The sequence below is a fragment of the Schistocerca americana genome, chromosome 5 (genome assembly GCF_021461395.2).
Source record: "Schistocerca americana isolate TAMUIC-IGC-003095 chromosome 5, iqSchAmer2.1, whole genome shotgun sequence".
NCBI classification, from domain to species: Eukaryota; Metazoa; Arthropoda; class Insecta; order Orthoptera; family Acrididae; genus Schistocerca; species Schistocerca americana.
Window position 1 is genome coordinate 23366099 of NC_060123.1, and position 144179 is coordinate 23510277.

Sequence of the window (144179 nt, forward strand, 5' to 3'; positions counted from 1 at the left end):
AGATCTGAGGGATGAAGTAGTGAAGGCAGCAGACGATCAAGTAGGTAAAAAGGCGAGGGCTAGTAGAAATCCTTGGATAACAGAAGAAATATTGAATTTAATTGATAAAAGCAGAAAATATAAAAATGCAATAAATGAAGCAGGCAAAAAGGAATACAAACGTCTCAAAAATGACATCGACAGGAAGTGCAAAATGGCTAAGCAGGGATGGCTAGAGAACAAATGTAAGGATGTAGAGGCTTATCTCACTAGGGGTAAGATAGATACTGCCTACAGGAAAATTAAAGAGACGTTTGGAGAAAATAGAACCACTTGTATGAATATCAGGAGCTCAGATGGAAACCCAGTTCTAAGCAAAGAAGGGAAATCAGATAGGCGGAAGTAGTATATAGAGGGTCTATACAAGGGCGATGTACTTGAGGACAATGTTATGGAAATGGAAGAGGATGTAGATGAAGATGAAACGGGAGATACGATACTGCGTGAAGAGTTTGACAGTGCACTGAAAGACCTGAGCCGAAACAAGGCCCCGGGAGTAGACAACATTCCATTAGAACTACTGACGGCGTTGGGAGAGCCAGTCATGACAAAACTCTACCATCTGGTGAGCAAGATGTATGAGACGGGCGAAATACGCTCAGACTTCAAGAAAAATATAATAATTCCAATCCCAAAGAAAGCAGGTGGTGACAGGTGTGAAAATTACCGAACTATCAGTTTAATAAGTCACAGCTGCATAATACTAATGCAAATTTTCTACAGACGAATGTAAAAACTGGTAGAAGCCGACCTCGGGGAACATCAGTTTATATTCCGTAGAAATGTTGGAACACGTGAGGCAATACTGACCTTACGCCTTATCTTAGAAGAAAAGATTAAGGAAAGGCAAACCTACGTTTCTAGCATTTGTAGACTTAGAGAAAGCTTTTGACGATGTTGACTGGAATACTCTCTTTCAAATTCGAAAGGTGGCAGGGGTAAAATACAGGGAGGGAAGGCTATTTACAATTTGTACAGAAACCAGATGGCAGTTATAAGAGTCGACGGGCATGAAAGGGAAGCAGTGGTTGGGAAGAGAGTGAGACAGGGTTGTAGCCTCTCCCCGATGTTATTCAATCTGTATATTGAGCAAGCAGTAAAGGAAACAAAAGAAAAATTCGGAGTAGGTATTAAAATCCATGGAGAAGAAATAAAAACTTTGATGTTCGCTGATGACATTGTAATTCTGTCAGAGACAGCAAAGGACTTGGAAGAGTAGTTGAACGGAATGGACAGTGTCTTGAAAGGAGGATATAAGATGAACATCAACAAAAGCAAAACGAGGATCATGAAATGTAGTCGCATTAAGTCGGGTGATGCTGAGGGAATTAGATTAGGAAATGAAACACTTAAAGTAGTAAAGGAGTTTTGCTATTTGGGGAGCAAAATAACTGTTGATGGTCGAAGTATAGAGGATATAAAATGTAGACTGGCAATAGCAAGGAAAGCGTTTCTGATGAAGAGGAATTTGTTAACATCGAGTATAGATTTAAGTGTCAGGAAGTCGTTTCTGAAAGTATTTTTATGGAGTGTAGCCATGTATGAAAGTGAAACGTGGACGATAAATAGTTTAGACAAGAAGAGAATAGAAGCTTTCGAAATGTGGTGCTACAGAAGAATGCTGAAGATTAGATGGGTAGATTACGTAACTAATGAGGAGGTATTGAATAGAATAGGGGAGAAGAGGAGTTTGTGGCACAACTTAACAAGAAGAAGGGATCGGTTTTTACGGCATGTTATGAGGCATCAAGGGATCACAAAATTAGCATTGGAGGGCAGCGTGGAGGGTAAAAATCGTAGAGTGAGACCAAGAGATGAATACACTAAGCAGATTCAGAAGGAGATGAAGAAGCTTGCACAGGATAGAGTAGCATGGAGAGCTGCATCAAACCAGTCTCAGGACTGAAGACCACTACTACTACTACTATTCTGAATGTTTTCTATGTCTTTTTTCCTGTTTGAAATTAGTGTCTCTGATCCATATAGGCATTCTGGTTTTATGACGGTACTGTAATGTCGTAGTTTTGCGTGCTTGGAGACACATTTTTTATTGTAGATATTTTGAGTGAGTCGATAAGCAACGTCCGTCTTTCGGCATCTGACTTCTTTGGCTTTCGTTTCCATTCCATTTTGCTGAATCGTTTCACCGAGATATTTAAATTTGGGGACTCGTTTAATTTTGCCGTACTTTGTCTCCATGAATTTTGTTGCTTGTTTGTTGCAAGTCAAATGTTCTGTCTTTTCAAAAGATAGTTGCAGGCTGACTTTTCCCGCAGTTTCTTTCAGGAGTTCAATCTGTTTTTTGGCTGTTGAAACATCGCGAGTTAATTTGGCTAGATCGTCTGCAAATGCTAAGCAATCTACTGTTAATTTTCCTCTGCCGAGATTAATCGATTGGTCAACCTTGAGGACCGATTTCAGTTTGCGCCATTCTTGTATCACCTTTTCAAGGACGCAGTTGCACAGTAATGGAGAGAGTCCATCTCCTTGTCTTACTCCTGTTTTGATCGGAAAAGGTTCAGAGATTTCCCCCATAAATTTGACTTTATTATTATTATTATTATTATTATTATTACATAAAATTAATAATAATACTAATGGTAAGGGCCAGACACATAGCATTGGCAGCCTGAAGTTTTCCAATTTCTATCAGTTTAGAAGTAAGGGAGTCCAACAAATAAGTGATTTACGAGCAGTGTGTATAGTGCACGCATTTTAATTGTGGGTGTAAGGTGTGGGTGAAGCAGTGCCACCAGAGAGAGGCGTGGAGCAGAGGAAGCACATTTTGTAACAAGTGTCTACCATCAATATGGATAGTTAGTTCCCTTTTCTGAGAGTGTCTCAAAGGAAAGTTTATATTTGATGTGTCAAAATAAAATAGAGATTGAAGCCTTTTGACAAAATCTTTATTGTTGCAATACACAGTTAAGGAATTTACTTCTTAAAAATGTCATATAAATGCAATCCTGCACGCCTGTGGCACCCATTTAAACGACGAACAAACGTTTGCACGGTGGGTAGCCATGTAGACACTGGGATGGCTATCACTTCGCTGTGGATATTTTCTTTCACTTGCTCCAAAGAAGTCAGATTATTGCCATACACTTTATATTTGACATATCCCCATAAGAAAAAATCCATGGGGCTCAAATCTGGACTGCTTGGGGGCAAATTTATGTCGCCCTTCCTGGAGATCAGTTTGTCAGGGAAAATTTCACGAACTCATAGAACATATGCTTTGGATGAGTGTGCTGTGATTGTCTTGCTGAAACCATGTTCTTTGACTATAACCAGGAAAGCTTTGCAATTCAGGCATCAAAAAGTCATTTAACATTGTCACATAACGTTCCAAAGTGACTGTAACTGGATTTTGTAAGGATGTAGTTTAAGGTTTTTTTTTTTTGCAGAATTTGGTGCAATGATTCCAGGATGAGATTTTCACTCTGCAGCGGAGTGTGCGCTGATATGAAACTTCCTGGCATACTAAAACTGTGTGCCGGACCGAGACTCGAACTCGGGACCTTTGCCTTTCGCGGGCAAGTGCTCTACGAACTGAGCTACCCAATGGTGCAATGGTGATCTACGCACATTTAAGGAATTTGCACTTTTACGGCTGGAGAGGTTAGGATCGTCACGAGCAGACCGATTTACTCTCTCCACGGATTCGCCCGTTTTTGATGATATCGGTCGCCCAGACTTCGGTTTCGCCAACGTTGAATCATTCTGCTCAAACGTTTTAATTCATTTCCAGATAAGGTGAACACTTGAAGCGTCTTTCACATATGCAGTCCACGATAACTGCAAAATTTCCCATGTGCTATAGTTGCCGAATCACCGTTTTGTAAAATTCTCGCACACATAACGTGCGGTCCGCTCCCAAGAAGCGCTCCATGTCGACGGTATTCCTAGAGGCCATGCAATCGATGAACTTACACCCACTCTTCTCCGAGTTGTTATGTATGCGCAGAGAGGTCTTCAAATATAAACTTTCTTTAGAGATTTCCTGTACGTACCATTCGCAATGCACCGACACTTGCTTCTTAATTCATACAATAGGTTGTTAGAAACGAGCAGTACCAATTGTCTCAATGACTCACTTAGCTGCTAATTCTGGTGATGGTGTGGGTAGTGGGTGGAGAGGGAACCACTGCCTTAAGGAGAGCTATGAGCATTTCATCATTTTCGATATTCTGAAACCAATCTCTTCTACTGCAAGCTCTTTGCTTCCCATAATTTCACATGCGATAGTATGGACAAAAAAAAAAAAAAAAATAGAGTAAGTATGGGAGCTTCGCCTTTCGCGGGCAAGTCCCTCAGTGCTACGGCATCACCAGAAGACCATCCACACCTGCCACCGCCAGCACCGAGTTCGCCGCGGGAATTACTGCCTCAGCGCCAGCCGCCATCCAACTCCTGCCACCTGGCAGCGGGTCGAATCCCGGGCACAGAAGTGTCCACGCGGCGATGTGGTGACGCGTGCGAGGCCGAGGGGCCGCCCCATCGTCGACGGAGAAGTATCGCACTGCCGACATCACGGCCGTGGCTGTTGTCGGCAACGTAGGGTGCCCACGCAGCATCGCGTCACCGGCGCGGGAGCCGCCGCCCATACGCCAGTGCTGGCCAGAGTCAACAGAGTGAGTCGACTTCCGCCTTGCTGAGCCGCGACAAAGCTTGCACCGAAGTCGAATAAAGCATTCTTTACTGTCAGCAGTGTTCTCGCTCGGCGCTCCAGCGTGTTTACCCTCACCACCGCCACTCACCTCCCCAAGTGCAACTGCACTCCTCAGAAGGAACCATCACATAGGCTCAGTCGTGGGCAAAGCAGGCAGCAGACTTGGGTTTATTGAAGAGTACTGGGGAAACGCAATCACTCTACAAAAGAGATTGCTTACAAGTAACTTGTGCTAACTGTCCAAGGGTATTGCGTAAGTCAGCGACGTAGGGTGCCAAAGACGACTAACATGGGATGTTGAACGCATACAGAGAAGGGCTGCGTGAATGGTCACAGGTGAGTTTGCTCTGTGGGAGAGTGTCACAGGGGTGCTGAGTACACAGACTGTCGAAGACAAAAGTAAACAATTCCGTGAAAGCCTACTTAGAAATTCTAAGGCACCTGCTTTCAAGTGATGAATCCAGGAATACACTACAGCCCCCAAAGGGGTCGTGAGGACCAGATTGGAGTAATTACAGCATGCACAGAGGCATTTAAGCAATCCTTCTTCCCACATTCCGTATGTGAATGGAATAGGAAGAAGCCCTAATAACTGTTACAATGGGACGTTCTCTCTGCCAAGTACACTACTGGCCATTAAAATTGCTACACCACGAAGATGACGTGCTACAGACGCGAAATTTAACCGACCGGAAGAAGATGCTGTGATATGCAAATGATTAGCTTTTCATAGCATTCACACAAGGTTGGCGCCGATAGCGACACCTACAACGTGCTGACATGAGGAAAGTTTCCAACCGATTTCTCATACACAAACAGCAGTTGACCGGCGTTGCCTGGTGAAACGTTGTTGTGATGCCTCGTGTAAGGAGGAGAAATGCGTACCATCACGTTTCTGACTTTGAGAAAGGTCGGATTGTAGCCTATCGCGATTGCGGTTTGTCCTATCGCGACATTGCTGCTCGCGTTGGCCGAGATCCAATGAGTGTTAGAAGAATATGGAATCGATGGGTTCAGGAGGGTAATACAGAACGCCGTGCTGGATCCCAGCGGCCTCGTATCACTAGCAGTACAGATGACAGGCATCTTATCCGCATGGCTTTAACGGATCGTGCAGCCACGTCTCGATCCCTGAGTCAACAGATGGGGACGTTTGCAAGACAACAACCATCTGCACGGACAGTTCGACGACGTTTGCAGCAGCATGAACTATCAGCTAGGAGACCATGACTGCGGTTACCCTTGACGCTGCATCACAGACAGAAGCACCTGCGATTGCATACTCAACGACGAACCTGGGTGCACGAATGGCAAAACGTCATTGTTTCGGATGAATCCCGGTTCTGTTTACAGCATCATGATGGTCGCATCCGTCTTTGGCGACATCGCGGTGAACGCGCATTGGAAGCGTGTATTCGTCATCTCCATACTGGCATATCACTCGGCGTGATGGTATGGGGTGCCATTGGTTACACGTTCCGGCACCTCTTGTTCTCATTGATGGCACTTTGAACATTGGACGTTACATTTCAGATGTGTTACGATCCATGTCTCTACCCTTCATTCGATCCCTGCGAAACCCTATATTTCAGCAGGATAATGCACGACCGCATGTTGCAGGTCCTATACGGGCCTTTCTGGATACAGAAAACGTTCAACTGCTACCCTGGCCAGCACATTCTCCATATCTCTCACCAATTGAAAACGTCTGGTCAATGGTGGCCGAGCAACTGGCTCGTCAGAATAGTGTGGTATTGTGTTGAAGCTGCATGGGCAGCAGCACCTGTACACGCCATCCAAGCTCTGTTTGACTCAATGCCCAGGCGTATCAAGGCCGTTATTACGGCCAGAGGTGGTTGTTCTGGGTACTGATTTTTCAGGATCTATGCACCCAAATTGCGTGAAAATGTAATCACATGTCAGTTCTAGTATAATATATTTGTCCAACGAATACCAGTTTATCATCTGCATTTCTTCTTGGTGTAGCAATTTTAACGGCCAGTAGTGTATTTCACAATGACTTTATGAATGTAGATTTACGAACTCTGTGAAAGACACTGTTTTTTATTTAACAACTATGCGTACTGGTGATCCGCCATTGACAGCACTGCATCCGTAACAATCTCCCAACTAATCATACTGTTTGACATTGTTGATATCTCGATTGGTTTCTGAACTACTTTTGTTGCGGGATACATGAGACAGATACTCATGTATACTCCTTGAAAGAGTATGGGGCAATTATTTCTCGAGCCGACATTGCAGCAAATACAGCAACTTTTGGTGAATGTAGGGGTTTCTCATGCTTCTCTTTAGGATTCGTTGCACTCCGGTAGCGGCAGTTTTCCTTATTAACGTGTCTGTGCAATATTCTGCAATTTGTGATTTTCCCGAACAAGGTGAAAATGGAAATAAGTCTGAAAAACGTCTGAAAATGAATAACAAACCTATGGATTTGTTGATCTAGCTTGAAGGCAGTGTTATGAATGGTCTCTCACTTCAAAAGTGTTCATCAATCAGCTGAAGATACCCCTTTGCGAGGACGACTTTAGAAGTCGTCTGGTGGCCTTCGCATTCAGAGAACGATCGCATCATTCACAGACAAGTTGATAAGGAACTACAGAACAGGTTGTAATCTCAACTGATTTATTTCTTGTGATTTTAATCGAGAAAGTGAACATACATTGACTTACAGTAAAGTTTGATCCGCAGTTGATCGTAGAGTGGAACGAACATCGAGTGAATATTTACCAGGAACTCTTGGAGTAAGTTGAGGACGATGAAACATTAATTCAAAGAATTATCACAGGAAACGAGTGTTCGGTTTATGGCTATGAGATTGATATAAAAATCCACCCAGCACAATGAGTTGCCAAATGATCGGCTCGCCCGAGAAAAACTTAAGTCTTTATCCAATGTCAAAGTGATATCCGAATTTATTTTCGGTCTGAATAGACCTATGATCTGAAAATTTTATATCAAGGTCAGAGTGTCAGTTGTTGTCGTTACAAAAGGTTGTTTGACAAAAACAAACAAAAAGGAAACGGCAGCTGTGTGGCAAGAGAATTTGCTGTTCGGCCACCAAGAAAAAGACATCTGCCCGCCCAGTTTTCTCAGTTCGCGAGTGTCGTGGCAAAATTCAGAGGACCGTCGTCTCTCAACCAACCTATTCCCCAGTCTTATTTCTAAAATTGAAATCGATGCTGAAAGGATGGCATTTCTACATCAATGACGACGTAAAATATAATTCTTCAGTCATCAAAGAAAACTTGGTAAAGTGAAGAGACCGCTTGAATAAGCTTGTGATTAGTGGAGAGGATCCTTGCACGATACAAAGACTAAAGATTTGCGTGTTGGGCAGAAGTAATGTCAAAAAGCTTGGTCGTTTCTTCAGCAGTTATGTTAGGAAATAAACACATTTCTTCCATAGTATACCACATTTTTATTCATTGGGTGTTCTGTGTTAATTAAACTTGTTCCGACATGGTCGAACACTATTTCAGTATATATCATACAACCAGTTACAAACCGTCAAATATTTGAGCTTGCCCTGTGCTTTATGTGAGATGAAGGATCTGTCTGCAAAAGATTAACTCATTCAATCGCTACAATTAATGTAAAACGCATTCCACTTCAAAAATAACAACGCAATGGTGTTCCTTTTGCAATGCCACAATGAGCTCGAAATCACATGACTATCTCTACTGATAGCATTAAAACGATTTTGTAACTAACAATACTACTTTTTTTTATTTCCATACGCTGACTATCAACTAGGTTACATTTATTTCCTTGGTGTCTTCTCAAGTAAGTGTGTTGATACTCAATTCAGTTATGTAGTTCAAGAGACCCTGTCTCATTTAAGTGCAGTGCCAAGTTGTGTGGAATGTGTAAATGCAGAGTTTTGTTATTAGATTAACAAAGGTAAACATGATGGCCAAGGGACACTGTACATGTGAGAAACAGCAGAGATAAAGATCACTGCCTACTACTACTAGACCTAACATCTGTTATTAAGTAACAAAACAAAATTCACTCACAGAAGATGGCAACAGTTGTTCTTGTCCACCAAATCAACAATATTGCCATGTGTGGACATTGAAGCGTCCACATTTCACTACCTACAGTGAAAAACAGACAATCTTAAGCTTAAAATCTGTCGTCCATCTACGTAGACGTTCTGAAAATGACTTATCAGTACTTTTAACACTTGATAAAAAGAAAAATAAGAAACAAAAGTGTGACTATACAGTCTTAAACTGCATACATTTTACCACAGGGTTCAATTCCTCATATAGGTATCTGTAGATAAGGGAATATTCCCTACATTCTTGATGGTAAGTAGCCTGAATTTGGAAATCAATATGTAGAGGCTACATTCCTATTCCAACGAAACTACACAACATTTTTAATATATATTACTAGCTCAAAATTATTGTCCTATTGTCGCTGTAAGATGCAGTGGAATTATATATACGGTGGAGTAGGTAGTCTTTTGTTTATCGAATACAGGCATTGCTTTCAGGGAGAATAGCGACTGTAAGAAATGAAACTGTGTAGCAGCGACAAGTCACACATAATTTTCTTTTTCTTTCTCAGAAATTCAGCAGCCAGCGGCCGCATGTTAACCGTCACTGGTTGTGTAAAGGCCAACATCTGACGATATGCTTTAACGTCTGACCGTCGACTACTGAATTTCGGAAGAAGATCGCGTCCAACGAGCGAAAACGCGAAAACGGTTGTATGAGATTTGTGGCTGCTCCACAATTTTGTTTTGTTTATTTGTTTACCGTATCCGCTGCAACATCATTGTCAATCACTGCAGTTCCGTGTTATGTCGTTCTGTGTGCTAAATAAATCGTTATTTTTGAAATGAGCGACTTCATGGCAAACCCACCCTCAAACGACGCCGGCATGGAAACGTCGCGTATTCTAAAATTCTAAATAAATTATAGCAAAGCACTGCATTTTAAAGTATTGATATTTCTCTCCCTTTCCAGCCTCCTTAGTACGATCTTCCCTTCTCCTTCAACGTGAAAACGGCGATATTGCAGGCACATAAATGCGTAATTCATCTTCACCATTAATTCAGTTTCTAATTTAGCTATTGACAAAAGGTTTCTTTCGGATCCTAGTGTTTTCACGTGGCTGAGATTTTTTCTGGAGCAGCACTGGAATGAAATATAAAAAATACGAAACTGACAACTTTGAACAGGTTTCCGTAGTTCTCATTCAGACGAAAAAATTTCGTCCGCTTAGCAGACGTTAGCTTAAAGAAGTTCTCGCCCTCCTTGAGAAAAATGTTTAATTGCACACATTATTCAAAATAAAATCCTCGCCTATACGAAGCTAATTAATATTGAGAAGTGACTTTTGTGAATTCTGAATCTAAGGGCCATTTTCCTGTTAATCAAACTGGTTTGAAAACTTCGTACATACTCTCTTCAATGTTAAATCGTTCGTCATGATAGTTTTTACCACGGTGCAAGTAACTGGCCGTTTCTCTTTAGGATGTTCTGACGCCATCACCATTTACTGACTTGTAGACGACCGAGGATGGCACAGAACCATGAAACAGATCCTGCAGTCTTTGTTTCAGAGATGTTCCAAAGTGGTTCGTAGGGTCAAATATGTTGGTTATAAGCGCATAACCAGATTGAAATCTTCCATTTAGTGATGCAAAATAACCATCAATGTTCACTGTAAAGCCTAGATATGCAAAAGATAAATAACCTAGGAAAAATTGTCTGAGTAACTTCGGTGTGTGTACTGAGAGAGGAAGCACGGTTTGATTGGTTCGAAGTTCAACGCTATTCCCTCTATGGCCGGAATGAAAAACAGCCAGTATGCTGATACGTGTTTCAAAATCTCCTGCTATTCGGTATCCATCCAAGCACAAAATTCCTTTAGTTCACCGAATCTTTTAGTAGGCCGACGCAAAACAAGACGTATTTCTCAATAACATTGGCTTCTGAACCAATTCAAAGAGCATTTGCTGCTTGCTTTGTGGAGTTATTAAAAATATTATTGTTACAGGGTGACAGTTATTGAACTATACGAAAAAAAAGTTAGTTAGCTACAATTTACAGCGTGCACACACTTTATTCAGCATGTGACCGTCACTACAGATATTCGGTTTTGGGTTATGACATGTTTGTTATGCCTGCCGTAATTGGCGATGATGTGGCGCTGACGATTAGCGAAATTCTGCCTGACCCGTTGAACTGTCGGAACATCGATGCTGTCAATAACCTCCTGAATGGCTGTTTTCAGCTCAGCAATGGTTTTGCGGTTATCGCTGTACACCTTGTCTTTAATATAGTCCCACAAGAAAGAGTCGCATACGTTCAGATCCGGAGAATATGGCGGCCAATTGGGGCCCATGCCAGCGGCCTCTGGACACCCCAGGATGCGGTGCCCAAAGTGCTCCTACAGAACATCCCACACTCTCCTGCTTCTATGGGGTTGAGCTCCGGCTTGCATGAACCACATCTTTTCGAAATCAGCGTCACTTTGGATAATAGGATGAAACCATCTTCCAAAAACTTCACGTACCGTCACCGTAGTCACCGTGCCATCAAGGAATATCGCACCGATTATTCCGTGACTGGACATTGAGGGTGAAGAGACTTCTCGATCGCTAAATGCGGATTCCCGGTCTCCCAAATGTGCCAGTTTTGCTTATTGGTGAACCCATCCAAATGAAAGTGGGCTTCGTCGCTAAACCAAACCAACATGCGCATACTAATTCCCATCACGCTCCACGGCCAAGCGTGCAATTTGAACGTCGTAACCAAAACCGTTCAGAAGTCATGACGATTTTATTTCATATAGTTCAATAATTGTCTCCCTGTACATGCCTCAGCATTCAAGTTTGGATTTTCTTTGCGTACCTCGACGTATGCACTTTGTTCTTCCCAAAATTAACAGAGGCGTTGTCAGCAGAGAAATTGCTGATACTCTTCACCATAAAGATGCTTTGGTAAGCTGACTTCTACTTACTGCCGCAACTGAGTCAGTCATTTCACTACTACTGCTATAAAATGAGAAGTTTTGTGCAGACACCTTCTTCACAAAAAAAAACTTCCTTCTGAGGAAAGATTTAATGTGTCCTTTTTTGGATGTATCCGAAGAAACAGAATAATAAAACGAGATGTCCAACCGCTTAAGTGTTCGTTTTGTTGAATATAGATCCATTAGTGACGAAATCATTTTCGTTGCCTTGGTGGCTCCATACAAATATTATTCAGATATTTCTGAATCTGGCAACAACCGTGAGAACAAAATTGCTACAGCAATCTCCAGAAACATACCTATGGCTATGTTTAGCTGAGGGAAACACAAAGGATGTTTCCGCAGCTATTATGTGCTCTTTCTTGGACTACACTCTTATGAGAGGTAAAAAAAGAATTTTCTTTTCATCTGCTTTTTCGAAAAGAACTTTTGTGTGTTGCAGTATGTGCGTGTTTTTTTTAACTCATTTTCGCCTCCATGAGGAACACTGAAATATGAGGGCCACATAGTACAGTGAGCATCATGATCATCTTTACATTTTCAAAGCCACGAGTAAGCTTCGCACCAATCACTATGGAACTAGTGACGAAACGATGCTGCTTAAAACGAGAAAACCATTTTCTTGTCGCGCTCCGACCAGTGACACTATCCCCGTACAAGGCGCAAATATTTCTGGCTGCCTCCGCTGCTGTCTCCCCTCTACTGAAGTCAAACAGAAGAATATTTCGGAACTGTTCCAATTCCTTCACCTGGCCCTCCTCTTTCTAGCGTCCACAGCTCCACTCACTATCTGCAAATGACAACATGTAAACTCAAATAGCAACAGCGAACTACAAATTAGAAACGGCAATCGATAACTAAACCCCTAGCAACCGGAATACTAATAGAAGACACCATTGTGGAAGTTCTAGAATCATTCTCACGTTTTCTTATGTGAGGAAAGACAGCTGAGGGTATATCAAAACATTTTCAACAGCAGCTGGAAAAAGGTGGGCTGAATATGGTGTTGTGCAAAGCTCAAAGTAGGGCAATGATGCGACAATTACAAAGAAAAATACGAGAATCAATACAGAAACTCTGTTCAAGCCCTGTGTTAATAATTTCTTAAATTTTTGCGCAGTGCATGCATTCTCATGTGGTCCCTCTAGCTTCACCTGCGTCGGAACTGTAGAGAAGTAATATCGTTCTTCTCGTCTACTACAAGGTGATCCAAAAGTGCGCTGGCATTAGAAAGTTCAGTACTTCACGGAATAGTGTATGTAGCGAGATAAAATTTGACAAACATGCTTGATATGACGTGGGGTGTCAATGAAACCGAAACAAGTGCCCAAAATGCCTAGCAGATGGCGCTTCATACGAAAGAAAGGCAATAATTAGCATAAGAAATGATGTTTAGCAAACACTGTATTCTTTATAACAAATGCTCAACATGTCGGCCATCAAAAATACCTGTAGTCGGAGGAAAATGTTGGTGAACAGCGCCGTACAGCATACCAGTTGGTGCTTACTCAATCATGACTGACACACATCAAAAAGTTTTGCATCACCTCGTTTCCGCGAGTTGCGGAACTTGTACCGAAAACTGGAACAGAGATCAACATAAACATCATTTCCGCCCTTTTTATTGCTCATGAAAACCACACATGGCATGTTGTACCACCATACAGCGAGACCTTTAGAGGTGGTGGTCCAGACTGTTGTACACAACGGTACTTCTAATACCCAGTAGCATGTCCTCTTGCATTGATGCATGCCTGTATTCGTCGTGGCATACTATCCACAAGTTCATCAAGGCTCTGTTGGTCCAGATTGTCCCACTCATCAACGGCGAATCGATTTAGATCCCTCAGAGTGGTTGGTGGGTCGCGTCGTCCATAAACAGACCTTTTCAATCTATCCCAGGCTAGTTCGATAGGGTTCATGTCTGGAGATCATGCTGGCCACTCTAGTCGAGCTATGTTGTTATACTGAAGGAAATCATTAACAAGATGTCCATGATGGGGGCGCGAATTGTTGTCCATGAAGACGAATGCCTCGCCAGTATGCTGACGATTTGGTTGCGCTATCGGTCGGAAGATGGCATTCACATATCGTACAGCCGTTACGGCGCATTCCATGACCACCAGCGGTGTACATCGGCCCCACATAATGCCACCCCAAAACAGCAGGGAATCCCCACCTTGCTGCACTCGCTGGACAGTGTGTCTAAGGAGCTCAGCCTGACCGGGTTGCCTCCAAGCACGTTTCCGACGATTGTCTGGTTGAAGGCATATGCGACACTCATCGGTGAAGAGAACATGATGCCAATCCTGAGCGGTCCGTTCAGCATGTTGCTGGGCCCGTCTGTACCGCGCTGCATACTGTCTTGGTTGCAAAGGCGGACCTCGCCATGGACGTCGGGAGTGAAGTTGCACATCGTGCAGGCTATTGCGCACAGTTTGAGTCGTAACAAGCATTATTCAATATGATGGCGTTGCTGTCTGGGTTCATCCGAGCCATAATCCGTAGGTAGCCGTCATCCACTGCAGTAGTAGCCCTTGGGCGGCCTGAGCGAGGCATGTCATAGACAGTTCCTGTCTCTCTGTATCTTCTCCATGTCAGCACAACATCGCTTGGGTTCACTCCGAGATGCCTGGACACTTCCCTTGTTGAGAGTCCGTCCTGGCACAAAGTAACAATGCGGACGCGATCGAACCGCGGTATTGAGCGTCTAGGCATGGTTGAACCGCAGACAACACGAGCCGAGTACCTCCTTCCTGGTGGAATGACTGACACTGACCGGCTGTCGGACCCCCTCCGTCTAATAGGTGCTTCTCATGCATGGTTGTTTAAATCTTTGGGCGGGTTTAGTGACATCTCTGATCAGTTAAAGGGACTGTGTCTGTGAAACAATATCCACAGTCAACGTCTATCTTCAGAAGTTCTGGGAACCGGGGTGACGCAAAACTGTTTGTGATGTGTGTATTACACATCAGTTATCGGGAACACGGTGACGTTACTGTAAACAAATACAGTAGTGACTAACAAGTGAGTATGAGGTCTCATAAGGCCAATGATGTTTACGGCATTCGGCGCCACACATACCGCCTGCCATGTAATCACAACATTGGCTGCTAGTGGCAACAGGGACGGGACTGGACGTATCCAGTGGTGAGAATAGCATGAGGCTACGAAGCGTAGTTGAACTGCTTAGTCGACGAGTAACTCACAACAGTGCTACTGGTGCTGATACAAAGCAGAGCAATGGCAACGATAAACAAAGAAAACTTCAGCTGCTGAAGTTGACAATTAGTCATGGAGGAACTCAAGGAATTTTGCAGAGTGAGAAAAAAGTGGCAGATAAAATATCAGTATTTCTCCAAGATGTCTGTGCAGTGTATGGTGGCGTATATGCTCGGCTGTGCGGACAACGTATGAGAGGAGTACAACGATGACGATACGTGCTTAACAAGTGAAAGCGATATTGAAACATGTGTCGAACCACGTAGATCATCACCCTTGTCGCACGGGGAGCCACAAATCCCGTCTCCAGTGAAATGTAGTAAAGGAGAACCGTTGTCCTAAGAGCAGGTACAAAGCATAATTACGTAGATGGAAGATCATCGGCAGCATTGCAAAAAAAAAAAACAATTATGAACAAATTTCGAATGAGTCGCGACAATATCACTGTGTAGTGGGTAAGAAAAACTGTGAATGTTCAAGGGCGGACAAGAATCCCTTGTTACAAAAAGTGGTGTTTGCGCGTTTCAAGGATACTCTATACAATTTACAGGATGCGAATGATTCTGACTTACTACAATATACAGTGAGTTAATAAGGAGCAGATGCTGCAGGAAATAAAAAGGTGTTGTGAGCATCTGCATGCAGTCGATATGAGGATGGACGTTGCTGCCAGATGAACAAACCAAAAAATCCTTTAGTTTGTAAGTAAACAGGACTTACGTGAATAATTACCCTGTACATCACTTATAATACAATACTACTTGACCATTTGTGTGTCATGCCAGAGAAGCTTTTCTATAAAACCAATAAAAATTTTGTTTTCCGTGTGATGAATCAAGAACGACTTGTCAATTTGTCCATTTTATCAAGTGAAATAAAAGTTTCCAATGAAATAGATTTCCAACAGGTTATTGAGAAGTTCAGTAAAACAAAGGCATCGAAACATACACACACACATCAAAAAAAGTTTTGCGTGTCTGGAGATCATGCTGGCCACTCTAGTCGAGCTATGTTGTTATACTGAAGGAAATCATTAACACAATGTGCACGGTGGGACCGCGAATTGTCGCCCATGAAGACGAATGCCTCGCCACTATGCTGCCGATATGGTTGCACTATCGGTCGGAGGATGGCATTCACGTGTCGTACAGCTGTTACGGTGCATTCCAAGACCACCAGCGGCGTACGTCGGCCCCACATAATGCCACCCCAAAACAGCAGGGAACCTCCACCTCGCTGCACTCGCTGGACAGTGTGTCTAAGGCATTCAGCCTGACCGGGTTGCCTCCAAGCACGCGTCCGACGAGTGTCTGGTTGAAGGCATATGCGACACTCATTGGTGAAGAGAACGTGGTGATAATCCTGAGCGGTCCGTTCGGCATGTTGTTGGGCCTATTCTGTATCGCGCTGCATGGTGTCGTGGTTGCAAAAGCGGACCTCGCCATGGACGTCGGGAGTGAAGCTGCGCATCATGCAGCCCTATTGCACACAGTTTGAGTCGTGACACGACGTCCTGTGCCTACACGAAAAGCATTATTCAACATGATGGCGTTGCTGTCTGGGTTCATCCGAGCCATAATCCGTAGGTAGCGGTCATCCGCTGGAGTAGTAACCCTTGGGCGGCATGAGCGAGGCATGGAATCGGCAGTTCCCGTCTCTCTGTATTTCCTGCATATCCGAACTACATCGCTTCGGTTCACTCCGAGATGCCTGGACACTTCCCTTGTTGAGAGCCCTTCCTCGCACAAAGTAACAATGCGGACGGAGAGAGAGAGACAGATGATAAATCATTCAAGGAGCAAAAAGGAGAACAAATTGATGCAACTCAGCTCGCACATTCCTCAAGAGATCTTCCCTTATTTTGATAGTTGATACTTTGGACTGGTCTATAGGTGCTTCTTTACACCATTTGCGAGAAGGAACACCTTAACTGCTTGTATGTTTCTCCAACGCTTTCAGCGACACACACCATAGCTATGGTGCCTGCATTAGTGAATTGTGGGCAGCATATTTGACCATTAGACACTTTCATTTTCTACCAGAAGACAGAGAACTCAAAATATGTACGGACCACAAGACATTATCATTTGCCTTAAAATAGCGCCCAAGAAACGAAACACCCAGGCAACTTTGCCACCTGAAATTTTCCTGTCAGTTCACCACAGATACTCGATACCTTCCTGGAAGAGAAAGCAATAGTGAAGAATTCGGACTCTTGTTCTTTAACATTTGCAACAACATTGTTACCTGATGGATCACAGCAACTTTGACAATTCTACAAGGAAACTCGCGCCTTATGTTGCTTCATCCTACGTACAAAGGGTCTTCCATGTATTTTGTGACTTGGCTCATCCTGGCATCAAAGGTGCAATGGACATGACTCAATAGTGTTTCATTTGGCCTTCACTGAAACGAGATATAAAACTGTCTGCAGAACTTGTATTCACTGTCGCTAAGCAAAAAATTCAGATCATACAACCACTGCTTGTGGAACTTTCAGTTTAGTTGACAGTTGCTTCTTGCACACAGGTATCCATTGTTGGTTTAGTGGGGACACTACCTTGCTCTCAAGGCCCCTCCAGTCTCTTAACGATTATCGATAGGTCCACACATTGGCCAGAGGCAGTTACACTGAAGGACATCTCTGCAGAAAATGTTGCCTGCACACTCATATCATCAGGGATTGCTCGTTTTGGAGTCCTAAAAATCGTCACAACAGTCAGAGGACGGGAATCTGACTGTCAATTGTTCACTCATATCACAAACACCCTAGTATATACACATCAAACCATTGTTTAACATCTGGCATCGAATGGCAAAAGTTGAAAGGTGACATCACAACATCAAGGCGGTATTAAGAGCCCAACTTTCAGATTACTGGGTCAAGAACGTACCAATAATTTTAGTGGATCTTCCTGCTTTTACGATCCTGGAATAGCACACTACTGACGCAGAAACAGCTTACAGCGCAATAACTAGAGTTCCAGCTAATTTGTTTAATACCACACACGTCGAGTATGGCATTCCAACTTTCATTTTCAACTTTGAAGCGGTACATTGTTTCACTACAACTAATCAACTAATAAATGTTTGACATTATGTTACAACTCCTGTCCGCCTGCCTTGGACCACCCTGAACTTATGATGTCTTCAGATGTTTTCGTAAGGCAGGATGCACAGAAAACCCTTTTCAACCTGTCTATGACAGGCGGTATCTGATACACCCACACTACAAAAAGCACTTTGTTGTAGAAACACCTCTTGATCAGAAGACAGTCTTAACAGACATGCCCAAGCCAGTCTTCCTGCTGAAGAATGTGATTCCTGGATTACCTAAGTCAAATTCAAGTAGACAAATAGCTCCAGGTATCAAACCTTCGGAGCATCATCAGCCAATCCAACAAATTACATAATCTAGTCGTACAGTGCACTTCTCAAAAAAATAACTCAGCATTTCAATGAGAAGGGAATAGCTTGTGGCTGTAACTGATGTAGTGATATGTAATCTATGTTAAAAATATTGATGCACATTGGAGTAATTAGTCTTTTGTTTATTTGTTTATCGTATCCACCGCAACACGTTTGTCGGTCAGTGTCTGTAGTTTTGGGTTGTTATGTAGTTCTAGGTGCTCAATAAAGAGTTATCTTATCCAGAACCACATTATATATGAAATTACTCATTTGTTACTAAACTTAAAAATTGAAAAAATGTTGAATTCCAAGGCTACGTGGTATTCCGTTTTCAGAAGATTAAATTAAATCCTTATTTAAACCATGTTGCAATACAATTATTATTCCATTTCTCTGTATAAACCACCATAATACTCCACAATATATTTATATATCAATATAACATTTATTATAAAAGACTTCACTTGGAATATTACCAAGCTCTTCCACTTATGAAAGCTCGTGCAGAGTTGCATTATACAGATGTAAATTTTCAGTAAGAGTACTTTTCCTCATTCTGGGAAATTCTGTTAACTGTCAGAAGTTGTATAGAGAATTGACAAAAGAATTAAAATACTGCATAATGTACAGTATGTGTAGTGTGACTTGCATTTTAAAAGTTAGTGATCTGTTGGAAACTGTAAGTATAATTTCTGAATACCAATCTATCATTTGTTTTTTTGTTTTACTGGTGTGATATCTCAAATTCATTACTTTTTTATCAGGAACTATGCGCCCAGTATCTTTCTAACATCGAGCACCAAGAAATACCAAGTTTTGTGTATTTCTCCATTAATGTATAGTTTCAACCCTTTACATGTGGCAAGGAAGTCGTGTCTGGTTTTCCATGTTCAACATACTAACATGAGAGCATTTATTTCCGACTGCTGGTAGCTGTGTGGTCAGTTTTTTATGGCTTGTAGCTCAATGCAGTGGCGATTTTGAGAGGTGTGGTCAAAACTAAAACTAGTCCTTTACGGCTGATCATGTATTTCAAAATTACAACCAATATCATGATTTTTAAATCACTCAATCGAAGTAGAAGTGTCAATACATTGTTGAGAAAAATATAATTTCTGGAAGATAGTGGGTGTACATCAAAACATTTAAGAGCTCAACCGCCATGCACATTGGTCAGAGAAGTGTGGATTTATTGGTAATGGTAGAGTAACTTAAGAGAATCTGGAGAGCTCAGCGATCAGTGTCGCCAATTCAGTATTTGTCGAACAAATATCTTTTATGGAGATCATCAGATTAGAAGAGTGTTAAGTACGCCGTATGGCTGAAATAGGAATAGCTGAACGTTTCTTGAGGTCACGAAGGCAATAAATTGTTATTCCGCCGGGTAACTCTATTTTTCGATTGCAGTCTCAAGTTGATTATCTTCCTGATATCACATCATCGCATTTTGGTAGTTTACAATTTAGGTCTATGACGCATTTGACGTTATTTACTTGTATCTGCATTTATTCTCAGTCATTAAAATATTTATTTCTGAAAACGACCATACATTTACAATTTACACATAATACGTAACGGTAATGATTAATATCCCGTTTTAGTTGTTATAGTGCCAGTGTTATTTCTTAACTTACAACGTAGAATACAACATATAATTGAGAATATGTTTTGGAATGTTGATAGAAAGAAAGGAAGGTTGCGTGCACGGTAAGTTCTACAAAAAGTGCTAGCAGTGCCTTTCAAACAAATATTGTTCCTGAGATTTCCAGACTTAAAAATTTTTGATTTCCAAAACTTATGTTTCTATTAGGAAGGAAATTTTGAATGTGAAAAGATGTGTTTAGATAAAATGTATAGTGTCCTTTGAGCAACAGGTGGTAGGCGAGGGAGAGGGGGGGGGGGGGGCGAGAGAGAGAGAGAGAGAGAGAGAGAGAGAGAGATAGAGATAGAGAAATATTATTTATTTAATAGAATAACAAATTAAACTGTAAACTATATTATTTTCCATAAATAAAAAGAAATTCGAATGATATACGGTACAACAATGACACCAACAATGATTGAAAGTACCGGTACTTGCTTTTCAGCCCGAGATTGAAAAGATGTTAAACTGATCAATTACTCGTGAATGAAAACAGGCACTACACTGATGTAATATTCTAAAATATTTATTGCTTTTCTTTCACAGGGTGGCTTTCTGGTGTTACGCGTCATCAGGCACAAAGGTTTCACCAGTGTCGTCTGTGTTTTCATTTATCATGTACAAAATATTCTACAAAGAACTGACGTAGTCAATCAATGTCATTAGTTACTTCTTGCTGATATATATTCGACCCAAGGAAGTAAAAGAATAATTGCGTCCAATTAAGCGACGAGGAGAGCTCAAAAGACAATATACCGCATATATAATTTCATTAATTACTAGGGATATGTTATCTGTTCTTAATGTCAATATGGGTCTTCTTATGAAGGTGTGCCGTATCGAATTTTTGAGATACTGAATTGCTGCTTCAAAACTACATGTCTGCAATAGTAAGTATGATTTCGCAACAATTGGACTATTTTAATACTATAACTTCTGTTTTTGTTTCCGTTGAAACTTCAACTGATAATTTAACGTGTGTTTTAATAGGTATATTTTTTGTTTGGTCAAGTTACCGTGATTAACTTTTTAGTATAACAATTTTTAGCAAATCAGAGAACACTTGGAAACGTATTCGCATAAAATTAGGCTTAGCGGTATTTAAATTAAGTGAAGATGTTTGAAAGCGGTATAGAAATAAAAAATAAATAAATAATTTTATGAAGTTAATTGTGCATGACAACTCATTTACTTCTATAAAATAACTATCTGTAGCTTCGCTGCACATTTAGCCAACGTCTGAACGTGTGAGCTAGTTTTCTGGACGCCGAAATTTCGTGACACATTTCACTACGCGCAAAAACTGTAGTCATATGTTGCTCGGAGTCTGATTTTAATTCGCTATATTTCGCGTTCGGCTCTGACCGCCGCGGGGGTTAAGCGTATTGGGCATCAATCGGCTTGGCAGGAGGAGCAGTCGTGCGCAAAAGCGCGGAGACACTACGGGTTCCTGCCAGTGTTGTATTCGCCTCGGATCAGGTGGGAATAACGTGTTTTAGGATGCGCTCGTGTTGTTTTTGTAGTGTGTGGTGGCCTCAGATCTCAGTGTGTTTTATTTTTAGAGCGGGGAGGCGCAATTCATGTTCGTGAACATGGCCGCTTTTTTTGTGCGCTTTGAAGTTTTCTTTGCAGCCATGATGGCTAAGTGAACCTACCGGGTCATAAGCTAGTAGGCGTCGTACTTGGAAGGTCGTGTCTGGGGAGAAGGTCTGTGTGCTCCGATTTTTGTGCGGAAAAAAGCTGAAATATGCTACAAATGTGATAGTTTCTCATTATATTAGTTGTTTCACACATCTTACAGTGATATTTCGTAGTTATTTTCGTATATTTTAAAAATAACAGCTGCAGTAAGTGTGAGCAGCGATGCATCGCAGACGGAGAGCAGACAGCAGCAGAAGATGTTAGATATTTTGTGAAACGAAAGTGAAAATTGTGTTAGTAATCTCACAGTTTACTTGTTTTATAGTGCAGGAAGTGTTCTGTGCAGAGTATTTTTATTGACATTACAAGAAATCGGCTGTTTACAACAGTGTTATGTATGTGTGTTCAGAGGTTGACAGCTGTCTGCTGGAAGTGTATTTTTGAATTTTACGCAAATTTCAGTGCTTTTGCTATCAAATTTTGTGGTTTCCTCTTCCAGTTTATCGAAATATTGTCGATTATTTCGAAACATCGAATGTCATCTACGGATTGGGGTACAGTGATAAAAATTTTGGAGGTTAGAAGTATTAATCGACTATGATTATGATAGCAACATTAACACCGATGAATAATATTGTTCAAACAGCAGTACTTTAGTTGATTTTACGTCAAAATTTGTGCTGTCAATGATGTCCTGTTTGTTATTGTTACGCAAAATGTTGCGTTGTTTGAGTATTTACGTCATATATTTGTTACGTTTTGAAGAAAAATGGCAGTGATACAATTTGTTTTCCTCTTATTTTGTGTAACGAAAGTGATTTCGGAGTATCCAAGTGACCAATACCAGAATTTTCTTGCCAACCAGTATGTGTGTCCGAAGTATTTCTCGGCTCTCATTTAAAGTTCTTAAATGCCATCATATTAAATAATGATGAAAGGCTTAAATAGTAATTATTCGCGGTTTCTCGCTCTTGCTTATTGAAGTTTCTAACTTAATGGAACTGAAAGCTAAGTTCATGTCAGTCATTATATTCATGGAATCCTGTGTCCTTTTCATATATCAGTGCTTGATTTTCACACAGAAGGCACTGTAAACTAGTATTTACCTACCTACAGACAGACTGTATTTATAACCCGTATATTTGCATGCTTGTTGCAGTAAAACTGTAGACATTGCACTTGATATAGATATCTCTTAATGATTTCAGGGGTCTACTTCTGCCAAATGGGAGTGAGTGTGTAGGAATATTCAATGACTTGAACCTAGCGTATAGAAAAATAAAGCAGCTGCTAGCTGGTCAACAGTAGCAGCACAGAATACAGACTCCCAAGGACTCCAGACCTGATGCTGTAGTAGGACATTGGACATCAGACAAATGGGTGAAGTACAAGATCCTGAACAGCAGTATAGTCTGCGTTGGAATGACTTTCATGCCAGCATTATTTCATCGTTCAGACATCTTAGAGATGAAGAGGATTTTGTGGATGTTACTCTGGCATGTGATGGATGTTCCTTCACAGCACACAAAGTGGTTCTATCTGCTTGTAGTCCGTATTTTAGAAGACTGTTAAAGGTGAGTTTCTGTTAGCACATGACATGCTCATTTTATGTAATTACATGTAAAATACGAATGTTTGTGTATGTGTCCAGAACCACCAAATCCTTGAGGCTCTTTTTTTTTCACAGAACATGTGGTATGGCATATATATGTCGCATTAAATTGCAGAAGTGTTTGCATTGTGTGACTGTCTTTAATTTATCATCTTTAGATGTTGCCATCTGTATAGATATTCCAAATTTGTTCAGGTGGGAAAACTGTAATTGTTACTGTTAACACACAAAACAAGACATTCCGAGGCAGCTTACCCCAATTAAGCCATGCATGATGATGTGTACCAGTCCTGTGCTTATGCTTGTCTTGCACAATGCATCAGAGAATTAATTCTGTACAAGATGTTCCTCATACACTTTCTGTTAGTTATTCATACATATAATAAACCTATGTACTGTGTTTTTGATATCAGCCAATCTTTTATACCTGACTCTTTCTGTTACAAAAATCTCTCTCTCACTGTAGAATGTATTCAAGAACCGTGCCGGTAAATGTTTGTTCTTTCGTACCGAATTTGGCAGTCGGGTAATAAAGTGGAAGCTTGTATTGCATGCTTTGCAGTCAGACAGAGATGTTGTCTTGAGCAGAACTATGAATTCTGTAACATAACTGAATAATGTTGCATGTGAATCTTTGTGAACGCAGAACTCAAGTGTGGATAATTATATTTTGCCTATGTAATTTAAGAATTATTTCCAGTCATTCCTTACTTTGGCATCTAAGGGAGCTACACGATCTTAAGCGTAATGCTCTGCCAGTTTTGTTAATTGCGTACATTATTCTGGGCTAGAATGTGGTATTGGAACCCCTGAAATCTTTGTTATAGTGTCTGACTCACCTGTAGTGTAGCTCGAGGTTTTGGTTACATTGGAAAGTGATAATCAGATTGCGGATAGGTGAAGCCAACAAACGTGAATGCCAAATACAGATTGTGGTAACAATTGAATGTAGCATGGCCTAATGTTTATGTTTGCACAATATTTAATGTGTCTTGAATATTTCTCAGGTGTTCAAGATTGTGGCATCGTCCAAAAGGTGCTTTTTAGATGATGCCACCCAGGTGAGTACCTGAGAAATAGTAAAGATTTTTCTGCACCAGGAAAGCCTAAAATAGTACATATTTAATGCACTTTCCATCATAAAAACTAAAACTACAGAGTGAATTCAGAATATGTGTCTTACGTAATGGAAAGGTCTCCGAATATTTAGACACATTGTATGTACATATATGATGCACAGTTTATGAAAAATGCAGTGAGAGGTCCACTACATAGGTTTTTTCACTTTTCCGTGTATTTCAAACAGTTCAGATCTGTCTTCATTTTCATATTGCCTTTCACTGTCTAGAAGTTTTTGCTACCATATTTTGGCCTCCAGTATGTTCCCTGTTAAAACTCTTGCTAAGTTGTCCATATTTCAGGCACATTTTCATTCTTCCCCCTGTTTACAGTATTCCTCATTCTACATTTCTGCCATTGTAAATAGAGATTTTATTATTATTATTATTATTTCCTAGTTACTGAAAATGGAGAGAGTTGGTGTTGTAGTTTATGCAGATTAACACAATTAAATGACAAGTAACAACTATTTAAGGGACAAAATAAACTTTTGCTTTATTCACACAACACACATTAATACATTTGGCTACACAAATATATTACATTGGCCATCAACAAACACGGAACATGCATATTCCACAGAGTCTAATGCACTCTGCACATCATATCTTGTGTGCCACGATGCATGCTGGAAAATGTTTGTTCACATATCCCCAACACTCCCCCTTGAACAAATATTTTTCAGATACTCAACACTATGCATCCCAGGTTAAACCATAATGTTTCACCAAGTTTAATAGCTCCCATATTATCACAAAATACCACAGTTGGCTTTAATGTTAGAGGAGATTCTATTTCACTCGTCAGTGTACGGATCCAAAGAGCTTCTTGGATAGTGGAGGACAAGGCCATATATTCAGCTTCTACAGTACTCAAAGCAACAGATCTTTGTCTCTTACGTGACCATGATATCAGTCCTCCCATTAGTCTAAAACAACTTCCAGTGATGGAGTGTCTGCTTTCCAGCTCATTGCCCCAGTCTCCATCACTGTATCCTTCCAAATTTACATCTCCAGTTTTAGAGTATTTTAACCTGCAATCAGCAGTTCCATTTAATATCTGAATATTCTCTTGACTGCCATCCAGTGCTTTTCTCTCGGATCACTACAAAACTTGCTTACTGCATTTGTGGCAAATGCAGTGTCTGGTCGGGAAGTCGGTGCTAAGTACAGTAGACTTCCTACAGCTTCCAAATAGGGTAATTTCCTCACATTTCTTTTCATCATCAGTTATTAGCAGCTTTGCATTACTTTCTATAGGAGTAGAAATAGGTTTACAGTTTTCCATATTGCACTTTTCTAAGATTTTGCTAGTGTACAGAGATTGATCATTCATAATTCTTCTCTGTTGGCACTTCTTAGAATCTCCATGCCTAAGTATTGATTAATTCCCCCTAAATCAAGCATATTAAATTCTGACCATAACTTTTTTTTTATATAAAAAAAAGCCATTTGACTTTCACCGTTTGCTAAAATAAAAAAATCATCTACCCATACGGCCATGATTGCAATTTCTTCATTGCTCCTTTTATGACACATACTTGGATCTGCCTTTGACTGTAACATGCCTAGTTTTATGCAAACATTTATTCCAGCAATGGCCACTTTGCTTTAATCCATGTATGCCTTTCTTCAAACGCCAAATTCTCCTTTTCCCTTGGTAAGGTTGCTTAACTTCATCAAGTGGAATCATATATATTTCCTCTTCCAGCCTTCCATTCAGGTATGCTGTTTTCACATCCATTTGATGAATTCATTAGTCTTCCCTCACTGGTAGAGCTGAAAGGTGAGTGATGAATACTTCACCACTGGGGAGGAAGTTTCTTTGTAATCTATTCCTTCTTTCTGGGAATATCATTTAACTACCAGTCTGGCTTTGGATTTTGGTATTGCACTTCCAGGATTTTTAATTTTAAACATCCATCATGCTCTTAGTGGCTTTTTATTTTCAGGCATGTCAACCCATTCATATGTATCATTATCCACAAAAGATTGCAGCTCCTTTTCAATAACCTTTTTCAATCTCGAGCACTTGAACTTGCTAAAGCTTCATTAACTGTGATTGGTTCATTGTTGATTGTTAGGGCAGCATACATTTCATACTCGGGATATTCTTTTGATTTTGCTATACGTGAAGACCGCCTTAAACTGACTTCCTCTATTGAATCTTCTTCCTCAATTTGATTCTTGGGTAGCACATCAGCTTCCTCTTTATTCTCGTCTTCCTCTGTTTAAGTTTCCATCTCTGTTTCAGCCCTATCACACATTATGCTTGGTTGCATTACTCTATCATTTTGACTACTTTTCTTTATTTTAGGTCTATAATCCTCCAAAAATACTACATCTTTACTACTTATTATCTTCTTATTATTAGGATTATAAAATCTGTAGGCTTTTGAATCCTCATAGTAGCCAACAAAAATATATTTTTGAGATTTCGCATCCCATTTTCCTCTTAATGGTTTTGGAATCTGAACCATGGCTGCACATCCAAAGACTTTTAAGTTCTTTAGATCTGGTTTCTTCCCCGTCCATACTTCATAAGGTGTCTTGTGTCTCACAGCTTTGGTAGGTGATTAATTAAATACACTGCTGTTGACACAGCCTCTGCTCAAAAAACACTTAGGTAGCTCAGCATTGCCTTTTCTACGATCATTCTGTTGGCTCTTTCTGCAACTCCATTCTGAGAAGGACTGTAGTGAATGGTAGTCTGATGCCTAATGCCCATTCCACTCAACTGTTCCTTAAACAGTCTGTTTACATATTCTAATCCATTGTCTAATCCAATAATTTTAATTTTCTTCCCAGTCTGTCTTTTGACCGTTATGCAATGAACAACAAATACATCGTTCACTTGATCCTTGCTACTTATAAAATAAACATACATGTATCTAGAAAAATCATCTATGAATGTTAGGAAATAAAGCTACCTCTCCATAGGTCCACAGATATCTTGAGTGTATGAGTTGCAAGACTTCGATAGATCTGCTCTGACTCAATTTAAATGGCAATCTAGCCTGCTTCCCTTGCAAACACACCTCGCATTGGACATTATTCATTCCATAATTTTCCATCGCAGTTGCCATATTCTTCAGTAAAGTCATACTTTTCTTATTCAAATGTCCAATGCCACAAGAAACCTTTTGCAGCATAAACAGAGTGGTTTCTTGTTTCAGCAGTATTTTGAACTGTATTCACTTTGTAAATACCTCTTACATTACTTGCAGTATCTGCAATATTACCAGAAGAGTCTGTCACTTTGGCTCCTTCTGTATCAAAGATAACTTTATTACCATTCTTTACTATTTTGCTTACTGACCACAAATGAGTTGCAATACTCTTTACATAATGTACATCATGAGCAGTGACAATTTCCTTTTCTCCATTCGCAAGCAAATTAAGATCCACTTTTCCTGCGAGTTCACACCTTAACTTAAATCCGTCAGTTGTGGAAATTCCAATGTCAGCCCTGGACTGAACATCACCCAAACCTGACGGAGCTTTGGTAATGTGCACACATGCTGCTGAATCTAGGAACCATTCTGCATGATCATCACTCGCTTCATTAAGAGAATAAAAAACAGAAAATGCCTTACCTTTAAGGGTAGTCTTTCTCTCAGGACTACTAGAATTAACATGCTTCTTTTCTTTTATACTTAACTTTTGCTACACTGTGAAGCAATATGTCCAATTTTCTGGCATCTGAAACGTCTTATTGGCTTTTTCTTCCTGTACTTAGAGTATAAAGCAGACACTGTTTCTTTTTATGAAGCATTAGATTCTGTTTCATTCTTCACATTCTGTAGAATCTTTACTTTAATACTATCCACTGTATGGGTATTCCCAAACTTTTCAAACCCATTGGCAAATATTTCTCTGGTAGTCCAACTAACAACAAATTTCCAATCCATTCAGCTGCAATTTCAAAATGGATATTCCTCAGACAGTTGTAGATTGAAATTATTTTATTCACATATTCATCCACGCTTTTACACTTATTCTATCTTGTGGTTATCAGCTCACGAAGTAATGCTACTTTTCTGTTTAAACCACCATCTTCAAATGTGTTTTTCAGTTTGTCCCATACCTCCTTTGCTGATATAGCCTTTTCTATGTGAACGTAATTCACTGGATCAATCAAAAGGATTAGTTTTAATTTCACCTTCCGATCCTTAGCAGCAAAACTGGATTCCGTAGGTTCCAGTTTACCGTTTAAGACGTCCCATAAGTCATCCAAGTGCAAAAACGCCTCAACGGGAAATTTCCAGGTAGAGTAATTTTCAGGCCCTACAAGCTGCTCTATTTGCAGTATCTGTGTTGTACTCATTTTACAGTTATTTTTCTTCTTCATGTAGCATACACAATCTAACTTCACACAAACTTCGTCGCACCTTTTGCACAAATACACATCACCTTAAAGCTTATTATTTCGCTTTAATCCAGTAGCTGGGCCCATAACGTGATGTAGTTTATGCAGATTAATGCAGCTAAATGACAAGTAACAACTATGTAAGAGACAAAATAAAATTTTGCGCTATTCACACAACACATATTAATGCATTTGGGTATGCAAACATATTACATTTCCCACCAACAAACATGGAACATGTATATTCCACAGAGTCCAATGCACTCTGCACACCATGTTTTGTGCGTCACTATGCATGCTGGAAAATGTTTGTTCACATATCCCCAACACTTGGATATTTCTTTTAACTGCAGAAACGACAGTCAAATTGTTGATTTGGTGGCACACTACAGTAATTTACAGTCATTGTTCTGTGTGTTCTTGATCCCCTGTGGTCTCGGGAATCATTTTCACAATTTGTTTGGAACAAAGAAATGGTTACTATTCAACATGAAGGCTTTATCAGTAAGAACTATAACTTGAATAATTTAACTTTATCACTGAAGGCTTGCATTAGTGGGGAAAAAATTTGCTGTCATGCAGCCAGTCACACTTGACTTCATTATGAATGTAGCAGCAAAACGGGCAACACAGGGAGCATGTTGCACCCTAGGAAGATCTAAGATCTGCTGGGCCGTACGGCCCACCTTTCTGAAATGTCAGTCATAAAGTAAGCCAATATTCATTCACCACTCTTATTTCTAATATTGCCTCAACTAAGTTTGTTTTTTGATAGGTTCTGTCTTGAGAAAATAGAATTTTGTCTTCTTTTTAGCCAGACATGTTTCTTTGAAGGTAGAGCATAACTGCTGGTAATTCATCAGTGTTTATTTTATTTTCCCTCAATTACATAACAAAAAAGATGCTCCTTACTATGTGTACATATAGAAATTTTAGTTTTTAACAAAACATATTTACAAATTTGATAAGACAAGAAAAGAGTGAGCGTAAACCTCAAGATGAATATTGCATCATCTATGGAAAAACAGCTAAACTGTTTCATGAACAAAACAAATGCCCCACTTTCTTTTAGTTCCTATGAAAGTATGCAAAGTCTTTCCATGACCTGTACTTCTGCATATTTGTTTCATCTTTGTTGATATTAAAAAGAAGTATACGTGGGATTGACATTAATATGGAAAGACCTTTAATGGCATTGTCATGAGCAGATGACTTGTTCTTACCTTTTTCCTTCATTATATAAAGAAATAAAATAGTGAACACCAGCTGCATACATGATGTTTGATCATCTGTTACTAAGTCAGTGTGTATTAAATTTTGGAAATTTGTGCTTTTACAGTTAAAAATGAGCTGGGAACTGAAAACTGAAAAACTTTGGTCACGTGAAATAAAAAGTCAAGAAAGTGTAATTACAATTGTAAAATTTATTGCCTTTACAGAATTTGTTCATCCAAACTATGATCTTAACCTCTTACCTTTGCTTATTAAAACTTACTGGAACAAATTCTGAGCTCTAATGTAATGAGATACCTTGAATGGAATGACACCCTCAGCTTTGGATTCCTGCTAAAAAATTAAAAGGTTGTTTACCTCAGCCATGGGCCTTGTATGCAAAGTAAATTACAGCAGTCCCTCTGTGAAATTCTCTCTCATGCTTAAACTGTTATTCTCCAGTCTTATATTTATTTTCGAAAATGCTGCTTGCATATCTTCTTCATTGGATCCTTCTCCAAACAGTTTTTTTATTTCATTATTATTCACATCATTTGCTTGTAAGTTGCCTTTTCAATTCATATTTTGCATTCTTATTTTTTCTCTTTGATGTAGATTCAAATGTTTGTAGGTGTAAAGTTTTTATTTTAATTACTCGGAAGACAGTCAGTATTTATCTTTAAGGACTGGTTCTTATGTTGGAAGAAGGAAAAAAGTACAAAAATACTAATGCACCTGTTGTTGTTGTTGTTGTTGTTGTTGTGGTCTTCAGTCCTGAGACTGGTTTCATGCTACTCTATCCTGTGCAAGCTTCTTCATCTCCCAGTATCTACTGCAACCTACATCCTTCTGAATCTGTTTAGTGTATTCATCTCTTGGTCTCCCTCTACGATTTTTACCCTCCACGCTGCCCTCCAATACTAAATTGGTGATCCCTTGATGCCTCAGGTCATGTCCTACCAACCGATCCCTTCTTCTAGTCAAGTTGTGGCACAAATTTCTCTTCTCCTCAATTCTATTCAATACCTCCTCATTAGTTATGTGATCTACCCATCTAATCTTCAGCATTCTTCCTTAGCACCACATTTCTAAAGCTTCTATTCTCTTCTTGTCCAAACTATTTATCGTCCATGTTTCACTTCCATACATGGCTACACTCCATACAAATACTTTCAGAAACGACTTCCTGACACTTAAATCTATACTCGATGTTAACAAATTTCTCTTCTTCAGAAACGCTTTCCTTGCCATTGTCAGTCTACATTTTATATCGTCTCTACTTCGACCATCATCATTTATTTTGCTCCCCAAATAGCAAAGCTCCTTTACTACCTTAAGTGTCAAATTTCCTAATCTAATTCCCTCAGCATCACCCGACTGAATTCGACTACATTCCATTATCCTCGTTTTGCTTTTGTTGATGTTCATCTTGTATCCTCCTTTCAAGACACTGTCCATTCCGTTCAACTGTTCTTCCAAGTCATTTGCTGTCTCTGACAGAATTACAATGTCATCGGCAAACCTCAAAGTTTTTATTTCTTCTCCATGGGCTTTAATACCTACACCAAATTTTTCTTTTGTTTCCTTCACTGCTTGCTCAATATACAGATTGAATAACATTGGGGAGAGGCTACAACCCTGTATAACTCCCTTCCCAACCGCTGCTTCCCTTTCATGTCCCTCGACTCTTATAACTGCCACCTGGTTTCTGTACAAACTGTAAATAGCCTTTCGCTCCCTGTATTTTACCCCTGCCACCTTCAGAATTTGAAAGAGAGTATTCCAGTCAACATTGTCAAAAGCTTTCTCTAAGTGTACGAATGCTAGAAACGTAGGTTTGCCTTTCCTTAATCTTTCTTCTAAGATAAGTCGTAAGGTCAGCATTGCCTCACGTGTTCCAACATTTCTACGGAATACAAACTGATCTGAGGTCGGCTTCTACCAGTGTTTCCATTCGTCTGTAAAGAATTCGTGTTAGTATTTTGCATCTGTGACTTATTAAACTGATAGTTCTGTAATTTTCACATCTGTCAGCACCTGCTTTCTTTGGGATTGGAATTATTATATTCTTCTTGAAGTCTGAGGGTATTTCACCTGTCTCATACATCATGCTGACCAGATGGTAGAGTTTAGTCAGGACTGGCTCTCCCAAGGCCGTCAGTAGTTCTAATGGAATGTTGTATACTCCTGGGGCCTTGTTTCGACTCAGGTCTTTCAGTGCTCTGTCATATTCTTCACACATTATAGTAAAATTTGATCTGTTTAATTGCTGACATTAATATTGGTTTACTTTATTTCTTGTTTATCACTTTGTGTGTTGCAAGTGAACAAAACAGTGGTGGGTCATAACATACCAGGTGAATTCCCTCATATTTGGTGGACTCTAAAATATTTTTCAAAAAGTTTTATTGGTTATCGTTTAGAAACAGCAGCCATTTTTGTTTCAAGTCACGAGCATTCTTTTGCATTTACAAGCATCTGCAGTTTTTTAAATTGTTAAGTAATGGGTTGCCTCACTCCTTTCAAATATGAAACATTTAGTTCAGCACACACTGGGCTATAAATTAAAACCATGAGCACCTAGCTGGATGTGTTCCCTGATGGCTCAAAGTTACTCGCCGCAAATTAAAATAAAAAAAAGTCAATTTTTGAATAGTATCTTTCTAAAGGAATAATTTTGCAGCTTAATGTTTTTCGAGCTGTTGCACTACACAGTGTAGTTCCTTTTTGTAGAGTATCAGTGGTGAGAAGCTTACACTTAAAAAAATATACACAATTTTTAAAAAACGGATTTCTTGAATTTTTTCTTTATTTGGCCTGCAATATTTTTAAGGGACCAGATAAAAATATATAAATAACACACGTAATAGACCTTTATGATATCATACTTCATTATAAATTTAAACTTTGAGACTCAATGGGAAGTTGCGAAAAAAATTACCAGTACGGTATCTGCAATATCTGGACTTACGGATAAATTGTGTCAGTTACAGAATTTAAATATATTTATGATTTTTAATGAGCCAAATAATGACATTGTCATGTTCCCATGTTTTTACTATGTTGTTCACTGAATAACAATGAAATTTCTTCACTCCATTTGGGGGTTAGGTTAAAAGTTTGCCCAGTCGCTGTTGTAAGTTGCAGAGGAGACAGCTTCTTCAGTAAATTTGTAATGGGCACCCAGACTCGCTACTTTTCAACTTTTTAAAGTGAAGTTCTTGGTCATGGTGGGTGGTAAAATGTAACATTGCACATCTTGGTTTCGACAGTCAGTGTTATCAGCTTCAGCAGTCCACCACTGTTCGCTCTAAACACAAGCCAGTATGTCCTTATTTTGAAGTGTTGGTACAAGTTTTCCGCATTGATGAAGGCAACTGTTACGGGATGTTGATGTGAACTTACACCTAAACAGGTTGTGTGTCTAACATACAAACAATGAAAAGAATGGGTGCCTTTAACCTTCTGACAGGTGTTGAAACTTTCTCATAGACACTGGCATAGAGTTCTTGTATTTCCTCACATTTTACAAAAACATAGGTAATCCCACTTACCTGTTATTTCCAGAATTTAAACTTACCTTGAGATGTCAAGATCTGGTTCTCAGAGGTCCACTGCAGATTAGCTTTTGTGACAGCTTGCTTTGTTGTATCTCTCGATGCCATCACACACATTCTTCTCATGGCAGGGTGCAAAAAAGTGCTGTCCTGCATCAAGTCCAAAGTCTTTTTTGCAAAATGAGATCTGCTCATGACGATGCCATTAAAGGTCCTTCCATACTAATGTCAATCCCACGTATACTTTTTTTTAATATCAACAAAAATGAAACAAATATGCAGAAGTGCAAGTCGTGGAAAGACTTTGCATACTTTCATAGGAACTAAAAGAAAGTGGGGCATTTGTTTCGTTCATGAAACAGTTTAGCTGTTTTTCCATAGATGATGCAATATTCATCTTGAGGTTTACGCTCACTCTTTTCTTGTCTTATCAAATTTGTAAATATGTTTTGTTAAAAACTAAAATTTCTATATGTACACATAGTAAGGAGCAACTTTTTTGTTATGTAATTGAGGGAAAATAAAATAAACACTGATGAATTATCAGCAGTTGTGCTCTACCTTCAAAGAAACATGTCTGGCTAAAAAGAAGACAAAATTCTATTTTCTCAAGACAGAACCTATCCAAAAACTTAGTTGAGGCAATATTAGAAATAAGAGTGGTGAATGAATATTGGCTTACTTTATGACTGACATTTCAGAAAGAAGGGCCGTACGGCCCACCAGATCTTAGATCTTCCTTGGGTGCAACATGCTCCCTGTGTTGCTCATTTTGCTGCTACATTCATAATGAAGTCAAGTGTGACTGTCTGCATATATTGGCTTGCAGCACCATCAGAGAATTTCATTAATGTCTTTATTGAAGGGTGAGACTGTTTTATGTATTTTGGTAATTGCAATTGAAAAGTGTGCACTGCTGTAGTGTTGCATTAAAGACACAAAAACTGTGACACTGTAGTTTACCTTGATTATTATAACAGAACAGAAATGGATGAACTGTGGCCTGTTTGTTTATCCAGTGGTGCCCTTGTTCAGTATCTTGAACTACAAAGGAATCGTTTTCAGAAAGGTCAGCATGAACTGAGCATTCATCAGCTGCCAAGATTTGTTTTTTTTTGTCTTTCAGAAGTTTACTCTGAGCTTTGGCAATAAAATGATGTGTTCTCAGGTTTTCAAGGGTAGCTACTAACACTTCAAAAAACTCTTTCCGTGGTTTGTAATAGTCACCATTTCCATTCTGTTGTGTCTCACACATTGTTTGTACCTAATATTGTCAGGCATCAAATTGTCATCTTTAGATTCTCCAAACATGTCGAGTAAAGCTAATTTACCTGGACAGTCCCAACATTTTCCGAGATCATACAATTGTAACCGCCAGTATTGCAAACCGAAACTTCCAAAGGGTTGTTACAGTAAACTCTTAAGATTGACCCCTCTATTATCAACTTTAGAGTGTGGTGATACAAACATCAACATTATGGGTGCCAGATGTCCCTGCAGATATACACCATTTTTGTCTTAACTCGCAAAATTTCGACTTTCCAAATTTAATATCAGGATTTGCTTTTTTTGAATTCAGTGAATAGTTAATTTAAAATACACAATATTAACCTTTTTTGTCTCTGAACCTTAGTATCATTTTCTTTCACAGAAACACAATATTTTTTGACAAGCATCGAACAGCTGTTATTGTCATCTTCGTAAAACTTATTAACCTTTCCGGTCCTGTTTCCATCTATGAAATTAGATGCATTTTTCTTTTGTAATGCATGTTAAATTCCCTGCTCAACTACTAACTGCCTTGTTAATTTAACCAAACATTCTGACACATCAAATTCCTCACTAACTTTTGCTTGATTCCAAGAATTTGGTAGTAAACTGATAATTATTATTACTTTTTTTTTTAATACGACATTTAGTTTTTAGCTTTTTTTTTTTTTATCAAATCATCATATTTGGTTGGAGAATTTTTAGAACTTAACATCTGGTTTAATGCAACTTCTCTTTCAAAATGGAAGTTCCAAATTCATTTTGACAGTAGTTGCCACTTCCGCAATTTTTTGCATTCAATGTGAAAGGGCTTCCTTATTCACTAAGTTTTCTAATTTATTAGCTGGTGATACACCTAGGATTTCACAAGCTAAATCTACTTTTTTATAGTTTCTGATGAGTCAGAAAATTCTTTATCTGAACTATCACTATCCCTTTCTTTGTTAATGACAAATATCTTAGAATAACTTGTTGGACACAGTGTACTTTCTGAAATTATATTGATAAAAGGGCTTTTATTTCTAGAATAATGATCAAATGTTATTTCTCTGACCTTCTTATATTTATTAAAAGGGTCCAAGCAAGACTGTCCGGAAAGGTGATGAACTTTAAGTATTTAACTTCTTGGTAATTGCAAGTTGAGTTAAACTATGAGCCAACTCATAAGTTAAACAACGCTTTTTCATCTTTTTGTTCACTGTAATCTTCAGTTAAAGTAATGTCTTTAGGAAACATTCCATAGACACATTTATGGCAAGCTTAATTAACAAGAACATCAATAGAACGTGGAAACCTCATCATTGAAATGCAACTTCAAGAGATCATTGTTAACTAAGTATGAGTGAACATACATTGGTGGAAGGTTGAAGACAACACAGAGACTTTGTGAGCCTGTACAGACTTGCAGATGCTGTATAGCCTGCTGAAACTTCTGCAGATGATTTTTTTCAATAAATAATCATTTGTTACTTTAATTTCATTTAAATTACGTAATTTATCTTTATTCCATTAATATAGATATTGCAGGTATTATGAAACATATTTTTGACTGATATTGGCAATTTTTTTCATAACTTGTCATTGAATCTTAAAGCTGAAATTTATACTGTAGTTTAATAAAGGTTTATTAAGTGTGTAACTTTCAGGTTTTTATCTGGTCCCCTAATGAAGATATTTTTGGCCTGAGAATGAAAAAAAAATCAAAACATACTTTTTTTAGAATAGCATATGTTTTTTTTTAAGTGTAAGCTTCTCACCATTGATTTTCTATAGGAAGTAATTATACGGTGTAGCGTAATATCACAAAAACATTAAGGCTGAGAAATTACTCCTTTTTTGGAAAAATACTGTTAAAAATTGAGTTTCAGTTTGCGGCTAAGAACTTGGAGCCTTTAAAAATGTATTAAGGAATACATTCTGTAAGGTGGTCATGGTTTTAATTTATGTCCAGGGTTTGCTAAACTAAATACTTTTTATTTGAAAGGTGTGAGGCAACCCATTAGCGAATAACTTAAAAAATCGCAGATGCTTGTAAGTATAAAAAAACTGCTTGGGACCTGAAACAAAAATGGCTGCTATTTCCAAGTGATAAACAATAATTTTTCTTTAAAAAATATTTTTGAGCCCACTAAATATTAGAAAATCACCCAGCAAATATCAATTTTTTATGAGGCAGTCAAATAATCACTCTTTTTTTCCTGGGTCACTTGACATGGAATGACCCTGGTGCTAGAAGAATTGTTGAAATGGTACGTAACTTGTAGCCCAGTGAAATGTCAAAATGTTGGCATTCTTAGACGATCTAACCTGTTGACAAGGAAACTGAAAACTTCTTACTGAACTGTAATGCTAGAAGAGAGCATCTATACATTTCACTACACTTCTTTTGTCATTTTATATAGTGTGAATGAAGAAATAATGTAATTTGCAATGTAATTCATTATAATTTTTTTTTTTTTTTACAGGCTAACCCTTGTCAGCATCCTATTGTTATATTAAGAGATGTAAAGGAGAAGGACATGGAATCGCTTTTGCGTTTTATGTACAATGGCGAAGTGCACATAGGTCAGGAACAGTTATCGGACTTTCTGAAGACGGCTCAGATGCTGCAGGTCCGAGGACTTGCTGATGTCCCCACAAAAGAAAACCAAAAACCACCTGTAAGTTGAAATAGAATCCAATCCGTTGGCACATATAGTAGAACTAAATGCTACTTTAGATTTGTAATTTAGCATGATTGCTTGCAGCCTGTGGTGTACACCACCACTTGTGGTACTATCCCCTCCCTCTTACATGACGAATGGAAAGCTAGTCCTGTAAAATTTTCTCCAGTGTTCAGGACTTGTCAATTTTAATGTTGGTGACAGTCTGCAGTTAAATTCTGAGAATTTATCAGGCTTGTTACAGTCTTTTGTTTGAAGCTTTTGAAATGGTGTGTGAAAAAAGTGATGGGGTTAGGTGAGTAGATCAGACATATAATTAAGTATCTAATCAAATCGGGGAGAAAAGTGATATGTGGCATAACTTAGCTAAATCAGCGGATGGTTTGCTACAGCACATAGTGAGGCACCAAGGGATAGTTAACTTGTTAGTGGAGGAGGGTAAGTAAAGTTTGTTAAGACATAGATGCAGTAAGCAAGTTGAAATGGATTTAGATTGCAGTAATAGGCAGGTGAGAGACATGCAAGGGATAGAATAGTGTGGAGAGTTTCATCAAACTAGTCTCCTGGCTGATGAATATGAAAGTGCCGGAATTGTGAAATAAGTCTCACAAGGAAGGGCAAGGCCCTGCAACCTACAAATTTTGATGAGCTTTGGCACTCGTTGGAGACGGTTTAATAACAATTCGTGAAGGTGTTTGCGTCATCCCAGAATCAATTTCTTACCAAGAGGAATGGTTAACTGTCGCACCACCAGTTTTGTTTTGCATCGATAGACATTCATGTATGGTTACTTTGATTGCATTCATAAGTGTCCCTCTGGGATTTTGACATAGCACCTGTATGTTCCGGTAGTGATGAAATAAATGTTCGTCTGGAAATTTTTGTTTGTGATACATATTTTTATGAAGGCAATAGGATCACAAGAACTCTTGTCCTTTCATATATATGCAACAGACTGAAACAGCCACTTCTTCGATTGATTTGAAATTATTAGTTCACAAGTGTGAAGGGTGGTCCCTCCTGTGAATTGGTCTGAAATTGATCCCTCCCTCTTTTAATATTAAAACAGTGAACAAGACTTAACAGAAGTTTCCTTAGAGAGACCCCCCAACGAATAGCCAAAGCTCATCAAAAACACGTTATCTGGCCTCCCCTTGTTAGTTCATTTCTTAAAAGATGCATGGACATCCAAATTCCAGTGATAGTTCTGTCAGTGACACAATTGTTTCTGAGGATCCTGTAAGTTTATTGAAGTAACAAGTGTGTGGTATTAATGCTTCCATCTACAGCCTATTGTAATATCTGTGATTGATATTAGTGAATATAAGCTGCAAGAAAAAATAAAATTATCCATAAATGAACAAAAAAATAGGTCCCCAATCTGAATTGTAACATGTGCTTGACATTCACCTTGTAAGCGATGCGTGAATTGTGCTTTTGAAACTGTGTGTTCTCAGTAATGGAATAGTACCTTGTAATTCTGGAAGTGAGAATTTGTTTTCTAGCACTTAATTTTCTGTATGTTTCACTTCTGATTATTTTACTGCGTGTTTCACTTCTGGTTTCTGCTTTGCACATTTTGCTTTTCTCCATTGCTGTGATTCACCATTGTTTACTATATACACCACTTCTTGTTTCCACAACCACTCTTCTTGTTTTAAGTATAACAGCTACTCTGTTCTACAAAAATTCATGTTTTATCATTAAAATTCACACTTCTGTGGATAGAGCAAAATATGTTTATCACTGGCTGATTCAACATCAACTATACAGTCCAAATGGGCAGAGAAGTGATTTTTTAGAAAAAGCAGTACAGATGTCAGCAGAAAGACTCACAGATAGGAAAAAAAGACACCAAAATGTCTTTATGCGTAGAGAAAAAAATTAATCCAGAAACCTGGATCAAAAGAGATGAGTAGTGTGCAGATAAAGCAGTCAAAGAAAATATTATTGTATGTGTAACATGGGTAGGGTTTTGTACTTGGAGCAGCAATGATATGACTGGAGCAGTAAGTACAGAAGACATCACCTTCATATTTTCTGTATGCTTCATCTGGTTTTTTTTCTTGACATGCACCTTAGTTGGCAAAATTGAGAAGCTTTCAGGGAAGTATATATTGCTTTCAGCAAGTGTCTGCCAAACTTTGTGGGCCAACTATACTGTTGTGAAATAGCAGTCGCAGATCCTTCATTGAATTTGAGGGACCAGTGCTGGTCACTGCTGTTAAGTGAATTAGAGCCACATAAACCACCACAGTGATAGGCAACTGTTCGGTAGTTGTTGTTTTGCGATGCCATTTCAGCAGCGACTACATTAGAAATCACTCTGTGACAACTGCATGTGTTTACAGTCACCGGTTGAGGGGATGACTTGTTTTGGGCAGTTACAGAAGAAGGAAACGAGGGGTGGGTGAACGGTCTCCTTTCCTGCTGCCACTTCAGCTGCTCCACAGTAGAACGGTGATTGTCATTCGTAGTAAATATTTATTTGCAACGAACTTCATGATCATCTTGTTGTGGTGATGGGAGAAAGATTATACTGAAACTCAAGAAGTATTGTGCAGATTGATAAGTTTATTACTGCGATTTTTGCAGTTGTTACTTCCAGTTGCCCATGTGCAACCAATCTGTGTGTCTAAATTACACATTTTCCATGCTTCTCTTTGAGTACACTCCTCACACACACACACCTCACATTTGCATATTCTTATTTTCTGTGTCGTCATTAACCCTCCCCTCCCCTGCCCCTCCAACGAGGCTTGCCACTCTTTGGGGCGGTTTCGTGCTTGGCTACCACGGGGCCCCAGCCTTTGCAGCATTTTTTCCCTTCTGTGCTGCATGTCTATCCTCTTGCTGACCGAGCGAGGTGGCGCAGTGGTTAGCACACTGGACTCGCATTCGGGAGGACGACGGTTCAATCCCGTCTCCAGCCATCCTGCTTTAGGTTTTCCGTGATTTCCCTAAATCGTTTCAGGCAAATGCCGGGATGGTTCCTTTGAAAGGGCACGGCCGATTTCCTTCCCAATCCTTCTACCAACCACCACCACCTCTTGCTGTTCTTTTTCCCGTCCCTTTGGGAAACATGTCTGGGGCATTATTGGGAATGTTCTGCATTCTGTCGCTGATGTGCAAACAGTCTGACCTTTGTTTTTCGCTTCCTTTTACTTTCTTTGTTTCCCTTCTCCTATCGTTCTTCCGCTTCGGTGTTATAGATTCCTCTTTTTTTTCCCCTTCATCCTCCCTGTGCACTCCTGAAGGCTGGCCCACATGTCTGACCCAACAGGTAATGCGTAATTTGCAGCCACAGGTCGACAGGTAGGGTTCGCATGTACCCCCTGGTACAGGCCAGGCCCAGGGAGGGGTGATTGCCTGAGCTGTAACCTTCACAAATTGCCGATTGGTCCCTCTGTCAGGTGTTCGGGAGGTGTGACCTGCGGTGTGAACAATCACCGAAAACGGGTGCACCCCCATGTGAAGGGGCCCCCCAGTTGGAAGGAGCACACTATCAGAAGACACTGGCAATCATGGGGTTTTCCTCACTTTGGGTCAATCATATTCCCACTCAACTTCTTCAAAACGTAAATGCAATGAGGCTAATGATTCAAAGACCCTTCCCACTGCACCACAGTTCCTCATGGTCTCACGTACTGAAGATGGTCAGTCCTTCGCCACAGAAGGTGTAGATGCAATTGCTGGCCCTGTGGCATCCTGCTCTCTTTTACGGAATGGCACTTTGCTTTTGGAGACCACTTCTGATTCTCAAGCACAACAACTGCTTGCTGCCTCGCTTCTCCACAGGTATCCTGTTCAAGTCAAGGCCCATAGAACTTTGAATTCTTCCCGTGGTGTAATTTACACCAGGCTGTTCAATGGTCTAACCGAGGCCAAAATACGATCTTACCTCTCTGATCAGGGTGTCTTTGCTGTCCATTGTGTAATGAAAAATGTAGATTCCTCCTTAGTGCCTACCTGCACTCTCTTTCTCGCCTGTGGTAGAGTGGTGCTTCTGTCCAACCTCAAAGCAGGCTATGAAATTATCACCATCGAGCCATACATTCCGAAACCAATGTGCTGCTACCAGTGTCTTCGTTTTAACCATACTAGAATGTCTTGTCGACACTCGGGCAAATGTATCACTTGTGGTAGGGATGCGCACAAGGGCGATTGTCCACCTCCTCCTCCTCCTCCCTGCTGTATCAACTGCAATGGTGGCCATGCCGCCTCCTCTTGGGAGTGTCCAGTGTATCTTGATGAGTGGGCTGTTCAAGAGATCCAGGTAAAAGAAAAGGTGCCTTATCCAGTTGCTCGCAAGTTACTGGCTAGTCGCAAATCCCGTGTTCTCCCAACTGGTATCTATAGTTCTGTTGTCAGCCCTTGCCATGTGAAGGACATGGCCACGCAGACATACAACCACCAATTCAGCCCTGAGGTCATGAAATTGCCCAGTCCAACTGTCCATCAAGCCATAAAACTCTCGCCTCAAGGGGTGAAACCTCTGGCTACAGAACTGGTAGGCCGGAGAGGACAGAAGGAGTACTCCCGTGAAGACTTCCTCCATCCCTCCAGTCAATCAACACGAGTCTCCATCTACCTGGAAAGGCTCAAAGAAGTCCTCCAAAGGCAAACGGTCTTCCCCTTCGCCACCTTGAAGATCCTCTTCGATGGTGTCAGCATGTGATACCTTTGCTCGGCCAGCCTCTGTGTCGCCATTGTGCACCAACAACTGTTTTTCGGCTCTGGACTCCACAGACCGACAGCAAAAGCAAGCTGATGCTTCTGTGGACCCCATGGAGCAGGATCCTCCTGCTTCTGTGCCCTGTAGTAGCACCTCTTCCCCAGCTGTCACTCGGCAGCCACCGAGATGACACCCCCACATCTCTTCATCATGACTCTCCTCCAATGGAACGTTCGCAGCCTTCGGTCCCACAAAGAGTATTTACAGCTGCTTCTGGCGCCACAGCATCCCCTTGTACTCTGCCTTCAGGAAACAAAATTGCACCCTCACGACCGCTTTGACTTAAGATTCGTTTTGACCTTCCCCCTCATGGGGGCGTCACAATGCCCATAAGGGATGACATTCATAGTCAACCAATCTTGCTGACTACCAGTTGTCAAACTGTGGCAGTTGCCTTTTCCTTCCCCTCCTGACTTTTTCCCCTCTGTACTATGTATGTCCCTCCGCCATTTTCTGTCACCGGGGCAGACTTCCTTCAACTTATTGGGCAGCTGCCTCCCCCATTTTCGCTACTCTGTGACTTCAATGCACATCATCCCCTTTGGGGACCTGTCAGAGAGGTGCCCTCTTGGCCGACCTTCTTAGCCAACTTACCCTCTTCTGCCTTAACACTGGAGCACCCACTTTCCTTTCCGACTCCTCGCACACCTATGCCATTTGGACCTATCCCTCTGCACTGCCAAACTTGCCCATCATCTTGAGTGGTCCGTTCTTTCTGACACCTGTTTGAACGACCATTTCCCGTGTGCTATCCATTTGCTGATCCATACCCCATCTGCATGCACGCCTAAATGGCAGCTTCCTAGGGCTGACTGGCAGCTTTACTCTTCCATTGTGATCTTCAAAGAACAAGATTTTTCCAGTTGTGATGCTCTGGTCAAAAATCTCAAATATGTTAGCCTTACTGCTACAGAATGTTCCATCCCCCGCACTTCCTCTGTACCACGTCGTGTCCCAGTCCCTTGGTGGACCAAAACATGCCGCGACACAATTCGCGCACATAGTCGTGCTCTCTGTGTTTTTAACTGCCACCCTATGCTGACAAACTGCATTCTTTATAAACATCTGCATGCAAAGTGTCGTCGTGTTCTTTGGGATAGCAAAAGAGCTAGCTGGATTTCATTCACTAGTTCTTTCAACAGTTCCACACCTTCCTCTGTCATGTGGGCCAACCACCGACGACTCTTCGGAACCAAAATCCATTCCCCAATTTCCAGCCTGATAGTCGCTGATGATGTCATCGTGGACCCTATTGCCATCTCCAACGCCTTGGGCAGCCATTTTGCGGAAGTTTCAAGCTCTTCCCACTATCACCCTGCCTTCCTCGATCGGAAATGAGTAGAGGCGGCTCTGGCAATGCCCTTCTCTTCTCCGAATCGTGAGTGCTACAATGCCGTCTTTACTGTGAGGGAGGTCGATTGTGCTCTCGGTTCATTCCGATCCTCCGCCCCAGGGCCAGACGCCATCCACATTCAGATGTTGCAGCACTTTTCTCTTGCGGGCAAGCACTTTCTGCTTAACGTGTACAACCGCGTCTGGGCAGAGGGCACATTTCCTGGATGCTGGCATGAAGCCACCGTCATAGTCATACCTAAGCCCGGTAAAGACAAAAACCTTCATTCTAGCTACCACCCCATCTCTCTTACCAGCTATGTTTGCAAGGTGATGGAATGTATGATTCATGCCGGGCTGGTATGGTGGCTCGAGTCTTGACATTTACTAACGAATGCACAGCGTGGATTTTGAGCGCCGTATTCTGCAGTTAACCATCTCGTTACTTTGTCCACCCATGTCATGAATCTCGTTACTTTGTCCACCCATGTCATGAATGGTTTTCTGCGGAAATCCGAGACAAATCCAAGACTGTGACTGTGTTTTTTGATTTGGAGTAGGCCTACGACACCTACTGGAGAACTGGTATCCTCCGTACTCTTTACACGTGGGGCTTCTGTAGGCGTCTGCCCTCTTTTCTTCGGGCATTTTTACAAGACCGGGTTTTCAAGGTGCATGTGGGTTCTGCATTGTCGGACACGTTTATCCAAGAAAATGGTGTGCCTCAGGGTTCTGTCCAGAGCGTCATACTCTTTGCTATTGCCATTAACCCTATGACCTATTAACCTGTCTCCCGTTGGGCATCTCTGACTGTCTTTTTGTAGATGATTTTGCAATCTCTTGCAGTTCTCCATGGACCTGTCTCACCAAGCAGCGACTTCAGTGCTGTCTTGATCGTCTTAACTCCTGGAGCATTGACAATGGCTTTCACTTTTCTCCTGACAAAACCGTGTGTATGAATTCCTGGCGGCGCAAATGGTTACTCCCACCATCTCTACCGTCTTGGGTCTGTTGCTCTTCCATTTGTTGAAACTACGAAATTTCTTGGGCTCATACTCCATAGGAAACTCTCTGGGTCCTCCCATGTGTCTTACCTGGCAGCCCACTGTACATGGTCCCTCAATCTCCTACGTGTCCTCAATGGTACTTCCTGGGGTGCCGATCGAACCACACCCCTTTGTTTGTACTGGTCCCTTGTCAGTTCGAAACTCGACTGTGGGTGCTTCGTTTATGCGTCTGCATGCCCATCTCTCTTATGCCGTCTCAACACTAACCACCATCATGGCATGTATTCGGCCACGGGTGTCTTTTGCACCAGCCTGGTTTGAGAGTGTGTATGCTGAAGCTGCTGAACTACCACTGTTCTACCACCGTGACTTTCTCCTCAGAAGGTATGCATGCCGTTTGTCTGCCATGTGTGGCTACCCCTTCTATGCCTTCTTCTTTGATGATTCCTTTGATTGTCATTATGGGGCTCGTCCCTCTTCTCTGTTACCTCCTAGAGCCCACTTTTGCCACTTGATACGGCGGCTTAACTTCACACTACCTGCAACTTTCTCGGTGGGTGTGAACCCTTCATCACCTTGGCTTTGTGAAGCGGCCCATATTAACATTGGCCTTCATTTCCTTCCTAAGGACACTACTCCAACCTTCGTCTATTGCCTCCAGTTTCACGACCTTCCAATGGAACTTTGCGATAGTGCCTTTGTCTATACTGATTGCTCTGACTGACCATGAGGTCGAGTGTGCCTTCGTCATTAGCACCCGTGTTTGTTGATATCGGCTTCTGGCCCACTCCTCAGTATTTACAGCCGACCTCTTCGCCTTGTATCAGGCCACGGAGTACATCCGGCGACACGGCCTTTTCAATTGTGTCCTCTGCTCAGACTCACTCAGCGCCCTCCAAAATGTGTGTGCGCTGTACATTGCACATCCGTTAGTGCAGCGGGTGCAGAAAACTGTCAATTGCTCACTCTTCATAGAGCCAGCGTCACGTTTCTGTGGGTCCCTGGTCATGTCAGTCTGCCAGGAAACGTGGCTGCTGACGCAGCTGCCAAGGCTGCAGCTGTCGTACCTCAGCCCGCGAGTACCTATATTCCCTCCGATGATCTCTGCATTGCCGTCTGTCGCAAGGTGGTGTCCTTTTGGCATCGCCAATGGACCTCACTTCGTGGGAATAAGCTTCAGCTCATTAAGCCTCTCCCAGTCCCTTGAAAGACCTCCTTTCAGCCCTCCTGCTGGGAGGAAATTATTTTAACTCAGCTGCATATTAGTCACTGCCTTTTTAGCCATCGTCATTTGCCAAGTGGCGCTACCACACCAATTTGTACACATTGTTCCCAAATTTTAACTATCCACCACTTTCTGATTGATTGCCCCCCTTCTTTTTTTACCAATTTATGTTCCAGCTTGGGTTTGCCATCTGATTTATCAGCCGTTTTAGCAAATGACCTGTGGGCTGTCGTCTGCGTTTTACTTTTTATCCGCCAAATCAATATGGTGAAGGCCATTTAATTTTTAGTTTTGGACCTCCATTTCTGCATGATGTTTTTTTAGCCCATTTTCCACGTGCCTGTTTTTAGCTGTCTCCTATTCTGTCAATTGGGACTGACATATAGTTGTTTAATTCCTCTTTGTGTTAGTGTTCTATAGTTTCGACTTGGGTTCATATGACCCTAGTCGTTTTTTGCGCCATAGAGCAAAACAAAACATGCCATTTATCCCAGTGTATTACATGCTAAAGTAGCTGAAAACAGTATTTAATATTTTTTTGTCTTGGCAGTGCACCAATTTTTATTCTGCTTCACATAATCAAGCTGATTGTTAGTAAACATACATAAAAGTATTGACAGCACAGGAAGTACTGTTGCATTTGTGAGTGAATGGTGAGTTTTAATTTCTGAAGACACTGTTGTTGTTGTTGTGGTCTTCAGTCCTGAGACTGGTTTGATGCAGCTCTCCATGCTACTCTATCCTGTGCAAGCTTCTTCATCTCCCAGTACTTACTGCAACCTACATCCTTCTGAATCCGCTTAGTGTATTCATCTCTTGGTCTCCCTCTACGATTTTTAGCCTCCACACTGCCCTCCAATGCTAAATTTGTGATCCCCTGATGCCTCAGAGCATGTACTACCAACCGATCCCTTCTTCTAGTCAAGTTGTGCCACAAACTCCTCTTCTCCCCAATTCTATTCAATACCTCCTCATTAGTTATGTGAGCTACCCATCTAATCTTCAGCATTCTTCTGTAGCACCACATTTCGAAAGCTTCTATTCTCTTCTTGTCCAAACTATTTATCGTCCATGTTTCACTTCCATACATGGCTACACTCCAAACAAATACTTTCAGAAACGACTTCCTGACACTTAAATCTATACTCGATGTTAACTAATTTCTCTTGTTCAGAAACGCTTTCCTTGCCATTGCTAGTCTACATTTTATATCCTCTCTACTTCGACCGTCATCAGTTATTTTGCTCCCCAAATAGCAAAGCTCCTTTACTACCTTAAGTGTCAAATTTCCTAATCTAATTCCCTCAGCATCACCCGACTTAATTCGACTACATTCCATTATCCTCGTTTTGCTTTTGTTGATGTTCATCTTGTATCCTCCTTTCAAGACACTGTCCATTCCGTTCAACTGTTCTTCCAAGTCATTTGCTGTCTCTGACAGAATTACAATGTCATCGGCAAACCTCAAAATTTTTATTTCTTCTCCATGGGCTTTAATACCTACACCAAATTTTTCTTTTGTTTCCTTCACTGCTTGCTCAATATACAGATTGAATAACATTGGGGAGAGGCTACAACCCTGTATAACTCCCTTCCCAACCACTGCTTCCCTTTCATGCCCCTCGACTCTTATAACTGCCACCTGGTTTCTGTACAAATTGTAAATAGCCTTTCGCTCCCCGTATTTTACCCCTGCCACCCTTAGAATGTGAAAGAGAGTATTCCAGTCAACATTGTCAAAAGCTTTCTCTAAGTCTACAAATGCTAGAAACGTAGGTTTGCCTTTCCTTAATCTTTCTTCTAAGATAAGTCGTAAGGTCAGTATTGCCTCACGTGTTCCAACATTTCTACGGAATACAAACTGATCTGAGGTCGGCTTCTACCAGTGTTTCCATTCGTCTGTGAAGAATTCGTGTTAGTATTTTGCAGCTGTGACTTATTAAACTGATAGTTCGGTAATTTTCACATCTGTCAACACCTGCTTTCTTTGGGATTGGAATTATTATATTCTTCTTGGAGTCTGAGGGTATTTCACCTGTCTCATACATCTTGCACACCAGATGGTAGAGTTTTGTCAGGACTGGCTCTCCCAAGGCCGTCAGTAGTTCCAATGGAATGTTGTCTACTCCCGGGGCCTTGTTTCGACTCAAGTCTTTCAGTTCTCTGTCAAACTCTTCACGCAGTATCATATCTCCCATTTCATCTTCATCTACATCCTCTTCCATTTCCATAATATTGTCCTCAAGTACATCACCCTTATGTAGACCCCCTATATACTCCTTCCACCTTTCTGCTTTCCCTTCTTTGCTTAGAACTGGGTCTCCATCTGAGCTCTTGATATTCATACAAGTGGCTCTCTTTTCTCCAAAGGTCTCTTTAATTTTCCTGTAGGCAGTATCTATTTTGCCCCTAGTGAGATAAGCCTCTACATCCTTACATTTGTCCTCTAGCCATCCCTGCTTAGCCATTTTGCACTTCCTGTCGATCTCATTTTTGGGACGTTTGTATTCCTTTTTGCCTGCTTCATTTACTGCATTTTTATATTTTCTCCTTTCATCAATTAAATTCAATATTTCTTCTGTCACCCAAGGATTTCTACTAGCCCTCATCTTTTTACCTACTTGATCCTCTGTTGCCTTCTCCACTTCATCCCTCAGAGCTACCCATTCTTCTTGTACTGTATTTCTTTCCCCCACTCCTGTCAGTTTCTCCCTTATGCTGTTTTTTTTTAAATTGTCTCAATAAAGGGACTGAGCTCAAAGTAATGTTGGTTAGAGGAGGTACTTAATCTTCAGAATTAATTATTCAGTATCATCAGTTATCTTCAAAGCCCTCTGCTTGAGGCTGTTCTTCAGAGTAACCCTCTCTGTCAAAAATGTCATACGGAGGCAGATTAGGTCAGTTGTCGTGCTTGTTGGCCCCCTCCCCAACCCCCTGCCAAATTTTCAATTTCCCCTTTTCCTCAATTTTTACACAGACACTAATTTACAGACACAGAATGCATTGTTTCACATGTTATGTTGTGGGATGCAAGTATGGTGTGACGACATGCAGTTTTTCAGCTGCTGTTGGAAGCTGGTAAATACAAGGTAATACAGTTTCTCAGTGCTTATAGTTACCTCATAACACCGCTAATGCACACGATAACTCACATCCGTTTTAATCTATATTTAAACTAGATTTCTTCGAAGACTTTCTGAAAGCTTACAATTTTGTGCTGATCGAGAATTCAAACCTGGACCCTTGCTCTTCATAGGCTGATCTCTTAGCAGTTGGCATAACCAAGTATCTTCTTTCTCTTTTCTGGCACTATAGCCCACAAAGGGTCCAGACCTTGTTTGTTGACCACCTGTCTTCTCCAGTTCTCTCTTGAATTTGGTAGCATTCTTTAGTTCCATTCTCCTAACTTTCTCATCTCCATCTCTATATCATCCAGCCATCATGTGCCTGTACATAAGCAGGGATCGGTGGATTTGTATAGAGTTCATACAGTTCTGCATTGCTCCTAATTATCCAAGTGCTATTTTCATACACTGCCCCCTAAATCTTAAGCAATACTTTGTGTTCCCATGCATCCATGGTGTTTTTGATCTGTTGTGTTTCTGACCGTGTTTTGCACCCATACAGACTAATTGTTGTAACAGTCATTTTGTGAACTGTTGTCCTCAGCTACCTTGAAATATTGGATCATAACATGTTAAGGAAGCTGTAATAGCTTGCCTCTTCACCTTGTTTTGTTTATGCTGTTGATCATATGTTTTATAATGAAATAATAAGCAACTAGAAATTTAATTTCATGACTGGTTTAAATTTCTTTCGTGCAACTGGTTGCTTATTATTTCATTATATACGACTACATTTCCTGAAAATGGATAAAATACTAATCACATATTTTTCTTTTTTCTTACTTATGACCATACCAAGTGCAACCACCTCACAGTGCAAAACTACGTAGTTTTCCAACAGATATTCTCTACTTCTCCCAAGTATGGCTATATCATCTGCAAATTCCATATTCTCAGTCATTCTATTCAAAACAGTACCATCTGTTTGTGTGGCAGTTTTCACATGACAGCCTCCAGAGCCAGGTTGAATGATGTCAGTGATGCAGAATCTCCTTGCTTAAGTCTTAGAAAGCTTGGGAAATTATTGGAATATTTGTCGTTGGCTTTTATTTTTGCAGTTGGTGTTGTGTAGTCTTTCTCACGAGTGTTGTTAGCTTTGGTGGTATCCCCAGCTCCATATTGAAAAGACCATTTTTGTTGACACTGTCATAACCTGCTTTAAAATCCACATGCAGCTGATGCACCATTATATTATACTCAAAACACTTTCCCATTATTAATGGAAGGGTGAACATCCAATCTGTTGTTGCTCTTTTCTTCCTGGTATTCCCCAATTGTGGCTTCGGCATATGGTCGTAGTTTCTTGTTCAGTATCCTAGCTAGTATGTGGTAGGCAGCATTCACCACTGCTATTCCTCTGTGGTTTTTGCAGTTTGTTCAATCGCTCTTCTTATGTCTTGATGTAATGATGGATGCTTGCTGGCTTGTTTGTGTTTTTTCATCAAAGTATGCCTTTCTCGAATCTTCGACTTCTGAATTAGTCATTGTCTTAGTGGTAAGCATTTGGGTTCACCTGGTAATGTCTCTTAACATATCAGGAGTGTGCGTGTAATCTGCTGCAGAACAAAAGTTTTATTCTAGTGTCCTGTTTATAGAGTATTTCTATAGACATGAGCTAACATTATTGTACACTACTTTGCTGTGCAAAGTTTAGCAGTCAGTCTATTCCTATGGTGTTATATTAGGTGTTAATGTGTTATTTGTACTAAAACATGGAGTGGAAGGTTTAAAATACTCAGAAATATTCAATTTGCAAAAGTGAAGACAGGCTAGTTGTAAAATTGATGTTGAGAAGAGAGGGGGAGGGAACATCTAATCATCATCATCATCATTTAAGAATGATAATGCCTTGCAGCGTTCAGTCTGGAGCATGTCCCCCTTATAAAATCCCTCCATGATCCCCTACATTGGTGCCTCTTCTGATGTTAAGCCTATTACTTCAAGATCATTCTTAACTGATTCCAGGTACCTTCTCCTTGGTGTGCCCCGACTCCTCCTACCCTCTACTGCTGAACCCATGAGTCTCTTGGGTAACCTTGCTTCTCCCATGCGTGTAACATGACCCCAGCATCTAAGCCTGTTCGCCCTGACTGCTACATCTACAGAGTTCATTCCCAGTTTTTCTTTGATTTTCCCATTGTGGACACCCTGCTGCCATTGTTCCCATCTACTAGTACCTGCAATCATCCTAGCTACTTTCATATCTGTAACCTCAACCTTATTGATAAGGTAACCTGAATCCACCTAGCTTTCACTCCCATACAACAAAGTTGTAGATAGTAGCTCAGCACTCACAGCTTTGCTACACTTTGCTTCCAGTTCTTTCACTATGTTGCCATCCTGTGAGAATATGCATGCTAAGTACTTGAAACCGTCCACCTGTTCTAACTTTGTTCCTCCTATTTGGCACTCAATCCATTTATATCTCTTTACCACTGACATTACTTTCGTTTTGGAGATGCTAATCTTCATACCATAGTTCTTACATTTCTGATCTAGCTCCGAAATATTACTTTGCAAACTTTCAATCAAATCTGCCACCACAACTAAGTCATCCGCATATGCAAGACTGCTTATTTTGTGTTCACCCATCTTAATCTCACCCAGCCAGTCTATTGTTTTCAACATATGTTCCATAAATAATATGAACAACGGTGGAGACAGGTTGCAGCTTTGTCTTACCCCTGAAACTACTCTGAACCATGAACTCAATTTACTGTCAACTCTAAATGCTGCCTGACTATCTATGTAAAGACCTTTAATTGCTTGCAAAAGTTTGCCTCCTATTCCATAATCTCGTAGAACAGACAATAACTTCCTCCTAGGAACCTGGTCATATGCCTTTTCTAGATCTATAAAGCATAGTACAATTCCCTGTTCCACTCGTAACACTGCTCCATTATTCGTCGTAAGCTAAAGATCTGGCCCTGACAACCTCTAAGAGGCCTAAACCCACACTGATTTTCATCCAATTTGTCCTCAACTAATACTCGCACTTTCATTTCAACAATACCTCAGAAGATTTTACCCACATCGCTAATTAAAGAGATACCTCTGTAGTTCCAATCTTTTCTGCTTCCACGTTTAAAGATTGGTGTGATTACTGCTTTCGTCCAGTCTGATGGAACCTGTCCCGACTACCACGCCATTTCAATTATCCTATGTAGCCATTTAAGACCTGACATTCCACTGTATTTGATGAGTTCCGATTTAATTTCATCCACCCCAGCCGCTTTATTGCACTGCAATCTATTGACCATTTTCTCCACTTCCTCAAATGTGATCCTATTTCCATCATCATTCCTATCCCATTGTACATCGAAATCTGAAACATTACTGATCATATTTTCACCTTCATTGAGCAACTCTTCAAAATATTCCCTCAATCTGCCCAAGGCATCAACAGGATTCACCAGCAGTTTTCCTGACCTGTCCAAAATACTTGTCATTTCCTTCTTACCCCCCCTTTTGAAGACTGCTAATTACACTCCAGAATGGTTTTCCAGCAGCTTGACCCGAAGTCTCCAACCTGTTTCCAAAGTCTTCCCAAGATTTCTTCTTGGTTGCTGCAATTATCTGTCTACCTGAGTTCTAGTATGTAGCCATTTTTGATATGCCTTCTTTTTCTTTTACAGGCTGCCTTGACTGTGTCATTCCACCAAGCTGTTTGCTTCATCCTACCTTTTCACACTACTGTTCTAAGATGTTCTTTAGCCACTTCTAGTACTGTGTCCCTGTACCTTGTCCATTCCTTTTCCAATGACTGTAATTGACTACATTCAACTAACTGGTACCTTTCTGAGATCACTGTTATGTACTTGTGCCTGATTTCCTTATCCTGAAGTTTCTCCACTCTTATCCTCCTACATATGGACCTGACCTCCTGCACTTTCGGCCTCACAATCCCAATTTCGCTGCAGATTAAGTAGTGATCGGTGTCATCAAAGAATCCCCTGAATACACGTGTGTCCCTCACAGTCTTCCTGATCTGTTATTATATAGTCAATGACAGATCTGGTTCCCCTGCCTTCCCAAGTATACTGGTGAATGTTCTTATGTTTAAAAAAGGAGTTTGTGATTACTAAGCCCATACTGGCACAGAAATCCAAGAGTTGTTTCCCATTCCTGTTGGCCTCCATATCCTCTCCAAATTTACCCATAACCTTTTCATACCCTTCTGTTCGATTTCCAATCCTGGCATTAAAATCACCCATGAGCAGAACACTGTCCTTGTCCTTTACTCTAACAACTACATCACTGAGTGCGTCATAAAACCTATCCATCTTATCTTGTTCTGTCCCATCACAATGCGAATATACTGACACAATCCTAATTTTCTTGCTAGACACTGTCAAATCTATCCACATCAGTCATTCGTTTACATACCGTATTGCAACTACGCTGGGTTCCATTTCTTTCCTGATATAAAGCCCTACACCCCATTGTGCTATTCCTGCTTTGGCTCCTGACAGGTAGACCTCGTATTCTCCCACTTCCTCTTCTTTCTCACCCCTTACCCGAATGTCACTAACAGCTAAAACGTCCAACGCCCTCTTACTTGCAGCCTCTGCCAGCTCTACCTTCTTCCCAGAGTAGCCCCCATTGATATTAATAGCTCCCCATCTCGTTACCATTTGTTTGCAGAGTCGTAGCTTAGGAGTCCCTGGTTTGTCAATTAGAGGTGGGACTCCGTCACCTCCAAAGGTCCAAGGCATTTTGCTCTGATTGTTGCCAGCATCATATTTAAAGTACCAGGGAAGCAGGTCGATAGCCTTACTTGCCCCAGGTCCCATTGAGTTTTACCCCTAACGGTTAAGGGACTAACCGGTGGATTTGGTAGTCTTTGCCGTCTGAGCACAAAGGTGACCACAACTCAGAATATGTCCGAGATGCCCAGCCTTATTGCAAAGTAACTGGTATCCTGACTGTCAGGACCACTTACGTGGCCACTCATATGTTGCCCATGGTTCATGAACTAGGAAATGACATCAGGAACCCACACCATGAACCACAAACATCTGATCAGTGAATAAAAATAAGTACAGTTCCAAGGCAGTTAATACATTTAGGACATGGAAAAGGTGGTGAATACAAAGTTCTTCCACAATCAGAATGATGGTGTGGATAGAAATGGCAAACCTTGAGATTCGTAACTACAATTAAGTTTGCCAGCTCACTGCTTGAGGCTGCACTATGCATCTGTGGCACAATTCTGTTTTGTATTTTTAATGTATAGGCCATTTTCAGGATGGGAAGTGTTGTGGATTGTAGATAAACGAACAGTGTGTCAGATTCCATAAATAATCAGTTAATTAAAAGTCTAAATAAGTGAATACAGTTCAATGCTAAGGACTTCGTTAGTGAGGTTAATGATGCATCATCATCATCATCTGTTTTATATCCACTACTCCTCATCTACTAGACTTAGTCATGTGTTACTGTCATTCGTAATAGACATTCATGTTGCTTCTGCATGTGTTCTGATACCATACAAACACCTCCCATTAGATTGTGATCTCAGTATTTTCTTACCTTTTGGAAATCAACAAAGAACTGCCATATACTATCCATTTTCTGGGCTATATTCCATGCCCTTTTCTGTTTCATTTTCATTACATTCTTAGTTGGATCTGTCACCCTAGCTGGTTCTTACGTGGTTCTTAATATGTCCCAGTAGCATAGTTGGTTTTCCTACTTTAAGAAACGAAAACGTACAGTACGATGACAGAAAAGGTTAATGGTATGTAATCATTGACAGAGTGCCAACAATTCTGATTTTCTTACTATCTTGATGAAGTCATGTTATGTTCAATAATTTTGTTCATAATTTGTTAATTGTCCATTATACTTTTATCAACTTCTAAAGACAACTTGTTTCTTTGGGTGGGTAAAATCTGATCCTTATTTAGAATTGCTAATAAATTTAACAAAGATCTTGTGGATAATGGATAGAAGGTTGGTGGCCTATAGGTTTTGCATCTCTTCTTGTGAAGAAGAATTACATGAATATCCCAGTTTTAAGAGCTTGTATTCGTTTTGCAAACAGATAAACATTTGGGTTGTTTCACCTTAGATTGCAGTGATTTTTTATATATATATATATATAATAGAGGGAAACATTCCACGTAGGAAATATATATCTAAAAACAAAGATGATTATATATAAAAACAAAGATGAGGTGACTTACCGAACGAAAGCGCTGGCAGGTCAATAGACACACAAACATACACACAAAATTCAAGCTTTCGCAACAAACTGTTGCCTCATCAGGAAAGAGGGAAGGAGAGGGGAAGACGAAAGGAAGTGGGTTTTAAGGGAGAGGATAAGGAGTCATTCCAATCCCGGGAGCGGAAAGACGTATACCTGTCCTTTTTTCCCCCAAAGGTAAGTCTTTCCGCTCCCGGGATTGGAATGACTCCTTATCCTCTCCCTTAAAACCCACTTCCTTTTGTCTTTCCCTCTCCTTCCCTCTTTCCTGATGAGGCAACAGTTTGTTGCGAAAGCTTGAATTTTGTGTGTATGTTTGTGGTTGTTTGTGTGTCTGTCGACCTGCCAGCACTTTCATTTGGTAAGTCAAATCATCTTTGTTTTTAGATTTATTTATATATTTTAGTGTATTTTGTTCTGCTTTATCTCCATCTTATTGAAACACTAACACATTATATGATGTTACATCTTAAATGTTATTTTCATTAGTGACTGTGGTGTTTCTGATTCATATCTTGCACTATGCAATATTTTAAAAAAGTCTCCAGATGTTAGTGCAAGTTCTATCTCTGTAATTAATGTGCTGTCAGCAACTTCTTCAAAGTCTTTATAGATGAGGTCTTCTGAATCTCATCAAGACCAGTTCGTGTGTCGATCATATACCAAGAAAGCTCTCAAGTCTCCATCCTGTTAAGTGTATTGTATACTGCAATGATTAGTAAGAGTCATCTAATATAAGAATTTATGTATTAACTAAATCTGTATTAATAATTTCTCTTCTTTTCATTTCTGCAAAGGTATCAAATTCACTTCCATGGTCACAGTCTTCTGAAATGAGAGATAGTTTCAATGACGACGATGTTTCACCACCACCTAAAAGGAATCGCTTCTCGCCATCTCCTGCATCTTCTGCGGCACATAACAATGGGGGTGAACAGATGATGAGAGAATCCCTCTTGGGCCAAGCATTGGAAAGTGGAGCCCAGCTGCCTCCCTCGGCTGGCTCTTCTCATCAGGTAGAGTATAATTCTCCAGTTCTACCTCCTTTCCCTCTCTTTCACTGTGACCTAAAGAACTGTTTCTTTCCAGAACAAGGGTACATCTGAATCTTCTCTGCAAGCGCAGTCGACTGGTGAGGATAGTAATTCAAGTGATACCGCAATGTCTGACAGAGGAGGACATATGACTGATATTGTTCCCAAGACTGAACCAAGTGAATTTGGTTCAGCCGATGATAATCAACAACTTCATCATCATGGCAATGGCAATGGGATTGGTCTGGACACTCAGAGGACTCCCCCATTTCCAGCTGCACTTCTTGGATTACAAGGTAAATCACTGACTCGCTGCTTCGTTAATATAAAAGAAGTTGTTCTCCAATACTAGAAAGACAACTGGACATTTTGCTGGCTGTCACTAGATAGGACGTGGGGAGTATTGTATATGTTGCTATCCAATTGCAGCAGAACTCGAGAAACTCAATTACTGACACATTCATCTACTGTATGGTGCATACTGATATCTCTCACCTCTGTAGGAGAAAGTAAACTACAAAAGCAGGGTGACTGTGTATTTCATTTAAATCATAAAAAAAATTTTAGGAAATTGTGCATTGGGGGAAAAAGTATCCAGTCATTTTTTAGTCATAAAATGGTCATAAACACATCTCAGGAGCTACTCAAGGTACTGAACTCTGAATTAAAACGTAAAACACTTATATTTAATAATTTTTAACAAAGCTTGTTGAATGGGATGAACGATCTATTGAGCACGGAGTATGCATTGAAAGTAAATCGCAGAAAGACAAAAGTATTGAAGGATGACAGAAATGAAGTTAGTCTCAGACTTCATCAAAATTCGAGACCACATAATAAACAAATTGAAGGAATTTCGCTGGCTAGGGAGTAAAATAACACACAAAGGACGAGGCAGGAAGTTAATAAGAGGCAGAGCAACACAGGCAGAGAGAGGTATTCTATAGCAAAAGAAGTCTACCAGTTTCAGACAAAGGGTTTATTTCTAATGATAAATTTCTAAGTACATAAATTTGAAGCACAACATTCTGTGCAATTGAATACGGGTGGTGGGAAAACTAGAAAAAGCAAATAAGTGTTCGAGATTTGTTTTTTAAAAAAATGTGCTGAAAATAAAGTAGACCTATAAGAAAGTAGGTTGTCTTCAGAATGATTAAATCAGAATATATCAGAAACACTAATTAGAGGAAAAGTTAAGGTGATACAGCATGTTTTCAAATATGGTTCTAGTGGGAGGTATAGAGGACAAAAATAACAGCTGAAGACAGAGATTAGAATATATGCAACAAACGACTGATGGGAGGGGGAAGAAGCAAACTTACTGGAAAGTTACAGTTTTCTATTCAGAAGTGCATGTGTTAATTGAAGATGTGCCCATGGCTGTTAGCAGGATGTAACTTTGTTTATCTAATAGACATTTGTAACTTTGTGCCAGTGTAACCATACATCATCGGAGCAGCACAAATAGTAGGTAGATAAGTGTCAAGTCAAAATTTTGAAGGTATGTGTGTGTTGTGTGTGTTGTGTGTGTGTGTGTGTGTGTGTGTGTGTGTGTGTGTGTGAGAGAGAGAGAGAGAGAGAGAGAGAGAGAGAGAGAGAGAGAGAGAGAGAGAGAGAAGAGAGGGGGGGGGGGTTGCTGTTATGGTCCCTACCACTTTTGTATTTTCTTTTGACTTTCCCAGCCTGAGTAACCAAGTCATATTGGGCCATTACTGTAGATAATGGAGGGAGGGCTGCGAAATCATTGTTCATTTGTCCATTAATTGCTCTAAGGATCCCCATTCGTTGAGAGGGCACACAGCATAAGAAAGAAGATGGGGCTTTCTTCAAGCTATGCAGTTCCCACAGAGCTGTTGTATCCCTATTCATTGTCTCTTCAAGAGATGTAATTTGAATCCACGTGTGCTCAGTTACAGATTTCCAACAGAACTGTCCTCTCAAGCCCTCATCTTGTTACCAAAGTTGTTAGTATTGTATCTTGTACGTCAATCAATTTCATTATGGATGTTTGTGTTACAAGAACAGTATGAAATACACCAGACTTCTAAATATAGTTTGGAGTGTAGCCACAAAGTGTAAGTTACTCATACATCTTCAGCTAGCTGTTTGCATATCATACTCTTGATTATAGCTTGAAACCTTTGTTCTCACTTCCTTCAAAATCATAATTAATTTCTCCTTCAGAATAATGATGATGCTTCACGTAATGTCTGCTGTTGCAACCATTGAAAAGTATGGTATCTTAATTGTAATGTACATATGGATGGATGATAAGTCTTTTTACTGTTGATTTCATTCCAAAACATGCTAGATCTTCATGCCACAAACTAATGAATATGCTCATTCTTCATTGTATGCTACATTGCCGAACCAGAGTGTATGCGCCCCTGGACAACCAAGAAATCTGGGGAAAATATGGGAATTTTTTCATCCAAGAAATCCTGGGAATGTTTTAGAATTTTGGGAATTTTTCATAGTTCTACTTCTCAGTTACATTTTTGTAATTTAGACTGGCAACAATTGATACTCTAACAAAAAAAAATTACTTTTAGCCTGCTCATATAGGGATCATGAGGACAAGATTAGAATAATATGTAGATGCACAGAGGCATTCAAGCAATCATTCTTCCCGCACTTCATATGTGAATGGAATAGGAAGAACCTCAAATAACTAGTACAGTGGGATGTACCCTCTGCCATGCCATTTACCTCAGGATGTTTTGCAGAGTATAGATGTAGATGCAGAATAATACTGCAGCAAAAACACACAAAACGCAGTACAAACACAAGCGTCTAGTGAAAGCAAATTGTGTCTAAGGCTTTAGGATTAAGCGTGTGCAATACTTAGTAACAACAAACTGTTTTTGATGAGTGTGACATCGCAACTGTTTACATTTCTACCAGGCTGTGGGAAAATATTGTGAATGGTGGTTTGAAAAGTGATGCTTCAAAGTAAATTTCCTTTAGCAAAAGATGAGTTACATTACATGCTAGAATATGCAATGAATTTATTAAATCACACAGCATTTGACTGAATAAACTTAACACTACGAGCACCACCCAATAAGAAAATTTCGGGCCCAGAAGAGCAGCCATGTTCGCCATTATTGAAAATTTTACTGGCACATTTTTGTTTGCTGTATCTTAAAGGTTAACACACACTAGAAAAGACCAATATGATACTTGAATATGTGCTTTTCATGTAGCTGTGCTGTATGTATGTTAATTTAAACCATTAACTTCTCCTCTTTGTGTGTTCCTGCTACTTAACAGTGATGTTGCTACTGGCTGACAGCATCAGTGTCTTATGCTCTGAATATCTGCTGTCATTGGCTGGTGAGATCATGTGACTTGAGCTATGATTGGCTAACAAAAGCACATTACAATCTCAATTTCTGTGCTTTGGAAGCTACCATGTGGCATTTGGTGGCATTCATATTTACACCGATAAGCTGAAACATTATGACCACTGCCCATCCCGCTGTTGGATGCCGCCTGGTGGCGTTACGGTCACCTGACATGGTCACAAAAGTATGTAACCAGAGCAGATACAGGTGGGAGAAAATATGGGCTACAAATGGGGAAAATCCATTGAGATAACTGAGTTTGACAAAGGGCAGATTATTATTGTTGTTGTTATTACACAGAGCCTGTGAATAGGTATATATAAAATGGTGAAGTTGGTTGATTGCTCACATGCTACTGTCATGAGCACCTACAGAAAGAGGTAGGAGGACCATTAGGTGCTAAATGGTTGGACTTCCACGAGTCTTCACAGAATGTGGGCTTCGGAGGCTTGTCTGCTCTGTAAAGTAGGGTAAATGGTCATCTGTGACAACTCTGCTGAAAGAGCATGATGCTGGTGTGTGGACAAGTGTTCAAATGGCTCTGAGCACTACGGGACTTAACATCTATGGTCATCAGTCCCCTAGAACTCAGAACTAATTAAACCTAACTAACCTAAGGACAGCACACAACACCCAGCCATCACGAGGCAGAGAAAATCCCCGACCCCGCCGGGAATCGAACCCGGGCGTGGGAAGCGAGAACGCCACCGCACGACCACGAGATGCGGGCGACAAGTGTTCCAGAGTACATTGTACATTGTTGATCATAGAGCTCCACAGCAGATCACCTCTGTGTTCACATGTTGACCCAATGACATTGCCGTTTATGACTGCAGTAGGCATGGCACCATTGGGATTCCACCACCGATCAAGGGAAATGTCGGATCTTTCGATGAATGACATTTTGCTACAGTACGTCACTGATCATCTCCACAACTGCAGTCATTGAGGCGAACGGTGGCTCGAAATTAGCAGCTCTCCACGGACTCAGGCAAGTTGGAGCAGTATTATGCTATGGGAGATGTTCTTGTGCGCTTGCATGTGACCTGTGGTAGTAATCGAAGATATGTAGACAGCTGCGAACCACCTGCATACCTCCACGCGTGATGTCTCCCCTGACAGCGATGTCATCTTTCAGCAGTATAATAGTCCGTGTCTCGGAGCCAGGTCCATGCTACAGTGATTTGAGAGATGTTTTAGTGAATTCATGTTGATGTCTCGGTGACCATATTTGCCTGATCTGAATCGTATGCAACACAACTGGGTTGCTACCAGGCACCATCACCACATATGTAAATCAACAGTCCGCTGTTTACACAAATTACATGACCTGTGCGTAGACATCAAATATCACATACCTCCACAAAGCTACCAACAAACTGTCGGATCCTTGAGGTGCAGAATCAGTGATATGTTTTGTTGCAAAGACAGACAAACAAGGTATTAAGCAGGTAATCGTAATTATTTTGGCTCATTAGTGTAACTTACATGGTGTGAAAATATGCAACGTATATGTTGCCAGGCATCAAAGATCTCTCCAGAATGCATTGATTTTTTTTGCTGAATTTTACTTTTTACAGTGCTATTAACTTCTGTGCTAGTGTATAAAATCTTTACCATTCAAAGGGTTGATAAGTTTTACAGTTCCGAGGGAAGGTATATTTTCACTCAACACAAAAAAAATATTCTTCACCCATGTAGTGTACTTTAACACAGGAAAAAGTATATTTTTAAACAGGAAAATTAAGGAAAAATTCACGATTTTTTTTTTTTCTTGTCCACATACACCCTGTGCATTTAAGCCAGTAATTTTCATTATAGTTGCCCTTAAATTTAAACAGATGGTGCATTAATGCTGATACTGTCTGCTTGTCATGCGTGTACTCATTTTTATTTACAAGCAATACATTTCAAAGCACTTCTAAACCTATGAAGAAAGGCTGTGATATCCATCAGAAGGGTGACAATAGTGACGAAACATTTGAGTGCAGGAAAAATTAGTTTGGGGGTTAGAAAAATTGCAACAAGTCATTGTTTTATAACCTGGATACTCAAATGCTGGATCTGCTGTCAAAAAGTTGGCTTTTTCCCCTTTACAATTTAATGTCCTGTTGATAGTGAGGCAGTTCAAAACATTTATTGGACAAAGGTGGGGAATATATTTGGTTATGTTGTTTTCAAATAAGACCTATCAGCATTTTACATATTGCCCACTGACTTTTGTCTCATTTGTTTAACAAAAGTACTGTCTAAAGTTCAGCCTCCATTGCTGGTGACCGCAGGGGGGGGGGGAGAGGGGGGGGGTGCTCCTTTGGCAGTGCTAACTGCTTGTGATGATGAAGTGTCAGAAAAATCATTAAACAATCATTGGTTGAAGAAGGATCAGAGACAAAGGCTAACTGGCAGTAAGTCAACAGTTGGCCACGAAAGCATTAACAATGTTCTGTCTCAGTGTTTGATATCTCACAGCCAGCTTTACTTGAGTTTTGATGTTTGTAGTAGAATTTTCCATGCAGCAAGCCTCTTCCCTTTCCTTGTACAGTCTCGAATGGTGCATGGGAAGAAAGGTTGCTAGGAAGCTGCTGTGTATGATCAGATCTCTAATTTTATTTTCATGGTCATCTTGCAAGATAGGTACAGATAAAAGCAGTATGTTTGTTGGCTCTTCCAGAAATACACTCTCTCAGGATTTCAACAGTACAACACACTGTAGTGTACAAGAGCTGTTCAGAAAGTATCCAACCACATATATTTCTTTTTGTTGAAACCAACAATGGTATCGGGACGCGCATGCTCATGTTTGTAGGCATATATAGTGTGCAGGCCTGATCCCCTCCCTTCTTCCCTCCCAACTCCCCATGACTGCGGAAACAACCAGTCATTGGCTAACCATTGACAAGTGAACATGAGTAAGTGGTGGTTGTCAGATTTTGTTGTGGGAAAAATGATAGAAAAATTGGAACAACAATATGGGATCAAACTTTATTTTAAGGTTGCTAATTTTCAAGTTGAAACAACCTACAAGATTCGACAGGTGTTCGGGGACAGATCAATGGGTACCATGCAGATGAAGGAGTGGTATAACTGCTCCGGAGAACTCACAGATAAGATTAAAATTAGTATTGGATACATTCATTCCATTTTAATGGAACATTTGTACCTTGGGAGCATCTTATCAAAATTTGTATCAAAGTTACTAACAACTGAGCAGAAGCAACTTCACTGAGATAGCGCACAGGACATGTTGGACACTGTGAACAGTAACCTAAACGTTCGTAACAGAGGGATCACTAGTGATGAGTCCTGGTTGACTCCATCACTAGTACGACCCAGAAGGTACTAGTGTCCATAAGGAGTACTACCAAGAGGTTCGACATTGCCCTCATGAAGTTGGCACCTTTACCACGACAATGCACACTCTTGTTCTCAGTTAATTCAGAGTCATTTGGCCAAAGATAATATAACTTTTGTTTGCCCTCCTTCCTATTCCCCTGGCGTAGCACTTAGTGACTTCTGGCTTTTCCCTAAACTGAAAAAGTCTCTGAAAGGGACCAACTGGGAAGACATTGTGCAGAATTTGATGGAGCAGCTGCGCACCATACCAAAAGAGGCTTTTGAATGATACTTCCGGCAATGGCAGCAGTGTTGGTAGAGGTGTGTAGAAGCTGACAAGTGTCAAACAGTTGTATCTGAATAAAGACTGATGTTGTAAATAAAAGTTGGATACTTTTTGAACAGCCCTCGTGTAATGCCTCTTTTGCAATGTGTGCCACAGGAGTTGTGTGTGCATCTGTGGGATGATTTGACACTTACTAAACAAACTTGTGATGAAACACACTTCTCTTATTTGCATCTTCTTTGTTTTATCCTCCAATCCAAACTGATAAGGATCCCAGACAGATGAGCAATACTCAAGAATTGGACTTAAAAGTGTATTTTAGTCATGTTTTCCCAGGATGAATTAAATTTCTGTAAGTTTTCCAATGTTTCTCACCCTGTCATCAATCTTGCTGTTGTTTATTTTTTTCATTATTTTCCACTTTAAATTGCTGCATACACATATTGCCAAATATTTAATGTATGTGGCTGCTTGCAGTGACTGTTAGCAATCATGTAATAAAACAGTACCAGGTCTTTTGGCTATTTGTGTGCAGTTTGTTATATTTGTTTACTGGTCTCCACCAGTCCCTTCAAGTTGCAATCCTCAGCAGACATTACAATTTTCTGGTGTTAAGACATTTCTGAATGCAACAGCATCATTCGCGACAAGTGTTGTGGCTTTCAACAGTATCCCTAGGGCTTTTGTATATATTGTGATCAGTAATGGTCCATTAATACTCCCTTGCGTATACCTGAAGTTAGTTGTGCATAACCAAATTTTTCTGTGTTAAGAAGTGCTGAAGACCTTGCTGTCGGGCGCCCAAAAACCCCTCTACTACTACTGTGTTAAGAAGTACTTGCTGTGTTTTATTTGTTAGGAACTATTCAATCCAATCACAAATCTAGTCTGATATTCCATATGCTTGTGTTTGATTTATAGGGCAACAGTTTGGAACTGTGTCAAATGCCTTCTGAAAATCAAGGTACACTACATCAATCTGGATGCTGATAGCTTCTGCCTTTTGGGTAACACGGATGAACTGAACATACAGGATTTCATATGATAGTTGTTTTTGGAATCCAGAAACATCGCAAATGTAGGCACTCATGTGCTGCCAAATTTTATTACAGGGTGACATCAGGGGAAAAGGCCTATTGGTGTGTCTGGTGGACTTTCCTTGAAAACAGGAGTGACCTGCAATTCTTTGAAAGTTGTTAGGTATGCTTGTTGTTTCAGTGAGCTATGGTATATTGTTGTTCGAAGAGGAAAAAATTGTTTCATATACTCTGTGTAGAATCACATAGGTGTACTGCACTACAGTTTTCCTCGGTGAAATAATTTTAGAAATAGGAATTAAACAGTTTCACCGTCTCTCTGTTTCAGTGCCTTTGTGGTCTCTGTGACCTACACAGGTGGCTGTGATCCATTGCTGATTTAACATTAAACCAAAATATCTTAGCATTATCCTTTTGAATTCATTGAAAGCCTCTTGTATGATTTTCATTATAGTAATTTCCATGTTGCTCCATTTTCATTTGTCTGAGGCTTTGGCTATTTAAATTTGCAATGAAAAGGTCTGTTTTTGGAACAGCTTCCTTACATGGCTGTCAAACCATGGCAAGTATGTCGCGTCTGTCAGATCTTTGATGTGCGCTTACCTGTATTAAATGTATTATACAATTATCCTGAACTTTTCCATTTATGCTGTAACCATCTTGTAATCCTGGATTCCCCATCTTTACAACATACCTTCATTCAAACTATTTTTCATTCAGAATTCATGATGACCTCACTAGATACTATTTTATTAGTTACAGCGATAAACACAACCTTATAAGTGATGATGATCAGTATATCTGCGTGATACACACTTCAATAGGAATTTAGATTTTCATTAGTATTAACATTTCATGTCAGCCAGCTTTCTTTTCTTAGCACTTCATTTGCATTATTACATTCACAGGTGAAACTAGTTATTAGACCTTTCCCTGAATGCTCTCACAGTAACTATAGGGTGTCCACATTGAAGTTTCAGCTTCTCAAAATGCTGTAGAAAGAGAACCACTTCTCAGGATGATGTCTAATTTGTCTAGTATATTATTGATGCCGGGAGAAATTTCATTGAATAATAAAAAAAAATTTTTTGCCTGTAGATGGTGCTGTAAATGTTTAAACATAAATGGGTTCAGCTACAAATGACAGATGAATCGTAATAAGATGGCTGTGGTTTAGTTCACATTACATCTGTACTGATCAGTATGCATGATTGCAAAAGTTCAGCAGTCAACAGTTGTGGTGCTGTTAGTTAGATAAGCCCCCGGTGTAAAACCTGTCCCATGCGCCCTCCCACCACCACCTACTCCAGTCGTGTAACCCGGAAGGTGTACACGATCAAAGGTAGAGCCACGTGTGAAAGCACCCACCTGATTTACCAACTGACCTGCCTACACTGTGATGCATTCTATGTGGGAATGACCAGCAACAAACTGTCCATTCACATGAATGGACACAGGCAGACAGTGTTTGTTGGTAATGAGGATTACCCTGTGGCTAAACATGCCTTGGTGCACGGCCAGCACATCTTGGCACAGTGTTACACCGTCCGGGTTATCTGGATACTTCCCACTAACACCAACCTATCCAAACTCCGGAGATGGGAACTTGCTCTTCAATATATCCTCTCTTCCCGTTACCCACCAGGCCTCAATCTCCGATAATTTCAAGTTGCCGCCACTCATACCTCACCTGTCATTCAACAACATTTTTGCCTCTGCACTTCCGCCTCGACTGACATCTCTGCCCAAACTCTTTGTCTTTGAATATGTCTGCTTGTGTCTGTATATGTGTGGATGGATGTGTGTGTGTGTGTGTGTGCGTGTGTGCGCGTGCGCGCGAGTGTATACCCGTCATTTTTTCCCCCTAAGGTAAGTCTTTCCGCTCCCGGGATTGGAATGACTCCTTACCCTCTCCCTTAAAATCCACATCCTTTAGTCTTTCTCTCTCCTTTCCTCTTTCCTGACGAAGCAACCGTTGGTGGCGAAAGCTAGAATTTTGTGTGTATGTTTGTGTTTGTTTGTGTGTCTATCGACCTGCCAGCGCTTTCGTTTGGTAAGTCACATTAGATATATGTATATACTTCCATTGATGTTGTAGACCTAAAACTGTATTATCACTATTCCTTGTCTGATTCCCTGTAAATTCTCCCACTCCATGTAAGAGTAAAACTTCCTCTGTCTCAGTGAGTATAGTATCCTCGATTCATGGGTTGTCACTGACTATCTGTTCTCTCCCCTGCTGCATTACATATCCCACAATTATTGTTATTATTATTATTATTATTATTATTATGCCATTGGTGGGGCGGCTTGCGTGCCTCAGTGATACAGATAGCCGTACTGTAGGTGCAACCATAATGGAGGGGTATCTGTTGAGAGGCCAGACAAATGTGTGGTTCCTGAAGAGGGGCAACAGCCTTTTCAGTAGTTGCAGCGGCAACAGTCTGGATGATTGACTGACCTGGCCTTGTAACATTAACCAAAACAGCCTTGCTGTGCTGGTACTGCGAACAGCTGAAAGTAAGGGGAAATTACAGCCGTAATTTTTCCCGAGGGCATGCAGCTTTACTGTATGGTCTAATTACATCAGGTGATGCTAAGGGAATTAGATTAGGAAATGAGACAGTTGAAGTAGTAGATGAGTTCTGCTATTTGGGGAGCAAAATAACTGATGATTGTCGAAGTAGAGAGGATATAAAATGTAGACTAGCAATGGCAAGGAAAACGTTTCTGAAGAAGGGAAATTTGTTAACATCGAGTATAGATTTAAGTGTTGGGAAGTCTCTTCTGAAAGTATTTGTATGGGTGTAGCCAAGTATAGTGGTGAAGCTTGGACGATAAATAGTTTAGACAAGAAGAGAATAGAAGCTTTTGAAATGTGGTGCTACAGAAGAATGCTGAAGATTAGATGGGTAGATCACGTAACTAATGAGGTGGTACTGAATAGAATGGGGGAGAAGAGGAATTTGTGGCACAACTTGACTAGAAGAAGGGATCGGTTAGTAGGACATGTTCTGCAGCATCAAGGAATCACCAGTTTAGTGATGGAGGGAAGTGTGGAGAGTGAAAATCATAGAGGGAGACAAAGAGATGATACACTAAGCAGATTCAGAAGGATGTAGGCTGCAGTACGTACTGGGAGATGAAGCAGCTTGCACAGGATGGAGTAGCATGGAGAGCTGCATCAGATCAGTATCTGGACTGAAGACGACAATAACAACAACAACAACAACAACAACAGCATTATTATTACATCCTTGTAAATGGAGTAGTGTGCATTTCAATGTATTGTTGGTTCTATGCAGCTTATGAAATTCATTGGCCTCCTAGATTTTGAAAAAGATAGTCTCACCTTAAATTCAATATATATGTGTATTTAGACATTGCATTTAATGAGTAATTTGTTGACTTGTGTATCTACTTTTGCACTTTAATAGTGAGGGAGACAGTCGGTAATTAACAGATGCTGCATTACAATTAGGTTACCATTGTGACATTAGAGCACTGTTTATTACCCATAGAAACTGAGACTATTTACATAACTGATGCAGCAGTGCTAGTGGAAAATAGTCCTATGAACAGCTAACTAAACAAGCTTGGAAAATATTTTAGGTAATTAATCAGTATGTAAATTAACTAATGCAAATTTTTTGTTACCCTATAAACACGATTCACACATTTGGTGGAATCAGTTAAAACAGCTTTTGACTTTCTCCATCATTAAGAAACACTGAAAATCATGTCTGTTTCTGGTGATTTCTTGTTTGTGCTAATGTAATCTCTATTGTGTTAGGCATTCCTGGACTGCTTCCTGGACCTTCTGGTCTCCACAGTAATAATCAGGATGGAAATTTTGGTAAGTGCTAATTTGTTCCCCAGTTATTGTTGGTCTTGCAAGGGAGTAGAATTGATAGTGCATGTGTGGGAAATGTTACTTTCGTTATTCTTTCAAAATGTTTTAAAACTGTGTAATACACTTTGATTAATTTTGTAACTGTAACGAAGCATTGAGGGGATACCGATTTTGGAATAAGTTGTCTACATAAACTGATTTAAGGATGCTCACAATTATCGTACAGTACATAAAGTATATCTGCTCAGTTCTAAGTAGTTATTCAAAACTTCTGTTACAGATATGCAGTAGTATAATTTTGGACTTTATACATTTTCCCCCATCAGTTCTGTAAGATGTTTTTGCACAATAAATGTTGTCATTGCCCTATAAAACTGACGGCATACAAGCACACTGGTATTTCCTCTGCCCCCTTAAACAGACTAAAACATTCCATTAATTTCCAATTAATGAGGAAAACTTGTAGTTGTTGACTTTTTCTCAAAAAGTTTACTCAAAACACAGATAAAAAATGTCAACAGTTAATGTTTTATATGTTAATGCAATTAAAGGAAACTAAATATTGTCATTAAAACTGCTGAAGACACCAGGTGTGTGCCAAGACCTAAACATTTCAATACATCTAAAACTCAATTCGGCAGATAATTTAAGGAAATGAATGAGATATTTTATTGAACTTAATGAAATAATTACTAGCATAACACATCAATAAACTACCATATATATCAGCAATATCAGTAAGTTTTGAAATTATGTGCTGTTAACGCAGCAGGATTGGTACACCATATAGAACAGCATTTGTTGGTTTTGCTTCTAATAAGATTTGCAGAAGTAGTCTCAGTACACTATAAATTGTCATTTAAAAAAAGAGCAAATAACATTAGTGTGAACATAGAGGCTTCAGTAAAATAGTGGAAGTATGTGACAGGTAACAACAAACAGATACAAAAGCAAAAACAGAGCAGGTTAATGATAAAGAAAAGGCATCTGTGTAATAGAAAGGAGAGCCAAGTAAAGAAAAAAGGGACATGAAAAACAGCTAGGAAAAAATAGCCAGCTTTACCAGTTTCCATTTCATTTTAAACAAGACTATCTCAAAATACTTTCTTACTGGACTTTAAATTGAAATGTGTGGAATGCAGGACGGTTGTCTCAAAGTAAAATGGGGAAGAAGACTGATGATAAAAGAGTGAATTTAGAAATGCAAATGTACAGCCTGAGTAACAATAAATTGAGAAACAAACTCCTAATGCAGTACTTACATGTAGAGTTTATTTCTTTGTGTCTTCTTTCATTTTATATTAAGTGTTTAATACTTTCCTAAACAAACAAAGGAAGATTTGAGCACATGCACAGTTTGTTGTAACACAAACAAACAAACAAAGGTTTAACTTTTACAACTGTTAGGAGCCAGTGACTCCTCCTCCTTGCAGACAAGTTGAAGGGAAGGAAGAGGGGTGAAAGAAAGGGACTGGAGAGGTTTAGGGAAAGTGGTACACTTTCACCCAGAACCCCAGGTCAGGGGAGACTTACTAGATGGGATGGGATGAGATGGAAAAAGAAAAACCTCTCCAGAATTCATATGACATTTGTGGTGAAACAGGCACCAAGATCAAGACTGTCATGTTGTAGAGCATGCTCTGCAACAAGATATTGTGTGTTCCTGCTATACACCATCTACTTGTGCCCAACTGGTGTACGTTGTTTCACAGATGGCTCTCCCCTTGATAGTATATGTTTTGCCAAGTGCAGGGCTGTTATAAGCCATGGTAGCCATGGTAGGAGGGTGCGTTGGGCAAGTCTTGCAGTGGGGACAGTCACAGGGGTAGAAGCCATAGAGTAGGGAGATAAATGCAGAAGGAGCATAGTGTCTGACAAGGATATTGGTGTTCGACATGAAAGTTGTGATCTCGGTGCCTGTTTCACCACTTGCGCCATCTGGATTTTTCACCCAGAAGCCAGTTCCTCAGAACTCTGGAGGTGGGAACTAGTGCCACAACATGTTCTTGGTTTTCGCCGCCCACCTGGCCTTATTTAATGTTAATTTCTTCCGCCTCAGCAGTTCTACACAGTAACTACTCCTTTATTCACTCTCTTTTTCGCTGTCCCCCTCCCACCTCTGTTACATGCAATGCATGTAGCTCATCACTCTTTTTTAATTCATGGGCGATGTTTTATCAGTAATTTGTGTCTTGCATGTTACCGTGTAGTCCTCCTGTAAGCTCTCAGGTTTTTTGAATCTCGTCTGGTGCAGTCTCCAGGAATCAGTCTTTCCTTGTCATCCCGCCCAGTAAGTCTCCCCTGAACTGAGGTTCTTGGTGGCTTTTCCAAACTATACTCCTCTTCCTTCCCCTTCAACCCTTGTGCTGGAAGGAGGCACTGGCTCTGAAAGATTGCATACGTAAAGCCTTTTTTTATGTGTGTATTCTCCTACCGTCGCTTGGTGAGTAGACTTTATCTATCCAATTACATTATATTGTCAAACGCTAAATCTGGATGTTCAGCCGCAGATTTGAGCTTTCATCCTCCCTTTGCAATTCCAGTGTGCTAACCACTGCACCACCTCACTGTTCTTACCACTTAACAAGTATACGGCATTATATGCCCCCGGGGTAATAAAATCACTAATAGTTTCCATACAGAACATTTAAACATATTACATATTGTATACCTGCATGTGACCTTTCTGTAGTCATTTGTCCATTGCCTGTCTTATATCCTTCTGAAAGAAAGTACCACACAACACTGTCATTGTGTCATGTGGGTATAACTACATTGTACAGGATGGCAGATGTTCATCAGAGACGAGTATATGCTCAGAGCGGCCCCAAGGAAGTATAATAGGCCTGTTTTTGTTCTCTATGTATGGAACTGATGTGATGGGTAGAGTGAGCAGCAATCTGAAACTGTTTACTGATAATGCCATAGTTTACAAGAAAGGGTCATCATTGAGTGACTCTAAGGGGGGAAAAATGAAATGATAATGTGGCATTATTGGCAGAGAAACCCCATCTGGTATTGTTTGGCTACCTATGCAAGTATTTTTATTTGATGCCAATTCAGCATCTTAAACGTCAGTGATGATGAAATGATGGTGAGGACAACAGAACACCCAGTCCCCCAATGAATAAAATGTCCAATTCAGCTGGGAGTCTAACATGCTGAAGTAGACCACAAGCTGCATGCACTGCAAGGGGAGACAAGATGTGTGGATGGAATTTCTAGTTGGTGTGATAAACAGCAGCTTGCTCTAAATGTGGGAAGATTTAAGTTAATGAAGATGAGTGGGGGGGAGGGGGGGGGGGGGGACATGTAGTGTTGGAGCACAGTATTAGTGATATGCTTCTTCACACAGTCATGTCAATCAAATATCTAAGTGTAACATTGCAAAGCCACGCAAAATGAATAGAGCACATAAGATTGATTGTAGGGAAGGTGAATGGTCAACATTTGGTTTACTAGGAGAATTCTAGGAAAGATTAGTTCATCAGCAAAGGTGAACACCTCCAGAACATGTGTGTGTCTCATTCTTGAGTTCAGCTCAACTGTTTGGGTTCCTTACTATGCCGGATTAAAGAAAAACATACCACAATTCAGAGATGTTTTGCTAGATTTGTCACCAGTAAGTTAGATCAGCTTGCAAATATTACGGAAATGCTCTGTGAACTCAAATGAAAATCCCAGTAGTGAGAATTCATTCTTTTCAGAAACACTATTGAGAAAGTTTAAAGTGGCATTTGATAGCCTGCAGAACAATCCTACCCCTGCCAACATACATCTTGTGTAAGAATTGCAAAGACGAGATTAGAAATACCAGGGCTTATGTGGAAATGTAGAGACAGTTGTTTCTCCTCCACATTATCAAGTGGGGTAAGAATAAGTAGATGTAAATGTAGATAGTGTGTCGATAAATTCTGTTCAATAAAAGTATGGTCTCTATTCTTATAATACCATTTTGTTTATGTAAAAACAAACGTCTAAGGAAATATACTTAGTTGGAAATGTAGCAGCAAGGGGTTGTTGTGTAATAATTATTTCAATAAATGTAAATCACACACACAAACAATATGTGAACTATCTGTAAATGTGGTTGTTGAGATTTGTGAGCATTGCATTCTGCACTGCACTTGCCAAGATTAGGTTTGTTCCCTGACAGTATCGTTAAAATACGTAAACAGCGTGAAATAATGTTTTCTTTCATTCTTGATATGTATGAATGAATGTTACTGAACTATCAGTTTAATAAGTTCTGCTTGTGAAATAGTAACACACATTATTTACAGAAAAATTAGTAGAAGCCAACTTTGGCGCTCACATCACCTGCACAGCACAGTGCTGTGCACATATGCACAGTGCAGAACTGTGCAGAAAGCAGAATAGTGTTCATAGGCGGGCAACAGTGTTCCAGTGTGCTCATGGCATGTCAAGAAAAGGAAAGACAAGAAACACCATCCAAACCGTTTGCATGTGAATGAAACATTTCCTTCCCTGTATCGGCACTGTGTAAAACTTGTTTATTTTTGTGCAGAGTGGCACGGCTTGATACCCACTATGGCACACCACACTGCACCAAACCTTTTTCCTCAGCTCTGCTTGGCACAGCTGGTGTGGATGCAGTTTTAGTTTTCGGAGAAATGTAGGCACATACGAGGCAATACTGATGCTAAGATTCGTCTTAGAAGATAGATTGAAGAAAGACAAACCTATGTTTATAGGATTTGTAGATGCAGAGAGAGTTTTTGACAGCGTGTACTGGAATACTCTCTTTGATACTTAGAAGGTGGCAGGGATAAAAGATGGGGTGAAAGGTTATTTACAACCTGTGCAGAAATCAGCATCGAGTTGTGAGGGCCACAGGACGTGAAAGGAAAGCCGTAATTGAGAATGGAATGAGACAGGGCTGTAGTTTATTCCAAGTCATATCTAATGTTATTCTGTCTGTACTTTGAGCAGGCTGTGAAGGAAATCGTGGAGAAATTTGGAAAGGGAGTTAGAGTTATTAGGGGAGAAGAAATAAAATTTTGAGGTTTGCTGATGGCATTGTAATTCTGTCAGACACACAAAAGGCTTCAAAGAGCAGTTGAATGGAATGCATAGTGTCTTTGTAAAGAGATCAAATGTTCAGATAGGAGAATGTCTGGCCTCAGGATCAAACACAGAAATGGTGTCTGTTGTTTCAGTCTTATCCAAAATAACACACACTGTTAACATAGTTGTTCTGAATCTTCTTCTGCAGAGAGAGAGAGAGAGAGAGAGAGAGAGAGAGAGAGAGAGAGAGAGTGCGTGTGTGTGTGTGTGTGTGTGTGTGTGTGTGTGTGTGTGTGTGTGTGTGTGTGTGTTTTTGATTTTCTTACTGCTGAGTGCGCAGTTAGTTTTCCTTGTATGAGGTGAGAGAAAATTGTCAAAAGTAAGGAACTGGCTGTAAGAGATTAGAGAAGTTCCTCTCAAAACATTTAACATGAAGAGAGTGAGCTATGAGTAAAGCCTTAGAGTTTTAGTAGAAAATAAAGTCAGAGGTTGTTTGTCAGTGCATTAGAATGACCAATGGGAAGAATTGTTGACGGAGAATGTGAAAAACTACATTTAACTTGCAATAGACATGAACTTAAACTAGATCCAACCTAGATAAAATATCTGGTAAGAATATTAGTGAGGAAATTGTACTGACCAGTTGTGGACCTACCATCCCATGGCAGCATGCCTCGAATAAGCAAGAACATTAGTGACAGATTACTATCCACTAATGAGGATGTGCTGGTGGATATGGAATTTCCATAGGTATGAAAGATCTGAAAGTCGAGAGAACTTATCGGAAGACAGTGTGTAGCAAATGTTGATTTCTGGAGTGGTTAACTCTATATTATGGGAGCAAGTAGCCAGAAAAGCTGAAAATCTTAAGAAAAAAAATTGATTAAATATTAAAACCACTCTGCCGTTTAAGGCATCGAAGCTTGTTAGAGGCAGCCTTAAATAAAAAAATTTAACTTTCCACTGAATTCTGCATTGCGAATTGTTCATTCTCTTAACAAACAAATTGTGATTATATGAAAATATCAGAAACTAGGAAATATTTAACATATTTTTGTCTGTCTGATTACAATGATGCCGTTGTTGTTTCAAAATTAAGTAATTAATAAATAAATAATGAAATAAAAGAACATTGGAAAATTGGAAGACAAATTTTAAGTAGTTATTCATATGGTTTACATTGTACCAAATCGGAAATTAAAATTGTATAACAAAGATGCACTTAACCCAAATGCTGGTTTCAACTCATTAGTGTGTTACTAGAAGTGTGATTTTATTAGAGGTGGAAAGCCCTCTTTGACCTATGAAAAGGGGGAAGATGGATACTTAATGTACATTTCAGTGTGAAACCTTACACAGGGCGCAGCATGACATTTTCTTATATAGGTATAAAGCATTCTCAGAGGCAAAGGAAGCATTAAATCTTAGGACTTAATCAGGCTCAAACTGTAGGGTGTGCGTTTGGACCCTCGACCTGCCATCCATGAAGCCACAGGGTGAGAGCTTTTAAGACCAGTGGGTCATCGATATACCAATTCAACAAATTCGACTTACTTTTAAATCTACACTTTTACTCTGAAATTCACAGTAAAGTCCCTGGCAAAGGTTCATCGTACTACCTTCAAGCTATCAGTGATCATCATTTCTTCCAGTGTAGGTGGGTGCCAATAAAAAATTTCCACTCTCTGAAGAATGTCACGAGAAGGTTCTGCCTCAGAGAAAAATGCTTCTGTTTTAATGATTGCCAGTCCAATTCGTGTATCTGTGGTACTCTCTCCCATATTTTGTGATAATACAAAATGAGCTGCCCTTCTTTGAATTTTTTGATGTCCTCTGTCAATTCTATCTGGTGCAGATCCCATACCACACAGCAATACTTCAGAAGATGACAAACAAGTGTAGTGCAGGCAGTCTCTTTAGTAGACCTCTTGAATTTTCTGTTATGCCATCAAATTGCACTCTTTGGTTTGCTTTCCCCATGACATTATGCATGTGGTCCGGTTTCAGTTATTTGTAGTTGTAATCCCTAAGTATTTAGTTGAATTCATCGTGTAACTGAAATTTTGCAGATTCCTTTTCGTACTCATGTGGACGACTTCACGCTTTTCATTATGTAGAATAAATTTCCATTTTCAACATCATAAAGATATCTTGTCTAAATCATTTTGCATTTGGTTTTTGTCACCTGATGACTCTTAATGATTTTAAGTGACAGCATCATCTGTAAACATTCTGAGGGGGCTGCTCAGATTGTCTTCTAAATTGTTTATGTAGATCAGGAACAGCAGAGGACCTATAACACTCCCTTGGGGAATGCCATATATTACTTGTGTTTTACGCGATGACTTTGTTGGTAACTACAAACTGACGGAAGTAAAGTTTTGAGGGTGAGTCGCGAGTCATGCTTGGGTAGCTCGGTTGGTAGAGTACTTGTCCGCGAAAGGCAAAGGTCCTGAGTTTGAGTCTCGGCCAGGCACACAGTTTTAATCTGCCAGGAAATTTTGTATTGGTTTTTTCTACACATGTTGGCTATTGGTTGCAGTTTGCAACAACATACTGGTGCAAAACAAAAATTGCAGACCAGAGGGGGTAAAAGACAGAAAAAGTATGAAAACTACACCTTGCCTATTTAAGAATTACTTAACCTAAGTAAAGAATCTTTACATCATACAAATGGAAATGATCATGAACAGTCCATCCGTCTGTCTGCAGTACAGAGTTTTCTACTGCTGAGCAAGATCCACATTCCCTTGACAGTAGAAGGAATTTACATCTGTCTCATTTAGTCTTCTCTAAGGCCTTGGGTTTTGCAAGTATAAAAGGTTTTGTGGAAATATGTGGTGCCGTTACTTAGGGACAGTCAGTTCTGTTACACACACTCATGTTACGCACTACAGTTGGAGGTCTCCAGATGTGTAGACATGAAGATTATTACAACAACCCAACATATAGCTATTTAACCTTTGTAGCGTTTTTTTAATTTAGTGGTAGGCTTCAAGTTTCCACCTGACTGTCCAGATTTAGGTTTTCAATATTTCCCTAAATTAGCCAGGTCCTATGCTGGGCTGATTCCTTTTGTAAAGGAGTGTGGCAAATTTTCTTCACCATACTAGTCCAGTCTTAGGTTATTTTTGTGCCCCCCCCCCCCCCTCCCCCATTTCCTCTATCCATCCCTTTATTGTTCTTGCTGATCGAAATATGCTCTGACCACAATTTCACTGTGTGTTTTGATACATATTACCTCATTGGCTTCGGAAAGTACCCTTAACACCACCAAAAACAGCAGTGGCTGGTAGTGAATTTTGTATTTAGAAGAGTAGAATTTACTTTCCAATCCCATAATCGTGATTCAGCTGTAGTTTTCTTAAATCACTTAATAAATGGACACTTGGAATTTCTTAGTCCAGTTCTAACTACATTTGTGGTGACACTGACCTGGTTTTTGCAGCAGTCTTGATCACCACAAATCTGAAAGTTTAAATGAGTGTGGGAAGGCATTTTCTCAAAGCTCTTCATGACACCATAATTTACTAGGGCTTGCTTAAAAGTAATACCTCCATTTTTATATGTTAAAACTGTGAAAGCTTTAGGTTAAAAAAATTATTAAGTTCTGCGTATTTATTCTTCATCTCTAAATATTTTATTTCTCAACATAGTCACCCTAGCGATGAACACATTTCTTCCAGCGAGAGACAGTTTGTCGTTACCGTCACTGTAAGATGTTGGACTTGGTTGACGGAGCTACAACTCGCCTGCTTGCACCGCTTCATCACTATCAAAGTAAAGTCCATAAATGTGTTCTTTAACATTTGTAAATGGGTGAAAGGGGCCTAGATTGCATTGTATGGAAGATGGTTGATGACAGTGAAGCTAATGCACCGAAATGTTGCAGATGTCGTGGCGCTTGTGTGTTTCGGCATTGACATGCTGAAAGAGAGGGAGCTCCACGTGTGGACGAACTCGTTGAATTTGAAACTTCATTCTAGCAAGGTGTTCCTTAGGGACAGTCAATTCTGTTACACACCCCCATGTTATGCACTACAGTTGGAGGTCTCCAGATGTGTAGACATGAAGAACAAATATGTAGAATGTTAACAATGTAGAAAATGACAGATTGCTGCATACCGTAAAGAAGACACGTTAAGTTGTGGAAGGCACAATTAAGATATTTACACAAAGCTTTTGGCCACAGCCTTCATCAGCAGTCTAGAGAAACAAAGAAACACACACCACATCATTAATACCCACAAGCAAGCACACCTTATGCACACAAGACTGCCAACTCCAGCAACTCGGGCCAGAATTCAACTACCACGTGGGATGTCAGCAGCAATCTGGAGGGACCAGGGAAGGAAAAAAGATAGTAGTGTGCAGGTGGGGGGACACTGTCATTTTTTTAAAAATTTTGTGTATTGAACATCAAATAAAATCCAAACAATAAATTTCAGCTGGTAATGCACAGAATTTCTTCTCACCTCACGGTGTTTCCCCTTTCCCCACAAAAATCCACTGTCCTCATCAGCATGATAGACTTAATTGCCAAGACGAACAGACTGAGCCACATGGTGGAAAAGTGTGTTGTCTTTCACCTTTGTAGTGAGCAGGCACAAATACGAGGGCAGTTCAATAAGTAATGCAACACATTTTTTTTCTGAAACAGGGGTTGTTTTATTCAGCATTGAAATACACCAGGTTATTCCCCAATCTTTTAGCTACACAACACTATTTTTCAACGTAATCTCCATTCAATGCTACGGCCTTGCGCCACCTTGAAATGAGGGCCTGTATGCCTGCACGGTACCATTCCACTGGTCGATGTCGGAGCCAATGTCGTACTGCATCAATAACTTCTTCATCATCCGCGTAGTGCCTCCCACGGATTGCGTCCTTCATTGGGCCAAACATATGGAAGTCCGACGGTGCGAGATCGGGGCTGTAGGGTCCAGAGGAAGAACAGTCCACTGAAGTTTTGTGAGCTTCTCTCGGGTGCGAAGACTTGTGTGAGGTCTTGCGTTGTCATGAAGAAGGAGAAGTTCGTTCAGATTTTTGTGCCTACGAACACGCTGAAGTCGTTTCTTCAATTTCTGAAGAGTAGCACAATACACTTCAGAGTTGATCGTTTGACCATGGGGAAGGACATCGAACAGAATAACCCCTTCAGCGTCCCAGAAGACTGTAACCATGACTTTGCCGGCCGAGGGTATGGCTTTAAACTTTTTCTTGGTAGGGGAGTGGGTGTGGCGCCACTCCATTGATTGCCGTTTTGTTTCAGGTTCGAAGTTATGAACCCATGTTTCATCGCCTGTAACAATCTTTGACAAGAAATTGTCACCCTCAGCCACATGACGAGCAAGCAATTCCGCACAGATGGTTCTCCTTTGCTCTTTATGGTGTTCGGTTAGACAACGAGGGACCCAGCGGGAACAAACCTTTGAATATCCCAACTGGTGAACAATTGTGACAGCACTACCAACAGAGATGTCAAATTGAGCACTGAGTTGTTTGATGGTGATTCGTCGATCATCTCGAACGAGTGTGTTCGCACGCTCCGCCATTGCAGGAGTCACAGCTGTGCACAGCCGGCCCGCACGCGGGAGATCAGACAGTCTTGCTTGACCTTGCGGCGATGATGACACACGCTTTGCCCAACGACTCACAGTGCTTTTGTCCACTGCCAGATCACCGTAGACATTCTGCAAGCGCCTATGAATATCTGAGATGCCCTGGTTTTCCGCCAAAAGAAACTCGATCACTGCCCGTTGTTTGCAACGCACATCCGTTACAGACGCCATTTTAACAGCTCCGTACAGCCTTGCCACCTGTCGGAAGTCAATGAAACTATACGAGACGAAGCGGGAATGTTTGAAAATATTCCACAAGAAATTTCCGGTTTTTTCAACCAAAATTGGCCGAGAAAAAAAAATTTGTTGCATTACTTATTGAACTGCCCTCATATAATACTTCTGCAGCTTCATCTCTTGATTTTGAATAGATACGTGAATCACCTTCCGTTTACCAAACTTCTTCATTGAACAACAGTTGAGTCCCATCAAATAGTTAATACTTTGCTGCTTGCTGTGATGACCAAGGTCGCAGCTGTAAAACATTTGAAAGGAGAATGTTAACCTATTCGCATCTTGAATTTATGAGCACTGTCGATGCACTCAGAGAAGGAAGTGCAGATACATCAATGTCAACATATTGCAAAGATTACTCTCTTAAGTATAAAACAATTTTTCTATTCATGGAAGGCATATTATGGAATACCTGCGGACCGAACCGCTGTGAGCAGTTGACTGTATGTTAAATTCTTTCACTGTGACAGTGTCCTGAAAATAATAGTCATTCATACACTACCAGGTTTTTTTCCCTGCAATTCTAAATTGTTGTGAAATGTACATGGTGTGTCTCAAGGTGCAGATAATACTCTGGTTTCATTTCTAAATCAGATTTTGTCTGTTTGTAGAATATCAGGAAATAAGTTCACTTTGAACATTATCATCATGTTCCGTCAAGCACCGATGGAGAATTCATTTAATGTTACACATTTCATTTTGTGCATACTGATTTTTAGTTTAAGCAATGAGCTATGGCATATGTAACTCTTGGCATATCAACTACCAGGGGGCAGAAGGTAGACAACTGCAGGCTTTAGTCACCTCGATGCAACAACAGTGGATTTAGAGAAAACATTCACAGATTCTTCCTGTGAATAAGCCTTTCCTTAAACACACTGCAATCTCATTTGTATATAACTCAGAACATTATGTTCTATCTCTACATTTAAAAAAATCTATTTATGCTTTATTTAATGATTTAGTAGTTTTTTCTGACCTTCCCAACGACAATTATACTTCTGACAATAATAATAAACATTATATTTCTGAATTCAAAGCTTTGTTTTGAAGCTCTCTAGTAACTAATGATTTATTAATCCATAACACCACAACAAATTTTAACAAACCGAGAAATTTATGCATCGGAGGAAAACAATAAACTCACTTTAGTGATATATTTTTTCAGTGTTTTCAGCAAGTGGCTTCAATATTCTTACAGCTGTATTATAGAAAAAACTTCAGTATAAACAACAATTGAAGGGTTCAGCAGAAGGAAGTGCTAACCTTCAGTTTTGTAAGGATTAATCTGATCGCACTATCTGTTCCATTTTTGAGTGCACCTCATGCTGGTAATAAATTTTTCCACATGTACTGCTAGAAAAAGGTGTCTCGTATATACCAAACAATGGAAAATCCAGGATTGAATATAACCATATTATGAGAAGGAAAATAGCTACTCACCATATAGCGGAGATGCTGAGTTGCAGATAGGCATGACAAAAATATTTTCCCACTTAAAGCTTTCGGCCAATGGCCTTTGTCAACAATAGACACACATACGTACACACATGCTCACGCAAAAACAACTCACACACATGACTGCAGTTAGTTGCCTGAGACTGCAGTCTCCTATAAAATTTGTTTTGTCTTATTGTATTTATGTTCTTGACAACTCTAAATATTTTCTTGTGGATTAGTTCTTTCTTCTACTGACCCAGTCAATTAATCTTCAATTTTAAATTTGTAAAATATTTATCAGCATCAGTCTTTAACAAAATTTCATTAGTACATGCCTTTTGTGTGCACACTTCCTGTTGACTGAATGTAATGGAAGCTACAGCTAACAGAATGTCAGTCATACAAGGAGTTCAGTAGTGAGCAGAACAGAAGGTGCAGCCACCTTTACTCGGAATAATGCTGTTAAGATAAATGAGACCATTGTTGGTTGAAAGTGTCATAATACTAGGTAAAGAAGGCTGGTAAGAACACGAAGTTGATAGCTGTGAGATTTTGGAGTAGTACTTAAAATTGTGTACAAAGGATTAGCTAATGGGAAATCGAGGCAGTATATGTGTCATAGCAGACAAGGAACTCAAACCCACTGAGATAGAGATTTAAACTGCAAATGATATTGTTTTGGGCAAAACTCGGTTTCAAGGATGAGCACATACTTAAAATTAAATCCTTCTGTCGACCACCAGACTCGCCCACAGATATAATGAAAAACTTTAGATAAAACTTCATTTTGTTAATACGGTCATCATTGGTGGAGACTTTAATCATCCAAGAACCAATTGTGACTATTACAGTTTTGTTAGTGTTGGGTGTGAGAACACATCCCTGAAAACATAACTAAAAGCCTGCTCTGAAAACTAACTGGAGGAGATAGTTTGGAAGCCCACACATGATAAAAATATGGGATCTAATGGCAACAGATAGACCTCATCTCTTTGAAACAGACATCAACAACAATGAGAGTGTTGTAGCAACAGTTATTACCAATATTTAAAAACCAAAACAGTCTAAGATTGCAAGCATTTGTTTAATCCAATTACCAGTTTCAGTTGTAATGATCATCTTCAGATTGATCCATAAAAGAACGTGCATATTTACGAAAAAGAGAACTGTGAAAAGTTAACAAATTCAAAAGTATTAGTGTTGACCCACATTGTCTTAGAAGCAACAAAAAAACAACATACGTCTCCTTAAAGTTAACAAAAGGGACAAATCAAAATTTTAGCCATGATCAGCATCATTACATGGCATAAAAACCTAATAAAGTTATAGTAAATGCTTATAGTCTGTAACGCAGGACTGTCATTAGCACACACTGTTTACAGCTGCAGTACAAACAGCTGAGGGGGCTTGGCCACTAGGAATTGCTGTCTGTAAACACTGTTTATGGTGGCTATTACACAAGGCAGAGATATGATTCAGTACCAAAGTTTGGTCGAGTTATTCACTCTTTTAACCATAATAGAGCAAAGATCTCTCAAACAAAAAAATCATCCCAATGGTTGTAAGAAAGCACAAGTCACACCTGTCTAAAAGAAGGATAGCGTAGGGAAAACACAAAACTAGCATTTTATATTCTTGACATACGTTTTGTGTGTGTGTGTGTGTGTGTGTGTGTGTGTGTGTGTGTGTGTGTGTGTAGGCTCTTAGAACATATTCTTAGCTCAAATGTAACATGGTATCTCAAACACAGTGACCTCCATGCCAGTCTTGAGTAATCTTGTTTTATGAAGCGAACTCTGAAAACAATGGTCATTCAAAACCCATCTTCAGCTTTTCTCTGAAGACATTCTGAAAATCATGGATCAGGACAAGCAGGTAGATGCAGTATTTCTTGACTTAAGAAAACATTCAACTCAGTACCACACCTGTGCTTATTATTGAAAGGAAGGGGTATCAAGCTAAACTTATGCCTGGACTGAGGATCTCGTGATTGGGAGAATGTAGGATGTTACTGTAGATGAAAAGTTGTTGACAGATGGAGAAGTAGCTTTGTGCGCTGTGTTGTGAACCTTGCTGTTCATGTTGTACATCAATGCTGATGCAGCTAATATTAATAGTAATTTCACACTTTTGCAGGTGTTGCAGTTACATATAATAAACTGCTGCATGTAAAAATCTTCATGAATATTTAGTCATATCTTGATAAGATTTGGTGTGAGGTGTGAGGATTGGCATCTTATTGTAAATGTTCAAAAATGTAGAGATCACTTCATAAAACAAAACAAAGGAATGACTAAAATGCATACGAATCAAAATCGGAATTGCTCAACTTATACAAATACCTTTTTAGAACAATTTGTTTGGATATAAAATGGAAGGATCTCAGTTCAGTCATATGTAAAGCAGGTGGTAAACTTCGGTTCTTTGCTAGTGTTCCAGGGAAATGCAGTCAGCTTACAAAGAAGATAGATTACAAAACCATTGTGCAACACATTCTGAAATATTGCTCAAGTGTTTTGGACCCTTCTTAAACAGGACTAACAAGGAGCATTGAACAGATACACAGTGAGTGGTCACAAGATTGTTTGATTATGGGAGTGCATCACAGTTAAATTGAGGGGGGGGGGGCTTAACTGGCAGATGCTTGAAGAAACATGCAAACTATCCCTAAGCTTTCTTAAAGCATTTCAAGAATCATCTATGAGTGATGAATCAAGGAATATAGTACAATCCCTTACGTATTGCTCCCGAAATGAAAGTCAGGCTAATTACACAGAAACATTTAAGCAATCATTCTTCTAATCAATTGGTAATGCTGCTAGTTCAGTGTCGGAGGAAGGCAAAATATCTATTAAAGCACCATGTTGCTACAAAAACATTGGAACTGAAAAGAGCTTCACTTACTTCAATTAATGACTGTTTTCAGGCCATTAATTGTTTGTTGTTGTGTTTGTTAGAGTATTTTAAGTTGTTTGTTGCCATTTTAAACATGGTTTGACAGAAATACATATATCACTTTCCACAGAACCTGTTTGTTGTTAATACAACATGTGTTCATGATAGTGGTATGCAATTTATTATGAAGAAAACGTGTTAAATGACCCATGCTTCCTTATAGTGTAGAAATTTGAAAAGACCAAATGGTATCATTGCTGCATTCCACCAACCACCATAATGTACGACCTATACATTATGGATAAAATAGTAATTGGGAAGATAGCAAAGTAGCTCTGGTGATATACTTCTATTTAAGAAGAATGGAGTTCGTGTTTCTGATCACCTTGATTTTTTAAATTTCCTTTGATTTCCCTAACTCATTCCAGGCAAAACAGTAAAGGCAACAGGCATTCTCATCCACTGTTCTTCACAAACTGTGCCACTGTTTCATTTGTAATTATAGTAATAACATAATGTGATAAATTAAAACATAACCTCTCATAATTCCTGCCTGCAAATTTGACTAAACCATAATAAAGTTCTCTTGGTTGCTTCCCTATTCCCTCTCATCAACAGAAAAATGGGTAGGGAAAATAACCACACAGATGTAGTATCAAAGTTTTTGAATGAAAAATGAACTTAAGTACTTAAGAGTGAAACAAGGAACGTTAATTTTCTTTGAAGCAGTTTGCACAGCAATAACAAAAGGCAGAGATTTGGGTGAAATTCATTGTTGGGAGCATCATGATAATTAGAAATATTTATCACTTCCAGTAGCCGGAGTTGTCCCAAAGATTTCATTACAATAACACACAACAAATAAGTTTCATTGATATCAATCTGCATTACACTGTACACTAATCAGCAACAGCAATGTAATAATGATAAAATACTTGTGAACATAAAAACTTAAAAAAAAGAAATATACTTCTTTTCAAGTTCTTAATAACATGTTATGTTTTATGGGGTATAATTTCTGTGTAGTTTTAAAAACCAGGTTTTGTGTTTAAACATTCATGTACATAGCATTTCAATGATGATAGTGTGTATATTTATTCTATGTATGAATCCCTTGGAAGACGAGTAAAAAGTTTTCAAATTGCAAAGGTGTTTTTCTTATCACCAAAACTTTGCGCTGCATGCTGTTTGACTGCTAGCTAACTAATGCTACATAACTTTTTTCCATTGTGAATGAATATTTGTGCATATATGTAAAATGATCATAACCAAAACGTGTAACCATATCATTAATTTTTATACAATATGGGGTGTGTTCTCGCTCTTATGCAGCCTGGGTGCTCAGAGATGTTTGTGTGTGTGAAATCAAAGACATTACTGGATGTGATGAATATTAATCAGGTACTCTTTAGAAAAGACAGATCATTAGATGTGTAAAGTCTTTCTCTCTTATTGTCCTTTCTTTCCATTCCATACCACCAACAATGTGTGTGTGCGTGTGTGTACTTCTAGCTGTATGTGCAAAGACTTCTTTTAATTTGCAGTTTTCTTTTATTTCAAATGGTATTTCAACTCTGAGTGCCTGTATGTTAGGAACCATCATTGTGAAAATTATAAACATAAGAAAGTCAGAGAACAGAACTGATAAACCTGGCCTGGACTTCCAGGGCCCTGGTCTGCTTTGGGAGGATCAGTTCCACATGATGATGGTGCTCAGAAGCCAATCTGCCCAGAGTGTGGTCGAATGTACAGCACTACTAGCAACCTCAAGCAGCACATCGCGAATGTTCATTCCTCGACAAACTATTGGGAGCCATGCCAGATATGTGGCAAACGCTTCAAAACAAAACAATACTTGCATACACATCTGTTGCAAACACATGGGATTCGGCAGAGAAGCATTAGAAATCAGAATTTGCTTAATTATCAGCAGTCCTCTCAGATATAACAAAATTTCCTTTGAGGAGGAGAGAGTATTAACTGCAGATGCACAAAGGACACTCAGTATAACTGCTACTTTTTGAATATCATATGGTATTCTTTTTCTAAAGTGCTCTGTCTTTACATTATGTTGAAGATTGAAAGTCCTGTCACGTAATTACTTACATTGATCTGAAAAATTATGCTCTGAAAACAGAGACTTCTGAAATTATTTCAATAGCAATGTAATGATACACATTTTCATTCTGCAGTCTCATAGAATCAGATGAGTGATAATTCCGTTCAGTTAAGAGATTGTATGCTATATGGGTAGGGTGTAGGTTTGACAGCATCATGTAATTATATGGAAATAAAACTGCAGTCTTTCAACTGTGCCCTTGATCAAGAAACACTTGTACAAAAGGTTCTATTGTAGCAGAATAATCCTAAGTAACAGGTATTGGCAAGAAGGATTTTTGTGTGTAACCAAAGAAATGTCTGGTTTGTGTCTCAACAACTTGAAGAACTAAGTGAGAATATTTTTTACAGTTTGTAATCAGCTTATCATTGAGAAATTATTCCTTATACCTGTCATTGCCTAAATAAGTGATACTCTCACTGTAGTATCTGGGCTGCCATTAATGGAATATTTTTGAAATTAATTGTCATTTATCAATACTGAAGTACCACTCCCCTCGTTTGCAGGGGCGACTGTAGGCTCCTTCCCTTCAACTCTCCGACCCATGTGCTCCTTTTGCGGCCGGGTTTACAGCTCACCAAGTAACTTACGGCAGCATATCAGCAATGTACATGTTCAAACTTCAGAAGATCAGTGGCACTCGTGTGATGTCTGTGGCAAGAAATGCAAGACCAAACATTACCTCATCAACCACAAACTACAGGCTCATGGAATTAGACAGAGACAGCTATAGACTTTGAAAGGAGTTACTTGTAGAAGACTTTAATTACAAAACTTGGTTACTGCGCACTGTTATTTTTCTTTGGAGGAATGACAAAAATTATTTGTTAAATTTGTTTTTTTTTTTTTAATGAAAACTAAAACCATGGTTTCATGTAATACATACAGCTTGTCAACTCCCCCCCCCCCCCCCCTCCACAAAAAAAAAAGAAAAAAAAAGAAAATTCTCTCTCTCCTTCTCTTTTCCTTCTCTCTATTATTTAAAAAAGGCTTGCAAAATAAAACATAAGCAAGTGCGTGGTTGGGTGTAAAGCTATCATCAGTTTAAAAGTAATTGTTGATATGAATTTATTTAAAAGTTAGCTAGTAAATTTGTCAGTTTCATCAAGGCTACGTCTGTGAAAGTGCTAGTTGTTCAATTCTGTCTTTCTCACTCCTGCTACACTAAAAAATGCAGGAATTTTTTTTTTTTTTTTTTTTTATGAAGAGATTTGCACGCCTTTCTATCTGCATTTCTAATTGCTATTGATGATAAGCAGTCCACAAAGTTACTGTGGGCAACGCAGAATAGTGGTGTTTGCAATCTGTTTACTGCTAATTTGTCGTTTTCCAAACCCAAAAAGGGAGCATATAGCATTAAATCATATTCAATGAGAGGAAGGAGTGAGGTTTGTGGGAAGGGTGAGGTTTGTGTTCCACCACTGTTCATATGTGTTGTTAGACTACGGGGCATCAAAAGAGAGTGCTCGATAAAAACAAATTTCGGTATATAGTTCTGGATTCGTCTTGTAAAAACATCAGGTGGAAATGGTAATTGTTAAGCTGAGATAGAATTTAAACAAAAAGACAAGAAATGCTTGTACAAAATGGGAGCACTTTATTTTGAGAATATCCCTTCCCGGATAAGCGCTTAACTGATGATACTAACACTATAGGTAGATCATTTTCTTAGATTAATTTTGATTGACTTAAATCAAATTCATCTTTAGTCCTTAGTAACATACAAACCTGATGGAGAATTGTCATTATGCATTGCATGTATTGTCCCGAATTGTGACAGTAGCTTATAGGTGGTCTCTCTCTTACGGACCTTCTGTACGATAGTCTTGAATGCTCAGTACCGTGCCTGGTCAAAATGTACTACATGTTAGTGAGCTCAGTGTGTTGTTCTCCCTGCTCCCTCTTGGGCTGTAATCTCCCCTCCCGTCACTACTCCTGCAAAACCAGAGATTTGGCTCTGTAGAAATTTGTAACAATGTTTAATGTTCATTTTCTCCTTTGGAAATTCAGTCTGTTGAGAATTACATGTTGCCTGAGACTACTCTCCTAGAGCAAACTTGAAAATCTCATGTTACAAATAAGAGAAGTAAACTGTACGGGCAGTGCAGTTAGGAGCAGAATTGTGGGTGACAACTTGTTTTCCTTATATATTATTACTGAGACTTTAATAGAGTAAATGAAAAAATAGTAATGACATTCAAGTTTTAGTTCCTTGTGATGGTTTTTGCAGTTTCTTATGCCCGCATACACCAAACTGTGTACAAGCTGTAATCAAAAAGTGATGGGAATCTTTTTCTTTAAGTATCTTCATTTATTCATCGTCAACAACAACTTGCTCCCTTCAAAGTAATCCCAATTAGATGTAATATGCTTGTGCCAGTGCTTTTTCCAGTCTTCGAAGCACTTTTGGAATTCATTTTCCATTGTGGTGTTCAGTTCGTTCAGCGATTGTGTTCTTAACCCATCAGTGATGGCAGAACATGGTCCTTTCATGGTTCTCTTGAGCCTTGGGGATAGAAAGAAGTTGCAGGGGTCAATGCCCAGTGAACACAGTGGCTGAAGCCAAATAATGGTTTTGTTTTTTTTTTTTTTTTTGGCAAAAAAATCTTGAATAAGCATTGAGATGCGAGCAGGTGCATTATTGTGACACATTTTCCGTAAGTGGTTTTGCCACATTTTCCATAAGTGGTTTTGCCATAATTCTGGTCGTTTCCTTCGGATTGTTTCACATGAATGGTGTGGAACTTCCATCCAGTTTTAATCAAAGAAAACAGTGAAAAGGACCTTCACATGTTATCAAACTTGTCGAATTTTTTTTGGTCTTGTCTCTTCAAGCAGTTTCCATTGGGACGATTCAGTCTTGGTTTCAGTGTCATACCCATGTTTCGTCATCTGTTATAAACTTTCTTCATAAATTCATAATCATTGTTGATTACATTCAGAAATTCCTGAGTGACGTCTACGTGACATCATTTTTGGTTGAAATTCAACAATTTTATAATGAGCTTTGCTGCTACGTGTTCCATGTCCGAAACATAAAAAAAAAAACTGCTTGGTGCGAACCAAAGGATATGCTGGCATCATCGGCAACCTTTCTGATAGTGATTCTTAACTTCTTCCACACTGTCATCAGTAATTGGTGTGCTAGGGCGTCCAGTACAGTTGTTGTCTTCATCTTCTCGAACCTCTATAAAATGTTTATACCGCTCATAAAATCTTGTCTTCCCCATGTTAGATTCGCCAAAAGCCACAGACAACATTTTGAATGTGTTGCTGCACTTTATTCCTTCTTCAGGCAAAATTGAATGTAAATTCTTTGATACAGCTTCTTTCTAAGTAAAAATTCACCGTGCACTCAAGAACATGTATAACTTCTTCAACTTTCAACAATATACTAAATATTCAGAATGGCAGAAAATGCAAATGTACACCAAGAACCATGTGTACAAAGAAAATAAAATAAAAAAATTTGAAAATAAGATGGTATAAAACCACGAAATTGGAAAAATTCCCATTACTTTTTGATCAAACTTCGTATATTATCTACATGCATAAAAGAAAAAAGTAACTGTGTAATCCTGAGAACCTTGCATACTGACACATCCTATGTCATAATCAGCATTTCTAAAGAAATTCATTAAAAAGACAGTAAACAAAGTGACGTGAAACATATTGTTGCCATTATTATACAAACTGTTCTCTTAAACCTACAAAACTTTTTCCTTTCTCTTGCAGAATAACAAAAACAGTCAGGCTAGGTCACAACTAACATTTGCTTATTCTTGTGGCTAGTTTCAGTCAAACATCCATCTTCAGACTACTAACTCTGAAATTAACAAAATGAGCCATGTATGATACAGCTAATCACTATACAGACAAGCATACAGCAACACAGTTAAGATATAAAAATGCATGCACCCTTGGTGACGTGAGGACCAGTACACTGAGCTGCCGTATGCACCAAAAGGAACCACTAAGCAAGTGCTGACTAGTGTGTAGATGCTAGGGTTTATAAGGGGAAGCTCTAAGATGTGTGCATAGTTTATCTTGTAACTGTGTTGCTGTATATACTTTTTATGGTGAATAGGTGTACGATACTTGACCCTTTTTGTTAATTTCAGAGTTATTGGTGTGAGGACAGTCATGTTTGATAGAAATCAGAATAAATGAATATTAGTTGTGATCTAGCCTGACTGTGTTTGTTATACAGCTTTCGTTATATTGCTTAGGATGATCACCTCAGAAATTATTACCACAGCAAAAGCATTGTCTGGGAAGGTTTAAAGTTCTGAAGAGCTTTTGAGAATAATGTATCTGACCCCAAATCCTAATTTTGCTGTATCCAGGATGTGTCATTCGTACACCTGTGTATTTGCCTGCCTTCAGCTGTTTTTATCAGAAACACAAAAAGGCACATTCTGAGTAGTTAGTACCATTTCAGTGTCAACTATACCGCAATCAAATTAAAGATAATGCTGTGTGCAGTTATATGAGCAGGAAACAACATTAAAAGTCCCTCTCTCTCTCTCTCTCTCTCTCTCTCTCTCTCTCTCTCTCTCTCTCTCTCATAAACTTTCAAAGAATGGTGTTATTATTTGGATGATTCTACAGTAAGTAAATATTTTGAAATTCATTAGAATAGTTTTCCAAATGTAACAAAGGCACTTCCAAAATTTTGGTTGCTTTACTATCCTCCTCCTCTTTGTTGTAACAAGGGTTTAGTGACATAGTCAACGTGAATTACAGTGGTGCTTGTGGTGGAGCAGTTATTGAACTTTGTAATGCTATTTGCATATGCAGTATAGATGCTTCTACTTCTCCCATTTGTCTTACGAAGACAACCACATATTTGTTAATGCACTCTGCACTGCTTAAATTGTGGGTACCAGGCAAGTAAAGTTCCTGTAATTTTGGTATCCACAACCATCAGTTGGTATGATTTACTTAAGAAAGCACTTTTTTAATTGTTTCCGTACTATTGTGCAGCCACGAACACTGTATATAGGTAGGAAATGGAAACAGTTGTTCTGAATAAGCAGATAGTCTGTAACAGTTGATGTAGTCTCTAGGCAGGAAGCAAGGGGTTTATATGTTGTAAATATATCAGTTGACTGAAGTCTGAAAGGGCAGTTGTCTTCTGAAACTAAATTTAATTTAGTCTGTAATGCAGGTACTAACAGTTGTTACTCAAGAATGGTTTCAATTTTTGTATTTTCTTGTCTTCTATGACACATTTTTGCTGTTGACATTCTGATACTACTGTGAGTTGTTTCAGCAACTGTAACAATTAAAATTTAATTTGCTGTTCCAATTAAATTTTCATCTCATGATCTTCAGTTCCATAAAGCTTTTTCTCTGTTGTGCTCACTTTTCTAATTGGAACCATTCTTGCTGGCCTGCATTGCAGGGGCGGTTGAGAGTAGGAGTTACGAGTGTCCACTCTGTGATGCTGTGGTAGACGACCTGCACACGATTCGGGCCCATCTCGATCAACATTACCCTCGTGACTCCCCCACCTGCCCTGTGGTTTCGTGTGCAAAAGGTTTCTCACATCCAAACTCTGTACGCAACCATATGAGAATGAAGCATGCGCAGCAGTGGGACAAGATGAAGACTATAAAGTGGTCTTACATATGAGCTGATGTTGTTCACTGAGATAAAACAATGAACTGTCAGTGGTTACCAGTTATTATTGATGGAAAAACAGAAACAAGAATGTATTTTCATATTTTTCTGTGGCTTCATAAGTGATACTTGATTCTGTAAATAATGTCATGCGAGTGTTGTGAAATAAATAGTGTCCTTTTGGAAGGGAACCTTAGACAGTGGAAAGAATATGGTGCTTCACCTTAATAATGACATTGGTTCTGAAATATACCTATTTTGAGACCAGTGTCTTATTTTTATGACTGCTAGATTGTGAAGAAAAACTGAGAATTTCGCATTGATCTGTACATTTTTTAAAGGAGCCTTTTGATGCATCTGTACAAAGTATGTTTACAAGCTGAGTGTTTAATGCAGATTATCAGATCGGTCCACTGATTGTATGTTCTAAAAATTTTCATTTTTCCTTATTTGATTTACATCTATTACCAATATTAATTATAGTTTTGAAATGAAAATTGTGATAAAATTATGTGTACATGTCTTACATTAAATAGACGTAATAAATATAGTGAAATGATGACATAAGTTGTTAATCCGTGTTGTATTAACTCCTTTATATTATGCTGAGAAGACCCCAGACATACTTAGCAAAAAAGGTTAGAGAAATCAGCATTAAAATTTTCAGGACTGAGCATTTGCCACACCTGATATTAGTTGTAGCCCCATAGTCTTATCATGTTTTGCTCCTATAGACAGTAATGTTTTTGAGTTCCATTTGGTATAAGGTGACACAGGAAAATTAAAATACAAATTAAGAAAATGTTCCTCATGTTCTTCAGTATTTTGTTCCATAGATAAACAAATATCATGGTTAGATTGAAGATGAAGGGCTGTTAACAGAAGGTAAATGCCAACATGTGATGTCTTTACTGCATACAAGTATTTGAAATGCTTCAGCTTCAGAAGGGGGTGCCGTCAAGTGATGTCTGAAATGTTTATTTCTTGCCCAATATTTTTTTTCCTAGATAGTAGAGAAAAAAATAACACTTGTAGTGATTTATTCTGAAGTCACTTTTGGTAGGCGAATTCCTCCATCATTGTCATTTTTAGTCTGCAGACACTGTTACTTTCTGACCATAAGTCATAAGAATCTGGTAAAAAAATTTTCGTTTACCTAGGACATTAATATTGTGCCATATTGGGTGTTTCTTAAAGTTATGTAACATTAATGCTGTTCTTACTCATTACCATTTGTCTAAAAGTATGGTTTCTTTGGTTGACTTGCCCACTTGATTACAGGAAATGAAGCACACTTGCTTTTTAACCTGTTTGAATTTGTCACATTTGGCAAATTTGTATTGTTTCTTAGGCATTATTTAATAAACTCATTAACTGGAGGTGTAGAACTAAATTTATTTTCTTCTTGCAGTGGTTGCTCAGTTGATGGAAGTTTGGAAATTTGTGTGTAGGCTCATCTTGAGGGCAATGCGGGTCCTTTAGATTGTAAGAAGTGAAGGAGGGGGACTGAAGTCTTTTACATTTTGTTTTGAGCAGAAAGGACAAAGCTCTTGTCTAGTGAAATATCCTGTATAACAGAAATGGAGAAGTGAAAAAGACATCATGAAATGTGTTATAAACCAGTTTTTATGTTTTATTGCACAAAGTCAGAAAACTGGATGCAACAAAATAATGCTGAGTGAATTTAAAAAATCCAGCTTGGGATAGGGACCACATGATAAAAATATGCCATATGTTTTAATTAGCAGTCTGTTTATAGACATGTCATGTTTGCCATATGCTATTCTCAGTCATAAGATAAGTGTGACAGAGTACTTATGAAAGTAGCCTCGAAAGTATTGAAAATGTAAACAAGTTGATCATTCATTATACCAGTGTGGATTGTGATTGATGCATTAAGAAACGTAAGTGCTTGAGAAAGGCAAAGTGGAGCATTGGGATGCTAGACACATCCTCTTTTCAGCCAGTACAGTCTTTGTCGTCTTTTTCCCTGTTCAGAATATTGCTGGTACACCTAGTGCACCATCTTTGACTAACCCATTATTAGCATGACTTAAAATATTTGGAAACTATCTACAGTTGCTGCCACCCTCTCTAGCATTCAATCTATGGTTTAGGATTTATTGATCAGTTATCAACCTAATTTTAAGATACTATCATTTTCGGTTCTAACAAATGGTCATTGTAGGTGTTCGCTAGCTGAATTCTAAATTATATTGCACAAATATTCAGGACCCAGCCACAGTTTCCTTTCTAGATGTAATCACACATCCTTAACAAGATAAGACAGATTGTTAATAATTATTAGTTAGTTACAAAGCCTATCTCCTTATCAAAGGTACTAAAAAAATTGTGTGCAAGAACCATAACAGTCTTCCTCAAAATAAAATACTTAGCCAGTTTGAATTTCAAAAATCTTCTTGACAGGACATGCCATTTTTCAGTTCACAGGTTAGATTATACAGAATTTAAATGACAGAATATTGCCAGTGGGTATTTTGTGTGACTTACCAAAAGGATTAGATTGTACAGTTCAGTGTTCTCCTAGAGAAGTTCAAATATTAGAGCTTCAGAGGTCTTGCTGGTAACTGGTTTTCAACATGTCTAATTAAAATGGTGCTGAGTGTTGCTTTAAGGAACTCAGAAGTGTGCACAAAGAAACAGCATTTTCAGAATGGGAAGAAACACTACAGGTTATCACAGGGATCAATATTGGATCATCTCTTGGGGTCAGTCCATACCAAGTGGTCCAAGAAAAAAAATAATTGGTTGCTTAATCATCTCAGAAAAATTTTATATTTGCTGGGTGAATTTCCCAATGTTTGGTAACCACAAAAATATTTTTTTAAAACTTTATTGTTTATTATTTTGAAATGGTGGCCATATTTGTTCCAGGCCGCATGCTTTTTTTGTATTTACACTCTTGGGCTACAAATTAATGTCATTATCACTTAGCTGAATGTATTCTTAAATATATTTTAATAGTTCAAAGTTATCAGCCACAAATTAAAAAAACTCAATTTTTGAGCAGTAGTGTTCCAAAGAAAGATTAATTTCTCAGCTTATTTTTTCTGCTATTACACTGTATAGTATAGTTACTTTTTATACAGTATCAGTGGTGAGTAGCTTACATTTAAAAAAAATACACTATTTTTTAAAAAAATTTTTTTTTAATTTTTCCGTTTTGTGGCCTGCAGTATCTTTGTTGGGGGACCAAATAAAAAACTGAAAATTTCACAGTTAATAGACCTTTATGATATCAGACTTCAGTATAAATTTCAACTTTGAGATTCAATTCAAAGTTATTTGAAAAAAATTACAAACACGAGTGAAAAATACGTTTTTTAACATCTGCGATATCTAGGCTTATGGAATAAAATATATCAGTTACAGTATATAATTTAATCGTATCTATGATAACTTACTTTTTTATTGAAAATAAGTGTACTAATTACATTATATTGTTTTCTTGGTTTTTGTTTTTAGTACATCACTCATTGAACATTTGAAAAATTTGTTCACACAGTTTGAGTATTAGATTATAAATTGTAAATTCCATGGGAGACCGCTTCCTTAGTACATTTTTAAGTGGCATCCAAACTTGATTCTTCTCAATTTTTTAAAAAGGTGTCCTTGGTCCTGGAGGGTGATAAAATACAACATGTACGTCTTGGTTTTGACAGTCAGTGTTATCAACTTCGCCAATCCACCACTGTTTGTCATAAACACAAGCCACTATGTCTTTAGTTTGAAGAACCAGTTGTACAAGTTTTCCACATTGATGAAGTTCACTGTCAGGTGAAGTTGTTGTGATCTTAAACTTCAGTAAGTTGTGTGAATGGGGTACAAAACAGTGAAAAGATAGAGTGCCTTTAATCTTCTGACAAGTGTTGTACCTTTCCTTCAAGACACTGTCATAGACTTCTTGTATTTCCTCACATTGTACAAAAACATAGGTAATTCCTTTGATATGTTTTTTACAGAATTCAAACATTTCTTGAGGTGTTACGATATGATTGTCATCGGTCCACTGCAGACTTGCTTCTGTGACAGCTTTGTTGTACCCCGGACACCATCACAAGCATTCTTCCCATGGCATGAAGTGAAAAAGTGCCATTCTACATCAAACCCAAAATCTTCTTTATGAAAGGAGATGTTAATAAAAAAAATTTGTTTTTATATTGACTTGCTGCCCCACCCCAAAAGTAAATCAGTTTTTTTATTGAAGGGTGGTGCTGTTTAATGTAGTTTGTTAATTTTAATTGAAAAATGTGCACTGCTGTAGTGTTGTGTTCAAGGTAGTCACTTATGACACAAAAGCTGTGGCTCATTAGTTTATTTCATCTTTATAATAGAATACAAATGGATGAAATGTGGCCTGTTTGTTTACCCTGTGGTGCCTTGTACTTCATCTTGAACAGCAAAGGAATAATTTTCGGAAAAGTCAGCAAGAACTAAGCATTCATCAGCTGTCAAGGTTTGCTTTTTGTCTTTCAAAAATTTACTTTGAGCTTCTGCATAAAATGATGCATTTCAGATTTTCAAGGTTAGCCACCAACACTTCAGAAAACTCTTCTCGTGATTTTATGACTGTCACCATTTCAGTTCTGTCTTGTCATCCATTGATTGTATTTTATATTGTCAGGCAAGAAATCGTCTTCAGATCCTTCAAACACGTCAAGTAAGGCTTGTTTGCCTGGACAATCTTCACATTTTCCCTTGATCATACAATTGTAACTGTCAATATTGCATACCACAACTTCCAAAAGGTCTTTATAGTCGACTCTAAGATTGGCCCCATCCATCATCAACTTTATGTTCTGATGATACAGACAAACACAAACAAACATTGTCGGTGCCAGATGCCCCTGCAACAAACACCATCTTGGTCTCAACTCACAAAACTCTGATCTTCCAATTTTAATGTCAGGATATTTTTTTTTTAAATTTCAGTGAATGGTTGATTTAAATTACACAATATTAACCTTTTTTGTCTTTGAATCCTAGAACCATTTTCTTTCACAGAAACACAGTCTTTTTTGCCAGACATCAAACTACTGTTATTGTCATTGTTATAATACTTAATAACTTTATTGATTGTGTTTTCATCTACCAAATTAGATGGACCTTTCTTTTGTAATGCTGGTAAAATTCTCTGTTCTTTTACTAATTGCCTTGTTAACTTAACAACACATTCTGAGATGTTAAATTCATCACTAACTTTTGCTTGACTCCAAGAATTTGGCAGTAAACTGATAATCTTAATTTTATTCTCTTTGTTTGAAGTATTGCATTTAGTTTTTCTATCAAATCATTGTATTTGGTTGGTGAAGTTTTAGAACTTCCGTCTGTTTTAGTACAAATTGTATTTTGAAATGAAACTTCCAAATTCTTTATGACTGTAGCTGCCACTTTCTCAATTTTTGTGTTCAAGGCACTTGGTCTTTTATCTTGACTTGGTTTTCTAATTTTACTAGCAAGCGATATACCCAGGATTTCACAAGTTGCATCTACTTTTTTAATGGTTGCTGATAACTCACAAAATTCTGTATCTGAAGTTTCACTATCTGTTCTCTTGTGAATTACAAATATCTTAGAAAACATGTTGGACATAATGATTTTCCTGGTATGGGATTGACAAAAGGGCTTTTATTTTTATAATAATGATCAAATGTCATTTCTCACAGACCTTTTATTATAGGTTTCTTATGTTTCTCAAGGGAGTCCATGCAAGACTGACCAAAAAGGTGATGAAATTTTTTTAAGTATTTCATTTCATGGTACTTGCATGTTGATTTGACCTCTGGACCAACTCGTAAGTAAAACAACACTTTTTCTACTTCACTGTACTCTTTGATTAAAGTAATGTCTTTAGGATACACTCCATAATCACTTTTATGACATGCTTCATTAATAATAACACCAACAGAACACTGAGACACCATTTTTCAACTGCACACTTCAAGAACTTCTAGCTAAATAAGTATGAGTAGACAGTTGTTGGTGTAAGGGTGAAGGCAACAATCAGATTTGTATAGGCTTGCAGGTGCAATTGTTAGCCTTCTGAAACAATGACCACAGCATTGTTTCGACAAATAATCATTAGCTATTGTAATGTGGTGTGTTACATTATGCAATTGGTGTACTTTATTTGATTAGCCTACCAGATATCGCAGATGTTAAAAAACATATTTTTCACTCGTGTTTGTAATCTTTTTTCCATAACTTCCAATTGAATCTCAAAGTTGAAATTTATACTGAAGTTTGATATCATAAAGGTCTACTAACTGTGAAATTTTCAGATTTTTATCTGGTCCCCCAACAAAGATATTGCAGGCCAAATTTAAAAAAAAAAATCCATTTTTAAAATAGTGTATTTTTAAAGTGTAAGCTGCTCACCATTGATATTCGGTAGAAAGTAACTATACTATGCAGTGTAATAGCAGAAAAAATATTAAAGCTGAGAAATTACTGTTTCTTTGGAAAACTACTGTTCAAAAATTGAGGTTTTTTTTTGTGGCTGATAATATTGAACTATTAAAAATATATTAAAGAATAAATTCAGTTAAGTGATAATGATGTTAATTTGTAGGCCAGAGTGTGTTGAACAAAATGCATTTTATCTGAAAGGCTTAGGACAATCCACTACTGAATTATTGTAAAAAATGTAGAGGCTTGCAAATACAAAAAAATGCATGTGGCCTGGAATAAATATGGCCACCATTTCAAAATAATAAACAATAAATGAAAAAAAAAGTTTTTATGACTACTAAACATTGGGGAATTCACTCAGAAAATATAAAATTTTTCTGAGATGGTCAAGCAACCAGTGCTGGACCACTTGGTGTGGATTGACCCCTTGTTCTTGTTTTTATGTAAATGATCTTCCACATACGTCTAAAAGGCAGAAACAGCCCTTATTGCTGATGATGCAAGTATTATAATCAAGCCTAAAGGAGTAACTTAAATACTTGAAAATTTAATTTTTAAAAAAAATTAAGAACTATTTTTCTGTAAACGGACTGTCACCGTCTATACATAAAACACAGTATACCGCAATTCAGTACTGAGCAAGGTCTGATAAAACCATTAGAAATAATGAATAAGTGTAAATCAGTAAATGAAACACAGTATTGTAAATCTGTAGCTGTTAATATCTATACGAACCTAAACTGTAAGTCACAGGTGTTGTGGCATAACTTTCTGGGATAACGTGTCACTGTTGCACAGGCGCATGTAATAAGGATAATATTTGGTGCCCACTCCAGAATGTGTTGTAGATAGTTCTTCAACAGTTGACACTTGCTGATAACAGCATCACAGCACATTTACTCCCTAATGGAGTTTGTCATCAAAAGTCAGCCTCAGTTTGAAAACATCATCATCATTTATAAATATGATACTAGAAGGAAAAATTATTTACAGTTCCATCACTCAACGTTAGACTGTCACAGAAAGAAGTGAGGGGCACGTGCGTTTAACACACTGAACATACACTCCTGGAAATTGAAATAAGAACACCGTGAATTCATTGTCCCAGGAAGGGGAAACTTTATTGACACATTCCTGGGGTCAGATACATCACATGATCACACTGACAGAACCACAGGCACATAGACACAGGCAACAGAGCATGCACAATGTCGGCACTAGTACAGTGTATATCCACCTTTCGCAGCAATGCAGGCTGCTATTCTCCCATGGAGACGATCGTAGAGATGCTGGATGTAGTCCTGTGGAAAGGCTTGCCATGCCATTTCCACCTGGCGCCTCAGTTGGACCAGCGTTCGTGCTGGACGTGCAGACCGCGTGAGACGACGCTTCATCCAGTCCCAAACATGCTCAATGGGGGACAGATCCGGAGATCTTGCTGGCCAGGGTAGTTGACTTACACCTTCTAGAGCACGTTGGGTGGCACGGGATACATGCGGACGTGCATTGTCCTGTTGGAACAGCAAGTTCCCTTGCCGGTCTAGGAATGGTAGAACGATGGGTTCGATGACGGTTTGGATGTACCGTGCACTATTCAGTGTCCCCTCGACGATCACCAGTGGTGTACTGCCAGTGTAGGAGATCGCTCCCCACACCATGATGCCGGGTATTGGCCCTGTGTGCCTCGGTCGTATGCAGTCCTGATTGTGGCGCTCACCTGCACGGCGCCAAACACGCATACGACCATCATTGGCACCAAGGCAGAAGCGACTCTCATCGCTGAAGAAGACATGTCTCCATTCGTCCCTCCATTCACGCCTGTCGCGACACCACTGGAGGCGGGGTGCACGATGTTGGGGCGTGAGCGGAAGACGGCCTAACGGTGTGCGGGACCATAGCCCAGCTTCATGGAGATGGTTGCGAATGGTCCTCGCCGATACCCCAGGAGCAACAGTGTCCCTAATTTGCTGGGAAGTGCGGTGCGGTCCCCTACGGCACTGAGTAGGATCCTACGGTCTTGGCGTGCATCCGTGCGTCGCTGCGGTCCGGTCCCAGGTCGACGGGCACGTGCACCTTCCGCCGACCACTGGCGACAACATCGATGTACTGTGGAGACCTCACGCCCCACGTGTTGAGCAATTCGGCGGTACGTCCACCCGGCCTCCCGCATGCCCACTATACGCCCTCGCTCAAAGTCCGTCAACTGCACCTACGGTTCACGTCCACGCTGTCGCGGCATGCTACCAGTGTTAAAGACTGCGATGGAGCTCCGTATGCCACGGCAAACTGGCTGACACTGACGGTGGCGGTCCACAAATGCTGCGCAGCTAGCGCCATTCGACGGCCAACACCGCGGTTCCTGGTGTGTCCGCTGTGCCGTGCGTGTGATCATTGCTTGTACAGCCCTCTCGCAGTGTCCGGAGCAAGTATGGTGGGTCTGACACACCGGTGTCAATGTGTTCTTTTTTCCATTTCCAGGAGTGTATTTAAGTATAAGTAACTGAAAAGGAAAAACCAAAAGAAATCGTGCCTTCTTTTCTGGTGAAACACCGAACTTCAAACGACGACTTTCAGTGCAGTCAAGTATAAAAAGATTGCCTTACAGTTATATCCCATTGTATCACCACATTCTGTCCGCCCTCGGAAGCTGAGTGGTCAGCGTGACAGACTGTCAATCCTAAGGGCCCGGGTTCGATTCCCGGCTGGGTCGGAGATTTTCTCTGCTCAGGGACTGGGTGTTGTGTTGTCCTAATCATCATCATTTCATCCCCATCGACGCGCAGGTCGCCGAAGTGGCGTCAAATCGAAAGACCTGCACCAGGCGAACGGTCTACCCGACGGGAGGCCCTAGCCACACGACATTTCATTTCATTTCACCACATTCTGAAGTTGAGTGTGCAGTTCACTCACTGCTCTGTTCCCCTCTAGTGAAACATGTGATGGATTTTAATTTAATTTAGTCTTAATTTTTCCAATTTGCTTCTAATTTCCTATTAAATCACATTTGATCTTCTGCATCTTATCGTCCAACTTCATTTTAGTCTTTAGGTCCCAGAGCTCTGCAGTTTTATTTCCCGTAAACAAAATAGTTCTGGTGTTGTGCTTTAGAAGGATGTTGAAAATTAGGTGGATTGATAAAATAAGAAATGAGGTGGGTCTCAGAGTGGATAAAGAAAGGAATGTGTAGAAAACACTGAGAAGTAGGAGGGACAGGGTGATTGAACATGTCTTAAGACATTGGGGAAAGACTTCCTTGGTTCTAGTGGGAGCAGTAGAAGGTAAAAGCTGGAGGATAAGGAAGACTGGAATACAACCAACCAAATATTGAGGATCTTGGGTGCAAATGCTACTGACATAAAAACATTGTTACAGGAGAAGTAGTAGTCAGCCACATCAAAACAGTCAGAAGACTAATGACAAAAACAAGTAGTAAAGGATATTTGGTTTCTAAGGTCCATGTTATTGTGAAGTTACACAAAGAACACACAACAGGGTTTCTGGTGTATACATAGCTGGGCAGGCTCTGTGCTTGAAGCTGTTTCTTGAGTTCCCTTAATCTACTGATCCCAGTATTCAGTCACTCCTTTACAGAAGGACCACGATTGAAAGAGTTTATTTAGATGTGTGAAGTAGTTGTGAATCTCAGACCTAAGAACAACTTCACCAGATCATTTAATGGTCATCTGACAGCAGACCAGTCTCCAGTCAGTATCATCATTTAACAGTAAAATGTGGTGGTATGTCTTATGTATTAAAATTAATTGAATTGATTATAATATTAAAAAGGAAACACTTCCTAATGCCCTGCAAAATTTTGCAGAACGTTAGGCAGGGTTTCCTTTTTAATATTAATATATATTCTTCATTCTTCTGTCAGCTAATTAGTTGACCAAAATCTGCAGTCGTGTGTACCTCTTCTGCAAGCAGCATTTTGATAACTGAAAGGAAAACTTCCAGTGAGTTGCCCAACTTTTTGACATTGATTGCTTTAGGCCATTGCAGAGTGTGATATATTTACAGTGAAATACATAAAAAAGTAAAAATGACCTGCTTCTTTCTGTAAACTAAATAATGTTTACAAAATAGACTCCACTGTGTCTTAAAAGAAAGCTTATGTTCAGGGTATATTACTACTTTTTACTTGTGACAGGTAGTGAGAAAATTTAATTTGAAAATATTTCGAAAACTGAGAGTTGCGCAATAGGAAAAGGAGATATACATGTTGGGAATTACTAGGAGAGACACGAAAACAAGTAATTGAGTCAGAGGCCAGGCTGGATTGAAAGATGTAACTGTGACTATATAATTAAAATGAAACGGTTAGTGAAAGGAGGACTGAGATGACAACATAATACTGGGTGTGTGACATACATGGAATAACATCATCGCTATGTATAACTAAAGACTATAATGTATGCAAAAGTTTAGAGGTGACCTGTACCCAGTAATGGATGTGAAAAGTATCATTGAGTGTTTTGTTTCTCTCATTGGTCCAGAAGAGTTCAGTAGTATTCATGAGTCCCTTGTTGTGTCACACTGGACTCGCATTCGGGAGGACGATGGTTCAATCCCGCGTCCGGCCATCCTGCTTTAGGTTTGACGACGGTTCAATCCCGCGTCCGGCCATCCTGCTTTAGGTTTTCTGTGATTTCTCCAAATCAGTCCAGGCAAATGCTGGGATGGTTCCTTTGAAAGGGCACGGCCGACTTCCTTCCCCTTCTTTGCCTAATCCAATGACACCGATGACCTCGCTGTCTGGTCTCCTTCCCCAAACAACCCAACCCTTGTTGTGTCCTCTGCAGGGTTATATGTGAGAAGAATCCCCATTGCTACTCAAAATACTGGCCATAACTTTTATTGCAGACGACACAGATTTTGCCACTTTGGTTATAAAAATTATCAAAGCATTTTGCAGAATGTAAAGAATGTAAAAGAATTTAGCTCAGTAAAATTTGTCACAGGACACTGTGTAATGTTATGTAGCATGAAAAATTTAAAAATAAAATATATTTAGAACTTCTTTGTCATTGAGGTGAAACAATAATCTTCTCTTCTTAAGTCTCAATCCCAACAATAGTTGGCTGCAGTTCGTCTCAACTACCTTCTGTTCCCTGCTGGTCTCTTCATTTCCTCATATGAACCTACCACTATCATATCTGATCTGTATGGAGTATTGCAGTCTGGGTCCTCTTCCCTTCCGTTACATTGACTAGAGAATTACTGTGTCTATATAGACGTCCGGATACTTGACCCCTTCATTTCCATGCTATTGGTAACAGAAATCTTTCGTCATTCATTGTGGTACAAATCTTCTAGTTTGTGAACTTCACTATCCAGAATTTTCCATTATGCTCCGGCATCATACTTCAAATGCATCCAGATGTCTCTTGTTACATGCACCAATAGTCGATATTTGTGAGCCATACAAGGACTCATGCCAGACAAAGCTATTAATAAATCTCCTTTTAGTCTCTTCATTTTTGATGTAAGCAGCACCTTTTTTTATGGTTGCTTTTGACAGTTTATTTCTGTTCTTCTTTGTTGGCAGAAATGTACCATCTGATGTGACTTTACCTCCTAATTAGTTACAGGTATTTATTTCTCTGACTGGCCTATTATTAATGCCAATGTCTACATCATGCAATTTGTCTTAATTCTGACAAATTTGATATTGAAAATTAAAACAAAACGCATGATGTCAGTTGTGATATTTTAGCAGGTGTGTACCATAATTTGTCTTCTTTGTATTAATTTCCATATTATTATTATTCCTTTTTAAGATGATGATCATTCTTGCTTTAGTGTTACTTTCAGTTCCTTTTCCTCAATGACAGCTTTATTGTAAACAAATTGTACCATTTTCATTTCCACTCCATTAATTTTTATCCCTTCCGTGTCATTTTTACAGTCCTCAGTGTTTTTCTCAGTGTGCAGGTTGAACTACACTGACAACAAGTTATGTATCTGACATAATCATTTCTATTGTAAGCCTTTTGTCCTTCACCATTTGTGTGCATGACACCTCTTCGGTTTTTATGTAATACTGTTCATCTCTCAGAAATCCAGACCATTATTTAAACATAATCTTCCTTTGGGAATTGAAAGTTCTTGTAGAATGTAAATAATTCAAGAATAAAAGTAACAACTCATCAGATAGTGGAGTCAAAATCCTGCTAGCTTTCGGATGAAACAAACTCAGCCACCACCCACCTCCACTGCAATTACACCTACACATACCTCTGCACAGTTACATTGTATTCGTTTTGTTTATGTGCTTGTCAGTGTCTCAGCACCTGGGCTTATGAATGCAGTAAATAATAGTTCCCTTATGTCCATTTTTGTCTACAACCTCACGTTTCATCATCCAATCCTAGCATCATGTCTCCATTGCATCCTGTTGCTTATTAGTTTTCAGTTCATTTAAAGCCATGTTACATTCTTCCTTTGTTAAAGATGGTGCCATCTGATGAGTTTCTGTGCTGTCTTCATTTTTCAAGAACATTCATCATCTTTACTATAACTTTATATAACTTTTCTATGTTTTGCTTTCATCTTTCTTCCCGTTCTTTGCTTTCAGATATAATTCTCCCATTATTGTTTAATAAGCTGTTACTGTGCAAATTTGTTTCTTTTGAATGGCTTCTTAATCAGTGTGTAAAATGTTTCTGTATTACCTTTCTCCATCTTGTCTCCCATTTCCTTCCATTCTCTCATTCTGTACCCTTCTTTACACCTCTTTACTTCTTTGTAGACTAGATTTTGGATTCATTTATAATTTATAATTTCTTTCTAACTCTTCAGTATTTCGGCTTGCCTCCTTTTCTCCAGAAGTTTAAAACTTTTTTTAATCCAGCGTTCTGTAGTAGTATTTGTTTCACAGTTATTGCAATTTTATGATCTGCAGATTCTAAAATAGTAGTAACAGGTATGGCAATCAGTCGCAAGTAATGTTTATTACACGTCTTCAGGGCAGTTAAAACCTGAAAACCACTTGTATATACCCATAGGCATGCTGTCCCAGCTGGACTACTCATGTCGGAGGTTAAGTGTGAACTCAACCTATGACATGACTAGTCTAGTAGGGACTGTGTGCGTATACAAAGGTTTTAGTGTTTTAACTTACATTTATGGCACTGAAGATGATGTGACCAAAATCTAGACATGCAATAAACAGTACGAAGTGTGATTGTACAATTACAAGCACATTCTTAAAATTTTCCAATGGTGGAACTTACATGCCACTATGATGCATGTCCTTCAAAATAGTCCCCTTCTTACTGAACACACCGACTCCAACAGTGTTTCCACTTTTGGAAACATTCTTGTAAATTTTTTTCCTGAAGTGTGTTAAGGATGCTCTCTGTACTTGCCTGGACGTCTTCAGTTGAGTGAAATCGCTTCCCTTTCAGTGATAATTTCAGTTTAGGAAACAGGTAGAAGTCCTCAGTGGCCAAATCAGGGGAGTATGGTGATTGTTGAAGCACAGGAATTTTGAATTTGGTCAAAAATTCAATGATGGAGAAGGCACGATGAGCCGGAGCATTGTCATGGTTTGGCACCCGACTCCTCTCTTTCCACAATGCAGGCCTTCTCTTCTGCACATTTTTGCACAAATGCTTAAGGACACATTTGTAGTATTCCTGGTTAATTGTCTGTCCTCAATGGGTAAATTCATGATGCACAATACTGGTTGAATTGAAAAAATCACAAACATTGTCTTCACCTTCGACCGACTTCGCCATGCATTTTTTTGTCATGGTGAACATGGAGTCTTCCACTGCGAAAACTGCACTTTGGTTTCAGGATCATATCCACCCATGATCCATCACCTGTAATTACCCTGTTTAACAAATCTGGGTCATTTTTAGTCCAATTAATTGGTTCTTGGCACACTTCAAGTTGGTATTGTCTCTGGTCACTTGACAACACGACAACACTTTTGGAATGAATTTTGTGGACACTTGACACATGTTCAGATCATCAGTTAAAATTGGCTGAACTGCATAGAAACTTAAATTATCAGCCATCTCTCTAATTGTAAGTCTGTGATCAGAGCGCACTAAGTCGCGAACTTTCACACCATTTTCATTTGTTTTTGAGGTGGAAGGACGGCCGGACCATGGTTCATCTTCAAATGATTCACAGCAATTTTTAAATCTGTTGAACCAGACAAAAACATTTGACTGGATCATACAATTATTTCCAAAAGCTGTTTTTAATATTTCATAAGTCTCAGAAGCTGATTTCCCGGTTTTAAAACAAAATTTTACCCAAACTCTTTGCTCCGTTTTTACATCCATTTTCATGTAGACGGAATCTGGCAACAAGCCCTAACAGACCCGCACTCAACCAGCTGCCGCAACGAACTGAATAAGGAAACAGTTTCCTGTCAGAGGGTGTTCAAGGACAAGGCAACGACTCACTCCCCACCCTCCGTGTAGCTGCCAACCAAACCAGTAAGCAGTAGCAGATCCATTCTTAAAACTTTCGAATCACACCTCGAATTTGCGACTGATTGCTGTACACTTTGCTACTTGAAATGAATGCAGTTGCTGGGCACAACTGCTTCACTATGGAATCAAACATTTTAGAATAGTCTTTGTCCTAACTGTTTTTCATTTGTGGTATCAGGTTTTGTATCTTTTATTTGATTCTGTATTGCTAATTTTCTGACAATAAATCTGCAATATTTTTCAGTATTCTACTTCTTCCTTCTTTAGTTAGATTTTAACAGTACTATGTTGTGGTCACACTTTGCATATTTCCTGTGGTAAATTTTGCATTGCTTGATTCTGTTATGGTATCTTCACCGTACCGTGATATATTCTAGACATTTTACACTTCATTTCTGAGTGTAGTCTAGGTGTATCATCATGATTTGGGCTGTTGGAGCAAAGTGTTTGTGATTATTAGTCCTTTCACTTTACAAAACAATATCATACATATAACGTAGAGATTGTTCTTCAGTAAGTTTTCTTATTAGTCCTTTCACTATACAAATTGATATCATACATATAATGAAGAGATTGTTCTTCGGTAGGTTTTTTTAGATCTATAAAGATGTAAGTACGTGCAGTGTTAACATGTATTGTTAGTAGTGGTGAACGAGGTGGCACGGAAGTAGAGGCACTGGTTCGGAGAAGCTGAATAGAAACCCCTGTTCAGCCAGCTTGATTTAGGTTTCCCACGGTTCCAGTGAATCATATGAGGATAAATTCCAGGGACGATTTCTTTATAAACTTGAGAAATGATAATCAAAAATATCAGTTAAGAAATAAAATTACTTTTAGGACATGTAAGATTGTGTGTAATTTGAAGATCATGCTGCATGCTGATCTATGTAATCAAATATGTGCAAAATACTGGTGGGAACATCTTAGTAATTTTTAACTTTGCTCAGAATTATTTTAGTAGAATGAGCACATTGATACTGAATAAATTCAGTGAAAAATTGAGACTGCAGGCTAGTATTTGTTGAACAGACTTACAAATAAAATTGTTAGAATAAATTGGTTTAAAGAATGAAATTGAACTATTTACTCCAGGTGTCAAAGTAATATGTGACAGAGATGACAGGTATTTTGTCAGAATTTTGTTTGTAGAATATCAAATACAGTATCAAAACTTCCTAACGTATTAAACTGTTCTCTAGCCTAAGTTTCACAGCCAGTTCTGTGTCTGACAGTACAGCTCTCGTTCAGTTTGACGTTGGCCTCACTCATGTGGTAAGAGCTTTGTGTGTGATAAACAGAACTTGGCATTTAGGTAGTGAGCAATGGAAGTTTTATGCACTTAGTTCCTGTCCGTTTAGTCCTGACTCTGACTCTCAGAAGGGTGCTTGGTTGGTATTTGCAGTTCAGTCCATGAGACAGGGACTCCACTGCGAAGCACAGCTGTTTTCATGCCATGACACACATGAATTGCTTTTTGTTAGAAGAGTCCATAGAATTGGGGGAGCTGAATGGAAGAAATTCCATTAATATACTTTTATACATGTTGAATTATTTTATTTTGTTGCATAGATAATTAATGAATCATGTGACTACATAAGTTACCTGTTCCTGGATCAGTGATATTTAGTGGAAGATCATAAAGAACCTCTTTCTCCTCCTCCTTCTCAACAGTGCAATTGTAAGTTCAAATATTGTTTTAAACTGTTTTTATTATAAAAATTGTAAAGCTGATTTTGTACTATGTAGGCACTTAAATTGGAGCCTGTAATATGATGATACATAGCATGGCACTGCAATCTTAAGACAATAGATTCATACGTAAAGAGTGGTCGTCCAATGTTAAATTATGATTTACAATGTGTTCCCAGAGGCACCCTGCAAAATGTTAGAAGGATGCATGAAAATTGCCACAGACTGTCCCCTTCTTCATTTATCTTGAATGATAGACATAAGATGTCACTTTTGTATTCTTTGCCACGTCAATTACTTTCTTTCTAGCTATTACATGTATCAGCTGTTAAGCCCTGTATGTTTCAGAACTATATATGTCATGTCATTTTCAAGGCTTCTTTAAAACAGCAAAAATCTTCTTGATTTCGCATTAGTTCCCCTGTTGAGGTTAGGAAATAACTATGGTACGAAATGGCATCGGAGGCCAGCAAAGTTAGCAAACACCAATGACGACGACAAACGCAGAAGTGCAGGTGAAACGTGATTGTAAAAGCTTGCACTTGACCTTGCCATTTGTGTAACTACAAGAAATGAAAGATGATAGTCAAAAACACAGGCAGAGAAGTGTGGTGGGTTGGAGAACATATTATGTTGCAGGCTGACAGTAAGATTGTGTTGTGAAAGAAATATTAATATTTCAAATAACTGCTTGTTCTGTTGCCACTGTTTGTAAAAATATGGGCCTGTGTTTTCAAATTGACAACATGGACAGCAATCACATTTGGCTATTGAGAAATGACTAGTACAACCATGAATACACTGCATGTATAAACTACTACAAAGTTCTCCATGAATATCTCCTAGCAACTGGTACTGTTGTTCTGCCCTATCTGGGATATTCAACAGCAGCAACATGCTCACCTATATCACCAGATTCACACAGTATTATTCTTCAGAAGATGGATAATGTAATGGAATAATCAGCTAATGAAGAACCAAGTGAGTAATGCCACAAAGAGGTGTTTTAAGAGGTTGCAAACAGTATTCAGCTGTAGAACAACTGAAGGGGGTATTTTATGTGCATGGAGTCAAGTACCACTTTGGATCAGAATATACTAGATAAAGGACCATTTAACAGATACAAAAAGAATGTGATAATTGCCTTGTGTGGAAGAGCCTAAAAGTGAAATTACTGTATATGTTTCCCTCAAAATTGTAATTCTTTAAGTTGTATCTTTTTCAGAATACAGCAATTGTTCAAGCAACACCATATCATACAATACTTGCATTGCATGACTCGTGAAATGACAGACTGATAATGAGTCAGGAATTGACCACCTTCAGCTGTATGAGTCTACTCATTGGCATTTATCATGTAGTTCACATTCTCTTCAAGTTGTAGCACTTACTGCTTTTTACCTAGTATTTTGCAGTAGTAAGGACTGCATTGCATTTTGTTTCGGGTGTCAAACGCTGTTATTATTAAACTTCTTAGTACTATTGCAGTTACTGGTGTCTCAAATCAATTTGCAGAGTGAAATACTGACATAATCAGTATGTCAGTAAACATTTCTGCATGTATAGTGTTTCCAACATCTACCTCCATACTCCGCAAGCCACCTGGTGGTGTGTGGTGGAGATACTTCATGTACCAGTGTCAATTCCTCCTTTTCCTGTAACAGTGGCAAATGGTTCACAGGATGAATGATTGCTAACAAGTCTCTGTGTGAGCTCCAATCCTTCCAATTTTATTTTCATGGTGTTTTCGTGAAATATATGTAGGAGGAAGCAATATATTGGTTGACTCGTCAAGAAACGTACACTGTTGGAACTTCCACAGTAAACCACATTGTGATGCAGAATGCCTCTCTTGCAGTGTTTACCATTGGTTGTGCATATCTATAATGCTTTTGTGCTTACTAACTAAACCTGAAATGAAACAGGCTGATCTCCTTTGGATCTTATCTATTTCCACTATAGATCCCATGTGGTAAGGGTTCCAGACAGGCGAACAGTGTCAAATGAGGGTACTATAAGCTGCCTCCAGTGTCGATGGACTGCATGCCCTGAGGATTCTTCCAATGAACCTGTCCGTCATCTGCCTTGTCAGCGATGAATTGTATTTGGTCATTCCACTTCGTATCGCTCCGTGTGCATCCTCCTAGATATTTTACGGAAGTAATTACTTCCAGTGATTTGTCAGCAGTTGTGTAGTCATACAATAATGGGTCTTTATTTCTTTGTATATGGTGTCCGTAAATAAAGATCCAATGTCAAAAAGCTGTAGAAAGGGAACCACTGCTCAGAATGATGCCAAATTTGAATAGCATTTTATTGATGCCGGGGAAAATACCTTGGGGTGGGGATAAGCAATGAAAATTTTACTGCACATTTACATCTACATAGATACTCCGCAATCTGCCATATGGCTAATGGAAGAGGGTAACTCTTACCACTACTAGTCATTTCCATTCCTGTTTCCACTCGCAAAATAGAGCGAGGGAAGAACGACTGTCTATATGCGTCCATATGAGCCCTAATTTCTCATATCTTATCGTCATGGTCCACACATGCAGTGTTGTGTAGGAGGCAGGAGAATCGTTCCGCAGTAGACTTCAAATACCGGATCTGTAAACTCTCAATAGTGTTCCTTGGAAAGAATGCTGCCTTCTCTCTGGGGATTCCCATTTGAGTTCCTGAAGCATGTCTGTAACACTTGTGTTGTTCAAACCTACCAGTAACAGATCTACCAGCCCGCCTCTGAATTGCTTAGATGTCTTCCTTTAGTGCAGCGTGGTACAGATGACAATCAATCAATCGGTATTCAAGAATAGGTTGCCCTAGTGTCCTGTATGCAGTCTCCTTTACAGATGAGCCACACTTTCCTAGAATTCTTCCAATAAATCAACGTTCCTACACAATCCCCACAAGTTTGACAGTCAATATTTTTGGCACTGTTAGTTAGGTAAGTCCATTCACCATGGCCAGGTGATGCCACATCAGATGGGAGAAATTGGTTTGTAATTGTCCGGAGGCCAAAAACTGCATAAAAAGCAAAATGACCTCAATTTCTAATTGCTGTGAGACTGGCACAAGACATATTCAATATGCTGTTCACTATCTTCTGCCACAAGTTGAAATTGAGAAACAGAATCTTCCACAACAGATTGGAAAGCCTCAGGGGTCACATTCAGAATGTGTTGTGCAATTCAAGCCTTCAATTCAGTTCATAATTGGAGCACTGAACCCAACATCTTTCAGATAACTCCACAGCCAGAAATCGCGCGGATTAAGATCAGTTGATCTGGACAGCCAGGCTGTAGGAAAATTACTGCTGATAATTGTAGCATATCTAAAATGCCACAGCCATGCAGCAGCCATTTCACTATGCGAGGATGAGTGCCATCTTGCATAAAAATGACCCTAACCACACATACACCCTGTTGAGGGGTTAGAATAACATTGATATGCAAAAGACTCCCATAGCGTTTACTAGTGACTGTAGGTAACACGACCCACAGAACTTGTCTCCTCGAAAAATATGGTGCTATGATAATGCCTTCAGCTTGTACACCATTGTCACCTTTGCAGAATAAAGTGGTACCAGTTGATGTGCATGTAGATTATCCGTTGCCCTGATACTGCAATTCTGTATGTTGACATGCCAATTCCATACGAGCAAGAGATTCCAGAGTGAATATTTGTCTTGTCGATAGGTTAACATTAAACAACTCCTGAACATGGATGATTTTGTATTGATAGTAGCGCAGAATGTTTCGTAGGAATTCATGCACCATGCTCACAGGCATGTTCAACATTTGGTCAGTTTCCAGTGCATGGCATATTTGCACACCACCGCTTGACCTCTCCTGTAATGCTGTGGCCACACCTTTGACATATATCAGATCAACTACTTTCCTCCCTCTGCACTACAAAAGAACCTGTTTCTTCAAATTTTGTAATCTTTTTCCTCTTGTAAATGAGCTTTACCAGCAGCATGCAATCTGTCTTGGAGACAGTTGTGTTAGACATCTCAGATGCAAACTGAGGAACAACTCTATGCCGCGTGTCTATTGAGGTGGATATTCTGATGCATACAGTGCCATCTATTGGTCTTTTTCCCCCTATGACATTTCCAGCCATGCCAGTAATATGCTGTTCAAATTTGACAACATTCTGAGCAGTGGTTCTCTTTCTACAGTGCTTTGAAACTGGGACTTTACTTACGGACATTCTATATATGCAATACACATTACATTTGGTTATGTTACGAGTCAGCTACCACTACCTGCACTAATGTGTCTTGGTCCTCCGCAGGTCTTCCTGCATTTAGCTGCAATTTTCTAGTGTTGCAAGTTCTCTGTATGCAACAGCATTCATCTGCAAAAACCTTATGGAACTTATGACATAATCTACTAGGTGAGTTTTATGTTGTGAAAAATAGTAATCCTGTAACACTCCATTGAGGTGTGCCCAAATTTACTTTCAGGTGTGAAGGTTGCTCTCCATTGAGAACAACATGCTGTGTTATGTTTTTTTGAAACTTCTAAATCTAATCACACAGTTGGACTGACATTCCATATTCTTTTAATTTGTTTATTAGGTGACTGCACAAAACTGTGTCCAACACCTCCCAAAACTCATCTTTATAAGTAAATCAGTGTTAAAAAATTAAGACATGAAGTACAAAAGCAGTACTATGTTAGTATTATTTATCCTGTGCCTGTTTACATCGTGAGCGTACTGGTGTGTAGTATCTGTAAGTGGTTGTTCTTTGGAGGGCGACAATGCCCAGTGGCGCAGGGAGTCGCAAGCAGAGGCAGTTGTTGAGAAGCTGTGGAAGGTGTAGGCTGCGTGAGCCAAAGGCGGTTGCATAGCGAAGGATTTATCTCTGTGTTTAATAGTAGTGGCACACAGTTTGAATGATAGTGTGTTTATGTTTGTGCAGTGTGATAAAGGAAATAAATTAAATCTTACCAGTTCTTAATGCATCTCCATCAGTTAGTGCCACATCATTGCATTTAACAATGAACAAAGTCTCGATATACACGGTCAACTACAACAAGAGGATTGTAACATAATAATCCTTAATTAACCCATATAATCTCCAAAGACGAATGTAGCTTATAACATGGTGGTTGTTGTTTGTTTCTCAAAGGAGAATTGCCTTACAGATTTTCAGTGTGCTACTTGAAACTAGGAGTTATAAAGAGTACATAATTATGACATATTGAAATAATGGTGTAAAGTGTTAGAAAGCTAGAAGCATCACAAACGTATAAGTTTTTGTGTCTTTGGCCCCTTAAATTTTGATAAAACTATCTGCAAGCAAGCAGAAAATGAAACGGAAATGGAAATGATTGTATGGCATTTATTGGCCGGGATGGCCCCTCCGGGGTTCGGCCACCATATTGCAAGTCTTTTTAGTTTACGCCACTTCGGTGACTTGCGTGTCAGTGATGATGAAGGACACAAAACACCAAGTCCCCTGCCGGGAATCGAACCCATTAAACTAATCCCTGTGTGGTTTATTGTCTGAAGTAAGCCTTTCAAGTGGATGCGTAACTATGTAGTGTGAGTGGCCATGATGAATATGTACATAAATTTGTTTTTCATGGTGCCCAAATGAAAAAATGAAAGGTGAACCACGGTGTTAGTACGTAGACCACTCCTGGAGCACCACCATGGGACCAAGGGGGCAACTGAATGTAAATTGATGGTGTAACACACGCTGAGTACTGAAGATTTAGGATTTAAAACAGGGTATCATTAACAGTTCACCTCACTGCAAGAGAAAATAATGGCAGTCATTGAATCAGAAGACTTCCTTTACACCTCTTTTTTATAACTCACAATAGTAGTTCATCACTTAGACAAATTGTAATTTGCAGAGAGCATGCTTTTTTTGGCTTAAAAAATTGTAAATTCCATACTCTTTCCCCCAAACACGTAGTGCATCTCCTTTTACCATCTTCCATCTGTCAAATAAGTGAGCACCCAAATCTTCTCTATCTGGTGTACACTTTCTGTAGGTGTGCTGATTAGGTCCAAATATGGCAAGCTCAAAAATTATAAAAGTTATAGTCGCAGACTACTGTGAAAGCACATTAAAAAATGAGTATTAGTAGACGATGTTATCATATTTGGATTAGCTACAAGATAAGAATGTGGTAATTGAATAGTAAACTTGTTTTGAGAAAAATACTTTTTTGCAACATACAAATTTATCCTTGTTTGTTGCCGGCCGTGGTGGCCAAGCGGTTAAAGGCGCTACAGTCTGGAACCGCACGGCCGCTACGGTCGCAGGTTCGAATCCTGCCTCGGGCATGGATGTGTGTGATGTCCTTAGGTTAGTTAGGTTTAAGTAGTTCTAAGTTCTAGGGGACTGATGACCTTAGAAGTTAAGTCCCATAGTGCTCAGAGCCATTTGAACCATTTTTTTGAACCTTGTTTGTTTTGTGTACTACGAAAATTTTGTTAACTTATTTGTTTTGCTGTAATTTTTAAAAGGGAAACATTTTATAGTAGTATTTACATTTTTGGTCCTCTTTCCTATGATTCTATTGGTATGATAGTAACCTTTGCATGTGGTTAATCTAACTTCATTTTATAGGTCCCACATAGTTTTGAATAGTTCTGTACATGCATTAAAACTTACATATTATTATATTTATAAGTCAGTTGGATAAAAACACAGCATTTGTTTCAGTATCAAGACGAGGTTTGGATATGATGCGGGTACGTGCAACAGACCCAAGGCCTTGTCCAAAATGTGGGAAGATTTATCGTTCAGCACATACATTACGCACTCATCTGGAGGACAAACACACTGTGTGCCCTGGATATCGTTGTGTGTTGTGTGGCACTGTGGCAAAATCACGAAACTCTCTTCACTCCCACATGAGCCGACAGCATCGAGGCATCAGCACGAAGGACCTTCCTGTATTACCGATGCCTTCCCCTTTTGATCCAGAACTGGCATCAAGATTACTGGCGAAGGCAGGTGTCAAAGTGTCAGCAGCTGAACTACGTGCACGGGCTTCTCCGACAGGGCCACGTCGTCCTGAAATGAGGCTCGAGGTAAAAACAAACCATGTGGGGGACTCAGTAAGGTATTCTAGTGCACCATCAGAAGCAGGGAGCAGTATTTATGGTGGTGATGACCCAGAAGACCTGACAGTTTCCAACTCTAGGTTTGGAAATGTTGAACTTACACCACTTTCACCATCTGGGAATTCTGCCCCTGTAATTACAAAGGCTGGACCTCCTAAGCATCATCAGAATCCTGCAATAGCAGCAAAATCTCTGGAGGCATTGGGCATGGGTGCACCTCCTATCGGCAACAGACTTGTTGAAGGAAATCGTGCACCTTTACCACCACCACCTCCACCAACACCGTCTGGAGCCTCTACTGGTAGTGCAATATTGGACACTTACCTACAATTTATAGCTGAAAACTCAAATACTTTGGCACTGGGATTGAGTCGTGAGCAAGCAGCTGCACATGTAGCTGCTGCTGCCGCTGCTCAGCATGCTGCTGAAGTTGCCTCAGTGGAGGGTAAGATTGGTTTAGCTGAGCAGACACCTGAACGGGTTGTGGATCGAGACATTTTGGAAGACATGGAATCATCAGGAGCAGATGATGATGATTATAGTGAGGATGAACAAGAGGCTATCAAAGCAGAATAAAAATTTGGCTTGATTCACCCCTGGATTTGTACTTCATGCTCAGTTTCCCATCTCCTGACACGGGTAAGAAGTATATCATAAAAGAAGAGAAACTGTGTTGAAGTACAAGAATTCCTTCCATCTACCTCACTCTCAGGATGTCACAAATGTTTTAATTCTTTCTGAATTTTTGTGCATATAAAATAAACATTCAGGTCAATGTAAAAGAGAATGTGTTATGTTGAGAGACTGGTTTAGAGTGGCATGTCTATTTCTGATATGCATAAATTCATTATCACTGGTTTACTATTGTGTTTGACTAATTTATGTATCTTATATTTTTAGGTGTTAAGACATTTTATATTATATTTCACATAATTTATTTTATACTTTATACATTTATTATTTGATGTGTTAACCGCTCTTTTTAGAATTTTACAATCAGACATTTTGACTGAACATATTCCATCCTTCTACCTCAATTGCCATTTTGTAAAAAGAATCTACGGTCCATCTAAAACGACGGGAAAAATTGTGGCAAAGATTCTTACAGGCACTTAAGCACCTGAAAGTCACTAGCATGATTATCTGTATGTATAAAATTTATTTTTACGTTATAGATTACACTGTTCCAAGAATAACTCTTGGTTTATATAAACCATATACCACGAGAAAAATTAACGATTGCTATACTGAAGCAAATGTCATATTTACTGTATTTATAAAAGGGCATTTCACTATCTCTATTTCATATTATTTTCAATGGTTTTAATATTATTAAATCTCCATATTCACAGGGAGAGGTATTTTGTATTGCTTATTTTGTAAATATCGCACATGACAATTACAGGAGTCTAGTTAGTGCTGCAATACTCACATTATTTTGTTAAGATTTTTTATGGAATTTTATTTTTCGTGTCCTATCAATAAAGTTCTCAGGTTATCTTCTGCCCTGCAGTAGAAAAGTTTTATAAGTGATAATATTTAACCATTTACCACTATAACTGTCATAATTTTTGCCACGGGTTTGTGATACTCACTTAAAATAAAATTTCAGTTGTTATGCGTCCAGTAATGAATGTGGTATTGCAGTTCAATTAAATTGCAGTGGTACTGTATAAATTATTTACACTCATTTTCTTTCTTCTGTTTTGAAGTGTTGTTATAAAGAGAGAAACATGGAAAACTTTTATGTGAATGTATGTTAAAAGATGAAAATTACAAACATCATAGGAACAAAGGATGGAATGCCTTCTGCTACTGATATTCATACAAGATTTTAGATGTTGTTACTATTATTGTGTACATTAACCAGAATTGTGGCTTCCAGGGTGGAGTTGCTCCTGACGTCGTTTCACCTCAGTTGCTAGTTTTCACATGTGGTACATAAACATCTCGGGCTTTATTTTCTAATTACTTCCACAAAGTACAAAGTTTGTAGCAAAGTCTGTGGTGCTAAATTCAATATTTATACCATCAAAGAAAAGAATGGGCAGGGAAAGAATAACTTTTATTGTCACAGAATAGCATCATGATCCTGAAACTCGCTATTAGTACCTCACTCTCCTGACTAGAATTAAGCGGGTCCCCCGAGCTATATGGGGCAATTGCTCCTAGGTCCTCAGGAATGTAAAATACATGTGTTAATTAGTACATACTGTTACAAACTCAGATACCTCATTTTTATTGTTATGACATCTCTCTACAGGTTAGTAATAAATTTTCTATCATGTATCATAAGTACTCTTCTTTTAAATTTTTTAATACAAGGGATGAGATGACAGTTATCAACATATCGCAACTACTGTGTGCCTGCATTTCATATACTGAAGAATAAAAATTGGTTTTTCAAATTTCACAATGTGTGTTCGAAAACTTTTCATATAATTTAGATTAACTAACCTACTTTTGACCATCATTACATTCAGTCATCTCGTTCCTTCCAGTACAATCACAAGGATGAATTATTTATTTACGAACTTGTAAAGAACAAATTTTTATACTGAATAGCAGTGTGTGTGTGTGTGTGTGTGTGTGTGTGTGTGTGTGTGTTTTCCATGTGGCAGTTCCTGTAAGAATGCATACATCATAATGATCAGAAGTTTCATTCAAGTTTCCTCTTTTTTTATTTCATATATTTGTCTCAGGTATTTTCTGTAATTTATGTTTTTCTTGCATGTGTTCTGACATATTCACATGCACATATGTTATAACCTGTATTGTACCTGTCCCCCCCACCCCCCACCCCACCCTCTCTCTCTCTCTCTCTCTCTCTCTCTCTCTCTCTCTCTGTTGTGTGTGCACCTGTCACGTGTGTGTGTGTGTGTGTGTGTGTGTGTGAGAGAGAGAGAGAGAGAGAGAGAGAGAGAGAGAGAGAGAGAGAGAGAGAGAGAGATATCATTGTTTATGATTTGAGTGCCTCATTATTTTGAATGTTCAGTCAACTTTTGGATATGCAATTGAGTAAAATACTCAACAACCCCTGATCTTTCAACATGTGAACACCCCATCATTTAGGAAATGGTGTATTTACCTGTGAAAGTACCAGCGGTTGTTGAAGATGTTACCAAACATTCTCATAAGTTATCTGGACATTATTTATAACTTCAAATAGGTGTCATTTTAGAAATTTTACGGTTTTCACAGCCTGAATTTTGTTGGATTTTTTAAAAATTTATTTATAGTTCAGGTTCTCATTCATTTTGGAGTAAAAACACTTATTATCTACCTTAAAATATGATGATCAACTGAACTGAAGGATATTTTTTTTCTAATGAAATTTGTCAAAACACTCACTTAAAAATATACAGAAAGAATGAGAGTCATTTTGTACAGGCTGGACTCATTTGTTGGCCATATGGAATTTACTTAGCTTTTGTCATTATCTAGTGATATTGTAGAGATCCTCAAGATGTAGGCATCTATTATGTGCAGAAACTATGTTTTTTACATCAGAAAACTTCAGTGATATGTTTCATGATTTGAAGTTACATTATGATATTCTTGTTGTTTTCTTAATTGGGTTAATTATGAGAATACTATATCAGTATTCATACCTACATCTCATACTCTGAGACAGTATTCCCTAAAGCTCCCTTTTGTAGTCCACAACTAGAATACTGCATTGTCACTTGCATAGAACTACCACACACAACCTGCAGATGACTTTGACTTCTTGCCTTTTCAGAAAAGAAATGTGGAAAATCTGATATTGTTTAAATTCAGATTTTATTTATATTTTCAGCTGTGATCAGATTTTACCCTGTTTTACTTGAATTAGAAAAGGACAAATGCATCAGTAATTATTTAGTGTAAGGGGTAGACCTGTGGTTAACTGAGCTTATGTTAATTTTCATGTAAAGCCTGATATCTCTCTCTCTCTCTCTCTCTCTCTCTCTCTCTCTCTCTCTGTGTGTGTGTGTGTGTGTGTGTGTGTGTGTGTGTGTGTGTGTGTGTGTTTATACATATGTGCATGTTGAATCAGATTAGAAAACATGTAAATGATTTTTCTCTTTTATGGTCTTACTGTGGTTATTACTATGTACTTTTTTTCCCATATCTGTCCAAAGTATAACACATAGTAAATAAGAAGCAGTCAGGAAAGGTACAACCAGTCATGAATTCCTGTTTTGTGAATATGGTTAAAACAAGTTTCATCTTGTCAGAAATCTCAGGTTGGTTTGTGACCACGTGTTGTACTACTGTCAAGAACATCATCCCTTTTGCTTTCACTCATGGAAGTGAGTGTTTTAGTATACGCAGAATTATTTTCCAGCCAGTTATATTGCTAATGGTAAGGTGTAAAGTTTGATTTATTATGACAACTTGCCAGTCATTACAAAACTGTGTATACATTTTATTTTCTATATAGTTTCAAAACATGGTACATTTAATCCTGCAGACAAGTCTGTAAATAATACACTTCCATGATACTACAGGTATTGTAGTTCTTCCAACTTTCGGTGCAACGGAGTAGTTATTAAATTAAGTTTGATTTTTCTTCCTCCTGTTGGCAAAGATGTCAGTCTTTGCCATACCAGTGGTACTTATTTTTATACCTCGCATATTTTGTATAGTAAGGCTGTTACATTGAACCCTTTACACTTGTACCCCACTGTTTTATCACCATTCCTATGGAATGTGCTTAAATCAAATATGAACAAACATAACTATATGCATTTTGAGAAATGCGTTTTTAGTAATATTGTTGTATGTAACAAGCTGATAGGAGCTTTATTTTCAGATGCTGCATCAATATTAGTGATGAACATTGACTGTGTTCGCAATTTCCTTTATGGACTCAGGTCCAAAACATTTAGATTCCCATTTTTTTATTGATACTCTGTAGCATTTTTTTTTCTGGATTATGTATGGACATTGAAACTCACAGTACATGCTAAATTTCCCTAAAAAAAATTGGGCCGACATTCAAGGGTCAAATGTAACTTTTTATTGTTAGTCTTGCATACTGTGACTTTTGCATTGAAATGCATGAAATATTTAACGTTATATTATTATTTTTATTATTTCTATCAGACATTAGTTGCTGTTGTATATTGTTTTTGAACACAATACTGTCTACTATATATTCTAGTACTATAAAACTTTAATGCATATAACATGTTAGTATTATGTAGGGATTGATTTTATGTGTGTTGTAAGAGTTTTGACCCATCAAGGATATGCCGTAAGAGTGATGGTGCTCTGTTAATTATGTTTGGCTTAATTGTTTTTTATTCCTCAAAGTTTTGAAATTTGGATTGTACATAACAAATAGTAGCTTGCAGAAAGAGAATATAATGAAGTTATTGTAGTTTATCAGGTTAATTAGAAGTCCCTCTGTTTAATAGCTTTGTTGGTTTTTTTCCTGCATATGTCATAATAGTGTTAGAATTTAGAAATAACAAAATGTTGTTATGAGACTATATTTTATGATGGTCCAATGTTACATGGTAATGCAGGATCTTATCCACTTCAATGATCAGTCATTCAGCTTGACTCAGTTTTTCCTAAGCTATATTACTTTTTTTATTTTTACATGAGAATATTGTTTGATAACCAGCTGCTGTGTTGTGTGGTGTATTTCACAAAGTTTAATTGTCCAGTTTGTTTTGTCACCACATAACACGTAATGAAGACTTGCCTTCTGCCCTCAGAAGCAACAATACTACTTGTACTACCTCATTAATTACAGTGTTTTATTGTTAAATGTCCCTTAGATGTAAGTGAATGTTAGTAGTTAGAATTTTAATGTTGTACAACATTAATGCATAAGCAGATAATGGCTAAAAAAGCTGTGAGTGAAACTGTAGTACAATTACTACTTAAACATACGGAAAATTCCTTTTTTCCAAAAGATTTCGGATATGGTGTATCACATTCAGTGATGTATGTAAATAATTTAAGTAAATTTTATAGTTTTTACAGTGACACGAAATTATTCTCTCCATCCAATGTTCATTTTACTGCATCATTTTTTGAGTGTGATTTATTTTGGTTATAGTGTTCGTTCGCATCAAACCTCTTTTCGAATTCATGACATTGCTTTGAGTTTTTAATATTAACAATCACTGTGAAAATTTTAAACTGACTTATACGTGAAACATAAAGTTATATAGAACTAAAATTATGAGTTGATAAATTTTTGCGAGCTTATTTAAACTAGGAAAGAAACTGCTTCTGTGTTTGTACTGAGTGCCATATTTATGGAAGGTGAACTTTACATGTAAATTTGTTCTCCTTTATAACTGAAGGCTTGGCAGGCGAAAAAAGTGTTCCTAATGTAGAGTGCGGTTCCTCAACAATGATAGAATACTGTCCATGATATTCTGGTGTGGTCAGCATTTAAATTAGGTATGGAAATGAATGAACATGATTTGTTTTTTGTGTATAATTTAGGTGTGGTCATAGGTTCAAATAACCATTACTGTAATTACTCTGTATGTTCTCTTAATAATAAAATTGTCTATATTAAGCTTTGGAATGTACAGCAAATAAATGTGAATGAGAGGTTTTGCAGTAATGGTTTTTGAATGTGTGGAACAAATAGAAGCAAATTAAAGATAGTTGGTATTTGAATGTAACTGTTATATTTATATATGTATGTTTGCTGCATGTAAGCACATTGTTCATCGTGACAGCTTCGCAGATTTGTGCATATTAAATAATGACATCCTGGAATTATCATTTTTGTGGTATATGGAAAGCTGTTAATTGTGTAAAAGTGAGAGGGGGACTCAGATATACAAAGTACCTTTTGTAGGTGATGTTTTATATTCAGATATCTTACAGGAACCTGTATACTGTTCCATGTGGCAGAAAGACAAAACAGAGTGAAATAAATCAATTTTCAGTTTTGGATGATAGTATTTAACAGCAGTTAATGCCTACCTAGAGCCTGTAGCTTTAAATAGATACTTTGTTTCTTATATCTGATAAGGGGTGGTTTATTGTTGAGGGACTTTGTGCCTTCTTTGTACAGCATGATATAAAATGATATTAGAGCACGTGTCAGATAGTGTAAAAAGCAGTTGCAATTTGCAATTGTTTTTTCAGGTGTTCACAGTTCCTATCTTGCTCCCTAATGGAAAATAATAACTTTTTATAGATTAGATGAGTAGGAGAAAAATCACTTACTTACACAGTACGTATTTTGCTGTAGAGACATGAGAAAACGCTGTATAGGGAAAATGGAAGTAATGGTGAGTAATCAGTTCTAATTGTCACACGTAGTAGGTATTTTTCAGTTCACATGCAGAGGCTGTGGACTCTGTTGTAGCTTACCTTCCACAACACGGATCTGAGTTCTTCTGAGAACCTTTTTTAAGACAGTAGTTTGTATGGAGCACATGTGAAATATGTTACTCATAATACAGAAATGCAAACAGGTTGTTAACTCAGGTATACATATTTTAATAGAGACAGTATTTTATTACTTTTTATCAACAACCCATACAAGTATTTTATAAAGAGACTAACACATGCGAGTAGACCGTCCACACAGGATATTATCACTGTAGCATTCTTTTTCTCTTTTGTCCTGTAAAGAATATGTTCCCATTAATAGCCTGTAGAACTTACCAGTGTACATGTAACAGATCCAGATTTTTTAACAAAATTTAGAAGCATCCATGACTACATCATGGTACATATTATTTGTATACATATATACATATATATATATTTAAAATATTATTTCTAATTTGAGTATCATGTTAAGTCAATGTGGAGTAGTACATTGTAGCATTTGTAGGTGAATTCCACTGCACAAGCATGCTTTTGTATGTTCTTCCAGCTACTAATCCGTGTTGTGAGGTGATAAAAATGATGCATTGTAGGGTGCTGGTGTGGCACCAAAAAAAATACAAAAACATTATTATTCTTTTTGACTTGTATAATGGACGAGGGGAAGAGAGAAATGGAGAAGTAAATATAAAAATTTATATATATATACATATGTGTGTATATGCAGATAAATGGTATATGTATACATGCCTCTGATCTATGCATTTGTCTCACTTGTTTTCATTAATTTAATTTTGGGTTTAATTACTTCTAAGTAAAATTTTGCTATTGTGCTGCAGGGATGCGTCTTAAACAGATTGCCAGTGAATAACAACAGACTCAATCTTTTTCCCTTGGTACGAGAGAAGTCATCATATGAAATATTGAAGGGAAATATAGTTAGACAATTTATGTAAACTCTGGAAAATGTGTGTATGATAGCAAGGAGTGGACTTTGGTTTTACCTTTGATATCCATGACATGTTTCATTGGGTGGTTGTCATCAGTCTAATTAACCCACACTCAGGTCTTTTTAAGTTTTAAGTGTCTATCAGTCAGAAGAAAATCAGGGAACTAGTTCAGTTATTAATAAGTAATCTATGTTCCTACAACTACCTTATGTAGTTTTAACGTTTCCTAACAAACCTGTGAAACTGAAATCAAACGGTGCTTAATGGTATATAGTCATGTGTGCAATAAGGTATTAGAGTTTATAGTTCTGAACATCTGGAGGATTTGGGGGCTGCACCCTTGTTGAATTTAGATTCAGGTCAGCAACAGCTCAAAATTTTTGATCTTATTTTTACTAGTTCATTGAAAAGCACAAGTTTTGTGCAAAATGAATATTATTTTGGTCACTGATCCTTCTGATGTCTTGTGTGTGTGTGTGTGTGTGTGTGTGTGTGTGTGTGTGTGTGTGTGTGTGTTTCCTCAGTTTTTATTTTCATTCTGACACACTTCTCTTTGTTTTCATCTCTTTTCTGTTCCAAGTGGTCTTACTGTCATACATTAATGTTTATAAAATTTTCACTTAAATCCAGTTAAAAAAAATTTTTCATTCCTATTATTAACTGTCACAGAACACTTCACAATCTACTGGGGAACAAATAATGTACAGGGTATTTGGACAAACATGTACACAATTTAGTTGTAGTAATTTGTTGTGGTGATGTTGTTCCTTACTAATAGTTGTAGTGGATAATTGGACATGAAATTCTGTGCTACGGTATTTGTGTTTCATTGTTAACCATTTAACATTATAAATATTTTTTCCAAATTAGATTTCAATTTGCACTCTTCAAACAGTCAAGAGACGAGGCAAGTGCGTTACTGGGCCTTATGATTCATCTAATTCGGTTAACCATAAAACTGATAATTTCCAGTTCTTAAACTTGCTTTCTATTCCAAAGTATTCTTCATTTAATACACACTACAACATTTAAAACATTTATTACCTTCTAGCCTGTCATTTTAAGTGATCTTTGTAGTGACACTTCAAAGATCCACATATATTGCTGTTGTAGTGATGTTAGGTATTACTTGGAAAAAGTGGTTTGAACACTTGCAAGTACAAAGAAAACTTATTCATCTGATCTGTGAAATGATGAAATATATGTTACTGTCCCTCACTGTAAGTAGCATGTCATGGCATACTGTAGAGGAACAGGTTCATTTTCTAGTGATAATGCTGATGTATTAGTTAGGTAAACTGAGGAAAATAAGTGTATTTGAAACACAAGTCCTCGGAGTGGAGATATTGGGTAGAGTTAGAAATGAAAATGAAAATGTATGGAAGGGGGTTAGTTTATTTGCAGCTCACGTTCAATCTGAAGATTAGGGACTTTTCCACCTCTGCTACTTAAAGGCATTAAATCTTTCAAAAAGTTTGCTGGATGTAGGTTCTTTAGGTTCTTTATTTGCAAAATTGTGTTTAATACTTACATCAGAGCGCCCACTTGGCCACGTACAGTCTGCTTTAATGTGGCTCACTCGCCTGGTAAAACATGGAGAATCTAAAGAAAATATGTGGGAGACACAGAATAAAAATAATTTTCTTACAGATTTAGTAAAATGTCATGAGACAGTAAAAAAATTAGCAGTGAATGAATCCAACAGAAAAGAAAATACTTGGAATCTCAGTGATTCACACTCATCTTCCAAACATACATCTTTCATGGAAATTGATGAAATTGTTTGCGTTCAGTTGACTTCTACCTTTCTTCTTTCTAGCATTAGAATTGGTTGTGGTTGCTTTTATTTTCCTATTAGTTTGGATATGTTGTACTTACTGACAAATTCCTGAAAGTGAAAGTGTTAGTAATTTAATAGTTACTAGTGGCATGATCTGTGTGAAATAAACTAAATCATACATCTGGGGCAGCAGCTGGAATGCTTTATACGGGGACACACATTCATTCATCACATAAATCAACTTTAATCTTATTTATTTCACATTGTTTTTATAGTCAGCTTCAGTTGATGATTGCATGATGTAGACCACATTATTACATGTAATACAAAAGTGATTTCTTTTTTGTGTTAGACTGGAATAAATATGCTTAAATTTTCTCAAATCCTTCCAATTCTGTATAACTTGGTGCTATAAATCAACAGATAGTATAGCAAGTAATGTGTTAAGTTGCATTAGAATTCCAGTATACATTAACATAGCAGGCAGCGAGAAATTGAAGAGTGTCAAAAGGCATAGTGTTCAGCATTATGTGAAGACAGGCTAAGGGAAAATTTATTAAGTGTTCAAAGCAGTAAGAGAAACTACACTGAACCCACTAGGAAAGAAGTGTGATAAAGATTGGCAGGAGAAGCTGAAGAGTGAAGGTCATGCAACAGTGGTAGAGGCAATGAGGAAAATACCCAAGGTAATGCAGATTGTTGAGTTTTTCCTACCCTTTTCTTTGGCTTCATTACCCTCTTAAATACTACTACTGTTTTTATTTGCCCTTCTAAAATCCGTTGACCTTGAGCTGCATTTCAGATCGTACACTCCACCCCAAAGTGGGCCTCTACTCACTTTCTTTCATGTTGTGTGTCCTGGGTTTTTGGGTCTCTATTGCTGTTTTTCATCATTTGTCAGTAAGGAAACACATTCATCTTTTCTATTACCTCTCTCTTATGTTCAACCTGAAAATTAAACATCCTTGTAATGTGATGATAGTTATTGATTTTGTTATATTATTTATTTCGGTACCTGGAACTGATCTTTCTTGTCAACTGTGACAGCATCTTCTGATTTAGCCCCAATGACTCTCGGAAAATGGTTTATTTACTGTTTATCCAAAACTGACATTACAGTGTGGTAACAGTGAATAAATTTAAAGGATTGTGTGGATGAAATTACTTAATAACAAAAAAAAGGTTATTTCATGCAATTGTGACAAATTCAAATGTGTGCTTCACAAAAGTGAAACATTTCACATCTACAGTGTGTTACGTTGCTTGTCCAACAAGAGAGTTGTTTAGAAATTGATTCCTCTGAATGAAAATGGAAAATATTTCATCTTCTAGAAAGAAGACGGAAGCCATATCAGTATGTTGACCAATCAATCATAGTTTGAATTACATGTGCAGGCCCATATAGTATATTGTATTTTAAATCTTGGCTGTTTAAAACCACATTTTACTACTTATATCCATAGTTACTCTTAAATTTAGCCCAGGAAATAAAGACAGACGATGTTTCTCCTAGACTTCCATGATAAGATGTTAACAATGTATATAGAAATCCGTGTACAGATATGTCCAATTCCATATAAGTGTGTAAATATGAAGGTGTTTAATATTTACTTACAGTAATTAATTCATTTTTACTCAGGTGTTTTTATTTCTTTGTTTTGTGGATAAGATAACCATTTATCACTCCTTGCTGTTTTACACAATTTTCATCATATGTGGTATTTATGGTGAATGTGAAGTGACATGTTCTGATATAAGACCACATGACCTATGGTCTTCGACACAGCTAGTCAGTGTAGTTTGCTCTCTGGTAACTGTTCAGCATAACATTGTAACCCTCACGATGGGTTGTATTTTTACATGGAGAGGAGGAGGATAATTTTAATTATTATAATGAGTACATAATCAGAATGGTGGAATCTCCAACTATCTGAATTTTAATTTTTGCAAATTTCCAGCACATGGTCTACTTCTCTAATATCACTATTTTGTGGAAGTAGGCCAATAGTGCTTCAAGAAATTTCTCATTGTGGTATACTGTAACAAGTTAAGTGAAGTAGACTTTTTATAAAGGGTTTTGTAAAAAAAATGAGCATTTGTATTTACTGAACTGAGTGTTATTGGTAATAAGACTTGTTTAACATCATTATTACTGTTGAAATAATACCAAGAGATGTGACTGCTGCAAGTCTTCTCACTGTTCTAACAGGTAGTCCAAATGTAGTAGTAGAGAAAAGAAAAAGTTAAATTGACAAACATGCTGAACATATTTATTCTTTCACATACTTCTAAGTGAGAGCAGTTTATTACTGTATACACATTTTAGTAAACTGTTGTTTTACTGTGGAAGTGAATGTCATATGTATTTTATTATTGTTGAACAAACATTTGTTTGATATTCATACTGAAAGTTAGTCTGCTGAAACTTAACCCAGAGGAATTTATTGACAAGGAAATCTTCTCCTGGTGTTCACTATTTTAAATCAACATATTTGATTAGTCAAGTACTGTACGCATTTTTTCATGAAACAATTTTGTTTTTTATTTTATATTCTGTAATTAACAGGAGGAGGAAATAAAAAGGCAATTTAATACCTTCCATTGTGTTTTGACAAGATATGTTTTTGTACATCCCTTTCATATTCACTGCAGTAGTGTTCAAGAGACGTGAAAGAAAGTGATGTAGGAGTCAGATTCCCATCAGTGAAACAGACTGGAAATCAGTCAAAAAAGGATCAGTTTTTATGAATTAATATTTTTGTTATGGTAAATACATTTGGCCACTTACGACTATTTGTAGTTACCCATAAGTCAACTGTATGAGAAAAGCAAAAAATACCTGTGGTTCAATTTAACAGACAGTTTTTTTCTGTGTGTAGTCAGTAATATAATTAATTTGTTTGGAAACACTTATACATAACTGCCAGTCCAAGCAGTTGCAAGTGACAGAATTGTGGAGATTTATTAAATTGATGATCTGATGGAAATCAAAAGTTCTTTTATTCATGATAAGAATGCATAACTGCTCTCAGCATCAAAGATTTCATTCAGTAAGATACAGAAGTTGCTTCATCAATTTGAGTTCTAAGATCAATTACATTCAGAATGAGTTAATGATGCTGAGTGGCAGATACAGTTCTGTAAATTATGTGAAGCTTAACTACACTAATAAAATTCTCACACTTGCATACAATTTCAAAGAATCCACTGCTGCGTTACAGCAAAGGCTGCAGTAAATAAAAGTGGCTGTTACATTGTTACTAGCCCTTGCCCAACAGCTTTGTCTGCATATGTGCTCGACACACATTTTGTGGATGCCTCCGCCTCCCTCATCTCCATATCCAACTCTTACTCCCCAGTTTCTTTGTTCACCTCATCATCCCACCTACACCTGTCCACCTGCTTGACCGCCATCTTTTCATCCATCCCCACTTCCCCTCCCCCTCCCCCCCCTCCTCCTCCTCCTCCTCCTCCTCCTCCTCCTCCTCCTCCTCCTCCTCCTCCTCCTCCTAGTACTCTGTCCACCTACTGCCCTCCCTATCCTCACCATGTATGCCATCTCTTCAAACTCTGGTTTTACTGTCCATTTGCCCCTCCATAGTTAATGTTCTCCTGCCCAGATCCAAACATTTATTTACCATGTATGCCCATTCCCTCCTTCCAGTACCTCTGCCCATCTCGCCCTCGCCCTCTCCTGTCCCTCTCTTGCCTCTCCTCGTCCTCGTCCTCGTCCTGACCATCTCTTACTGCTATCTCTCCCTGGCCATCTCCTCTTGCTACCCCCCTCCCCATTTTATGTATTTGCCTTCTTTTCCCCACATCTTCCTATTCAACACCTCCACCCCATCTCTCTCTTTCATATCCCCTTGCCCCTGTCCCCTTATCCATATCCTCCTGCCCCAGTCATCCTGTCCATCTCCACCACTCCACTCTCTCCGTACACTGCCTTGTCACCCCTCCAACTGTCCATCGGCTCTCCTGCCACCCCTCACCCTGCCCGCCTGCCGCTCCTGCCACCCCTCCTGTCACTCCCCCCACCTGTCCATGCCCTCATGTGCACCCCCTCCCCTCGCCTACCCATCCATCCCCTCCCAGCGGCTGTCGCCTCTACTCCCCTCCCTTTGACCGTCGCCTCTACTCCCCTCCCTTTGACCGTCGCCTCTACTCCCCTCCCTTTGACCGTCGCCTCTACTCCCCTCCCTTTGACCGTCGCCTCTACTCCCCTCCCTTTGACCGTCGCCTCTACTCCCCTCCCTTTGGCCGTCGCCTCTACTCCCCTCCCTTTGACCGTCGCCTCTACTCCCCTCCCTTTGACCGTCGCCTCTACTCCCCTCCCTTTGACCGTCGCCTCTACTCCCCTCCCTTTGACCGTCGCCTCTACTCCTGTCCCTTCGGCCCCACTCACCCCTCCTCTCTCGTCGGCTCCACTCACCCCTCCCCTCCCATTAGCCGCCACCTCCTCTCCCCTTCCGTCGGCCGCCACCTCCTCTCCCCTTCCGTCGGCCGCCACCTCCTCTCCCCTTCCGTCGGCCGCCACCTCCTCTCCCCTTCCGTCGGCCGCCACCTCCTCTCCCCTCTCGTCGGCCGCCACCTCCCCTCCTGTTGTCCGTCCCCTCCCCTCCCCACCCCTCCTGTCGCCCGTCCCCTCCCCTCCCCTCCCCACCCCTGCCGTCGGCGATCCTCTCCCCTCCCCTCCCGTCGGCCGTCCCCTCCCCTCCCGTCGGCCGTCCCCTCCCCTCCCGTCGGCCGTCCCCTCCCCTCCCGTCGGCCGTCCCCTCCCCTCCCGTCGGCCAACCCTCCCCTCCCGTCGGCCAACCCTCCCCTCCCGTCGGCCAACCCTCCCCTCCCGTCGGCCGTCCCTTCCCCTCCCCTCCCGTCGGCCGTCCCTTCCCCTCCCCTCCCGTCGGCCGTCCCTTCCCCTCCCCTCCCGTCGGCCGTCCCTTCCCCTCCCCTCCCGCCGGCCGTCCCTTCCCCTCCCCTCCCTCCCGCCGGCCGTCCCTTCCCCTCCCCTCCCGCCGGCCGTCCCTTCCCCTCCCCCCCCCGCCGGCCGTCCCTTCCCCTCCCCCCCGCCGGCCGTCCCTTCCCCTCCCCCCCCGCCGGCCGTCCCTTCCCCTCCCCTCCCGCCGGCCGTCCCTTCCCCTCCCCTCCCGCCGGCCGTCCCGTCCCCTCCCCTCCCTCGGCCGTCACTTCCCCTCCCCTCCCCTCCCTCGGCCGTCACTTCCCCTCCCCTCCTCTCCCGCCGGCCGTCACTTCCCCTCCCCCCCTCTCCCGCCGGCCGTCCCTTTCCCTCCCCTCTCCCGCCGGCCGTCCCTTTCCCTCCCCTTCCATCCCACCGGCCGTCCCTTTCCCTCCCCTCCCCTCCCGCCGCCATCCCTTTCCCTCCCCTCCCCTCCCGCCGGCCGTCCCTTCCCCTTCCCCTCCCCTCCCCTCCCGCCGGCCGTCCCTTCCCCTTCCCCTCCCCTCCCCTCCCGCCGGCCGTCCCTTCCCCTTCCCCTCCCCTCCCCTCCCGCCAGCCGTCCCTTTCATGAGAAGATCCCATTGCAATGAAAAGTGCCTTTGTTTTAGTGATTGCCACACCAATTCACCAATCATGTCTGTGGCACTCTCTCTCGTATTTCACGACTAAACAAAATAAACCACCCTTCTTTGTACTTTTTTGATGTCATCCGTCAGTCCCACCTGATGCGGATCCCACACCACACAGCAATACTCCAGAATAGGGCGGACAAGTGTGGTGTAAGCAGTCTCTTTAGTAGACCTGTTGCACCTCCAAGTGTTCTGTCAATGAATTGCAGTCTTGGGTTTGCTCTACCACAACATTATCTATATGATCATTCCTATTTAGGTCATTTGTAATTGTAATCCCTAAGTATTTAGTTGAAAATACAGCCTTCAGATTCATGTGACTTATCGCATAATCGAAATGTAACGGATTTCTTGTAGTACTCATGTGATTAACCTCACACTTTTCTTTATTCCGGGTCAGATGCCTCTTGTCTTATATAAATCATTTTGCAATTCGTTTTGGTCATCTGATGACTTTACAAAACGGTAAATAACAGCACTATCTGCAAATAATCTAACACGGCTATTCAGATTGTCTTCTCTGTCATTGATATAGATCAGGAACAATAGAGGGCATATAACACTTCCTTGGGGAACGCCAGATATTACTTATGTTTTACTTGATGACTTTCTGTCTATTACTACAAACTGTGACCTTTCTGACAGAAAATCACGCATCCAGTCGCACAACTGAGGTGATATTCCTTAGGCACGCAGTTTGGTTAGAAGAGGCTTGTGAGGAACGGTGTCGAAGGCCTTCTGGGAGTCCAAAAATATGGAATCAATTTTACATCCCCTGTTGATAGCACTCATTACTTCATGAGTAAAAAGAGCTAGTTGTGAATTGCAAGAACAATATTTTCTGAATCTGTGCTGACTATTTGTCAATAAATAGTTTTCTTTGTGGTACTTCACAATGTTCGAATACAGTATACGTTCCAAAACCCTACTGCAGATCGACGTTAGTGATATGGGCCTGTAATTCAGCGGATTACTCCTACTTGCCTTTTTGGTTACTGATGTGACTTGATCAATTTTCCAGTCTGAAGGTATGGATCTTTCTGTGAGCAAGCGGTTGTATATAATTGCTAAATATGGAGCTATAGTATCAGCATCTTCAAAACTTTGCCAATTTTGGGGATTTTGTGTTCTTTTAAATTTGGCATGCTTTTTTCGTTGCTTCTGCAACAGCGATCTGACCCATTTTGTGTACCATGGGGGATAAGTACCATCACTTCTTAATTTTTGTGCTATATATCTCTAAATTGTTGTCGATACTATCTCTTTGAAATCATTCCACATCTTTTCTACACTTACGTGATCAGATTGGGAGGAGTGGAGACTCTCTTAAATAAAAGATGTTAAGAGCATTTTTATCAGTTTTTTAAAATAGATGTACTTTGCGTTTCTTTTTTATGGTTGTGGGTGTTATGGTATTCAGCCTAGCAGCATTTGCTTTGTGGTCGCTAATCCCTGTATTCGTCATGGTACTCCCTATTTGTCCAGGATTATTTGTTGCTAAGAGGTCAAGTATGCTTTCGCAACCATTTACGCTTCGAGTGGGCTCATGAACTAATTGTTAAAAATAACTTTCTGAGACAGCATTCAGTACAACTTCGGATGACGTTTTATGCCTGCCGCCAGCTTTAAACGTATATTTCTTTCAATAAATCGAGGGTAGATTGAAGTCACCACTGACTATAACTGTATGAGTGGGGTACCTATTTGAAATGAGACTCAAGTTTTCTTTGAATCATTCAGCAACTATATCTTCTGAGTCGGAGGGGTTGGTAAAGCGATCCAATTACTAGATTATTTCTATTGTCAAGTATAACCTCTACCCATACTATTCAGTTTCACTACAAGGTAAACTACTTCTGACAGCAATAAATACTCCACCACCAACTCTATTTAATCTATCCTTTCTGAACACTGTTAGGTTGTTTGAAAAAATTTCAGCTGAACTTATTTCTGGCTTTTGGCAGCTTTGTGTACCTATAACTATTTGAGCTTCAGTACTTTCTATTAGGGCTCTGGTTGTTTCCCAACACAGCTACGACAATGTACAACTACAATACCAATTGTTTCTACAGCTACCTTGCTGTGTTTTACCTGTCTGCTTTTAGACGGACGCACTTTCTGTGGTTTCCTGAGACCCTCTAACCAAAAGGATGGACTAGTTTATGCAACATTTGTTAATCATCCACAAAGAATTACCAAAGTGTGGAAGGAATAGCAGGGGCAATAACTGTAGGATAGATAAACCTTTGAAAACAAAAGGAAGATTTCCAAATAACTTCCGGGAATTCAGCCAGGTAACACTTTCAGCGACCGCCAATATTTCGGCGGGAGAACACCCCGCCATTTTCAAGGCAAACTGCAACGGACAGGCGGCGTACATGCAAATTTAATACCTCGGTTCTCGGACCCAAGCAGGAAAGATAACACACACACACTGAACACTAGTGCCACCAAAGATGGCCAAAGTCAGAGCTATCGATAGTGAGACTATGAATTCGCAGGTGAGGTAGCATTGAGTCTGTCCCTCTGTTTCTTGACAAGGGAGAGAGCCGGATTCCAAACAGAGTTTAAACAGAAACCTCCATCCCTGTTAACAAGGTTGCTCGCTAATTTAATCTCAACTGCCTCCCGAATCACACTGTCCCAATAGCTGGACGTGCATGCCAATATCTCGGTGTTATTATATAACATGGGGTGACCAGTATCCAAGCAATGTTCGGCAATAGCAGATCTATTTGGCTGCTGTAATCGTGTGTGCCGTTTATGCTCAGTACATCTGTCCTCCACGGTCCTGATAGTTTGACCAATATATGCCATGCCGCAGCTACAAGGGACACGATATACACCCGCCTTACGCAGTCCAAGATCATCCTTAACGGAACTCAAAAGTGCTCTAATTTTAGATGGAGGTCGGAAAACACATTTCACATCGTATTTCCGTAAAATACGACCGATCTTATTGGACGTGTTTCCTACGTAAGGCAAGAAGGCAGTAGACTTAGGTGTTGACTCAGAATTATCATCAATCACCTGATGAACAGTTGGTCGATAGCGCAACGCACGTTCAATCTGTCTATCACTGTAACCATTTTGACGAAATGTAACTTCAAGATGGGACAGCTGAGCTGGCAAAGTCTCAGCGTCAGAAACGATACGTGCCCTGTGTACCAAGGTATGAAGTACCCTTTCACGCTGAGCCGAATGGTGACAACTATTAGCTTGTAAGTACAAGTCGGTGTGAGTACGTTTCCTGTAGACTGCATGTCCCAATGATCCATCATCCTTCCTCCTAACCAACACGTCGAGAAAGGGAAGGCAACCATCCTTTTCCACCTCCATCGTAAAACGAATGTTCGGGTGGATCGAGTTCAGATGTTCTAGAAAGACATTCAAATTCTCCCTACCGTGAGGCCAAACAACGAAGGTATCGTTAGCGTATCTATAGAAACAGGCGGGTTTTAAAGGCGCCGACTCCAATGCACGTTCCTCGAAGTCTTCCATAAACAAATTTGCGATCACAGGAGACAACGGACTACCCATCGCAACTCCATCTGTCTGCTCGTAATACTGGTCATTAAATAAAAAGTAAGTGGATGTCAACACATGCCTAAAGAGATTAGTTAAATCAGCACCAAACCTGGCTTCAATTAACCGCAACGAATCAGACAGAGGAACACGAGTGAAGAGAGAGACCACATCGAAACTCACTAAAATATCAGAGTCATTCAGCCTCAGTCCCTCCAAACGACGTAAAAAATCAGCTGAGTTCCTGATATGATGTTCACACCGTCCTACTTGTGGGCTCAACAGAGAAGCAAGATGCTTGGATACACAATATGTCGGGGCGCCGATGTTACTCACTATAGGACGGAAAGGAACCCCTTCCTTATGAACCTTTGGAAGGCCATATAACCTAGGGGGAACCGCACTATAGGTGTTAAGCCTCTTGATTGTGTCCTGCGACAAACCACTTTTCTTCAGGAGGCTGTTGGTCTTTCTCTCAACACTTTTCGTGGGGTCAGCATTGATTCTGCGATACGTTGAATCAGATAGTAAACGTTGCATCTTTTGTACATAATCATGTTTATTTAAAACAACGGTGGCATTGCCCTTGTCAGCAGGTAAAATAACAATACTGGGATCAACTTTGAGAGAGCGTAAAGCAGCCCTCTCTGCTGCTGTTACATTACTCTTGGGTGGACGAGCCCTAGTCAAAACACGGCAAGCCTTCCTCCTAACTTCCTCTGCAGTGTCAGGAGGTAGTTTGCAAACTGCCTGTTCAATTGAACTAATAAAATCAACTACCGGCAAATTCTTCGGAGTGGGTGCAAAATTTAATCCCTTCCCTAGCACGGATAAGGTTGCGTCATCAAAAGATTTCTCTGTGAGATTTATCACAGAACGTCGAGATATAACATCCGACTCCGCGCGATGAAAACGTTCAAACTTTGCCAAATGCCGGGCAGTAACGGAGTTGTACTCCCAGTCAGCTTGGGTCCATGAGGCACCGTCCAACCAATCCCAAGTGAAATCAGACACTTCAGATGCAACCATTAAATGAAAACGATACAATTCTTTGGAAACAGAATCCAAACGTCGACGAGTAAAATGAATCCTTTCGCGAACAAGAGCCAAGCCAGCACGTTGCTTAATTCGATTGGCGGCAGGAGAATTAATATGGTGCACAACCTTAGCAAATGTTGGGACATGATTTTCATCACGACACCTCAATAAAAACGACAAAGCACGTTGCAGTCTAACTCGACAGCTACGAAGTTTATCCAACTTACGTAAACACCGATACATTTCCTCCCCGTAGAGGTAAACAATGTGAGACCTGAGTTTCTCCTGGCGTATACAACTTTCAAATAACTTCCAGGAATTCAGCCAGGTAACACTTTCAGCGACCGCCTTGAAAATGGCGGGGTGTTCTCCCGCCGAAATATCGGCGGTCGCTGAGAGTGTTACCTGGCTGAATTCCCGGAAGTTATTTGAAAGTTGTATACGCCAGGAGAAACTCAGGTCTCACAAAAGGAAGATTGTTCAAAATTTTGAATTTATCAAATATTGCTGTACTTGTGAATAAATAAAGGTATATCAGCAGCAGCCATTTAACCTCCTCCTCTAAATAAACAAAAGGACACTAAAGGCTCAGATATTGTTTGTCAGTCATACTTCTTCTGAAGTAAAAAAGTTGCACTTTATTTTTTTTGTCTTTTTCCACAGACATTCTGTTTGAGTACTTTTTCTCCAGCTTTAACCATTTCTACTGGGTCACCATAATCTCCAGGCACTTACCCTTTTTCATACATCTGGCAGTGTTATAAATCTCATCCAGCATTACTTCCAAAATACCATTATTAACTATGTTGACTGCAGACATTTAAAGAACTCCTTGAATGTGAGTAATTTTCTCAGTGTTGTTACTCTGCCACCTCTTGCCTCACCTGATGAAATGTGTTGTTTACCTAACAGAACTTACTTTCTGTTTTGTTTTGTTCATATTTATGCCTTCAGTTGTTAATCCTAAAAGGTCTAAGTGTAACTTCTCACATCCTCTTGAAGAGTTTTACAACTAGATTTGTTTTATGCAACATATTGCCATGTGTCTATTACCTTTAGCTCAAAACTCTCACCTTTCCTTTAATAGCCGCTTTGTTGATTTTGAAATTTGTCTTTTGCTGTCCTTGTACCAGCCTTATGCCTAGTATTTTTGCTACATACCATCTCCATTTTTGTCTGTACCTATATAATCTCAATTTTCTAAGGTGCTGAAATTGTTGTTCAATTTATATTGGGTATAGATCATTGTCAGATAAATTCTAATAATCTACTTTTCTGATTTCTGCCATTTAGTCTATTTCTTTGTAGCTTTGTATCTATTACTAAATTGTGTATTATGAGTATGATCACTTTCAGTGTGAGAGTTTTTTAGTACCATGACAACCTGTAACCACACTGACAGAAAAAAAATTGCCACGCCAAAACTTTCTTAATGCAGAGTAATGAAATTTCAAGTGTATTTAAGTATGCCGGATGTCAGTTTTATGGGACGGAGTTCCATGCCTGTTGCACTTAGTCAGTTAATTCTGGCCGTTGGTGACACTGGAGTTGTCACCTGATGTACCGTATCTGCATGCAACTGCAAAAAAAATCTGTCCTTTCCCACATTGTTGATATCCCTATCTGGAATTTCCATTGTTTGGCTCAAATGGCTCTGAGCACTATGGGACTTGACATCTGAGATCATCAGTCCCCTAGAACTTAGAACTACTTAAACCTAACTAACCTAAGGACATCACACACATCCATGCCCGTGGCAGGATTCGAACCTGCGACCGAAACAGTCGCGCTGTTCCAGACTGTAGTGCCTAGAACTGCTCGGCCACTCTGGCCGGCTTTCCATTGTTTGATATTTGGGTTTCCCATGATATACTCCTAAATCAAAATGCCACAGCCAGTATCCCTCCACATCCTTCTTCGATCTTACAAGGGGAGGCCGCCAATTGTGAAATTCAGATTTGATTCATACTGCGCATAATAAAAGCTCATGGCCAGAGGTGTAATGTGGCAAAGCACCAAGATGCACTTCTCAGCCGTTGTTGAGAAAATCGACAGTTAAAAGAAACCGTTCCGGTGAAGTACTCTCGACGATTAGTAATCTTCTACAGCGTCGTGGCGCAGCGGTAAGCGCTCCGGTTCGTAATCCGAAGGTCGCCGGATCGAATATCGCACCATGCAGTTTTTTTTATTATTAGTTTTTTTCTAATTCAAATATATATATATAAAGTATTAATGAATTGCTTATGCATGTTGGTGAAGGCGGATCGTTCTCCAATTGTACCGCCTCCATTTTTCCGTTTTTTTTTAACAGGGTGTACCAAAGCTCTCCCGTCCGCACTGATTTTCGACAATGTTATAAGTTGCGCTAGGGACCGCATCTACCTTCTTTTGAAGTTAGCAGGCAACTACGCTGTTATGCGGCGGCTCGTTTCGGCCCATTCAACATCTGTCATTCAAGTGTAACGAGCGAGTAACGGAGTTTATATTTCATACCTGCCACAGCAAATTTGTGTTCGTGGGATCTCTATTCTAATTCGAACGTTTGACTTACGCTATACGTATTCGTTTCGGAATATCGTTTCTACGTCTTCCGTTAACTATGCGTGGTTAACATTATGAAGACAATTAATTAACATTTGTGAAATACAACTTTGTTTGCCGAAGACATAATGATGTTCGAAGTCGCCAGTTTTTCCACGACAAACGACTTTCAACAACTTATTATATGCATAATTGTTGCAACTGATTGCCAGGAGATATATATATATATATATAAGCAAGAATAAAACTTTTGGAAACAAAATAAGAAATTTAAAAATTTATAAAAATAAGAAAAAATAAACGATTCAAATATTTAAAGAAAAACAAAATAAAATAAACACAAAAATAACAAAAAAAAAAGGAAACGCATCCTAGAATGACCACAACAACTTATATATATATATATATATATATAAATTATAAAAAACAAATACTAAAAAAAAAGGTTGCATAGCACGAGATTTGATCCGGCGACCTTCGGATTACGAACCACAGAGCTTACCGCTGCGCCACAACGTTGTAGAGAATTATTAATCGTAGAGAGTATTTCACTGCAACGGTTTCTTGCAATTGTCGATTTTCTCGACAACAGCTGAGAAGTGCATCTTGGTGCTTTGCCACATTACACCTCTGGCCATGAGCTTTTATTATGCACAGTATGAATCGAATCTGAATTTCGCAGTTGGCGGCCTCCCCTTGTTAGTTTGCATTTAGTCATTGACTGCAACTCATTGATGGGATGTTGAACACTCCCTTTCTCTCTACCTTTCTCTCTTTATGGCTTGTTAAAATGTAGTCAGATGCATTTTTACTTCTGTGTGGTCATTGCAAAATCCATTTTTGTCACTCCATCGGTGAATGCATAGAGGGCAAACATATTCTCCTTGTTGTTGTTGTTGTTGTTGTTGTTGTTGTTGTGGTCTTCAGTCCTGAGACTGGTTTGATGCAGCTCTCCATGCTACCCTGTCCTGTGCAAGTTTCATCATCTCCCAGACCAAAGGTGACAAGATAATGTAAGTATTCAGTCTACAAGGTAGAAGACAATGCACCAATTAGTAAATAGACCAATAGTAACAATACAGAACATAGCCATTACAATGAAATGAATACTCCTAGCTGCATACAGGTGGTGATATGCATCAACAGGGACAGTTGAAAATGTGTGCCCCGACCAGGACTCAACCCCGGGATCTCCTGCTTGCATGATAGACACTCTATCCATATGAGCCACCGAGGACACAGAGGATAGTGCGACTGCAGGGACTTATCTCTGGCATGCCTCCGGTGAGACCCACATTCTCAGCTTATTGTCCTGCACTATATTCATAGTGCCCCTGCCCATTATACTCATTACTCGCTGCTTTTTGCTGAATCTCGGAGCGCTGTTGGTAAGAGGGGTGCACTCAGCCCTTGCGAGGCAAACTGAGGAGCTACTTGATTGCGAAGTAGCGGCTCTGACCTCAGAAACTGACATACGGCCAGGAGAGCTGTGTGCTGACCACATGCCTCTCCATATCCACATCCAGTGACTCCTATGGGCCGAGGATGACACGGTGGCCGGTCGGTACCATTGGGCCTTCGTAGCCTGTTCGGAAGGAGTTATGTGAAAGGGGTCTATGACCAAAAGATTGTTAGGTCAATGTGCAACAATATCAGGAAAAGTAAGAATCGCGATACCAGCTGGAGACTGGTGTAAAGCTGTTTAGGTAAAAAACCATTAGACAAGTATTGCAAATTATTCAAAGCGACACAGTTTAGGAGGACAGATGCAGATTCTGATAATTTCCAGTTATATTACCCAGAGGGGAAAGCAGATAGATTAATTAAATACAGCCATGTATGTTATGGCTGTTTTGCTATCCAAAAATTCGCCATCAACTTCTTTGTCCTGAAATAATTCTGCGCTCGACCATATCACCACCATCAGTATGTAAACAAAATGGTAAACTAAAGTCTGGTCTATGTATAAAATTTTGGTTAATTCTAAACTACAGGAAAACGTTTATTTTTATAGTATGGTTAAAAAGGTAGGTAAAGAATTACCAACCTGTGATACGTGTCAGTGAGTCAAGGTAAGTAATAGAACATACCATGCTGAAATGCAAGATACTATTTCAGAAAAAACCCATTGGATTTTGTACCTGTGGATTTTTATGGAGATTTACGAAAAAGTGAAGGTGGACTTTGTTATATTTTTGTCAATCTAGATGTTTTCTCGAAATTCATAGTTTTTCCTCTATCAGAAAAGGTGCAAGCAGAGAAATTATTTCAAAAACAGAAGACTATTTTAACTAGAAGTTACCTTATCAGGCAATGGGCGACGATTCTTGTTAAAGTATTGGAAGTCGTTTATGAAAAGATCTGGAATGAAACCAGTTTTAATTTCAGTATACAATTACAACAACCCAAGGCTACCTCATTCTCAGAAATTAAATTGTCCAATACTGGATTTTTAGTAAATGAGCATTCGACACAACTTTTAATCAAATTCTCACGATCTTCAATCTTGGCTCAGAAACTCACTTTTTCATTGCTGGCCTGCTATTTTGGTACCTGATTTATAACATATGAATACATTTTAGTGTGATTTACTTAAAATAATAATTTGATCTCAAAAAGGTAATCATCCTGATATTAATCATGATAAATTTTAATAAATATAAATGGCATGATATTGTATAAACAAAAATGTGTTAATCTAACATATTATTGTATGAAGTCAGAATTTTATAGATGATGTCAAAAATACAGAGAATATCTACATTTATGTGTTAAAATATGGCCACCTGCTTAATAGCTTCTTTGTCTATCTTTAGAACGAAATACGTCATTGATGATGTGTATCAGGGGTCCAACAGTTTATTGGTAGGTTTGTGGAGATACGTGACATTAGATGTCTACACGCAAGCAAAGTAAATTGTGTAAATAATGGGCCACTGATTTGCGAACATGGTGATGGTGCCCAATAGTGATTCAGAAGGGTTCCGTAGGACTTAAATCAGCAAATATGGTCGCCGAGACATCAATGTGAGTTCCCTATAATGCTCCTCAAACTACTGCAGCATGGTTCTGGCTCCAAGACATGGACAATTGTACTGCTGCAAGATAGCATCACCATTGCGGAAGAAGTCATGAATGAAGGGATGCATGTGGTTTGCAGCTCTCAGCATGCCTTCAATTGCCACCACAGATACCATGGAAGTGCCGGAGAATGTCTCCCATAGCATAATACAGCTCCCACCAGACAGCATCTGTGACATGCTGCACATTTTGAGGTGCCATTCATCTCAATGACAGCATTTATGGAGACAACCATTGACCTAGTGTAGCAAAAATGCAATTCACCTGAAGAGTTGACTTATTTCCATTGATCATCAATTGAATCTCGATAGTCCCATGTCCACTGCAATCATAATTGATGATCATTGGTTCAACATGAGAACACGTGGGGGTAGTCTGCTGCAGGGCTCCCTGTTCAACAATGTACGATGAATGGTGTGCTCTGAAACACTTGGGTGTACACCAGTATTGTGCTCTTTCAGCCGAGATGCCTCAGATCATCATCTATCCTACTTTACAGAGCAGACAAACCTCTGAACCCATTGTTCTGTGAAGAGTCATGGACATCCAATCTTTAGCGCCTAGTGGTACTTTCACTGTCCTTCTATTTCTTTCTCCAGATGCTCACGACAGTAGCATGTGAACATTTGACCAGTTTCACCATTTCTGAGACACTCATTCACAGGCTATGCTTAATAATAATCTGCCCTTTGTCAAAACCGCTTATCTCAATGAACTTCCACATTTGAAGCCCATATCTTTGCTAGGTTGATCCCCTGTCCATGTGTGCTCCACTCACACAGTTTTGTTACAGCGTCGTGTGCCTGCATCGCCACCAGGCCGCGTCCAATGTCATGGTGGGCAGTGGTCATAATGTTTTGGCTGTTCAGTGTATTTCCCTCCCAGGAAGCCCACAGCTCTTTTCAGGGTGTGTGTGTGTGGCACACATGGGGCTCTGAGCTACTGCATCCTCTCTTCCCTCCCAGGCTGCAATTCCTTCCCCTTATTTGCTACTTCCCACCTTAGCCCTGCCTCTCCCCTCTTTCTCCTTCAGTGTTTCCCTTCATGATGACCTGGCTATTCCCTCAGTTATGCTATTCCTTTACGGTCTTGTCTCACATTCACACTCTGCCCCCCCCCCCCCCCCTTTTTTTCTTTCTAGTCCCCCCTTGGGGTTTGACCTCCCTTTCTATATTGTTTCTGTAGTGCGAGTCATTTGGGGAAGAACTCCCTCCCTAGCATCTCTGGCATGTGTTCATCTCAAGCCCCTCCTTCCTCTCATCCTTCCCCACTGTAGCCTCCAGCCTCCCCCCCCCCCCCCCCCCCCCCCCCATTTCCCACTGACTAGGACACCAGGACGGTAGCTATTACTTACGGTGAGGCTGTTATGTACTCTCTTGGCTGAACTCCCTGACAATACAGGGATCTCGCTTCAGGTGCCTGAGCTGTCACTGGCTCGTGCATGCTAGGAGTGATTGCTCATCTTTTTGGGACTCTGGAACTCCTGGCAATGACCACTATGCCAGGGAGCCCTTGCTTTAGCTGCGTGGTACCCATGGGATGAGCCCCTGGTCGGAATGGGTGGTACCAGAGCAGACGCTCCGCACAATTAGCGTGTTAAGCTCTATGCTTCTGGCCACTTTTGTGCAGCTGTCTCTTCAGATAGGAACAGTTCTCTGTCTGCTCCTACTTGTGCTTCCTCAGCCTTCCCCTTCCTGGGATGAGGGCCAGACCTACTGGCTTGTGGAAGAACCCTTTCATTGTTACTTGGTTTGTTCTAGGACAGCCAGGGAGACTTTTGCCACTACTAAAGCACTCTTTTTAGACTACACTGAAGATAAGTTTGGTGAAAGTTACTTTCTTAGTAAGATGCCATCTGGTTACCTACTGATTAAAACCTCCTCTGCCTGTCAGTTGACTTCCCTTTGCACTTGCAAGTGCTCAGGACACATCCTGCTGAGCATTACTCCTCACAAGACCTTAAATATGGTGTAGAGCATTTTTTTCCACAGGGAACTCCTCCTTCAACCTGATGAGGAATTCAGGACGAATCTGGCATGGTGTGGTGTTCATTTTGCCCCGTAAGTCCAGAGAGGACCTAAGGACAGTTGTGTTGATATCAATGCTTGCATCCTGGCTTTTGAGGGGATACCCTTCCAGAAAAAGTGAAAGTTATGGTTTACCATTGCAATGTGAGGCCCTATATACCACCTCGCATGCAGTGTTTCTGGTATCATCAGTTCAATCACATGTCTTCATGGTGTGAAGCAATTCCAATTTGTGGCGACTGCAGCCACATTCTCCATGTAGTGAGTCCTTCACCCCACTGCCCAAGTGTGTGAATTGTTCCAGCCTACATTCTCCTTGCTTGCCAGATTGCCTGATCTATAAAAACAAAAGGAAAATTCAGGAATTCAAATCTATTGACCATCTATCCTTCCCTTAGGCCCAACAGATATTCGACCATCTCCACCCTTTACCCTACCTGTAACATTTACCTTTGCTTCTGTTGCATCCTTTCCTCCTTCCTCCTTATGTCCATCCTGTCCCCCTTCCCCTTCCTGCTCCCAGGTGATTCCCATTCTCTTCCGTCAAAGAGCTGCTCGTTCTCCTCGCTGGAGAAGAAACCTCTTCTACTGCACCTGCTGGGGAAGGTGCTCCCTCTAGAAGACCTCCCTCCCCAGCGTCTGCAGGAGAAGCAGCCTTTTACTTAGAGTTGGGCAATGGGACCCAACCTCTTTGGCCCTCAAAACCACTCAATCTCTTTTTGATCCTAATATTGCTGTGACTTGCTCTCTGCCCAATCACACCTCCTCCTCGTCCTCCAAAGGAGAAGAAGATTAACAAGATGCATAAGTGTCAGGATGAGGCCCTGCCACAACATCCCAGGGGGTGTTGCCCTCTCCTTCTCAATCAGGATCTGATCTTACATTAATGGATGTCACTTCGTCTTTACCAGTGACAGACACTGTCTCGGCACAATGATCAATTCTGGCCCATTCACCATCCATCCTTGCTCTTGTACTACTCTCCTCCAATGCAACTGTAATGGCTACTACCATCACCTTCTAGAATTGCAGTCTCTTCTTTCTCTCTATTCTGTAGCTTGTGTTACAATGCAGGAAACTCATTTCACGGATACTCATCCACTGGCTCTTTTGATTTCCAAGCCTTCTAACCGAACCAGTTTGGCCCTTTGCAAATCTCCAGTGGTGTCTGTATGTTGGTCCACACAGTCATTCTTAGTTCCTAGGTTCCTCTTCAAACTGCAGTGCAAGTGGTGGCTGTTCCATTTAGACTCTGTGGTAACAATCTGCAGTCTTTCCTCCAAGACTGACCTACAGTGCTTCCTCCTGTTCTTATCCTCCTCCCTTCCTTCTCCTTGGGGATTTTAATACCCATAGTCTTGTGTGGAGTGGTACTGCGACCACTGTCTGGGGGAAGATTGTTGAAGACAAACTTGCAGGTCTTGATGTCTGCCTGGTCAACACTGTAGCTCCTACACACTTTAGTGTGGGAACCTTACCCCTTTCCTCCTCTCCATTCAATGGGAATTTCATGACAATTTCTGTGACAGCAATCATTTTCCAATTATCTTATCTTTCCAATTATCTTATCTTTCCTTCAGCAGCAGTCAGCTGGCTGTCAGGTGGGCCTTTAATATTGCAAATTGCGATGCTTTTCCTTGGCTGCCATCCCAACCACTCCACCACACAGTGGCATTGATGAATCTGCACAGTTTGACTGATGTCATCCTTTTGGCAGCTGCTTCAGCAGTTCCCTCTTCCTCAGCAGTTCCCTCTTCC

At 39.6% G+C, this 144179-nt stretch overlaps 1 protein-coding gene across 5 annotated transcripts; it reads left to right on the forward strand.

Annotated features, from left to right (window-relative positions):
• Positions 1 to 21407: 21407 nt before the first annotated feature.
• LOC124615737 (protein abrupt) lies at positions 21408 to 116249 on the forward strand. Of its 5 annotated transcripts, XM_047143815.1 has the most exons (8): positions 21487 to 21707; positions 21843 to 21934; positions 22850 to 23215; positions 37244 to 37438; positions 55871 to 56089; positions 56163 to 56403; positions 67904 to 67966; positions 114191 to 116249. In XM_047143815.1, exons 3-8 carry the CDS (start codon positions 23018 to 23020, stop codon positions 115168 to 115170), a joined length of 1896 nt encoding a protein of 631 aa, XP_046999771.1. In that variant the 5' UTR covers positions 21487 to 21707; positions 21843 to 21934; positions 22850 to 23017; the 3' UTR covers positions 115171 to 116249. The 5 variants fall into 5 exon arrangements, with proteins under 5 accessions (XP_046999772.1, XP_046999771.1, XP_046999769.1 ...); XM_047143816.1 differs by lacking the exons at positions 21487 to 21707; positions 21843 to 21934 and adding an exon at positions 21408 to 21479; XM_047143813.1 differs by having other exon boundaries at positions 21487 to 21934.
• The last annotated feature ends 27930 nt before the right edge of the window (positions 116250 to 144179 follow it).

Bases quoted from the DNA above. Each gene is read 5' to 3' on its own strand.
- LOC124615737 (XM_047143816.1), top strand. From the start codon at position 23,018: ATGGGTGAAGTACAAGATCCTGAACAGCAGTATAGTCTGCGTTGGAAT. The intron at 37,439-55,870 runs GTAAGTTGAAAT...ATTTCTGCAAAG, and splicing joins AAGAAAACCAAAAACCACCT to GTATCAAATTCACTTCCATG. The intron at 56,404-67,903 runs GTAAATCACTGA...CTATTGTGTTAG, and splicing joins TGCACTTCTTGGATTACAAG to GCATTCCTGGACTGCTTCCT.